We start from the raw sequence: 115,468 nt of genomic DNA, 5'->3' as shown, positions 1-115,468 counted from the left end.
AATATCTATATCTCTTAAGTCGAGGAAAAGTCCGTTCAATACCACCAAATAGTCGTCAGACTTTGTGAGTGCGTTATAACAATATCAGTTAATATCGTAGTTGGTGGATTTTTCGCTATTGTTGAATGGCTTCCATTTATTTTCAACAATTTTACAGTTAAAATATTTCCTCATGCTTACGAAAAAGTAATCAAAAGTTATGCAAAACTTTTAAAGAATACAAAGTGTGTTTAATACACGTAGAGTTTTAGTATTCTAATATTGTACCAGGTCTGTTAAAAAAAAACGCGGACTGACGTCATAAAACAAAATGTACTTTATTTAGAAGTTACAGGTCTGGGACCCCTTCAAAGTACTCTCCTCCCCAACACACACTTATCCCAACGGTGTTTTCACTTGTTGAAACAGTCCTGGTAAGCTTCTTTTGTAATGTCCTCCAGCTCCTTCGTCGCATTTACCTTAATCTCGGGAATCGTCTCAAATCTTCTTCCTTTCAAGGGTCTTTTGAGTTTGGGGAACAAGAAAAAAATCGCGGGAGCAAGTTCAGGTGAGTAGGGGGGGAACAGTGATCGAGTGTTTGGCCAAAACTTCACGAGTTCTGAGGGCTGAATTTCGCAGCAACGCGGTGCATCTTCAATGTTTCGGTCAAAATCTCATAACAAGATCCAACTGATATCCCACACTCTTCAGCAAGCTCCCTGACAGTCAGACGTCGATTTTCCCGCACCAGGGTGTTGATTTTGTCGACGTGTGGGTCGTCAGTTGACGTGGAAGGACGTCCAGGACGCTCATCATCTTCAATGGACTGTCGACCATCCTTAAAACGTTCATGCCACTTGAAACATGCTGTACGCTTCATAGCAACATCACCATAAGCCGTGTTAAGCATAGCAAAAGTTTCAGTCGCAGATTTTCCAAGTTTAAAACAAAATTTCACAGCAAGTCGTTGCTCCTTCAGGTCATTCATTCTGAAATCCGCTAAACGAAAAAATCGCACTTTACTTAAAACCGCGTAGCTAATACACAAATGAAGATATCTGCAATCGAGAAATAGCATCGTAATCAGCTGATCTGTGCGAACCTAGCGACACCAAGTGGATTCCCCTGGAACCAACTGGAGCCGAGCAATTCAAACAGTCCGCGTATTTTTTGAACAGCCCTCGTATATACTTAAGCTAAATAATAAAGATTACCTCAAACAAGACAGGCCTCAGTAGCATACTTTATATAATATTATTTATTACTTACTTTAAAAAGATTCTATCTTATACTTTTCATCCACTCTCAATAAATACGACTATCGTGAGTCCAAGATCATGATATCAAGCCTCTCGCAACCACTCGTAGGTTATTTCTCATATACCGAGAAAGACCAACCAATTACGATATTGAATTCCTAGAATGTTTTTTTTGTTCCTATGATATGTAGTGACTGAATAGTTTTCTGTAAACACAAGCATATTTATCAGTGCCCTTTTCTCAAACCTTATTTGTTACTAGCTCTTAAATATAAATTAATATCAAAAATATATAAATGGTATATTAATTATTATGTGGTGATTTCTTTTACTACATTATAATACTTGTTTCAACAATTAAATTTAGTTTCTACTTAAAGAACTTTCTTGTCAGATAGTAATTAGTTCACATCATTGATTTTAGCTCCTTACATAGATAACTGAATATATTTGCACCACACAGAATAATTTTAGCTTTATTTTTATCGTCTATCAGCTACTAATGTCTACCTCAGAAAAGAAAGTAATTAACTGTTATTTGAAGAAAACACTGTTTTAGGAGAACGTGGAGATGAATGTAGTTATTATGGTATTATCACCAGTATACTGAAAAATGTATAATGAAAGTAGAGGTTTCGGTGTATCAGAAACACAAGATACAGAGAAGAAATAACAAAACTGAACTTTGTGAAATTTCAACATGCAGAATAAATGTGTTAAATGTGTATTCAAGAAAGGTGATTGTCTGACCACTATAAAGAATCAATTTACGATACGAACAATATAATACCTGATAGACAAAGCACGTTCCTTGACGATTAAACCAAAGTACCAAAGCAATTCAGTATATTTTTCAACATTAAAGAGTATTATACAGAAACCTTGGTTGGCTTTAAAGTGATTGTTAATGGTGTTTAAGGGAGAAACATTTTATAATCTGTGAAGAAAATATAGAATGAAATCTAACCAGTATTTGTAGCATTAAATAATGATTAGAAAAAAAGTTTGTGCCGACGCCTAACAAATATATGCTTAAAAAATTTAATAAATACACATCTGAAAAAGTTGTGTTGTAGTTTACACTTAAAGCAGACGTTTTTGGCTCAGAATACTCACATGGAGAATTAGAGGCTTTTAATGTGTAATAAAGAGAGATGTCTCCCTGACTATCATATGGAGTGAATTTATAACACGAACATTAGAAAATGTAATTGACGAAAAACATACTTTGATCTTAAGACCACAAGATTTAAGTGAATTATAATAGATTTTTAAGATGTGATTGGACTGCATTCTTACTACGTGTACAAACTACTTAAATCTTTGCTTCTCAATGTGTTCCCTGACGAGGGCTATTCCAACATTTTTTCTGACGTTTATATTTCTTTTTTTACTTTCTCAAGTTGTGTTAACAGCTTTTTGTAAACATATCATTTCGCAAGTGATGATTTTCAGTTCTTGATTTTTATTGTAACATGTGGTTAGTATAACTAAGATGTTCATTAATATTCACTTTATTTACACCAGGATATGTGGATGTTTTGTGAGAGGTTATTATCTAACTCGTGTTCATTGAATTTTGCCAGGCCGTTCATTGTTTTAGTGTAACCGTTTTGTATCTCCTTTAAATAACTTCTTTGTTTGAAACTAAAGTACATTCTGTGGATAAGTCTTAAGTTACTGGGGTTAAGAAACTATATCCGGGCTTTCTTTATACTTTATGCTAAAATTAATAATAATGCAAGACTTCCTAGAGAGAAGTGATTTTGGAATAGATCGTATGCACTTTGCATGTATATTTTCATTTATACCTTTTCAAATTACTATATGACTTTTCAACCATAATTTTTTAATATGATTGAATTATATGTTCTTTGAGTACGACGAGTAAAACATACAGTTTATTTTGTATAAGTTGTTTTATATTAAACTACTTTTTATCTGTTGTGATGTCGGGTCCTCAAAGGTAAAAAAATAATATATCTATTATATAGATATTCAAACACTGTGATATTGTTTCCAATAGATAATATTTCTATAAATTTTTATGTCTATATTCTGTCCGTATAAAAATTAGGATGACTATATGTTCTCTGGTTAATCAGACTGCTTTCATTTGTCTGCCAAAATGTTTATTTCTATTCCTCGTCTCAACTCGTTATTCCATTGTCAAATTTAATTGTCCACATAAGTCTGAAGGCTTATATTGTAAAAAATTGAGTTTCGATACTATTTGGAAAGCATAACACAGATACCTTATTGTGCATCTTCTTGACTCTCCAGAAAAAGAAAATCCGTGACAATGAAAATGCAAAACTGACTCACTTTTGTAGCAGTATTTACACTAGAAACGCTTCACAAGAGAAATATAGAAAATAAACAATTTATATACTCTCGTAGTGACTTGTCTAAACTTCATAAACATTGATGCTCTAACTGGTAAAATCATAATAAGATATAAAGTGGTTAAAACTGTCTTCAGGTGCTTCGTAGATTGATCGATCATTTTATAAAAATCCTCAGAAACTAGAGCACTTATTGTGAATAAACGTCAAGATTCTGGGATTACAAAACTAAATCCAGGGTTTTTCTTTACTGGATTACAGAGTACACATAACTGAAACAATAAGAACGGAAACTTCCTAGTGTGAAGTGATCTTGTAATATATTATTTACACTTTTTACGTATAATTTCAGTTAAATTTTCTTTTTTTAAATCACTATACAACTTTTCAACAACAATATTTAATATGAATGAATTATATGTTCTGCGAGCACGATGAGAAAAACATACAGTTTACTTTATTAAATATCTTATTAATGTAAGCTAAATATTTAACAGAAAAACTTAGAAGCACAGTAGTTATATATTGTTAATATGACGCTTACACACGACGGAGACTTACTATCTTAGAACGAATTCAAAATCAGCCCAGTATTGTTCGAATAGATCAAGAGGGCTTTTAGAGTGGACAGATTCAAGACTATTACATTACGTCTCGAAGATGGCCGGCTCTAACTGGGATATTGTCTTAGACTTTGGATGTGGTCCAGGAGACGTCATTAAAAATATACTTTTACCACACTGTCCAAGCTTAAGAAAAAATATTTGCTGTTGATATTCAGCCAATTATTGTTGAATTCGCCAGGGAATCATTTGGTGATGAAAGGATTGAATACATGGTTTTGGATATAACACAAAGGTAAGGAGAAAATTGTGTTTATTTATATATACAAATAACCATATATTTAGAAAAATGTATATAACTGCTAATTATTCTTGCAATAATAGCTGACATTACAGAACATTTCTGTATAATATTTTGTATCATTAAGTGGTGAAAAGAAAGGTTTTGGGAACATTTGAAGTAAACCAGTAACGACTCATTATGAAACATACATCTGAAAATACGGTTTGTCTTTGGTTTGGTTTGAATTTTCTCACAAAAATATAGGAAACCTACTTATGCTAATCGTTTCTAATGTAGTAATGACACATTAGAGGGAAGACACGTTGAGATAAACACCCACTGACAACGTTTGGGCTACTCTATTACCAACGAATACTGGGATTCAACATTACATTATAATGCAAGGATCGGTTTTCTGATTATATTTACATGTATTTGTGTGAATTATTAAATACTTGTGATATGAGTTATTTAACAAGGTGAAAGAACATATATCGTATCAATATATATTTGTATGCGAAAAGGTAGAGTTCTTTAACATCTTTATTGTCATATCTCATGAAATGTTTTTATTAGACTCAGTTAAGACTATCCTAGGCATTTCCTTATTAAGATTTTGCTTTCTATTTATTTATTAGTTAATTATTTTAAAGCAGAAAACCAATTCTTTTCTGTAACAAAATCAGTATGAAAAAGAAGCAAAATAAATCATATTACGCCATTTAACACGGCACAAGTTTCATATTATATATGGAGAATTTATCTTATCAAACTAACTTCAGCGTTAATACATTGCTCAAGGGACACTCAACATCATTCCAATTTTATTTCCCAATAATCACGTTGCGTTTAACAAATTACAGATTTCTTGGTTTATAAGTGAGAAAACCATTACAAACACTCGTATAAAGAAATGAAGTCCTAAAACATGTTTTTATGGATTCTTAATTGTTTTCTCGTTTTTAACCAAAAAGTGAGAATTATTTCAATGTTACAGTACTGTAGTGTGGTATGTCATTACATATTTTGAATTAATATTTATTTTTAGATTTAGATACGTTTGCAGCTCGCTTCAGTGATTGGCGTAAAAATTCTTTGTAGTAGAAAGAAGCACGAAAATGACTGTTAACTGTTTTTTGTAATTCAGTAGATAATCCAAGATACGATAAATTATTTACTAAGGAATACAATGGTAAGCAATAACATATCTCGACTGATAAATATGCTTTATATTTACTCATACTAAAATTTGTTCTAATCATTTTGTAGAATTCTTCGAGTCCGTTTTGTCTGAAGAAATCTTTATCAAATATCTCTGGAAAATTTCGACAAATTCTTGAAAGACAAGGGGAAGCATTTGCGAAATATGAGGTAACTCACAATGCTGATGGAACAGTCACTGTTTAACCTTCTCTTCTTGAGATTTGTGTTCAGTCTAAAATTTCTAGTTGAATACTAACTACTAAAGTTTCTTTTTACAATTATTCTTAAGATGCTACTAGTTATCAGATTAAATGAAAACTAGAAAAACTAGAGTTGTCAGCTAATCTGTAACTTTAAGAAAGATTATTATTAATGAAATCTAAAAAATACTGAACTTTATTAATTTTTGAACAATAAGAACTGAACAAATATGTGTGTGTGTGTGTGCCATGAAACATTATGAATGTACTGTATGTTGGAAATATAAGCCTAAATTAAAAACGGAGTTCAGGATTTCCTAGCCAAGAGCCAAACGCATAACATTTACCATGAAATTAGAAATACCGATTAATTTTAAACACTAACCGTTTCTCAATTAAACTACTTCCTGTTATATAACCAATGTTTATGATAAAAACAATTTTTTTTAAGCAAGGGAGACTAAAAATAAAGAAATTCACAAATATTTGAAAACTTCTATGTATTTATTATTTAATAAATATATTTCTGTGCTATTCTGTAGTTTGTTTGTGTAAGAATGAAGGATGCCCTCTCCCAAAACACACACATATATAATATATACACACATACATAATGGAAAAATATAGCTTGAAATATAAACTTCGCCAAAATAAATTATTGGTTGTGGTTACGGTAAGGATTCTTTTCCATCCTTTCGAAACGTACAGATAATTTGAAAATGGGCCCTCAGTCTGCTTATTGTTTCACCTAGCCCTAAATTACTAGATCATTAAAAGCTCATTTGGGCTTTACATGCTATACAAAATTGAGAAGAAATATTTAAGTTGTTGATGTTTTTCAGTATAAATTAGTAAATTACATGAATTTTTTCTGTCAAATATTTTTTCAAATAATCATATCATACAATGAAACAATATTTCCGCTCTTCTATTTTGACATTTCTAACCAACCGTAAAACATAGATCCTCAGTTAAGACCATTTTAATTACACTTTTAATTAGTATATTGCTCTAGCTCTTTATTTATCGACACTATGTAATATAGAGATATGCATATATTTAAAACATTATATTGAAAGATATTTGTTCAAGACAGTAAACAACTGTTCTTTTTGTAAAAAAAACAATTATCATACCCATTTCATATTATTTTGAAATTAACAGAATTCGAATAATTATATCATATATAGCATTTCACTCTAAAAAAAATTATGTTTTTGATTATTTATTTGTTTCTTTGGTGATTACAGCACTTCACTCCCAATCTGCGTATTAAGAGTTCGAACCCACTCACCGAATATATCACCAAGTAGTGCTAACTAACTTCCTTCCCTCTAAACTCTTACTCCTACATTTGAGATGATATAACCAGATAGCCCTCGATTAGATTTAAGTAGACATCGGTTAAAAAATAAATCAATTAAGTGCTTGTATTGCTTCAAAACTACATAGTCGGCTATCTCAGCTTTCTCTCTATCGGGACACTACTCCTGAAGTTTTACGTAATAAGGTCATAATGCTATCGCTCCTCAACTTTTGACAATATCTATTATGGTTAAAAATTCATTTCAAGTATAATTTATACAGATAAATTAGGTTTGATTTATTTAGAATGTCTTAGGTTGCATTTCATTACCGCTTATATCATCTAATGGACTCAGATCCCAAATTAAGGTTGTAGAGTACAATAACAGATGAGATATATTCTGAAGCCCTATGTAATCACGTGAGAAACATACAGAGGTTTAACACATTATACTAAAGTGATCTTGTATCCTCGTGATATCGATATTATCGAGATTGTAACATATAATTATAATCTATCTGACGACAACACATTTGGAACATATTTCCACACCTTCACTTTCTTCACAAAATGCCCTGTCGTAAGGTTATTAAAGGAACACAATCCTACCTTTCAGAAATCCAAGGATACTGCGTAGGGTGTTTCTACTGATATTCATTCTATTAATTAGCATAAATACTCATCACCACTCCAACTGCTTGAGATGGTTGAAAGGTTATTCTTGGATATAACTTGCTTATATCTCATTTACGTAGGTTTTTGAGATAGAGATTTATACTGATTATGTGAAGAAAAGGGGTGCTACATAATTTTCAGATAAAATCATAAAATTTTCACTGGATTAACTTGAAAAGTGTTAAATTCTAGGAACGCCATAACTTTAATTGAAAACACACAAAACAATTAGTTAGTGTATCACTCAGTAAAAGGTTACTTAAATGTAGTAAAATCGAAAACTTAAAAATAGTCCAATTTTAAAAAAAAGTATGGTGTTTGGACATTTCAACAATTAATACCTAACATTTACAAAGCAACATGAAATTTTGGAATGTCCGAGCAATTGTATTCATACGTGTATTGATATATTTTAAGTGTATTTTTAGGAAAATCAATATCTTCTTGTCAAGTATTTTGGTGTGAAATATTTTTGTTTATGAAATATCATATCTTATTTTAGCTTTAGAGAGACAGACCGACATACGCCGAACGTGATTAATTCTAACTACAGTGACATCTGTCGATTCACAGGAAAACTTTAGTAATTATTGCAGTAAACATAAAGTTATACACATTATTTCAATGTGGTTTCATTATTTTAAACTGAGATGTATGAGTCTGAGATATTTAAGAAACATTAAATATTGAAAACCATCGGAATCATTGTGGCTGAAGTTATTTGACACCCAATACGTCATGCCTAATCTGGTTCTAGGAAATCTCTTCGGAACCAGCTTTTTTATAGCAGAAAAAATGTCAGTATTTAGGAGCTATTTACGCCTGTATTAGGGATTAAGTACAACTGTGATAAGAATAGTAAACATTTTATGAAGTGTTATAGGAGAAATAGTGAAAATGGACTCGTGTAACTCAGGAAGTCCGGAGAAATCGAGAGTGACCGATTAACACCGATTATGGGAGAATTAGTTTTATCCTAATCTGATAATTTGAAGTCTTTAAAATGCTTCGGCTATTTCAAGAAAAGATTTCATTCAGTTCCATGTTAGGCTATCTGAGTAAGTTAGCATTTGTTTGGTTCATCTCAAGCGTAGTTCATAACAGTCATATTTCACTATTAAAATGTTGCAGGTAAGTCAATAAAGGGTTTCCATTGGCCTGTTTCTTTCTTCAATATATTCAATTCCACATTAAGATTGAATGTTATACAATGTTTTTCCCTTTCAAAGGGTATTTTGGTGGTTTTGTGTATTCTAACTATGATCGTATTATGTCTGGCTTCTGATTAATATTTTGACTTTATGTTGTTTACAAATCCTGTGTACGTTTTCAGAAAGATCTACACGTTTCTTTCTTCTTCATAATTAACTTTTGTCAAGTGTTTAGGGTATCCTTTGTCAAAGGGTTGTAGTTACGTGTTGTCATTTCTGCTTGGCATCTTCTACGCAATAAATATTGTTTATTCAGATAATTCTAGAGCAGTGAATGAATACCGTCTTACATATACATGCATCGTTGTATTTTAAGCATTGAATAGGTTAGGATTTCGATACGGTAGACATTTATTTTTACCATAAATGATCATTGTAACTGTGAAGTGTTGAGGTTTTAAATTATTTCTATGGAGACAGAGTTAACGTCGTTCAACTCTTGTACGACACAGACTGCGAAAAATGTGTTAAATATCATGATATTACACCACTGTACCATTGAAACAATTCAATATTAAAGTGAACCTTTTTCAATACAATGATACATTTTAAGTTTTTTTATCTCGCAAGAAAGGTTATGGTCTACAAGATATGACATATCAATTATTTTAGGTGAAATATATTTATAAAGATTATTCATGTAAATTTATGTGTCACATATTTACCAACATAATTAGACTGAGTTTAATGATTTATCTTTAGAGTCTACCCGTTAAGGGTTCATGATCCGTATAAACAATGGTTATTGTAATTAAGCTGGTATTAATCCTCTATATAACACAAAAACTGAATGACTTTGTTTGTCATAGGCATCTAACTTTTGTCTGGTAAAAGAAATATTTCCAAAGCGTTTAGTTGCTATGATCTCAGGCTCTATGAGTTATAACTTAATGTTGATAACAAGGTTAGATATTGGTAAACACTTGTTTAATTTCAATTCTGTTATTTAGTGACACTGAAAACAGTTTTCTTAAACCTATATTAGTGTACCTTCTAAATGAGTTTAAGCCCATCTTATTATTATTATTATTTTATATCGGAAGAGTGTCTGATTTATTACGTAAAGTATGTTACGTATTACTGTCCCAACTAAACGAAACTTTGAATTTGAGATTAGTAGTTAATTAAATGTTAATGTGTATTAAATTTCTGTTATTTGCCAACAAGATTGATACACACAATTTCTTTTCTAACACAAATATCTTTTAATATACACGCATAAAACCAATACAATTTGTAATAACGATTAACACATAGTTATTATTAATGATGCTTTTTGTACAACAGTTTTACAAACTTACAGACAATACTGACTCTTATATCAGCTCTAGAACTGAGTATTTTATCTACGATCCAAGTTCACGCCGATCATATCAATTCTGAATTGATATTGTTGCACCTCGCTTAAGCTAACGACGTCTTTACTGACCAATGGCGTTGTTGCGTTGTGCTTCAGTCAGTCTTGGCGTAACTGTATTGCGTGTCGGTGGCTTAACACTGAGCAATGGAAACCGAGAACTCGTCACTTTTATAGGGATTTTGCGCATGTTGTACTTGCAGAACATGCAGATCTCTGAAACAAATTTATTGGACACGCATGCGTTTTGGCGAAAAATCCGATGTTTTCCTCCGTTTTCAAAGTGCACAACTTTTATTGTCATTTTGGTCTGACAATCAGTGCCTTAACACGTGTAACATCACATACTCTGAGCTTGTAACGTTATTACATATATTTCTTTTTAAAATAACAAAAAAAACCCTTTTGCGTTTCTTGTTTTGAAGAGTATATATTGTAATAGAATAACTAGAATTGACTACGCTATTTTGAAACAATTTTTGAATGCAAGTCAATAAACTACGAGTCAGCGACAGCCCATGTAAACTTGAGAGAGAATGAAATGTGTGACAAGTACATTTTGACTTTGTTTGGTGTTATACAATTAGTTGAAGTCATTAAAAATTCACCAACATTTTTCAATAAAGTATACACCCAACATTTCTTATCCACAAAGACAGCATGGTTATCAGTTTCAAGAAGACAACAGCCAGTCAACGGCGCACATACAAGTATGTTAGTAATTCCCAAGGAAATCCAGTAGCAAAAAAAGTATATACTGTAGCAAATACTCTTGAAAACTTACAAAGTCATAGCAAGATGTGTCCATTAGTTTGAGACAACACAATTACGTATATGCACTTAAGATTTTAGCGGCGAGTTGAGCTCCGTCAGGGCTGGGATGAGCTTGGTAAGTACTTGTGACAGTACATGATCGAATTTTTCAGTTCATGGTTAAAAGATAAAGAACCTGTAGGTTAAAGTATTCACTAGTTATACAGCAAAGGCGTTAATGTTCTACAGGAAAGTCAAACAAATAAAGCCTGTTAACAGTGCAACAGTGTATTCAGAAGAAGCAATAACTGTACCACTGTATACATAAAGTTGCTCTGTTATTTACTCCAGATGAATTCTAATGCATCCGTTTTGTGTAATGTAATTCCAGAAGACACACATGAAATGAACTCTTTATTGTTCAGAAGGTTGGTTATATTAGCTCAGACAATTCTCTGACTAACGAGAGATGAAGCTCTAGTGTTGGTTTGTAATAATGAACAGTTGGATATCGAGAGAGGTAAAAGTAATCAGTGTTGGTAATAACATTAGATTTGCATATGTTGTACTGTGACTGAAAGTACTTAAAGGTCACTGGTTGAGCACTGTGGAAGCAATCTAGACTAAATGCGGTGAAAACTTCTCTGAGATTTGTTGATGTAATATATTAATGCATTTGTCAGACTAAATAGCTGAACAGGTCGAATAACAATCATTTGGCACAATTAAGATATGTTCTCAGTATCCGAACACAAATAATTTATGGGGTGAAAAAACTACTTGCATTTGCGGTACATTATTACCACTACTACAATGTTGGAAGGTTAGCATCAGACGAACAGAGTTTCATTTAAATGGCTATTTAATTTTAAATTATCTGGTAGATAACACTCATTCAAAAATAATGTTGAAAGAATGCCACTTTGTCGTAGTGTATTCCCAGGCCTTCAACACAATAGTACAGAGATTGTGTTGCTACTCAGCGAAACTTTGCCCATTTCAGAAACTTCCCCATTGTGGACACTTGGTAGAAATTGATATAATAGCCATTTTCACTATAGCAATAACAACATTTGGAGAGTGTTGTTGCAGGAGTGGTCATATTTTTTATGGTAAGCCAGAATGAACAACTACAATGAGTTTCAGTTATTGTTTATTGGATCACCACTCGATCTATACTTCTAAATGCCTTTTATTTACGATTAAATTCGATCTAACAATTTAGAGAAGTTCAATGGATACTACTACGTATAACGGAGCAACTAGTCGCATGCATTTTAATCACAATTCATTTTAATACGAATGATTCTGTTTGTTTTTGAATTTCACGCAAAGCTACGCGAGGTCTACTTTCGCTCGCCGTCCCTAACATATCAGTTTTAAACAAGAGGTAAAGTAGCTGATAATCACCTTCTACCACCAACTCTTAGGCTACTCCTTTCCAAACGAATAGTGAGATTACGAGTCGAGCGCTTTATCCATTTGGCCGAATACCAGTGAAGTGATAAGTTTAATTTCGTTATTCGTAATTTATCTTGAGCAGAACATTATAGACTTTTAGTTTTTTCGTGTATAGTTAATTATTTGTTTTTATAATTTCGAACAATTAACTCAAAGCATAACGTGTGCAAGATTCCATTTTGATGTTATGATATTTTTGCATCTCATGTGAGTAATAATAATAATAATATGCATTACGTTTTATCCATTTGTATTGTATGTATAATTTGTTGGGTTTTTTTACTCTTGTACACCAGTATAAAACCCACAATTTTATACCAAAATTTACAGATTTGCATTATCTTTGTATGAAGTCTTGATTTAAAACTGTTAATAAAAATGAAGAATATAAAATTAGAAATATAAAACGTTTTTAAATGAACTTCACAGTGGGTTTGCAATTATGATAAAAATATTTCTTTACATACTTTAATACCGAATACCCTTTATTAGATGAGTGAATTTGAGACAATAATTGCGTTTCATTTTAGTAATTTTATTAAAACTAATAAAAACAAACACTAAATAGATCTAATATTGTTGTGATACACATTTACGACGTTTTTGCTTTTATTGTTAAACACTAAATCTTGGCAAGTTTTAAAATTCATAACATTCCATTAATATTCTACTTTATTTAAGATATAATTGATAAATATTTGTATCGCAATACTTGTGATTATTCTTGATCTAATCTGAAAAGTAATGGTATTTTGAAACTTTGTTTAATACATGCTAACATCATTCAAGTCTAACTTTCAGACTGCAGAAACATCTCGATAAAGGTATGCTGAGCAGTGACTGTTCCGTCAGTATTGTAAGTTACTTCATATCTTTTAAAAACTTTTTTATAGTCTTCCAAAAATTTCTCGAAATTTTCCAGTGGTATTTGTTTGACGATTTCTTCAGGCAAAACACATTCTTGGAAACCTGCAAATCATAAAAAGTATATTAACTTACATAAATGTAAAGTTTACTGTAAATTATTGATGTAGTTATCGTCATATAATCCAAAGTCCAAATTAATTCAAGCTGATAACTTCACTATGATATTCCTCTCTAATTACGTAACAGAAGAATAAGCCTATTAGCTCTTAAATTATATAACAAATTAATCTTTACTGGGTAAGCAATAAGTCTATAAGTTTAGAATGTTAAAGAATGTTGTTCAGACAGCTTTTGTTAGCACAGCTCAGACATGCATGATTTCAAAATTTGAGGTCACAGTTCTAGAATCAGTACTTGGATTAGAGTTTCGTAAAGTTAACTTAAACAATTGTTACATATCATAATTTGATTCGGACGAGTTTCCGAATTATGTTATATTACATCTTACAATTTCAAAATTGGCTAACATTTAATTTTAATTTTGAAATCAACTAAATGTCGATATGTATAAAATTTATAATACTTGCCAACAAGATTGAATACACACAATTTTCTTTCTTAACAAACATATACAAACAATATGATTTACAATAACGATTATTAAAAATAATTTAAATGCAAAAGTTCTATAAACATAGAAAGAATCACGAGTCTTTTTTTTGGTATCGATCTGAATATTTTATGTATAGTTTTCAATGAGCGAATTAATTCCATGTTGATACACGGGTTCAATTCACTTTATAGATAAGCTAGCTGTATTAGTAGTTGACCTCACGCGGTTAACAATTTGGTTTTTCACTGAGGATGATATGTAGTACTTTGTTAGAAATACTAACGTCCAAAAGCTAATTTTCCAAATTTCAACAGGTTGCAATGAACGTTCCTGGTCAAGTATCTGCAGTTTTTCGATCAATGAGCATTTATCACAGTTATAACTGTCGAGGTTTACAGTGTACAAACTGTGCCAAACCGACAAAAGTGTTTTTCCGCGTGTCGGTTTATAAACGTCAAAATGAGATTTTTAAAAGTTCAGTTGGCAATAATACTGGCAATAACTAGCATTTTACATATATTACATTAGGGTTTCTTACGCTCAAAAGTGTTTAACAAATTTAGAATACAGTAGCGATTTTCGCGATATTCGTTTGAAATACAAGTTGCATGGATTATTTAAATACAAATTTAACTGAAACAAATAAATCCTTTACATAATCTACCATCAAAACCATTTATTAAGATTCGTACACAAATAACACTACTTACCCATGAATTGTTTTTCTGAATCAAAAGTAACAGTTTTGACACATGAAGTTACAACAATGGGGACAAATCCACATTCTTCTGCCAATTTCTTGTATGTACTACAATAATCTTTCGAGGTATGGGTAAACGGAATATATTTTTCTATTCCCTGTTAGTAAATAGTAGGATAACTAACATTTTATGTATATCTTTCATGACATTAAAAAATCATTAAACTTAACAGTTTGTATAGTATGCTGAGAAGAAACCCCCGGTATCACCGATATTAAAGCTAGCTTGCCATCGAGACCACACAAAAGTTCCTTAAATTAAGAAAATGCACTGCTTTAATTAATTAAACCTATTTTTATTTTTGAAGGATATGCGAAATTCACCTAAAAAGGATAGTTTCTGTACTTTTGACAAAAACTGGTTGCTTTCCAAATTCTCAGCGGTAAGTCTGTGGACTTGCAAGATCAGAAATCTAGTTTCGAAACTTCCGTAGGGAAAAAATATTCCTTTCCGTAGCTTTGTACTTGACAGTGAACTTAGGTAAGTAAATTTAAACTTAAATATTAAATGAACATTATGAATGTGTTTTTTCCAAACGCGTTATATTTTGTGCCTCAGTTCTTTTGAGAATGGTGTCTCGATCCTCCGTATAAAAAGTTGGCGAGATTTATGGAAAGTTACGCAAAATTAAATCATTTTTAGCGCTTTCTTACTAAGCCAAATGAAAATCAAAAGTTGTATTCCTTAAGTATCAAAAATACCAGAAATATTATTTCTTACGATAAGATACTTCTTCCACTCTTCTTTCGTTGACAACTCTAACCAAACAGAAAACGTAGGAGACGAAGCAATACCAAGACAGATAACGTAACCTTCTGGTTTTAATATCTCACGAAATACTTTTAGAAATTTTCTAAAATCACTGATGTAATGATGGGAAAAGAAAGCGAAAACTTTGTCAAACCTCTTCGCCCAATGCGAGGGAGTTCTAAACGAAAGGAAACAGAAAAAATGTTTTATATTCTTAAAACTGTATTTATTTTAAGAAATCAGGGTAATATATTGACATTCATTTCAAATAAATAACTCACTTGTTTATAGATATACACACACTCAAACGATCAGAGAAAACAATTTTGTTGTAAAATCTGATATTATATTCAAGATATAATTTGGATTAGTTCAGATATTCGCAGATAATTACACAAAGACATAACACATAATTCTGTCAACATTAAGAAAATTAACAGTAAGTTTCAATTCATGAATATAAGTTGAAATTGTTTCATTGTTCTGGTACTGAAAGGATGTTCGAGACTCTCATAAAATTGTAACTTTACATAACCAAGTTACTTTGAACTACCTTTTTATGTCTGTATTAAGAGTAGATTATGCGAGTAAAAACGAAAAAGAAACATCACATCTTGTTTTGGTAAGAATAGTTTGATTTCCTTCAAGTCCTTCGTTATTTTACTCTAACTTAATGTGAGACATATTAAGACGAAAGTAGTTAAACAAAAATTATTTTGGGGGACACCCCTTCTAATAGCGGGTTCAGCTATTTCAGCCACACCAATCGCAAAAAGGTACATAAAATCATGTATACAGGCATGTAATTCTCCTGTTAGCTTAGGGCAGGTAAAACTTTCGGCGCCTGTCTTGCAAAAGGGTATTTTCTCGGGGCACTTTCATTTTATCCTTCTTCCCCCATAAAAATCTCAGACATTGGATCTTTATATTCCAGTCAAAGCAATAATCTTGCCCGGACCTGAATTGGTCCATTTTAAGCTAATATCTCATCGGCTTTTCGGAGTGCGGGCTTTGGCATGGTTTACTTTCCTTGCACAGCTTTGTGTCGCCCCCTTTCTCACCGGTCTTTCTTATAATGACCCACCTCACTTCATCAACTTAAACAAGCTAAATCAAACCACAAGAAAACTTCAATGAACGGGAAAGAAGTGGAACCACAACGTTCCCGACCACCCCTGTTTGGGAAAGAATTCCTTAGACTATTCTCTCTCTAAACTTAACCTCTGCGTAGTTCAAAGTGCAATTTTTCTAGACCACCACTAGGAGCAGGACTGTCGTGTTGAAGCGTCTTGTGGTTTGCGACGTTGATTTGCGGCTGCAGTATTTTTACAGTGCCTGTTTCCGGGGTTCTACCAATATTGGATCGTGTGCTTCACTTTCGTGTTTTTTCGGTAAATTTTGTTTGAGTGTAATTTAGACTTTGTCCTTTGTAGCAGTGTTTGTGTTTTTTTCTTTTTCTTCGTTTGCTTTAATGAAACGATTTTCATTGTTGGCCGGTATGACTACGGCCATGCGTTTCGTGTTGCCCGCAGCCTCTCTACCTTCGACGGTAATAAACACCGTTAGTACAGACTTCTTGTTGCCATATAGAGTGACTCCATCTTTTGGTAAGGGGGGTTACATGACGATGCTGGCGTCGTCCGTACATGCCAGAAATCTGCTCGACAAGGTTGATTTTTCTCTTGGGGACCTTCGTTTGTTCGTGGAATCGGCCGGGCAGAAGTGAATGACTCTCTGGTCGACCCCTCACTAACTGCCGCACGATGCCGTCAAGGACGTATTGTCAGCGTACCAGACAATTAGAAAAATCGAGTACAAAGCACACCAGACGCACCCGAGAGTTTAAACTGGGAACTGGCTTGGGTGCATTGGCATGAAGAAGCCGGTTTCTAGCTTTACATCTATCCAGGGTTACGTGTCATGTGTAACTAACTATTTTGGGATGCGGAGACTATGCAGCCACTGCAGCCTTGAAAGCCACTTGTTGAGTTCTTGCCATAACTCACGGTGCGGGAAATGTCTGCTATTTGGATATTCCAACGAAGAATAAAAGGTTGTTTGTGCTGTGTGGGAAGAGTATGGGGGTTTCCTCCGTCCTGCCCTCAGTTCTGAAAGCTTTGGGGGTTGGGGTCTTAAAGGAGATGCCTGCTCCATCAGTACCTGTTCCTTTGTTTTAGGAAGAAAAGTCGCAATACCTTGAAAAAGGTTAGGCCTCTCCTGTTCAGGACATTCAGGAAGGTGGGCCTCTGAGGAGGGTTAGACCCACGCTTCTGGCACTGGTGTGGTCAGGAGCTAGGGTCAGCCTGGCTGACCTAGTGTGAATTCAGTTTGTGTGGAGGCTCAGGCCATCATGCCAGTAGACGAGTTGTACTCACTGGGCTCATTTGATTACCTTGTCAGGTTCCCTAGTATCCCAAATCTTTTGGGATCTCGAGGGGAGGGTGACCATGAATGGGTGCACTGCAACCCCATGAATCTCTCGGACTTAGATGTGGGTATTTCTTCAGTGCAACAGTGGTTGTCGGGGTCTGGCAGTCCCAACCGGACTGGAGGGGCCAACTCCACATTAATGCTCATGGTTTTTGGAATTCGATGGGGTTGGTTGGCCTCAAAAGGTCTCTCTGCCACCCTGCACAGTCAGTTCAGCTGAAACAGCAGCTTCACTGATTCTCCTCTTAAGAGTGGATAAGCTTTTCTGGCTAACTTTACACATCTAGGAGAATGTGTGGCGTTTCAAAGCAATTCTACGCAGTTTTCTTCTTCAACTGCTTTGCAGTTGACGCTCTTTTTGTCGGAGACCCATTTTGCCTCTAGGAGGGACCATTTTTTGTTTTCTTCCCGTTTTCCTATCCATGCTTTCTGGTCGTTTGGCTTGACGTATGTGCGTGTTGTGAGATACATTTTGACCCGTATTTTAAGAGCTCATCCTCGTATTAATCAATATGCTGAGGGATAGGTTGTATGAATTGATGTTGTCGCTGGAGTTTGAAAAGATTCGGCTTGTTAATGCCAATGTGCCTGTTCAGTCTTGGGAGGTGATTTCCTTCTTCACGGGCTTGAACAGGTTCTTGATGATGTAGGCAGATATCATTCTTGGTGGCGACTCACCTGTATACTGGAGCTCCAATTACACAAGATTGGAGGCAATTCTTTTTCTGGCGATCAGGATATGTGTGCAGTGATTTCAGACTAAATTTTTCGATATCTGGTGCGTACTCCATTGGTCTTCTTTGTGGCCACTTGGACTAGTCAGGGTGTTTTTTGTAGCCTAGACAGGTTCTGGTATGGTCAATAAGTATCCAAAGCTTTTCACAGTGGTGAACCCGTTTTACTTGCATTCTCAAGTTCTTATATGGGTGAAACTGGTCTCAGCTATTTAAATTCAGTCCTAACAAAGAAGAGGAACAAAGTGAACATAGAAAAGCGCCAATTTACAACCAAATATGAGTGCATTTTCAAAGATCATCAATCACATCCCTCCCTATTAACGATGTCAGATGATCAATAACAAGGTAAAGTGGCCTTAATATTATTTTTTTTTCATTAACTTATTCTTCCTTTAACTATGACTTAGATTTTTTATTACTTAAAAGAATGGAGGGGCCAATGAAAGTCTAAGGGTTCCATGAAAGGGTCGACAGTAAAAAGGTTTCTGGATCCCTGATCTAGGGCAACAACAGCTCAGCCACAAAGAGATAGGCTACACAAGCTCACAGAACGGGTCCACAGAGTGCTGAAGCGGGTAGAAATTGTCTGTTTACATTTACAACACTCATTACAGAGTTTCAAGCTGATTCTAAAAGCAATGTCAGCACAATATCTATTCGTCTGGATCTTCTTGAAATTGCCTTCCATGACCGAGCGGCCACACACAAGCCTAACATCACCATGCGCAATGCTAAGCGTCAGCTGTAGTAATGTAAAGCACACCATTAGACTATGAAGCAGTAGAAATGCGTTCTCTAGAGGCATGAATCATGCTTCACTAAATGGAAGTCTGACGGACGAATCTGGGTTTAGTAGATGAAAGAGAATGCTTCCTGTCTGAATGCATGGTGCCAACTGTAAAGTTCTGTAGAGGAAGAATAATAATCTGTGGTTGTTTTTCATGGTTTGGGTGAGGCTCTTTGCTTGCAATGAAGGGTAATCTTAATGCTACAGCAAACAATAACATTCTAAAGAATTATGCGCTTTCAGCTTTGAGGCCACAGTTTAAGGAAGACCTTTTTTTGTTACAGCACTACAATGCTGCCGTGCACAATGCGAAGTCATAAAGACTAGCTCTCCGAGATTGGTGTGGAATAACTTGACTGGCCAGCACAGAGCCCTAATCTCAATCCCATCGAACACCTTTGAGATGAATCGGAACCCCAACTGCGAGACAGGACTTCTGGTCTGCTCTTGTGGCAAATAGCAGCAAATCCCCGCACCCATGTTCCAAAATCTTGTGAAAAGCTTTCCCAGAAGAATGGAGACTCTTACAGCAGGAAAGGAGGAGCCAACTCGATTATAATGCTCATGGTTTTTGGAATTAGATGGCTAAAAAGCAAATGGGTGTGATGGTCGGGTGTCCACGTACTTTGCCATGTAGTGTATCAGTTGAAAGATAAAAGAATATTTCATTAACTCACTGCCTTAATTTAATGCAGCTTTAAAATTATATATAGTTAAATTTTTGAGTATCTATATAAATATAAAGCCACATTTCACTTTACTTCTTTATTACATCCAAAACCATATATTCAATTCTTTCATCACCGAATGTTTCCTTTGCGAAATCCACAAATGCTGATTGAATATCAACAGCAATAATCCTAGTATGGGCTGAACAGTGGGATAAAAGTTTGTTTTTTGTGATGATCCCTGCGCCACAACCAAAGTCTAAAACAATATCCCAGTTAGATCCAGTCATTTTCGAAACATAATGCGATAGTCTTGAATCAATCCATTCAAACTCTGCTTTAGATCTACTGGAACAATACTGGGCTGGTTTGGAATTCATTCTAAAAAAAACAAAAACATCATTAAGAATTTAAAAAACGGTATGTTAATAATATTAGTATTATTAAGTTTTTTGTGAATCTCTAATAAAATATATCTTAATACATATTACCTCTTTATGTGAAATTGTCTTTTTATAGAACGTTATTCATCTTCAAAGACTATATCCGACAATGAGAATATACCCGACCCAACTCGAACATTTATGTACAGTAGTTTTGCTATTTGTACCTCTTAATTTGGAGACAAATATACTATTTATAATGTTTATACAAACTTAGTACAGACCCATAACTTTAAGACCATACTCTCTTCCAGCAAAATAAGGACATTGTTTGAATACGTACAGTCATTCAAGTCTCATTGCATTCCTAATAACGCCGTCAGAACATGTAAAATTTAATTTAGAATACAAAAAGAAAGAGCTGCTGAATATTTTTTGAAAGAACTATTATTCATGTTTTTAACATTTCATTGATGTTTTCTATGTCTAGAATGTATTTTACCTGTACAATATAATAATACAAAATTAATTAAATTACGACGAATGCTATCACATGGTAACATTATCAAGAACTATAACTTAGGGAATATTTCTTTATTTTTAAGAACGAATCTATGTAGAAACTGACGCGGTGGTCATAAAGGATGTACAGAATGAGGTCTTATACAATCTTAAATTTCTTGAATAAAAAACGTATTTCTATGTATTCTTAAAGCTTTATAGTCAGATACGTTTCATTCACGCTCATTACAAACTGTAACGTGCCTTAAAAAATAATGCCCGTTTGTTTATTTTTTTATCTAAAGTATAGGAATTTTTTTCTAATGTTAGCCGTCTTTGAAATAAACTTGTTGTCGTGCATTTTGTACGTTGCACCTGATTATAGCTGTTGTAAATAGAAATAAGTTGCAAACTTATGAAACTATCATGCACAAAGAGCACAGAATATTAAAGCACGGAAACAAATTAACATAAATTAAAATTTTCAAATATACGTCTTATACTTATTAAATATATCATAAGTGTAATTTCTTGTAATAAATTACCGTTTCCACTTTTCTTTCGTTGACAACTTTTACCAAAAATAAAACGCAGAAGATGAAGTAATACTGAGATAAGTAAAGCACCCCTCTGGTTTTTATATCCCACGAAATATTGTCACAAATTTTCTAAACCCTCTGACGTAATGATGGAAAAATAAAATAAAAATTTTGTCCAATGAGAGGAAGGTCTGAAACAAGAAAAAAATAAAAGGTTTTGGATTTGTAAAACTACATTTTATAAAATAGGATGATTCAAGAACCATTTACTAGAAATTTTTTTTCTTCTTTGGAATTACGCACAAAGCTACTTAAGGGCTACCTGTGCTAGCCGTCCCTAATTTAGCAGTATAAGACTAGAGGGAAGGCGTCCCTAATTTAGAAGTGTAAGACTAGAGGGATGGCAGCTAGTCGTCACCACCCACCGCCAACTCTTGGGCTACTCTTTTACCAATGAAAAGTGGGATTGACCGTAAATTATAACCGCCCACGGCTGGGAGGGCGAGTATGTTTGGAGCGACTCAGGCGTGAACCCGCGACCCTCAGATTACAAAGCGCATGCCTTTACGCGCTAGGCCATGTCAGGCCTTACTTAAAATAAATAGCCCGTGAGGGAAGTTATATGAATATGGAGGGTGGGTATTTTTCCTATAACAAAGTTACATTGGGCTATTTGTTGAGTCCAAAATATGAGAGAGAGAGAGAGAGAGAGAGAGACGCATACACAAACATAGTCAAAATACAATTTTTAAACTTGATATTATATTCAAATTATAATCGGGATTAAATCGCATACATGCACAAGTATTACTTGCGTAAGTGTTCCCGTAAATTTTGTCCAACACCACGAAAATTACGGGTAAGTTTTTATATCATGAATCTGCAAAAATAAGTTGAAGTTTCTTTTAATCGTTTTGGTTTTGAAGGAACCATAGAACTGTTTTTATGTATTATATCAAAACAATCACAAGGGTTTAATGCCTGAGAGAAAAGCTTTTTTATTAATGTTCCAACATTAATGAATGCACTTTCAATGTATTTATTCTCTATTTTGAATAGTTTGTCTAATTATACGTGTAAGATAAACATCAATAGTATTTTACTGATATTAATGTTACTATACATTAATTCTCAACTTATTAAGCCTTTAAAAGTATGGCGTGTAACTGTTTCTCACAGTTTTGTATATTGTTTCTTTGATGAAATTAATCGTGATTAAAAATTAATTGGCCTTATTTACTTTATCTAGGTGGTTTTAGTAGGGCAGTTTAATTTATCTATTTGACCTATATCAACAGATTGTTTAAACTATCAATAAATCAATAGTTATTTCTCAATGTTTAATTTACCTTATTTCATAACTTTTGTTCCACTTTACATATTCACCGCTTAATTTTTGGACAACCTGTTCTACAATATTTTAAATATTTACGTATACAAGATAAAATATCATCATGTTTGGTTTCTCGGTCTACTTTACGTTTAAAGATAACATGTTTTTTCGCTTGTTTCATGTTAACTTTCCTAGTTTTCCTCGTAGTATTCTTTAATTAGTCAGTTTATATCACATACCATACCTGATGTTTCAACAAGAAACATTTTATCTTTGAGACTGTCAAATTAATGTATTTGTTTTGAAAGTGTTATACATGTACGGTGTTTAATAATGGGAACCTCAGTTTTCCTTTATGTAGTATGGATTAACAGCTAATTTTATATACTACAATCAGTTAAAAGTTTATACGTCTGTGTTACTTTTCAATAATTCTTTCGCATCTGTGAATTATGTGACAAAAAAGGAACCAAACCATTGTCTCACCTTTATGATCACTGACTGTCACTTTGAAACGATCTAGCTTTTGTTGTTGCCTTGCTGTTCATAAATACTGATTTTTGCAATATTTGATATTCTTTTGTGTTACTTTGATAAAGCATAAGATGCATAGTCTGTGAAAACTAAACTTTAAGAGATTTGAATATGGTAATCAAAGGAAGTCAACCACCAAAGTTAGTATAATTTTTACAAACATTCAAAAGATTTCAAACGATGTTTCAATTGTGGAGAACTGCTTTAAGTTTTCTTTTGTATTGAATCGTGATATTTTTTATTTGTGTTATAACAAAACTATTTTTTCCTTTGTCTTTTATATTTCCTAATCATTTTCTCACAATTTTTAGTTTCTTGTATTCGACTAAAAAGTGTGTTTGACAACTGTTTTATTGGAATAAAAATATTTCTTTCTAATGAGACGCCAATGTTATGCGACAAAGTGACAATTTTGTTTTCTAACAATGTGTAATTTCTCATCTTAGAAAAATACAATCTATTATTACCAAATTACCTACCTAATTAGATTATCATTTGGAAACAAAAAACTTTCATGATGTATTTAATAAAAATTTGAACTATATAAAAAATATTACTTTACTTCTCTATTATATCCAAAATTATACATTCAATCCTTTTGTAAATTAACGTATTCTTAGCGAAGTCAACAAATGTTGATTGATAAAAGTATGTTTTTGTAACGTTCCTACGCCACAATCAAAGTCTAACACAATATTTTAGTTAAATACGGTCATTTACAATCCACTCAATATAGTTTTTAGATCTACTGAAACAATACTTGGTTGGTTTGAAATTCATTCTAAGGAAACAACAAACAATTTTCCACTGGTTGAGAACGTTATATTAACAATAAATAAATACTGTTGAGCGTTTCTGTGAATCTCTAGGTTATATTAAAGCTCATTATTTATTTATATGAATTTCGATATCTTTTGTGGAATGTGATTGACTGACCTATGAAGTACATATGTGATCCAGCTTGAATCTCAATGTAAAAAAGCTAATTTCGTAAACACAGTAGTGTTTTCAATAATTTCTCCTGGAAATAGTTTTGCTAATTTGAATATTAACAATAATGTAAGCTATACAAGCCATTATTAATTTAATCAAATATATTTGTTTATTTGATATATTTGAATTTGAAGAATTTATGGTGCAAATATTGCTTGACATTTGAGACAGAGTACAATTTAGCAACCGAAGGGTGTGGGGTGTTGCAGAATATAATTGTGATTCTGAGTGAGTACATATAAACAAACATTTTTGTATACAAATAAAAATAATCTAACTTATGAGACTTAATATAATGCTCATATGAACTGTGTACAGATTCATAACGTTAATACCATACTCTTTAATAGAAAAAAATAATGACATTATTTTAAAACCTATAATCATGCTGGTGTCATTGCATTCCTAATATCAAGATCCGAACATGAATACAGGTAAAATGTAATTTAGAATAAAAGAAGAAATACGTGTTATGTAATTGTGAATATTGTTTTCATTGTTTCAACATTTAATTGGTGTTAGCTATGTCCATATAATTTATACTACGTACATGATACAAAAATGAAAGTATTTAAATTATGACGAATATCATCATATGGTTACATACTCAACAACTGTACAATAAAACATATCTTTATTTTTAAGAATAAGTTCTTAAAATTTACAATGTAGCATTGAAGGATATACAAATTACGCTTGATACGTTCTTACTTTTTCAATAAAAACATTATTTATTGTTATTCTTAAAGCTTTACAGCCTCATACGTTTTATTCACGCTCAAGATAACGATCAAATGTGTTTATTGAATCACATATGACCAGCTTAAATCTCTGAATGACACCTTAAGCTACGACGTATACGTTTTTCTTCAGCTAAAAATATATCTAGAGACATTTTTTAATGTTGGCCGTGGTCAAAATAAACATTTTACTGCGCATTTTAAATGTTGTTCTCGCTCTTTTTTAATACCACTTTGTACAAGCAAGAAACATTGACCTTTAATAATAGAGATTTGTTTTTCTTATAGGTATCATAACTAGAGGAACACCCAAACAAATGCCCTGCTGGGACACTTACCTGGATGAAGTTCTCAACAGTTTATGAATATAAAACATTGTGCTTTTAGGATCTCATGTTATTCCAAAAACACCACATGAAAACTACTATGGGTGACTTTGAGGGTGTGTTTAAGCCATTCTTAATACTTCAATATCTTGGTTGTAGGACTACGTCATATAAGTAGAAACACCCACGGACAAACATGAGTCTTCTTGCCAGCTCAAAACTTAAGACAGGAATACGCAGACAAAAACAATTCACATAAATTATCTTTCCACTGCGGGAAATCAAACACCCGCGTTCAGAATTGTAAATCCATAATATACCATTTGACCACCAAGTGACAGAAGTGGAAGAATCAAAAACCCGCAATGATCCATGTTTCTACTCTGTTCAATTTAGCGCCAACTTTGCCGCTGCTAAAAAGATTTGTTATGGCCACCGCTACACAGATGAAAGTTGAATACTCATTAAAATTAACCTCGTCTGTTATTATTTTATAGACCTTTGATAATGAAAGATGACATACGATAATAGGTAAATAATAAATCCTTATTTGTAATAAATCAGCAGAGCTACAAATGCTAAAGCGTACACAGTTTATGCGACATGTGTATTACGGCAAGATCCTCTGACGCAGCCAACAATGGAATTACAAATGGGGGTGGCAAGACAAATCATTTGAAAACTGCAAAAAAGTGTAACTTATATTGTGTTTAATGTGTGTTTCTTTAATTTAATATTACAAACTATCTAAAACTCTCTTTAGGTACAAAATGTATTTAAACTTTTCAACTCTATACTTTGAAATCGAATAGTGCAAAATAGGAGCCAGTGCCAGACCGTACACTATGAATAGAAGGCCTGTGATCCTGCAAAATATTACCCCAACCACTCTCCCTTCTTTGCTTTCAGGGAACTTTCTCAGTTTTTGGGTACTTCCCATAATCCATACCACATCCATACCGGTAAGAGAAATGTAGGATCCGGGGGATATTGCATTGAGTCATGAGCAACTAGGTTGTGTAGTTAAAATAATAAAAAATGTATACACTGACGAAAATCAGGGGATACTATGGATCACGCATCAGCATGCGTATGCGTCTGCAGAGATTTCCTTGTGTTCACTACACAGTCCACAATTCCTTTCGGATTTCTGTTCAATTTGGTGAATATGTTAGTTAGGTTGTGGTCTAGCCAATGGATGTTTTTGGGATTGTGGCAAAAATTTGCATTTTTAAGTACGTTTTTATTTGCTGGATTGAGGGCAAGTCCGAGGATACACCGTCGATTCACGGGCGAACGACATTGGCTAGTTGTTATTGTTGAAATTTATCATTACATTTAGTTAAATAAATGATACATTTGACGTTCCAGAATGAAAACCCGAGACATTTGGATGCATGTCTTGCATGATATTTATTAACAGACACTGAAGTTTGGTAAACATGGAAGAACAGTCAGAAGTTTCCAATATTTTCCCTTGCATTAAATGTAATTATAAGGTTAGGCATTTTAGCAAGCTTCTATCACATTTTTCTTTGGTTCATGAGCCTGGATTTGTTGTCCCATGTGGGATTAATTGATGTGAAAGACCATTCAAAAGCATCAAATGTTTCAAAAGACATACAGTCATGTAAAAAAGTTAGGACACCCTATGAAATCCTGTGTATTTTTGTAACATTTTTGGATATATAGATATTTAATCTCAATTTTAACAATACTGAGAGATTATAGGAATGTAACTAAACAATTAAAACTGAAGAAAAGACTTTTCAAGATCTTCTGTAAATGCAATTCTACAAAAATGCATATTCTAACTGAGGAAAAAGTTGGGACACCATCACATTTATTCCCAGATGCACATGATTAGAAGATCGTTACTCAGCATTTTGAATGAGGCTTGCCCGTTTTAAACCTCAGACATTTAGTTTGGTGTGCTCCTGACTGTTGAAGTTAAAGGGAGCACCATGGTGAGAGCAAAAGAGCTGTCTAAGGCCTTCGGAAAGAAAATTGTAGCAGTTTTTTAGGGTGGTAAGAGATTTATAAAGATCCCAAAAGATTTTGAAATCACCCATTCCACTGTCCGGAAAATAATCAACAAGTGGATGGCTTTCAAAACAACTACCAACATGCCCAGGTCTGGTGGTCCAAGCAATTTCACTCCGAGAGCAGACCGCAAGCTGCATAAAAGAGGTCTCCAAACACCCAAACATGTCATCACGGGACCTACAGAAGGCCCTGGCTATTGTTGATGTGAAAGTGTATACCTCTACAATCGGAAAGAGACTGCACAAACTTAACTTTCATAAGAGGTGTGCAAGGATGAAACCTTTTCTCTATAAGAGAAACATCAAGGCCAGACTGAAGTTTGCCAGAGAGAATGTAGACAAAGACCAGGACTTCTAAAATAATGTTCTTTGGACAGATGAGTCCAAAATTGAATTATTTGGACACCAGAACAGAGGACATGTTTGGCGTTAACCAAATACAGGAAAAGAACCTCATACCAACTGCGAAGCATGGAGGTGGAAGTGTCATGGTTTGGGGCTGCTTTGCTGCAGCAGGACCCAGAGAGCTCACACTCATAGAATCCACCATGAATTCTACTGTGTATCAGCGGGTGTTTAAGGAACATGTTAGCCCATCCGTAAGATTATTAAGGCTGAAGCGAAACTGGACCCTGCAACACGACAATGACCCAAAACATACCCGGAAATCCATCAAGGACTGGTTGAAAACTAAGAAATGGAGAGTTCTGGAATGGCCGAATCAAAGCCCAGAACGTAATCCCTTTGAGTTGCTGTGGGGTGACTTAAAACGGGCTGCACATGTAACAAACCCCTCAAGCATCTCACAGTTGACAGAATTCTGCATTGAGGAGTGGGGCAAACCTTTTTCAGACCGATGTCAGAGACTGGTAGATGGCTGCAAGAAGCATCTCACTGCAGTTATTTCCAAGTAATTAAATGAGTTGTTTATGGTCTTGAAGATGGAAAGAAGCCGAGTTTTCCATACTTATACATCGTACATATTTATCCCTTTCAAGAGTATAAAGTATGATAATGTTGTAGTAGCGAATATTTGAAAAGAGAAAAGAAAGAAACAACCTGTGATAGATGTTATGGTATCTAACATAATCAAACAAAGAAAGTGATAAGTCACGTAATAAGTGATAAGGACTGTTATCTCATATTTGTGTGTATATACATGCCTGTGAGTCTACGTGTCAGTGTGAAATCTTGAAATCTCGTGTAACATGTTAAAAACGTGAAGGGAAGGGAAAATAAATCATGAAAAATGAAATAACTTAAACTACACAGAGAAATATGAGTTTATTTACTTATTGAGAGTACAAATATTTTTGATTTATTAACAACGATCAAACTGCGAAAATAAGCTGCTCTTAATTAATCATTTAGGTCACTAAATAGAGAAAAAAGAAGCCTAAATCACATACTTATGTTGCAATAAACAGAATAAAACACTTAGATAACCAGTCATCCCCAGATGTAAAGCGTTAATAATCTGAGGGCTAATGCTCTTTAAACTTCATTTTTATGAAACAACATTAACGTTACTAGTAAACGTATACTTAGGTTGAGTTATGAGAACCTCGGATAAAATAAAGTAAACAGATAACGTTGAAAAATCAGTAACTGAAAACTTTTCACCAAGACCGAAAATGACCAAACCTGAAGAGAAACGCCGCTAAGTTCCACGATTAATTATACAGATAAATTTAAAATAATGTTATAATAACGTTTTAATTCTGAAATCAAAATGAAGACTTCATTTTCTCTTTATCTGTCTTCAATTAAAACTTGTGCATTGGATAAACTGTTACGTTTTATAACTTCTGTGTGTATACTGATTGAATAAAAGTTTCAGTAAACTTCCTAATCTTGATCAAATTATAAGGGTAAGTGTGGAAAACTGAATGACTGCAAGCACACGTTTTGTTTTTATACTTTGTTTCAAAGAGTTTTGTTTATTCATACATTCTAAAAAAAAATAAGATCGCTATTCCAACACCAAGATGTACTTATAAATGTTCTGATAATTGTGACATAAATTTTTCAGTTAACTGTCCAAGTGTTGAGCACATTATAGAGGTAAGTGAGTCAAAATGAGGAAAGGCTAGCACATGTAGCTTTTACGAAACCTTTTGACATTTATTATTTAAAAATATAATATATTTTAATCTTTTCTTTTAAAGAACTTCACCACAAAGGGACAAGATGTTTGACAACGTCTTTGCTTTCTTTGGTCTTGATTATGTACAAGATTTACGAAACTGTCTGAAAACACTTCGTTGTATATTAAAATTAAGTGGCTTCTCTTTAGTTAGATATTTCAATAAAAGAAGAGTGAAATCAGTATTTCCTTGAAAGAATTAATATTTCTCATATTATATTTTGCTTTTTTATAGTTTTATAATTTCTTTTACCAATCTCCAAATTACTTCAATTTCTCATTTGTTTCTTTAATCTTAAGTAAAAGTATTAATAATAATAATAATAAAACATCACATCTGAATCAACACCTTCTACATAAACCTGGGACAGTTGTTGTAACGACTCAAAACTTGCTCCAGTTAATCCGTTATTTGTTTTTCCTGTCTTTCTAGTGGTACAGTTATTTGTCAAATGCTTAGCTATACAAAAGAAAATTACTGTTTCAAAAAATATATTAAGAAATATTTCTGTATCACTTAAGTCGAGGAAAGGTTTGTCCAATACCACCAAATACTCGTCAGACGTTACATTGTGAATGCGTTATAACAATAACATTTAATATCTCAGTTGATGGGTTTCTTCATGCTCACGAAAAAGTAATCAAAATTTATACATAACTTTCAAAGAGTACAAAGTGCGTTTAATACACGTACAGTTTTAGTATTCTAAAGCTGTATATACTTAAGCTAAATAATAAAGATTAACTTAAACTAGATAGGCCTAAGTAACATAGTTTATATAATATTATTCATTACTTACTTTAAAACGATGCAATCTGATACTTTTCACCAACTCTTAATAAATATGACGTTCGTGAGATCAAGATATTAAGCCTCTCGCAACCACTCGCAGGTTATTTCTTATATACCGAGAAAGACCAACCAATCACGATATTGAGTTCATTGAATGTTTTTTTTTTTTTTGTTCTTTTCATATGTAGTGACTGAATAGTTTTCTGTTAACACAAGCATATTCATTAGTGTCCTGTTTTCAAACCTCATCTTAAGACCACAAGATTTATGTGAATTATAATAGATTGTTGATATGTGATTGGACTGCATTCTTACTATGTGGACAAACTACTTATATCTTTGCTTCTTAATGTGTTACCTGACGAGGGCTATTCCAACATTTTTCCTGACCTTTTATATATATATATTTTTTTTTTTTTGCTTCTTCAAGTTGTGGTAACAGCTTTCTGTAAACATATCATTTCGCAAGTGGTGACTTTTCGTTCTTGATTTTATTTGTAACATGTGGTTAGTATAACTACGATGTTCATTAATCTTCACTTTATTTACACCAGGATATGTGGATGTTTTGTGAGAGGTTATTAACCTTACTCGTGTTTATTGAATTTTGCCAGGCTGTTCACTTTTATAAAAAACCTTAGAAAATAGAGTACATTCTGTGGATAAGTCTTAAGTTACTGGGGGTTACGAAACTATATCCGGGTTTTCTTTATAAGATGTTATTAATTTAAGCTAAATATTTAATAGAAAACATTTAAAGGACATGTCCTATATATTATTAAAATGATGTTTTCATACAATAAAGCCTACCTTTCTTAGAATAAATTCAAAAGCAGCCCAGTATTATTCGAATAGACTAAGAGTGGACAGATTCAATACTATAACATTACGTTTCTAAGATAGTCGGTTCTAACTTGGACTTTGCCTTAAAATATACCACACTGTCCAAACTTGAAAAAATTACTTGCCATTGATATTCATCCCGATTTTGCTGACTTAGCCATGAAAAATTTGATGATGAAAGGAGTGAATACATGGTTTTGGAAAAATCACTTAGTCATTTCAAAATATATGTACTTATTTTTGAACAATATACCAAGAAGAAACTTGGAATATATAGACTTCAGATAATCGCTTTACTTCTCGACGATGAGCAGTTCTAGCTGCTACTTTGTTTTAAACTTTGGATATAGTCCTGGTAGCGTTAATAAAAATATACTTTTATTACACTGATTAAACGTAACAAATTTTTTTGCAGTTGACATTTAGCCAGTATTTGTATCAGTGAACATTCTTTTATGAAAGAATAGAATATATGGATTTGGATATAATACAGAAGTAAGGAGAAAAGTCGTTTTAGATATCTGTACAAAACTTTTTTAACTAGTGTTATCCAAAAGTATAAATAGTGTGTAATGGGCTGTTAATTCAAAAATTATTTTGATATATGAATTACCCTATTTAAAAAAATGTTTAGCTAATATTGTTTAGAAGTTTAGTACATCATTGCTTCATTTTTCTATTTAGAGCTCTTCCACAATAAGCTAAGATTTTTGACAAGGTCTTCGTTATCTTTTCTCTTCACTCTGTCAAAGTTTTTAGAAACTTTCTAAATATTCTTCGTGATATATTACAACCAGGTGATTATTTCTTATCATTCAGTATAGAATCATCTCCTCAGTTTTCTGTTTGGTTAGAGATGTCACAAAATGAATAGTGGAAACAATACTTTTATTGTAAGAATTGATATTTCTCATAATTATATTTTATTTTTGTGTATAATTTGAATATTGTTCATTTATTTTAATACTATTTCAAAATTCTCTTTGTTTTTATGTTCAAAGCAACGTAATCTGCAACCTATGTTCTACTCACAGTGTGTATCAATTCCACGTTTTATTGTTATTACGTTGCGACTTCTCGCTAAGCCATTGGGTGATAATGATGAATGGATATTACTTCAATGACTTAAATTACTTAAATCCGTTAACTTGTTGTTACATATTATGTATATATAGTTAGAACACATTAAATATATCTATTCAACGTTTTTAATAGTTAAATATTTCGCAAGTCATCTTAATTTCAGTATTATGTATTTTATCGTATAAAAAACTGACTTAAAATATCCCCACGTTCATGATTTCTCATCCTTAAAGGTGAATTCAAGTCATTTAGACATCATATATAAAACTGGAACAGTTGTAGTGACAGTTAGAAACTTGCTTCACAATATGTAATAGTTGCTTGTCTCTGTAACGGTATTATTCATTGTCATTGAAAACATAAAAATCCTATTTCAATAAATATATATAGAAGTTGCTCTATTTTCTAATTGTCCAAGCAATATCACAAAATATTTGCCATGTATTGAAATATTAGACTATCATAAAAATGACGTTTGACATCTCCGAAGAGAAGTTGGATTTTAAGGCTGAAGTTCAATATGTAGAAATAACATCTTTTTAGACAAAACTGGCCATTTTAATTTCCAACGTCTCAATTTTAAAATACAAAAATAGATTGAAATAAAGTTTTATATTTTATTAATCTGAGGACAGAATAAAGTCAATATAAACGATATCGATCAATGTATTTTCATAAGCTCAATAAACTGTTTAAATTAATAATTTAAAGATTTAGTATTACAGAGAAAGTACACAAAATGTTAAAATTATTGTATTTTCATAATACGGGATAGAAATATACATTCCTGTTAGTCTAATGTCGAAAGATTATTGTAATGAATTTAAGAAATTAGCAAAAGAATGTGGATTTGAAGTTACAGTCGGAACCGGTCACATCACATGCAAGTGGAAGAACGTACACGAGTTTGTTTGTAATCATATATGATGACGCACAATCTGCATGATAGACAAGCCAGAGAGATTGGAAAATCAGGGAGGGGTCCCCTTTCAGCTAATCGCTCGACCATCGTCACTGTGAGCCTGAAGCACGCAAACCCAAAAACAGTGTTAATTAAGCATATTTTTCAATACAATATTTCGGATATGGATTCTTATAGTTAGCTTTATCAAACACGGAAATCAAATTGTGATAATCTCACAACTGTAAGTTTTAACTGTGACATTTTTCACTTACTTAAACATGCATACGTCTTGCTTAATCAAATACAAATATTTGCCATATTAATTCAGAGCACGTTTTGTCTCGAGGACAAGTAAATACTACTAAATACTGAAAAAATAAGGAAACAAAACTTCAAAGGTTAAAATTAAAGTCTCATGTCATAATTCTTTATAAATTAACCAATCGTGCGTAACTGCTGCACAGATACCACAAAGTTGCTGAAGATAATTTACGTATTAAATTTGTAGATCTATTTATCTATTACTTAAATTGAGTTACTTGTAAATTCTCTTTCCCACACTGTTGTGTTATTTAATCATGAAACCAGTTCTATTCAGTAACAAAATTCGTATCAATATAAGCGATATTACACCATCTGAGTTGGTAAACGTTTCACATTATATAAGGAGAAATTTTTAACTAAGCTAACGAGACAGTTAGTATATAACTCAAGGAACACTAAAAATCCTTCGAATTTTACTATTTCCTAATAATCGTGTTATATTAATAAATTTCAGGTTTTATGGTTTATAAAATAAAAGAAAAAATCCAATAGAAACAGTCAAAAATGGTATTACAAACTAAAACATGTTTTCCTTGGAATATAATTGTCGTGCTGTTATAACTTAAAAGTGGGAGTTTTTCAAAGTTATAGTATTCTACTGTAATATGCTATTATATATTTTCAATTAAAAATTCATTTTTAGATATGTTTGAGCTCGTTTCACTGACTAACTTAAAGTTTCTCTTTTAGAAGAAACAAGCACGAAAATGACTATTAAATGTCTTTTTTATTCGGTAGGTAATTCAGGAAATGACAACTTCTTTACTAAGGAGTGGAACACTAAACTTAAAAGTATCTTTATTGTTGAATATTCTTTACAGTTAGTCACATTGGGAATTTTTTAATTATTTGCAAATTTCTATTAGTCCCTTTTGCCCGAAGAAACCATTAAACGAATACCACTGGAAAATTTCGAAAAATTCTTGAAAGCTTATAAGGAAACAGTTAAGAAATATAAAGTTACTCACAATGGTGATGTTACAGTCATTCCTTATCTTACTTCAGTCCAAATATTATAGTTAAATGTTGTTAACGTGTCTTACACAATATACTTTTAAGATGTTATTAATTATTAGATTAAATAAAGACTATGTACAGGGTTAGAGTTACCAGTTAATCTAGAATTTGAAGAAAGATGGTTATTAATGAAATATTTATAACAGTAATGAAATTTATTTACTTCTGGTTTATCATAGTTTACATATGTCATTTTTGAGTGAAAGAAAACCGATATTACGACAAACAATGTTACAATTAAAAATATTCCTGATTCATCTCAAGATATGGGATAGTTTTGGCAACTGTAACTTGGTTGAAAAGCAATCAATATAGATTTTTATGGTGACAGTAATATCCTTTAATTTTAAACAATCATATTGTCCCACAAACAAAAAATAACTTTTTATTATTCGTTAATTCATTTTACTGGTAGAAAAATAGATTCTTAGTGTGTAAGAATATGTAAGTATAATTTACACTGCGTCTACGTTATTTTCTCCACAATATTATAACAGCAAAAATAAAATAAATCATATATTCTTTCAAGACACTTAGGAAGATATATATATACATAAGTTTTGTCCTAGATAATAATAAAACTTCATTATCTCGTTTTAATACAACTTTGGAGTATTTAACTGTGAAGTTTGATAGACTCTGATAATCTTTGCTATAAAAAAACACCCACACATACAGTTCCAAAGGATATTTGTATTTTAGATGCAATGGACTTCTGTGGTATTGGGATTCATTTTCTCCAAACAGTTTTGATTTTTATTAGCTCCTCTATCCACTTACAGTTCGTTGTGCAATTTTACTATTTTTACCAGGAAAAATTAAACCTATTCTTTTCTCAGTCCGGTTTAACACTTCAAATAACCGATTTTTTCATATTCTAAGAAGTTTGTTTGAATTAAGCACAAAACTACACAATGAGCTATCTGTGCCCTGCCCACCACGGGTATCGAAAGCCTGTTTTTAGCGTAGTGAGTCCGCAGACATACCACTGAGCCACTGGGTGGCATTCTAAGAAGAAAACTTACATGTAAGAAAAGGCAAATAATTTAGCCACGCACCAAAGAATTTATGTATTACGTGAATTCTCAAATGAATTGTAGCGCAAAGATTATGGCTAACAGAGATCCCCGATGAATCTTGTATTACATCTAGAAAAATAACGTCTGAGGTTTCGTAATTATTCATCATTTCATAAATACACATTGGAGTCGTTTGATAGCTTTTGACAGTTAATTATTTGTTGTTAATGTACCAGTTCATTGTTTATAGTAAAGTACATTATACAAAGAAATACCAATAGAGCTATAAAAAAAAACTAATAATTTTCAGGACTGCGGATTATTTACTTAGAGATATTACAAATGTGTTTTGGATTCAGGACTATAACAAAGTGTGAGGTCGCAAACTCTTGTTTTCTAGCTTCCTTCACTTTCACAAAACAAAAACATATATGTAACTGGAAGGTACAACATAAATCTTAGTTTTTACACTAGTAGATTATATAATATATATATATATATATTGTCATTATGATTGTTTTTCACTTATAGCCACGTGGACTTACGACTAACATGAAAAATGTTCTTCATGCCAAATTTAGATATTTTGGGGATAGTTGCTAAAGATGCAACAACGAAACAGTACGAAACGGATAAATCAATAGCACATTAATAGTGCGAGTTAGATTAATTACTAAAACACTAATATTCACATGATTTACTTGGCTTATTTTTTGAGTTCTGATCAATGTAGACATCTTGAGTTGTTAAAAGCTATTAATAATAGAAATAATCTAATAAAGAAGAATGTATACTAGAATATTATTATTTTACCAATACTGCTCAAGAAACAGTTATAGGAACCACACATGAGGGTTAAAGGTCATTTTATGATTCCTAGAAATCCCAAACGTATCCAATAAAGTCTTTCGCTACAGCCAATTATGTTTAGGACATTAGCGCGTAACGTAAAAGCATGTGCACCTAGTTTTACTCTACTGATTCGAATTTGAGTGCATGAACTTTGTTTCAAATAAAGTGCTCCAGATATCCCGAGGGTGCAAGTAATACAAATATTATGTTAGATTCAGGTCCAGTTGTCTTGGAAACCTACACATAAACCAACATGATGGCTTGAGTTTAGCTTTATGGACACCTCGAGTCTGCTTCCAAGATTGATCGTACTAGCTCCAGAACTGAGAGATGGGTTAGTGGAAGGTACATTCAAACAAAATTAAAAGGTGAAGAAATACAGGAAAATTCGGCATTATCGAAAAAATAATTTGGTGTAAAGTTTAATAAAATAAAGTTTCAGTCTTTGAATTAATTTTTTATTATACTCATTTAAAACTGCCTTATCTATTTATGAATTCAGACTAATTGTAGCTATCTATTGCTTAAATGGGTCCGGCTTGGCCAAGCGTGTTAAGTAAGGCGTACGACTCGTATTCTGAGGGTTGCAGGTTCGATTCTCCGTCGTGCCAAACATGCTCCCCCTTTCAGCCGGTGGGGGAGTTATAATGTTACGGTCCATCCCACTATTCGTTGGTAAAATAGTAGCTCAAGTGCTGGCGGTAGGTGGTGATGATTTCCCTCTAGTCTTACACTACTAACTTAGGGATGGCTAGCACAGATAGCCCTCGAGTAGCTTTGTGCGAAACTAAAAAACAAACAAACAAACTATTACTTAAATAGTTACTTTAACTTCTCTTTTCTACACTATTGCTTGAGTTTTTAAGATCCAGGTTAATTTCAGAACACTAGAATATATTCTTTTGAAGAAAGGAATTATTTACAAGTTATAATATTTTCAGTTGGATTTAATGTATTTAAACATGAAAATATGTATTTCCAGAAATCAAAATTATCAGAAAAAACCGAGCGCAAGCAATCATAATATGCCATCTGTCACGGAAAAATTACATAAGTAGAAATTTGAAACATAAAATAACTAGAGCACTGGCTCCTGACTCTAGAAACACTCTTAAGATTTTATTACTTTCCAACAAACACATTACATTGAATAAATTGCAGTATTTTCAACGTAAAAATGGGTGTTATTTAAATGTTGCAGTACAATATACCATTACAGATTTTTAATTAAAATGAATTGTTAAATATCATTGCAACGGAGTTCAGTGGTTTTCATAAAGTTTCTCTCTTGTAGAAGCAAGAATAAAACTAATTATTTTAGGCTCTTTAATTCAGTGGATAATCTAGAAAATGATTACTTTCTTCTTAAGCAGTGCAATGGTAAATTTCAGGTTGTACTGATTAAAAAATATTCTTTACATTTACTCGCCGTAAGATATTCTTTTGATCATTTGGAAATATCCTAACCCTTAAATCATTAGTAATTATTAATGTGCTATATATTTAAACCACACATAGTACTTTCTATGAAATGAGTTTTACCATAAATGTTTATTAGTCATTAGTGATTTGTTACTTTCAGTTCAGTTGATGAGTTTCATATGGGTAGTTTTTATGTTTAAACATTTTTTCTGTGTGTTTATCACTTGTACGTATCTAAAAGTCTTTCAGTAGACCAGTTTCTACTGCGAGGATGTATTGTCATCTGTTCCTGTTGTTGTGATTCTTATTTTATCTTCAAGTCATCAACGATCCAAACCTAATTCCACCCGTCCATTGAGTAAAATACATCTGAACAACTTCAGTCAACATCCTATTATGACCCTCTTGTGTGTCATTTGAATTTCCTTCTAACGATTTTTCACTAAAATTACCTAAACGATCCTTTATTGTTGCTTCCCCTGATGATCTAGTCTTCACTTTCCTTGGCGTTTAGTGAAATACATTTGTTACTATTTTATCATTTTCAGAGCATCGGCTCTTTCTTTACTTATTCAGTTTTTCTTCAAATGAGCATCCTACTCGTTGTGTATTCTTTAATCTCTGCTACTATTTCACATGGGTTACATATTTTATACAACTCGTTCTTTATGTTTCTAAATATCTAAATACTGTGATGACATTCTACACATAATAGGCACACTCAACAGAAGTATTGTTACGTCCATCAACCCTCAAAATAAAATGTTTAACAAAATGAGCATTGATATCCTCTCACTTATTGGTTCAGCAAAAGCCTGCAGGCTTTCGTCACTGATATCAATTTAAATACGTTACTGGTCAATTATTCTATCCCATTTACATGATTATAAGTCACACCTTTATTGAAACACCTCTGTAAAGAATTCACTTCTCTTTAGTCTTTCACGAGTTAAATTTTCGTTACTCACAATTACACTCTATCGACTTTACACGTTGTACAATACCTCCCAATCTGAAGTTACTGCTATTTGAAAAATATTTAGCACTACAGAATACGTGTGATGTTGCACCAGTTGTGAGTGGAATTACCTATTTACACTTATGCCACACTATAAAATTTTCCTTTAGCTTCTTCCAATGCTCTTATTCTTTGCAATGTATTGAAACCACAATCCTTGAAAATCTTACGTTTTTGAGTGTATACTTCTTAAGCATCTCCATAATATTTTAAAGAGTGCAGTCAATTACACATACACAGCCAGGATTTCATTCCCACCTTTTTACTCAGACTACTTATAAACGTGAATCGTTTTGGCAACGGTAATATGAGAACATGATATGTGTATTTTACCTACCAGATTTAAAAAAGCTAGTTAACCAGTTGCCTAATGCATTAGCTAAAGGACGTTCATTTCTATTATATGGTAGAAGTATATTTATTTATACGTGACAGACTTAGTAGTACACCCTCTAGAGCTTTTAGAATGAACAAGGTTTATAATATAGAAAATGCACGGAAGGAGAATACGTCAATACAACCCACTTTAAAATGAATTCCACGAACAGACATTAAATTACAAATAAAGATTAACATGAAGCATAAGCAAAGGAAATTTACAGACACAACATACATCTTTTTGTTAAAGTTTCTTTTGTAAAATGAAGAGAGGATATATAAATATAATATAGACAAAATTGTGTTCAGAATTTGCAATAGAATGGAACACATTTATATGCAAAAACGGCTCGTTTGGGTTGACCGAAGAAGGTCGAAACGTTGTTCGCTCTTCTATATAAAATATTTTCTCAACCCAAACGATCCGTTTTTGCATATAAGTTTCTCAACAAGTGGGTTTGTCGACATCACTGAGAATGGAACACACGAAACTACCTTGAAACTAGAGGGAGAGGAAAAAGAATTATAACGTCCCATGCGATAGTGGGCTTCATTGTTTGAAAAAACACAAGAAACAACAAAAATAACAATTCAGTTGCGTTAGATCAAACAAGTATTGCATAAACCTAACTGCAATAGTTTATCACGATAGAGTAGTCTATATAATAATATGACTAATAGCAAAGTATATGGAAATTGTTTGTTTTTTGGAATTTCGCACAAAGCTACTCGAGGGCTATCTGTGCTAGCCGTCCCTAATTTAGCAGTGTAAGACTAGAGGGAAGGCTGCTAGTCATCACCACCCACCGCCAACTCTTGGGCTACTTTTTTACCAACGAAAAGTGGGACTGACTGTCACATTATAACGCCCCCACGGCTGGGAGGGCGAGCATGTTTGGCGCGACGCGGGCGCGAAACCGCGACCCTCGGATTACGAGTCGCGCGCCTTACGCGCTTGGCCATGCCGGGCCATATATGGAGATGATCCAGACACTCAAGCAATTCAGGCATATAGTTTAATAATTTCTTTTCTAGATATTTACTAGGTTGAGATCAGTAGTTGATGATCTAATTAAGAACCTTTCAGATATTTAGATATTTTATGTAAACAGCTGAAAGAAACAAGACGTAAAGTTAATTAGGATGCTAAAGATTTGAAATCGTGACCTTGAAGACGGCTGCTATGGGTTTTAAGAATTTTATTCAAATATAGTAGATAACAACGTTTGAACCTTCCTATGTCATCTTCAGGCTAACATAGAAAGTTTGGAACTGAGAATTGTGAAGTCTATTTGTTAATCTGAAAATGACCTAAGATGATCAAAACGTTGTTCTCAAGTTTGTCGTGTTTACAGAGTGTGAATGACAGGTGTCAGACAGGGAAGTTCTAAAGTAATTAATAAATAATATTTTATACGAAGTAAGTTAGTAAATTAAGATTATCTCTTATTATGCAAATCTTAATATGGAACTTAAGATCATAAGATGTTACAATTCTAAATATGTAAGACTATTAATCACAGTTCGTATCATCTAAGGCTTTTGTGCAAATTTTGATCACTCCTTCTTGAAGATGAAGGAATATTTTTAATTATATAATTGTGGTGTCTGTTGCTATGTAACTATACTGTCGTTGTGTAACATTTTAGTTCCTGTTATAAGTATTGTGCACATAGAATAATTCTTTTTCTTTGTTACGAATCTAGAAGCTTCACACTCTGTTATCTGACAAAAGCGTCTGTCAATATTCTTTTCGAGTTATACCTCCACTTATTTTACAACTTAGCTACGGAATATATATGCAGAATGTGGTTAAAATCGACTAGACGCTAAAAATGTGAAAACAATATTTTAATTTCAATACCCAAAACCCACTGGCTCAGGTGTATATCTGAAGACTTATGTCATTAGAATTGGAGTTTTGATATCCAGCTGTACACAGAGAATAGATAACTCATTGTACAACTTCGTGCTTTATTATAAAAAAAAAAACTGCTATTATGAAGATATCAATCTAACTCAACTTTCTAGTAAATTTGCACCAGAAATTGTTCAAATATTTTAATAATCATTTTATGTAGATTCGCAATGACTAAATTTCATAAAAGTGATGGAAGAAGTGCACATGATTTTGTGCTAGAAATCAACAGCCACAAAAGCTAGAAAACTTTATAGTTAGAAGTAAACTTAAAATATACCATTTCCTGTTTGTACTTATACTTTAATTTATATCTTTGCGAGTGTATAATACTGTCGTACGTTTTTTCCATCTCTGTAGATTTACTATATCATTTTTAACATATTTTTGCCATTTTGTTTACACAAGAAATTGAGCTAACCATTATAATTCAATATATCATTTTTACCTGTATTGTAGATTATTAGAATAAGGTAGATATTATAACTAACAAATTACTTGACATCCTTTTATCATCCTGGAGAGATTTCTCGTTTAATTCTCAATATAATTGAACGTGTCGTCTAACTTTATAAGTATATATTCACATAAGACACATGTTAATTCTTTATACATGTTTTCATTCTTGTTATTTTGCTACAATTAACTATAAGAAATGTGCAACTTACTGTTTACTTTTCTTATCGTAGAATCTAATATTATAGCAACACTTATCGTCATTTGACGTCAATACAAGAACGCTGTTTGTAAGAAATTATACAAGTCGTCATGTGGTTACTCATAATAACAGGGTGGGGTATATCGACTGTTCGTCTAAACCAAGTAATGCTTTTGTTTTTTCCTCTACAAACAAGAAATTCTGTTTTCGTATATTTCAAAACTACATTTAAACTTATTAGTTTTTCCAGATACAGTCATAAACATAATAATTAAAAAATTTTAACGATAAGTAAGGTGATTATTTGAATGATATTTCCTTACAATGATTTCGATCATATGGTTTTGTAACATTAATTTCACATTCTGTAATTTTTGTATATGGCCAGAGAGCAATAAACTGCCCTTCGTGTAAAATAACAAGTGTCATACATAGTTAACACAATATCAGGTACCATGAACATCATAGATGATAATATTATTGGACCAGCTTTCATTCAAATTATGTCCATATTTTATCTCAGTTGAGTTAAGGTAAACTAATATGTGGGATAAATGTGGTTTTACCCTAAAACAAGTAGAGAAAGAAATCCTTGACTCTCTCAATAATTTTCAGAATCCACTATATTCATATTATGTAGGATACCGAGAAGAAAGATAAAAATACATCATTACACGCCTTTACTTGAAAATGACTAGCACAAACATTTGAAAAAGAAATAGATGATAACCAAAGATAAGAAAGAAAATGTTTGCAAATATAGTTTTTTTGAAAAGATATAGAGAGTATATGCAAACAATATAAAGTCGGGACAGTATTGAGAAGCACAATATAACAGGGTTTCAGGTACAACACAAAACCACCTAAAGACAAAAACATAAACGTCATTTACACATTTAAAGAGGATGTGTCCTATAACATTTTGAAGGAATAAAAATCACCATTTACCTATAATACTGATAAGCCTGCAACAACCAAGTAAGTCACAGATAAAGAACAGATAACAATTGAGTGAAGAATAATGAAATCATATACGGACGAAATAAATAAATAAATGATACGAATTTTTCTGTATTCACACGAATGAGTTCATTTGGCAGAAATTAAAGTTATATTTTTATATAAAAACAGTTATCATAATACAGCAAGCATATCATCGCAGTAGAGCAAAAATTAATTAATATACTTTGTCCTAGAGCACCAGTTATTACATGATGTTTTTCATCTATATTAATTTACATTTATGATAAATAATGTTTAAAAAGTTCACTTATCAATATACACATGTTAGTAAAACACTGTACAGTCACCACATGTATATATTAATTAAGGAACCCGATTTTTTTCTGGTATATCTGATTACTAAGGAAAAAACTGTTTGTCGGAGATTAGATATCGTGACTTTGGACCGAAGTTCGCCGTGTTTATTGAGAGTGATGAAAAACATCGGGCAATAAAGTTTTAAAGTAAGTAACAGAAAAGATTTTATTCAATGTAAGTTACTTACGATTATATCGATAACTCAAACCTTAATATTTAACATAGGATTATTCGAGGCTAAAATACTTTAACTTTAAGAGTATTAAGCACAGTTTTTATCATTTAAGGCTTTATTCTGAGTAAATGTATATGTATATATATTTCTCGTAAAGCATGAAAATGCTACGCATTTTATGTGCTTACTCACCGCGGATTTTTAATGGGTTAGTAAACCCATCGACTCCTGCTAAACTACATGAGCTGTATGCAGAATAAGTTTAAAAAATATGAGACGTTAAAATGCGAACACAACATACGTGGATAACCCAAAGGCCTTTCTTGTTTTATATTAAACTACTTTTAATCTGTTGTAATGTCGGGTCTTGAAAGCTAAGGAATAATACAACAATTGTATAAATATTCAAACACTGTTATTATCGTTATACTACGTCCTTACATTTTTCATGTGTATTCTGTCTTTGTTTTAATTTGAGAAACTTGTACTTTCTCTGGTTAATCACACTGTTTTCATTTGTCTGTGAAAATGTGTTTTTCTACACAAAAAGAGAATTCGTTATTTGAATATTCACGTTTGTACAGTTTTCTAACAATATCTACACAAGAAACATTTTAAAAAAAAGTACAAAAATAAGCACTCTACTTACGTTTGCAGTCTAAATTTCTTGAACATTGATAATCGATTTAGTAAAAATACAATGAAATATAAGGTGGCTGAATTTCATTAAATAACTTAATTAACATTCATCATATTTTACAAAAACATTTGAACCTCGAGGTTCTCGGATGGATTAGCTTTAAGTTTCTGGAATTACAAAACCAGATCCAGAGTTTCTTGATCCTGTGTTCGAAAATGCGCAAAACATTGTGCTGAAATGAACAAGAACGAAAATTATCTCGTAAAAATTGATCTTTAGAATAGAATATTTATACTTTACATATATAATTTTAGTTATATTTTTTAACTTAATATACCTCTTTTCAACCATAATTATCTTATGATTGATTTTTATGTTCTGTGACTACGACGAGTAAAAGGTACAGTTTATTTTGTATAAAATGTTTTTAATGTGAGCTAAAGATTTAAAAAAGAAACTTAGAAGTGAGGGATTTATATATTATTAATATGATGTTTTCATACAACGAAAATTTACTTTCTTAGAATGAATTCGAGATTAGCCCAGTATTGTTTAAATAGACAAAGAGAGGATTTAGAGTGGGTAGATTCAAAATTATCATATTACGCCTCGAAGCTGACCGGTTCTAACTGGGACTTTGTTTTAGACTTTGGATGTGGTCCCGGTGACGTCACTAAAAATATACTTTTACCACACTGTCTGAACGTAACGAAACTTTTTGCTGTTGATATTCAGCCAGCTTTTGTTGAATTCGCCAGAGAAACATTCAGTGACAAACGGATTCAATACTTTGTTTTAGATATAACACAAAAGTAAGAAGAAAAGTATATATATATATATATATATATATATATATAGCCATATATTGGATGTATAAGGTTGAGGAATAATTCGTGAGCGTTTTAAAATAATTTCATTCAAGCATTACATGCAAGACTATACAATGCATGAACACATTACACCCAAAACATTTATTATGATACTTTATTTCATGTAATACCTAGGTATATAGTATGCATTGTTGTAAACGAATTTGCAAGAAATTAAATGCGAAAAGCAGATGGTGTCGAAAATGCTCGATTTTGTCCACTTGACATATGAAAATCAAAAACACCATCTATTAGAGCAAAAAATTATCTACCAAATGACATGAAATATTTTGTAAAAGCGTTTCATTTATGAATATATTTTTTAAGTTGAAAAAACCCTCACGAATTATTCCTCAACCCAATATTTTTTACGTTCAGTTTCCTTAACTAATTGTTTGATTAATGATTCCAGTCATTTTAAACGATATATGCATAACTTTAAAGAAGGTGTATTTTTTTACTGATAATACCTATTTAGTTTTTTCTCTCATTTCTTATCTTTAATATCACATGGTTGTGTACAGTTGTAAAGAAAGTCTGTTTATGAAGCCAAGCTGGACTCAGTGAAACAGCATGTGTATTTTTTAGACAATATACAATTAATAAATGGGTAAAATGTTATATAAAGAAAGCTTAACATATGAAATTGTTATAGTGTGACAACTTGGAATAATTTGTATCATAAATATATACGTAAAAAAAAGAAGGTCGAAACGTTGTTTGCTCCACTACATAAAATTTTCTCAAACCTTACAGCCGTTTTTACATATATATATTTCTATACAAGTAGATTTTCTCGTCATAACGAATTTATATTATAGGAAAATTGAGGCAATAGTCAAAATCGAAACATTTATATTAATTTATATCATCACATTTGCTTAACTCTTTAGGTTACTATGTTGTCAAGGGGCCTTGCTTAGCTAGTTTCTGTTGAAAAAACATACTTGTTGTTAATTACTCATGCAAAAATAATTTACTCGAACATATCTGTGTAATATTTTGTAGCATTAAGTGGTTAAATTGAAAGGCTTTAGGGATATAAACACATTAAAAGTAAACCAGTAATAACCGTCTTGAAACCGTACATCCTGATGATGTGGTTTGTCGTTTGTTTGTTTTTAATTTTCGTGAAAAGATACACGAATGCTGTCTTCTCTAGCCGTCCTCAATTTAGCAGTGATACACTAGAGGAGAATCAGCTAGCCTTTAGAACTCGCCGCTAACGCTTGGGCTACTCTTTTACCAGTGAATAATAGGATTTTCCGCCACATTACAATGCAATGATCAGTTTTCTGATACATATATATGTGTGTGTGTGGATGTTTGTGAGTTATTAAAAACTTTTCAAACCAGTTAATCGAAAAAAGGTAAAGGGAAGAAAACCTATTAAAAAAAAAAGTGCACTGAAGAATGAGTTTATGAAGTTATGTAGAGTATAAGCTTTCCATGAATACAAATCAAACTGTTAAATTAAGCTGCACTTAGGTAACCATATACATTAAGTAGTTACAGTGAAGCTTAGACCTAATAAAATAAACGTTGTAAGAAGCTCAGGCACCTAATTACACAGTTATCTTACGAAAATAATAATCTTATGTCTAAGTATCATCATGCTTATGATGTAAAACTTTCATATAACTGTGCTATAGTTGACCAAATTATAGGAGTTAATGTGGCGAAATTAAGGATGACTAGTACATTTAACATTTGAGAAACTTTAATCACTTCTCCGATACATATTGTGTCTTTAAAATAAAGTTAACTTTACGACAATTCTTTTACCAGGGTTATGCCATGAATTCAAGATGTATAATGGGATGACAATTTGAAAATAATGGAAATATATGAATTATGCAGTTTAAAATAAACGTTTAGTTAACATTGTGAAGAAATGTAATACATTGTACTTTTTCTTTTTAGGACACCTCAGCAATGGGCGAAAATGTTTGACAAAGTCTTCGCTTTCTTTTCTTTTCACTATGTCAAAGATATTAGAAAGTTTCTGGAGGTTCTTTGGGGTATACTAAAACCAGGGGGCTACTTTCTGTCGTTTCGAATAGCATCATCTCCACAGTTTTCTGTTTGGTTAGAGATGTCTAAGAATGAAGAGTGGAAACAGTACTTTATCGTAAGAATTTACAGCTGTGGTAGTTATTGTGATGTTATTATATATTTTGTATATTATGCATTTATTTTAACAAAAGTTGAAAGTGTTTGCTCATCATTTTCAAGGACAAATCTCATAATTCCATGCTCTACCCAAAACGGGTATCGAAACTCAAGTTTTAGCATTATAACTTATCGCTTCGCCACCGGTCAGTAAACACGAATGTATATTACTTCAATGACTTCTTCAAATCATTTTATTTTTGCTAGAATGTTACATTTGTCAAATCATACATACGAACCTAGAACTCATTAAATATATTTATTTGGTATTTTCAACAGTTTAAGGTATTTCGCAAGTCCCTTTAACTTCTAAATTGTTTATTTAATCGTCTAAAACTGAATTAAAAAATCAGCACGCTGATGATTTCCCAATTTAAAGAGTGAATTCAAGACATTTAAACATTATACATAAAACTGGAACAATTGAAGTAACAACTCAAAACTTGCTACATAATATTGGACAGATGCTTGTATTTCTAACGGTTCACTCGGTTGTCGTTTAAAACATTTAAAAATCCTATTTAATAAATATATATATAAAGAGCTCTATCTTAACAAACCATGCAATATCACAAAATATTCGCTTCACTGTAAGGTATGATACTGTCATAAAGGTGACAGTAAATGTTGCAAATGGATGGTGGGTTATAGGATGTTAAAGAGCTGCCTTCTCTTTAGTCAGTAGCTTAAAATTTAACATAGGATTATATGTCTTTAACAACTTTGACATAATTATAAATATCATTCTTGTAGGCAAAACAAACAGTTATTACGCTACCTATTAAAGGTCAAAATGAAAAATAGATTGAAATGAAATATTATATGTTATTGATTTAAGGATGTTTGAAGGTGTGTGGTGGACAGAATAACGTTTATTTAAGTTATTTTATACTTTTATTTTCTTTAACTTGATAAATTATTTATGTTAATAAATTGACATATTAATGTTAAATAAAATCGGTACTGAATTTTAAAATTATCCTATGTTCCAACAGGGTTTAGAAAAATATATTCCATTTACGCTTATGTCGAATGATTATTTTGCTGAAATCAAGAAAGTGTGAGAAGAATATGGATTTGTCCCCATTGCTGTAACTTCAAGTTTGGAATCTATTACTTTTGATTCAGAAAAACATTTTCTGGTAAGTGTAGGGTTAACTTTGTATGTATTTTACTAAGACATTTTGGTTATGTATTCCTTGAGTTATCTTTAAAAAACATGGTAATCTGTCTGTAATGATTCTAAAACTGTCATACCCAAGTGTGACATATTTATCAATGCATGCGTCACGTTTAATTAAATACAATTATTTGTTTATTTAAAAGTAGTTCGAGTACATTATTAAACTATATTAAACAAATAAAAATATTAAAACTGATATCTAAAGTCATAATAAAGTGCATGAAGCAAAATGATGTGTCATTCAGCAAAGTTTTATTGCATCTTCCAATGATGTTAGTTTTATTAATAAGATTATTTAAAACCTCTGGAATATATATCTATTTATTATACGGTTTCTTATAATTTCATATTTTCACTGTTAGCTACTTTTACTTAGAACTAAATTAAAAACCTACTTGATGCTAAATTTAGATAATATCAGTATAATGGCTGAAAATGCGATAACATCGAAACATATAAATTAATGGTAAATTAATACTCCTAGTTAGATTAGTAATTAAAAGTAACATTATTTAAGATGCTGAGTTTTAATCTTGATCTATATAAATATCTTGATTTAATCAGAAGCTACTGATAATAGAAAGAATCTGGTGAAGAACGTGGAACAGAATATTATTATGTTACCAGTATTGTTAAAACTTGCATAAAGGAACCACACTTCACTGCGGAGTTCTCATGTCGCCTTATGATTCCTATTACTCCTAGGACATCTGCACATAGAACTAGGGTACATGTAGCAGGTTTTAGTGTATTAGTTTAAGTATGAAAACGTCATATTAATTTTAGATTAAGTGTTTGAGATATCCACAGAACGCCTTAACACAAACAAGATGACGACTGTTTTATACCAAATCCCCAGTCCGTTTGCCAAGTTTTTTCCTACAAACCCCAAAACGGAAGTTAAAATCTGAAGTGATACAATATATCTTGGTTTTGTTAACGAATGACTTAAGGTACAAGGATTAGTAAAATATAATATTTTATTTTTTTCCCTTACCTTCTTTTCTTTTCTTTATAACATTTAATAACACTAACTACAATTCGTATTTTCGTCATAGCAGTTTTAGAATAGACTTGTAAAGTACATAGTGATAGAGGTAATTGAAAATGTCTTACGCCATTTGAACCTAATAAATTTTATATTATATAAGAATAAATTTCTGAACAAACAAACTAGAACTTTAACTTAAGACTTAAGGAACATCAACATCCTTCTAATTTTGTTATTTAATAATAATTACGTAACATTTAATAAATTACATTTTTCTTCATTTATATTTCTTCATTTATAAAAAAGAAAAATGGAAAATCGGTGTAAAGATTTGAAAAAGGTTGAAAAACCTAAAACATATTTTCCTGATGGTTTAATTGCTGTTTTTGTTTTAAAAGTGAGAGTTATTTCAATGTTTCGGTGTAATATGTTATTACATACTTTCATTTAGAATTTATATTTAGATATGTTTGTAGCTGTCTTCAGTGATAAGCGTAAAGATTCTTGGTTTGGTATGTTTTGAACTTCGCCGAAAGCTACTCGAGGGCAATGTGCGCTAGTCGTCCCTAAATTAGCAATAAAAGATTAGAGGGAAGGCAGCTAGTCATCACAACCCACCGCCAACTCTTGGACTACTCCTTTACCAACGAAAAGTGCGATTGTCCTTCAAATTATAATTCCTCCACGGCTGAAAGAGCGAGCATGTTTGGTGTAACAGAAATTCGAAACCGAAGATTCGTTTTAGTAGAAGCAAGTATGAAAATGACTGTTAAATGTCTTTTTAATTCGGTGGACAATCGAAGATATGATAAATTATTTACTTAGGAGTATTGTTTGTTTTGGAAATTCGCACAAAGCTACTCGAGGGCTATCTGTGCTAGCCGTCCCTAATTTAGCAGTGTAAGACTAGAGGGAAGGCACCTAGTCATCACCACCAACCGCCAACTCTTGGGCTACTCTTTTACCAACGAAAAGTGGGATTGACCGTAACATTATAACGCCCCCACGGCTGGGAGGGCGAGCATGTTTGGCGCGACTCGGGCGCGAACCCGCGACCCTCAGATTACGAAGCACACGCCTTAACGCGCTAGGCCATGCCAGGCCATCTTAGGAGTAAGAATGATAAATATGAAATTATCTTGACTGGTGAACATTTCTTTTTACGTTAACACTCAGAGAAAGAAAAAAAATAATCATTTATAGATTTTTATGAGTCCATTCTGCCTGAAGAAATCGTAAAAAAAAATACCAGTGAAGATTTCGACAAATTCTTGAAAGACTACGGAAAAGAATTAAAGAAAATTCAGTCACTTTTCAAATTAATTTTCTTGAGATTTGTCTTGAGTATAGAAGTTGTAGATCAATGCTGTTAATGTGTCTTATCTACTATGCTCTTAAGATGTTATTAATTATAATTTTAAAGCATGATTCAATATAGTGTAAGAGAAAAACATAGTTCTAAGCAAATTTGTTAGTTGAAGAAAGTTGGTTGTAAATGGAATAATAATATAAAAACTGGAATTAACTTTTTTATCAACAAAAAATTGGGTATAAAGTGTACTTTAATGTTATAATAATAATCATGAACATATAAATATTATACACCTTCTAGTTAGAGATTTTAAGTTTTCTTTTTACATGTAAAATTGCTTCCAAAACAATAGTACACTTTCTTCCAAAAATTATACAAGATAGATCTACGTTTACAACATGAATATACAACTGCACCATGATGCATCTGACTTTTCGTAACCGGATGATATATGTCCTTATACTCTCTCAAATGTTCACAGCAGTAAATTCACATTATGAGGGTGCAGTCACTTCAAGACAAACTTCATAAATGAAATCTGTCATTGTAGGATAGTTAATTTTATTTATAACGTAATTGTAGCACTGTAAATGAAATGTACTGTACCGGGAGATATAAACTGAGTTTATTAAAACGTCAACCACCTGAAAATAGAAAATAAACCGACAATAATATTAACATTGGAAGATTGTTATGGGAAATAATTGAAAAATGTTATTTTTTTGTGTACATAATTTAACAATGATTCAGATATAAGCTGAAAATTGCCAAACTAAAGAAAGGCAGAAAACTGAAATTCATTTTTTATCAAACTTGTGTTTATTGTCTTTTACAAGTTCACGTATCTCATGTTTGAGTGGAAGAAAAATGGTATCAAGACATTGTATTACATTCAAGAACATTCGAGATTCATGTCACGAAATGGAATAGTCATGTTAACTATGAGTTTGTTGAAAATTAATGACTATATATATTTTTCTAATATCAAATGTCTACATTTTGAACATTATTTCAAAAAAATAACTTTTAAGATAGAATAGCCTTAAAAGAAATAATTAATTTGGCAATATTCTTTAATTCAGTGTACTGGTAGAAAAATGGCTTCTTGTTTAATTGTGTAGTTTATTAGACGTTAATGAACAATGTTATCGTGAAGGCTTTTTTTTTATATCTCACTATATGTGACATATCTTGTTAACAGATCCAAAGAACGTTCGTTTTAAGCACTAATGGATTGCTATGGTGTTGGTATCCTTTTTTGTGGCAAAGTGTTTAACTTTTCCTTAACTCCTGTATTCCACTTGCAGTTCATCGTGCAGTATTTTTGTTGTTGTTATCACCAGGTTAAATGAAACAACTTTTGTTACAAGTATGGTTCAATATTTCAAATAACCTTTTCTTACACATTCTAAACCCTTGAACTTGCATTCTTTTATAATCACTGAAAAGATAAACTTCATGTCGGAACATCCGTATCACTTAGCCACTGCGGAAGAAACAATTTTATATTATGTGTAGCAATATACCTCGTTATAGGTCGGTTTGAAGGTTATTAAATATGAATTTGATAACATAAATCCTTGATAACTCTTGTATGTGTGTGTTTTTTTTTATAACAAAGCCACTTTGGGATATCTGCTGGGAACACCGAAGGGAATCTAACCCCTGATTTTAGCGTTGTAAATCCCAACAGTTACCGCTGTAGCAGTATTTTTGTTGCTTTCTACTCACCCTCTTTGTTCCTCTTTGAATACTCCAGAAGAGCAATGTTGGTAGAGGAGAGGCTCTATCTTTACCAGTCTATGTCTCTTACAAAAAAGTCTCTGAGTTGCATTCTTCTCACCCTCCAGCTAATATACAGGACAAATTTAGAATTAGTCTTCTACAAAGACCATGTTCCATTTGCTTCTTACAACTTTGATGAATTCTGGATCATCCATTGAGAGGTTATCAACTAAACTAAGTAATTCAGGACCTCTCAATCTAAAGTACCCGTTCTGTGCTTGAGTTATTAATTGGTAAATAGAGAGTGGATTCTATTAAAAATAATTCTAACGTTCACTCAGTTTATTTATAACACAACGCTTCAGATTGAAGTTGACCTTTTATAGTCTGTTTTAATAATACTTTCGTCCTCGCATTCCTAATGTCCATATCTCAGAGACATCTACCTTCAGTAGCGTAATTATACCGATGCAGCCAATACAGTATTATTGGGGCACAAATAAGAATGCTAGTAATAAAAAGAAAAACACTGAGAATATATATACATTTGCGCACACACGCGACATTTGTTTCAAAGTTTGTAACTAACACTGCCAAAAAATGTCAAAAAATATCAGTTGTGGCGTTCGTGTGTCTCGAAATGGTTGGGTATTTAACAAACTTCCTATAGCCTTTTACATTTTACATTAATTGAATATAATATATTTAAGTGTTAAAATATAGCGTAGGTATTTGTATCATTACCTTAAAAACTAGAAATATATTAATAACAAAGAATATTTTGTAATGAGACTTAGCTTTTTGTGCGTGTCAGCTTTTAGGCCTGTAATAATTGTTTTAAACGATGTTTTGGTAAGCCTCACAGTGCTAGTTTGTTTAGGAATGTATTAGATTTAAAGAGACGTTGGTTGGTTGATTTGGTGTTTTATGACACAAAGCAACAAGGCTATCTGCGCCAAACATCCGGGAAAAAGATAAAATTAAAGTAAATTTAGAAAATTCATAAAAAAAATTAAGGTAAAATAAAACAAAGATAAAAAAGTATAAAATCAATATTTACATTGAAAAAATAATAAATTGATTAATGACCTTTAAAACCTAAAAACATATCCAAAGTGGACCGATAACACTGTCTAACGTTAGGAACAAACCTTGGGGCAGAACATGATTAAAATGGTGCCGTCGTTGAGTGTCATAACGATGGCAAGACAATAACATGTGGCTTATTGTGACCTGGGTGTTACACAGACTACACACTGATGCTTCAATTACAGATAAAAGGAAACGACGAGTTAAAAAACTATAACCAATGCGTAGTCTAGTTAGAACAGCTTCCTCTTTCCGATCCATCATAGGGTTTTATTTGCAAGAGCTGCTTTTCACATTGCTCACTCCAAGTCGATTGACAACTGGCACGAAGTCGAGTCTTGAATACAGGACCATAGTCCATGTATGGAACAGGCACAGTGGTGATAGTGTCAGAGCTGATAGATTTAGCAGCAGTGTTGAGGAGCTCGTTACTGCGAATACCAAAATGGCCCGGTTTGCAGAAAAACTGGATAGAAGTAGATGTTGGAGAGAATTGGGCTAGTCAGTTTTGAATATCGGCGACAACAGGGTAAGAACTAACGTGAAGCGATTCCAGAACCAGTAGAGAACTAAGCGAGTCAGTATAAATAGTACAGTTTGAGTACTGCTTAGCAATTATGTGATCCAGGGCAAGAGAAATGGCGTAAAGCTCAGCAGTGAACACAAAAACTGTAGAAGGGATTCTGTGTGCAACTAATGAACCACAGCAGACCATGGCACAGCCCACAGAGTGACCTGATTACTAACTATCTGTAAGAATTGGAGTGGAAGGATGGTTCGAAAGATGTTCAACATATAACAAACAGTACTTCCAATAAGGAGTGTCTCCTTTCCTCAGATGATTTAGAAATAGGTCGCATTTGGAGACTGTAAGAAGCTATGGTGGGATGGGCTGACCAGTGGATATAGCAATCTTATTCAAGGACAGACCAAGTTCATCCAACTATGCCTGGATATGAAGGCCAAAATGAGCAATGGTAGATTGTCTGTTCTGAAAAAGTATGGCCCACCGAAAAAGGAAAACACAACCCCAGGTTGTTAATTTTGGTAAGTAACGACGTTTCGAAACATATGGTAAAGACAATTGCAAATTGAGATTCTGTGTATAAGACTCTGTGTATAATTCCTCTGAACTAGGGAAATGTGGAAAGCTCCAGTGCAGATCCGAAGTCCTTGATGATGAATGGGGTCTAGTGTCTTTAAGACCGGGATTCTGGCAGAGCCATAGACCAGTGAGCCATAGCTGAGTTTCGATCGAATACGAGCACGATATATCTTTAGCATCGAGCATCGATTTGCTCCAATCGTGGTGGAAGAGAGGACACAGAGGATGATCAGTGCTCTTGTACGTTTGACCCGTAGCTGCTTGATGTGTGGTATAAAGGCGAACTTATGGTCAAAGATAAGCCTGAAGAACTTTGTCTCAGGGACCGAAGGCAGCACAACTTCGCTGATACAGGGTTTAGGATCAGGGTGAATACCCCGTTGTCAGCAAAAGTGTATGGAAATCAATTTAGAGAGAGAGAAGCTAAAGTCGTTTTCCGTGGTCCATTTCAGCAAACAATTGAGAGCAGTCTGTAGCTGTCGCTCAATATACCTTATATTCGACGATCGACAAAAGAAGTGAAAGTTGTTGACATAGATCCCGTTTACAACAGCAAGAGGGAGTTGTTCAGTGATAGCATTAATATTTATACTGAAAAGTGTGACACCAAAAACACGCCCTGAGGGACTTCAAGTTCCTGCAGAAAAGAACGTTAAAGTGTTGAACCCACCTGAACGTAAAATCTCATGCCTATTAATAAAAATGAGCAAATGGCTACGTAACCCACATATATGTAGGTCTCGCAAAATGCCATACCTCCATGTTGTATCATAAGCCTTCTAAGAGAGCCATCGCAGTTGACACAATGAGGGTCCGTTTCACACTCATAAACATAACGGTCATTGCCACCGCAACGAGCACTCATCAAGAAACCGCGACATAACGTCTTTGAGTGACCAAACTGCTGACACTGAAAACATCAGAGAAATTTTGGAATGTATGGCCGTAACTTACAAGTAAGATAACCTGCCTTAACGGTGGCATGTGAACGTGGTGATGTAGATGTTTCTGAGTGGCGAAACCAGTGAGAATTTCAGACTCGGGAATGTTCTTCAAATCCCTCTCAACAATAACTCCTCATGATGAATTCAAAGTAGCATGGAGCATAACCTCAATAGGTATATCCCCAATTGCCTTTGATTGTTAGAGGAGTTCACTGTGTTTAGATGTTGATTTTTCAACCAATATGTCACCAGAGCAAAGCTTTTTTGACTGGCTTTGGAGAGCCAGCAAGTCCTTCTAGTCCTTCCTGGATAAAAAATGGAGACATTTGCCCTGAAGGTTTGTCTGAAAGAGAATGTAGTATAAGAAAATGAGTTGCAACAGGTGTTACAGATGTTGAAGGTTGCTGCTTAAAATGTTCAAGACGTGGTCGTTTACCTATGGAGTGTTTATCATTATTTTATTTAAGTCTTTATCTGGAGGGTCCATAATAAAAAGGAATATTTTCGTGCCCACTGACACCATCCACCAAGGAGCTCTACGAGCATTGCGATGTCAAACAAGTGTACTGCAGCAACGCCATGGTTTCGTGACCACTATACCCAAACACCAGCATCAGATACAATGTCCAGAACACCTCTTGAGAACATCCAACACTGGTACTTGGTTGACCTTACCCCAAGTGGACCAGCCGATTAATCCAAGGTTCCACCCCAAGGCCGCCTCTCTACAGGAATTCAAGGCCAAAGTGTTGTGTTTGGGTTGGACCCTTCAACCACCAGGATCTTCTCCTCACCATCACGGGTCGCGACGAACGGCAAACACGTGGATGAATATTTAGATTCCAGTGGAGGTAAACTGAAAGATCAGAACCTTCCTTGGGAGATCCCCCTCACCACGTACAGGAATCCACAAAAAAGGGTTAAAGAGACGTATCTTGAACATCCATATATAGCTGTGGAATGGAACGGGAACGGGTAATGTTGCCTGTATGTGTTTGCTTCTCTAACATTAATTTAGTTGATGTCTAGTACACATATATAATATATACATATACTCCATGAAAAAGAAAACAGTGTCAGCAGAGGCTTTTGAAAGGTTCCAAAGAAAATTCCGAGGTTGCCTTGTTTCTTTCGTGATACCAACGTGAGTTCTAATACTAATACTATACAAATATCAACAGTAAGATCGACGGGATCCCCAATGGCAGACACAAATTCCTCGTCTTATCACACACATTATAATAAAACAGAAAACAAGTTCAAGATCACGGAACGGGTAAATCGCATTTATCTCCGAGTGCCAGCAGTACTGAACACATGGGTAACAAATGTATTGTGTATCTAAAATTGAAATTAATTAAGGTACAACATGCAAGTGATATGGCTAATTACGAAGATATCTTAACGAAATATTAAGAGATTTATCCTGGATCATGGATCTTGCAGATCAAAAGGTACCTTACCAGTAAAAAATAAGTAGAGATTTGGTGCTAATTTTATTAATTTGACCTCAATCCGGTAAGGGTTGTTAATCTGTGATTGGATTTGGATCGGTATTCTCAAGTTACGCCGTTCTCTTTCTTTCCTTCTTTCAGTGAATGACGTAAGATGCCTCAACTTCAAGATCACTGTCTCTCCATCAAAAAAAAAACTACTCATTTTAACCCAGGAGTTATATGATTACGTCACATTCCCAAATGCTCATCCAAATATTAAAAAGCTTCATGTTAAATATATGAATATCTGACTTCCAATTCACAATGTCATTAACACAAAATAGATTTTTAAACCTCCAATTAAAACAAAACCACTTTAACAAAACTAGCAAACACAACTGTTTCTCATTTTGTATGGAATTTTAAAATATATTTTTCTTTCAAGATTTTTTGTGCATCTCTAGAAAACGTGTTCACAACTTGAAATAATGACGGTAGTAACTCGCACGAGGTTCAAAGTACAAAATCCTAAGCTCAACTAGTCTCAACATGAGACTACATGATGTGTAGTTTTTGAACCAGATTTATCCATGAAGTTAATTATCGCATTAAGTAATACATCAACTAGAATAATTTCAGTGAAAAATAATATCAGAACGGAATCCAGAGCCTACAACACAATCTTATCTTCGTTAGAACGTACAAAACCTCTTAAACACCCAGTTACTAAATATATAAAAGAAACAAAGAGTGAACATTTTGGCGAATGATAATCTAACAAAACTCTTCTATACCGACCTAACTTTAACAGCCTTGAAATATCATAATTAGATAATATCATAAAATGGATAACACTAGAGTATTGTAATATTTTATGTACAAGATGAATAAATGAAGAAGAAAGAAGCCTTTATTCACACAGTTGATGACACATTGAGACAAAACGGCTTTTGCCAAAACGAAAAGAAAATATTCATCAAGTAAAAATTTCATTTAAGTGTTTATATAATGTACTACTCATGAAGGTTATAGAAAAACAGTTATTATAGCGTAGTAAACTCATCGTCCCTTAAGCAAAGAACGTTTATTAAAACTACCTGGGATACCCATACCATGGAAGTACGCTATGTAAATTTATCATTAATGAAAGGTTATCTTAGGACATGAAAACTTTTTCCTTAAATACGTCCATTTACCCAGCAAAACACAAAATGTGAAACAGTAAATTTACATGCGTCTCCGCATGTCATTATGAAGTCAAAATAATAGTTTATAGTTTGAGTAAATAATGTCAATGGTATTTTCAGCCTCGTTTCTTTACTTTTATTCGATCCATATTTGAAGATTTACAAATTCCGCACTTTAATTTGTGTTACATTTGTTAGTATCCTAACGTTTTGTAATCTGAATTTCATTATTAATGGCTGCGCTATACCAGATAACCATATTTAAGCTACATTGTATGACAGATTAAATACTACTTACATTAAATCTTTGCTGTCTTATACTTTCAATTCACGCTGTTAGGACCGACATGGCCAAGCGCGTTAAGGCGTGCGACTCGTAATCTGAGGGTCGCGGGTTCGCATACCTGTCGCGCTAAACATGCTCGCCCTTTCAGCCGTGGGGGCGTTATAATGTGACGATCAATCCCACTATTCGTTGGTAAAAGAGTAGCCCAAGAGTTGGCGGTGGGTGGTGATGAATAGCTGCCTTCCCTCTAGTCTTAAACTGCTAAATTAGGGACGGCTAGCACAGATAGCCCTCGAGTAGCTTTGTGCGAAATTCAAAAAACAAACAAACAATACTTCATAATACCAATATATTGGCAGATATTCAAATTCAATATGTAATTGCAATACTTCAAATTTAGAGCAACATTTGTTGCACAAATGTTAAATATCTTACAAACCCTATATAAAAATTGCGTCACTGTGGTAAACAAAAAATAATTTGTTATTTTATCGTGTTGGTGACTTTTGTCATTTTGCTATTTTATATTTCATCAGTAGTTTGTTTTTTTGTTGTTTTAGCTGGTAATATATTATCACATAATTTTCTTCTGTTTTTGTTGTATTTTTATTTTTTCATGATTGGTTTTCTTTTATTTCGTTCTAACAATAACGGTTTATAATTATAAAATTTAGTTTTCCTCTGGGTTATTTCTTTTGTTTATTTTCACTTTGTATTATTAGGGTAATTGCAGCTTAGTTATTTAAAATAATTCGTTTTTACTTATGATATTTTCGTAAGTATTTATTAGTTTTTGATTTAATTATAGTTAATTTTTTGTTCTTATTTTTCTTTATGGAAATTATATTAACGGACTTCTATATCATGATACGATACAGTATTTCTTGTTTCCTGTTGTTTTATTTATAATTTTTTTTTTTTTGAGAACGAAAGTCCCTCGCTGTCAATTCTGCAGATTTACATCGCTAAAATCAGGGTTTCGAGTTCCCTGCTAGACCCAGCACATAACCCAATGTTGCTTTGCTATAAGAAACAAAACACACACACAGGTAAAATAATGCTAGTAAAAATCAGGTTTTTCTTGTAGCCCTCCATACAATTGGTCCCCTCTTTTAAGTATTTAAATATTGACTGTTGTTTATACTGACTTTTAACAATGACATTATTAAAGATTTTTTACGAGTAAATTATGCAAAAGAAATAAAATCCAATGTAAAGTGATCAGAAATTATAACAGACAAATAAAAAGCTTTCATAGTGAAGCAACCTTATACATATGTTGCCTGTAATTTAGGCACCATCATATTTACAGGAATACAGTGTATATACATGTCTCGCTATTATTGTTATTAACTCCACCAAAGTACGAGAAGATACTACAAGGCCTTCAATAAAACTGTGTATCAATCTGATCATTGACAAATTTAAAACTTGTTTTAGTGAACAGTAACTACCGGTTGTAGAAACACAAGGGCAACGTTTTGAAATATTTCCACATTTTACCTTTTATTGTATTATATACATTGATATTTAACCTGTATGAATCAGTTTGTGTGTAAAGTCAAGCTTGATTTCTCGAAATAAGAAGAATCATAATGGTTAAAATACATTTATCAAAATATAATAGTTAAATTACTGTCTATCCATTACGAATGGTTGGGGTGCAAGTGTAAACTTTACAAGTGTAGTTACTGTTGGTATAATAAGCCTGAAATAAAGACAATGTGGGATCACATAGACTAGAGCTAAATGTATAAAATTGATCATGAAAGTGAAAATAATTCAGGAAAGCTATTATTTTGGAATGTTATAGCACATTCTGAAGTATCCCAGAATATTTCAAACTATTTAAAATGGTTAGAAACATTTCATATGTAAACAATCCATGATATAAGTTATTACTATTGGTATATTTTATTTTTCAGAACAGTTTTCAGAATTTATGAAGCTGGTTATTCTATACCATTTCAACTAAAACTGCGTCATGTCATTGCAAGTGAGTACTGTAACAAGAAGGCTGCTTTTTGGTTGCTTGATTCGGAGGAAACTAAAATAACAAGGAAAAAATATACTTTAAGATATGTTAGCGTTGACTGTGTTTTTTACCATAAAAAACATTAAAAAATAGTTTATAAAAGCTCAAATATTGTAGCCATGATGAGTAGGCTTGGATTACAATTCGTACAGAGTATCTTGTCGTTATGAAGCTGGAGAAGGTTTTGAAATATAGGCAAAGCTAGAGAAATTTGAAAAGGAAACACTGAAACATAACAAGTTCATGATGTAGAGTTTTTCACTAACCTGGATGCTTTTCTGACTTTAGGCATAGAAATGGCTTCATTTTGATCAAGATATATGAAGAAAAAGACTTTGTTTTCTTTAGGAGGAAACAGGGAGTTGCGGATTCATGGGTCAAATAGATAATTTTATCACTCACACCTGTATCTATAATCTAATACACTTAAGAAGCTTTTTTCTACAAGTTTGTGATAGATAACAGAGGAAATGATAATCCAAACTAGACTGAAAAAAGTTTACCTTGCTTCATTGTTTTAATATATACTTTTGAAATGTATAAAAAACAAGAAACAACAACTCTGAAATATCATTTCAATAGAGAACATGCAAGAAGTATCAAGTACGTATCTCTAATCTAGTACACATCAACGTAATGAAAACATTAGTTTTAATACCATTGTGTAATAAGTGGTGAAACACTATCCCTTCATTGTTTGTGTATGGGAAATTACTTCTACGAATTCTATGACGTGTAAAACTAAAGAATTGTAAATTTGAATGAAAAACTCAGATAATTAGTTGTATCAAATTAAAATACTAATTACTGAAGATGTTTATTTACATTTCATAATTAGCAGCATCAATTGCGCGTGCGTTGTCTTTGTTCTCTCCTCTTAGGTCCATCTTCGGTGGTTCTGTTGATTTATCCATAAGATCTTCATTGTTGAATATTATCTAGCTTCGTCAACTGTTTCCTTTCTCTTCACCTTCTCCTAAGAAATATACCTTTGTTTAAGTTCTTTAACTGGTCATCACGTCCCAACACATTCCCAGTACTGGTTCTCATCCATTTCATGACTGATAAGAAATTTGTCTTCTTCCATATGACGTAAAACTTTATTCTTTAAATTCAACTTATATTCATAGCTCTCCGTCAAATACACATTTAATTACCTACCAGTCTATCTGTTGTTATCTATGTCTCGTATTATATTGCCACATTCCGGATTATTTCTTTATTATTCTGTGTTTAGTTTCCGTCTCAAATTAGTTAGATTAGTGGCTTCTTTTTCTCTCTGTTGGCTTCTTAGACCATTCTAAATGTGATTTTTATTTATTTTAAAACGCCAACCATCTCATGTGATATGACTTCTTAGATAGCAAAACATACTTCCTAAAACATTTAACCTTTGACATTAATGTTTAATTTTCTAACTTATCTCCTTAGTACTTTCAATACTCTAGTTTATTTCATGTTTATTTCAATTATTAAATTTTTTTGCTTCGTTTAGTTTCGTAACTTCAAGTCGCAGCCGTTCTTCTGTATCAGCCAACACTGCCTTATCATAAGCAACTCTAGATCTCCTTATTTGCATTCTAGTCAGTCAGATTTTTCCACAGCTCGTACTTATTATTGCCTCTTCGAAGGTATTGACAAACGATATTAATATGTATTCCTCACCTACAATTATCTCCTATTAGTACTTACTAACTCAAGCCAGAATTACATTTCTGTCTTTCCCGTTCACTCCAATCATTCCATATACTTTTATTTAACACTTTCACGTTTGCGTTAAAGTAGATTATGTGACAAAAACATTTGGTTTATGGACATGGTGAGTATTTTTGATATATTATAATAGCGTTATAAAGGAAGGGATCTTTAACATCTTTATTGTTATAGCTCATGCAATGTTTTTATTATGCATTTACTTATAAAGATTTTAACTCTATTTATATATTAGTTAAATTTAGTTACTTTTAAACTATCTTTATACACCGTTTTACTTAACTTTTTAAACGGAAAATCAATTATTTTCTGTAACAAAATCAGTATGAAAAAGAAGCAAAATAAATCATATTACGCCATTTAACACGGCACAAGTTTCATATTATATATGGAGAATTTATCTTATCAAACTAACTTCAGCGTTAATACATTGCTCAAGGGACACTCAACATCATTCCAATTCTATTTCCCAATAATCACGTTACATTTAACAAATTACAGATTTCTTGGTTTATAAGAAAGTGAGAAAACCATTACAAACACTCGTATAAAGAAATGAAGTCCTAAAACATGTTTTTATGGATTCTTAATTGTTTTCTCGTTTTTAACCAAAAATGAAAATTACTTCAATGTTACAGTACTGTAGTGTGATATGTTATTACATATTTTGAATTAATATTTATTTTTAGATTTAGATACGTTTGCAGCTCGCTTCAGTTATTGGCGTAAAGATTCTTTGTTGTGGAAAGAAGCACGAAAATGACCGTCAATTGTTTTTTTTAATTCGGTAGATAATCCAAGATACGATAAATTATTTACTAAGGAGTAAAATGGTAAACATGAAATTATCTCGATTGATAAATATGCTTTATATTTACTCACACGAAGAAATTTCTCAATCATTTTCAGATTTACAGAAGTCCGTTTTGCGTAAAGATATCTTGAAAGAAATACAATTGAAAAATTTCGACAAATTCTTGAAAGACTAAGGGAAAGCTTTTGCGAAATATGAAATAACTCGCAGTTTTGATGGAACAGTCACAGTTCATCCTACTCTTCTTGAGATTTGTCTAAAATTTCTAGTTGAATACTATTTATTAAAGTGCCTTATAACAATTATTCTTAAGATGCTAATAGTTATCAACACTACAGAAAACCAGAGTTGTCAGTTAATTTGTAACTCTGAGAAAGATTATTATTAAAGAAATTTAAAAAAATACCGAACTTTATTAATTTTTGAACAACAGAAACTGAACAAATATGGTTGTGTGTGCCATGAAACGTTACAAATGTAGCGTAAGTTGGAAACAGAAGCCTAAATGAAAAACGGAGTCCGGGATTACCTAGCAAAGATCCAAATGCATAACATTTACCATGAAATTAGAAACACCGATTCATTTCAAAGACTCACACACATACATATATATATATATATACATGTGTACATACGTACATAATTGAAAATTATAGCCTGAAACATAAATCTGGCCAAGGTAGATTATTGGTAAGGATTCTTTTCCATCTTTAACTCAATGTTATTTCGAGTACGCACGATTTAATAAGTTTTTCGAAGAAAGTTATTTAATTTTTTGCTGTCTGAAAATTCTCAGTGTGAGTCAAGTATACATTAATAATAAAATTCAACATTCTTTGTAGCTCTGTTTGAAACGTACAGATAGTTTGTAAATGGACCCTCAGGCTGCTTATTGTTTCACCTAGCCCTGAATTACTAGATCATTATAATCTTATTTGAGCTTTACATGCAATACAAAATTGAGAAGATATATCTAAGTTGTTGATGTTTTTCAGTATAAACTAGTAAATTACATGATTTTTTTCTGTTAAGTATTTTTTCAAATAATCATATCATACAATGAAACAATATTTCCGCTCTTCTATTTTGCAATATATGTCTAGTTCGCATAACAACTCATTTTTTCGCTAATTTTTATCAAAATTAAAACTGTTAATAAAAATGAAGAATATAAAAATAGAAATATTTAAAGTTTTATAGATGAACTTCAAAGCAAATTTGCAATTATGACCTATTATGACAAAAATATTTTCTTCACATACTTTAATACCGAATACTTTTTATTAATAGAATGAATCTGACACAAAAATGTTTGTGTTTCATTTTAGTAATTTTATTAAAACTAATATAAACATAAACACTAAATAGTTCTATATTGTTGTGATATTCATTTACGACGTTTTTGCTTTTATTGTTAAACACTAAAGCTTGGCAAGTTTTAAAATTAATGACATTGCATTAATATTCTACTTTATTTAAGATTAATTGATAAATATTTGTATCGCAATACTTGTGATTATTCTTGATCTAATCTGAAAAGTAATGGTATTTTGAAACTTTGTTTAATACATTCTGACATCATTCAAGTCTAACTTTTGTACTGCAGAAACATCTCGATAAAGGTTTGCTGAGCAGTGACTGGTCCTTCAGTATTGCATTCCACTTTGTATCTCTTAACAACTTTCCTTTCGTCTTCCAAAAATTTGTCGAAATTTTCCACTGGTGACGATTTTTTTAGGCAAAACACTTTCCTGGAAACCTGCGAATCATAAAAAGTATATTAACTTAGATAAATGTAAAGTTTACTATGAATTATTGATGTAGTTATCGTCATATAATCCAAAGTCCAAATTAATTCAAGCTGATCACTTCACTATGATATTCCTCTCTAATTACGTAATAGAAGAATAAACCTATTAGCTCTTAAATTATACAACAAATTAATCTTTACTGGGTAAGCAATAAGTCTACAAGTTTAAAATGTTAAAGAATGTTGTTCAGACAGCTATGGTGAGCACAGCTCAGACATGTATGATTTCACAATTTGAGGTTACAGTTTTCGAATCAGTACTTTGATTAAAGTTTCGTAAAGTTAACTTAAACAATTGTTACATATCATAATTTGATTCGGACGAGTTTCCGAATTATGTTACATCTTACAATTTCAAACAGACTAACCTTTAATTTTAATTTGGAAATTAACTAAATGTCGATATGTATGAAGTTTATAATACTTGCCAACAAGATTGAATACACACAATTTTCTTTCTTAACAAACATATACAAACAATATGATTTACAATAACAATTATTAAAAATAATTTAAATGCAAAAGTTCTACAAACCTAGAAAGAATCACGAGTCTTCTTTTTGGTCTCGATCCGAATATTTTATGTATGGTTTTCAATGAGCGAATTAATTCTATGTTGATTCACAGATACAATTTACTTTACAGATAAGGTAGTTGTATTATTGGTTGGCCTCACGTAGTTAACAATTTGGCTTTCCACCAATAATATCTAATACATTGTTAGGAATACTAACATCCAAAAGTTAATTTTCCGAAGTTCAACAGGTTGCAATGTTAAATACCAATGAATGTTCCTGGTCAAGTATCAGCAGGTTTTCGATTAATAATCATTTATCACAGTTATAGGTGTCGAGGTTTATGGTATATAAACTGTGCCAAATCCTCCGTATAACAAGTTGGCGAGAGGGGTATAACATTAGATTTTTGGAAAGTTACGCAAAAAAAATTAGTTTTAGCGCTTTCTTACTAAGCCAAAAGAAAATCAAAAGTTGTATTCCTTAAGTGTCAAAAATACCAGAAACATTATTTCTTACGATAAGATATTTTTTCCATTCTTCTTTCGTTGACAACTCTAACCAAGCAGAAAACGTATGAGCTGAAGCAATACCAAGACAGATAACGTAACCTTCTGGTTTCAATATCTCACGAAATACTTTTAGAAATTTTCTAAAATCTCTGACGTAATGATGGTAAAAGAAAGCGAAAACTTTGTCAAACATCTTCGCCCAATGCGAGGGAGTTCTAAAACAAACGAAAAAAAAAAAACATGTTTTAGATTTTTAAAACTCTATTTATTTAAAAAAAATCAGGGTAATATATTGACATTCATTTAAAATAAATTACTCACTTGTGTAGAGATATATACACACACACACAAACGTACAGAGAAAACAATGTTGTTGTAAAACCTGATATTATATTCAAGATATAATTTGGATTAGTTTGGATATTCGCAGATAATTACACAAAGACACAACACATAATTCTGTCAACATTAAAAAATTAACAGTAAGTTTCAATTCATGAATATATGTTGAAATTGTTTCATTGTTCTGGTATTGAAAGGATGTTCGAGACCCACATAAAATTGTAATTTTACATATCCAAGTTACTTTGAAATATCTCTTTCGTATCTGTATTAAGAGTAGATTAAGTGAAACAGTAAACACTAAAAAGAAACATTACATCTTGCCTTGGTAAGAATAGTTTGACGTACTATAAGGCCTGCGTTATTTTGCTCCTAGCCCTAATGTTAGAGATATTAAGACAAAAGTAGTAAAACAAAAATTAAACCTAAATTTTTCATAAACATATATACTATATGAGGAATATTGTGTGGACACCCCTTCTAGTTAGTGGGTTCAGTTATTTCAGCCACATCCATTGCTAAAAAGATGCATAAAATCAAGTATTCAGGCATACAATTTCCCCCGGATTTACAACGCTAAAATCAAGGGTTCGATTTCCCTCGGTGGGCTCAGCAGATAGCCCGATGTGGCTTTGCTGTAAGAAAACACAAGCTTTGTGAAAGATGTAAACTTCTACTCTCAAACACCAAATGAAATATTTTGGAGTTTTTGACCAGTCCAGTCAACTAGAGTCCACGCTAGTCACTGATCACGTCAGACGTGCTGATATCTCTACCAACATGGTTTTTAAGACGAAACATTTATCCACACCAGGCAGGCCGTCAGTACCGCCGGTAATCGTCGACGGTCTACCGTCGAACCTCACGCCGCTTCAAGTCGCCACGTTGATCGCCCAAGCCAAGCCAGGGGCAATCACTGAACCGTCCAGGACCCAAATCTTACGCCTGGGCGGAATTTTCATTTAACCCGCCACTACCGCAGACCAAATTTATATGTGTCAACCATGGAACACCGAATTTAATGTAAGTTGTTCCCCTGCCAAAAGTCCAGTCAGTCTTTATTCAGTATTTCTCAGGGGCGTCGACCCATCAATTCAACCAGAAGAAATCAAACAAGCCATAGAACCTCAAATTCAGGCCAGTGTTTATGCTGTTCATCGAATTTTTTCTAAGAACACTAATCTTCCTACGTACTTCATGAAGATAGTGACAACATCGAAGTACAATGCTGACTGTCTTTTACGTGACGGATGTTATTATCACATATTTCACTTTAGAGCCGAACGCCCACATCGACGACCTTTCAACACTTGGTCAAACAAAGCGCCTAGACATCATAAACAACCAACGGACAACTTCCAACGAGAAACTACAAAAATACCGCCGAGTCCAGATCCAACTAGAAGAAACACGAACACAGATACAGATAACTCGACCCAGAAGACGTCAACTCCCTCTGTTAGCAACACGCCAAGATTCAGCAGTCCAAGCGACAGATCATGCCAGACTTCAGTCCCAGTTCCACAGAATTCAACAACCAGCCAGACTCAAACCATTAGCAAGATAACTATCGACGCGTCAGTTCAAACAGAAAGACAAACTACCTACACGCAGAAAACTCAAACCAAAATTACAAGAAGAATCAAAGCATCACAGACCAGCGAAGAACAACTCACCGAAGAACAGTCAGTTGTTCCACCACCTAGATCACGTTTTTCAGTTGCACCAATGGGCTTCAAGTGTGAAAACAAGTTCATGACGAAGTTACTACCTGATCTACAAGACCACAGCTAGCAGTTTTCATGTATACCACCGTCACAGTCCATCAGCTTTTCTTTTGTTTTGATTTTGTTTTATTCCTGTGTTTTTCCCAGCTACTTCCGGGCATGGTCTGGGATGATTTATCGGCGCTCATGCCGTGAAAGTGGGTTTTCTCCAGGTACTTCCGTTTTTCCCCACAGCAAAATCTCTCGCATTGGATCTGTAGGTCCCAGTCACATTCTTACCGGAGCCTGAAAAGAGCCGTTTGTTTATTCAGTTATAGTTTATACTTTATCCAGTTATGGTTAATTTTAAGTTAATTCGCCAGCCGCCAGCATATTCCGACCATAGGCCAAGGTCTGTCTTACTTCACTTATGCCGCCCTCGTCCAGTTCTCCCGTCTTTCGTATTACTCTCAAATACCCCATTACACCTTAAAAATGTCAAAATAAAAGCGAAGGAAAAACCCATGAGAGTTGGAGAGAGAATTCTTCAGATTTCTCTCTCTCTGAACTAAGCCTCTGCCACGTTCGTTTTCGTTGCAATTTCCCTCCGGGCACAGGTAAAACTTTCGGCGCCTGTGAACGTGTGTTTTCTCTGAGTTCTCCGGCATGGCTTACTTTCCTTGCCTCCCCTACCTCACCAGTAATTTTTATAATACTCCACCTCACTTCATCAACTTAAACAAGCTAAATCAAATTACAAAAAACTTCCACGTAAAAGTAAATAAACCTCCATGAGCGGGGACGAAGTAGAACCACAACGTTCCCGATCACCGCTGTTGGAAAGAGAATTACTCAGACTTCTCTCTCTCTCTCTCAACTTAACCTCTACAAAGTTCAAAGTTCAAAATGCAAATTTCCTAGACCATCACTGGAAGCAGGACTACCTTGCTAGAGTGTCTTGTGGTTTGCGACGTTCATTTTCTGCTGCAGTATTTTTTTCAGTGCTTGTTCACGGGGTTGTGCCAATATTATATCGTGTGCTTTACCTTTCGTGTTTTTCGGTGAATTTTGTTTGAGTGTAATTTAGACTTTGTCCTTTGTAGCAGTGTTTGTGTTTTTTTCTTTTTCTTCACTTGCTTTAATGAAACGATTTTCATTGTTGGCCGGTATGACTCTACGGCCATGCGTTTCGTGGTGCCCGCAGCCTCGCTACCCTCGGCGATAATAAACGCAGTTAGTACCGACTTCGAGTAGCCATGTAGAGTGCCTCCACACTCTATGATATGAAGAAGCCGGTTTCCAGGTTTACATCTATCCAGGGGTTACGTGTGATGTGTAACAAACTATTTTGGGATGCGGAGACTATGCAACCGCTGTGGCCTAGAAAGCCACTTGTTGAGTTCTTGCCAAACCCCACCAGTGCGGAAAGTGTCTAGCATTTGAATATTTCAACAAAGAATACAAGGTAGTTTATGCTGTGTGGGGTAGTCACTTCGCGTTCTGGCGTTGTCCGAGGCGTGTGGCATCTTACATCGCGGCGGCTGCAGGACAACCGCAGCTGCGTAAGAAGAGTATGGGGATCTCCTCCATACCGCCACCAGTTTTGAAAGCTTACGGAGGTGGGGTCTCAAAGCAGATGCCTGACCCATCATTACCTATTCCTGTGTTTTAGGATGGAGGGACTTCCCAACCCCTGACAAAGGCCAGACCTATCATGTAATTGTTCTGGTCGTGGTGTGGTCAGGATTTCTGATGGGCACTGGTCAGACTGGCTGACTTGGAGTAGATTCAGTTTGTGTGGGGGCTCAGTCCTCTGTCTGGTAGTGAGGTGGTTGGGGCTATGATAAAACCCACTTTCTCGCCACTTTAGGTGATGTTTGGGTGGGATCCTCTATTGAGAATCAAGCTCTTACAATCCTGCGTGGGTTGACTGTGGGCAATGGTACTTCATATGTGCCCATGATCTCTTGGTCAGTAACGCTGAAGCTTAGATCTCTGAAGGAGTCTACTCACCTGACCTTTGGTAATGTGGTTGATCTGGCCCTCTTCCCCATGAAGGTTGGAGACCCCATCCTGCCAGTGAACGAGCTGTACTCTCTGGGCTCGCTTGATTACCTTGTCAGCTTCTCTAGTGTCCCAAACCATTTGGGATCACAAGGGGAGAATGATCATAAATGGGGGCTCTGCAGCCCCATGAATCTCCCAGACTTAGATGTGGGTATTTCTTCAGTGCAGCAGTGGTTGTCTAATTCTGGTAGCCCCAACCGTGTTGCAGAGGTGGGGTTGGAAGGTTTCAATAGGCCTCTGCCCCCCTGCACAATCAGTTCAAAACAGCAGCTCCACTGATTCTCACTTCTATGTGGGGATAAACTTTTCTGGCTAATTTTACACATCCAAAGGATGAGTAGCGATTCAAAGCAATTCTACCGATTTTGAAAAACCTAAATATTCACATGGAAATAAAGTGAAATTTAATAAAGACAGTGTTTTTACTAAACACATGTTACCAAATCAAACAAGGATTCTTAATACAAATAATAAACGGTAGGTTATCAGATGCTTAAAGAAAGTTATTAAAATAACTAGAGAAAAACAGGAATAGAAATGTGAACGTCCGAGTAATGGTTGGAATACCCTAATCAGCGAATACATTAAGAAGCAAAGAATTAAATAGTTGCAACACAGTAAGAATGCTTTGGAGTCAGAAGAGGGAGACCAACGAAGACGTGGATAGAGAGTTTAGTTGAGAATGAATATACATGTACACAGTCAGCACTCGTGACCCATTATAATTCAACCAGACGGTAGAAAAACATATGATTTGTTTTAGTTACTGTGATGAAGACTACTTTCTTACTACACTCATATGAATAACACGTCTGATATGTGATCAAATATCTATATTCTAACTTATTAATTTATTTACTAAATTACTTCAATCTCTAATTACTCCAGTTTCCTTGCAACACATTCCAATAATCTGTTATAATACACATAATTTTCTAATGGTTTCATGGCTTGATGATCTAAATACATTTTCGTCACATAGATATTCTAATGTTCGTGTCATAAATTTATTCCTTATAGTAGTTATGCAGCCACTTCTCTTGAATACACATTCAAGACCCTTGTTCTTTTTGTACGAATTCTATAACGTTCAGTCATTTCTACTCTATATTCTATATATTTCTCATATGGCAATACCTCAACAATAAGCTACACGTTTTTCATTGTACTGAAAATAGTATCATAATGGCTACTTTCTCCTCCATGTTCTCCTAAAGCAGGTTGATTTTCACAATATATTAAGTCATTTTCTTGTTTGAGTTAAAAAGTGATAAATGACAGTCAATACAAATAAGTCCATAACTATTTTGTTTGATTTTTATTTATACACATAAACACAATTCGTTATGTCAGTGTCCACATCCAGCTCTTCTCAGCGGTAAGTCTGATATGAGCTTCGTTAGCACGCTGAGAGAATAACACACATAATTCATTTTGCATCTTCGCTAGACTGAAGAAAGGATAAAACAATGAACGTATGAAGTTGACTCAATTCACAAGAATAATGTATATAAATTCTGCATTAGTGTTATAATAATTGAAAAATATTGATATTATATATCTTCTATTGAGAAATTTCAAATTTCTTCCAAAGTTACTTCCAAACCAATTGACCACTTCGTCAGGAAAATGAACAAGACAGATCTACATCTATAACATAAACATACAAATGCATTATGCCATGCTTATTTTAGCCGTAAGATATACACTGCTGGCGAAAATCTTAAGACCAATGAACACAAAGAAAAAATATGCATTTTGCGTCTTTAGACTCAACCACTTATTTGAGTAAAGATCGAAAGATAAAAATAAGAAAAGGGAAAATAAAAATGAAAGACTTTTTTTAGCATTTAATAGAGAATATGTGAACACCATGAAATTAGCCTAAATATTCGCTGGTTAAAAGTAAGACCATACTGAAACGAAGCGTTAATCGGTAAACAACCATTGTATTACTATTTCACTAACCAATAATGCGATTGACCATCACCTTATAACACATCTACGGCTTAAAGAGCGAGCTTGTTTAGTCATGGGGGCGTTAGAATTTGACTGTCAGTCCCACTATTCGGTGGTACAAAAGTAGCCTAAGAGTTAGCGGTGGGTGGCGATGACTAGCTGCCTTCCCTCTAGTCTTACACTGCTACATTAGGAACGCCTAGCGAAGATAGCCGTCGTGTAGCTTTGTGTGAAATTCAAAAACAAACAACATCTGTTGGACACCGCGTGAACTATCAGCTCGAGGTAGTTCATAGGTTTAACATTAGATGGCGCTATATTCTTTTGATTACCTTCTCGAATGTTTGAAATATGTTTTTGTTTGCTTGTGCTATTTTTTATATTGTGTATATAAATACCTGTCGACTTTCCGGGTTTGTCAGGAATCGAAATAACTGAAGGGTGTGGTGAATGTAGTTACTTTTATGATCTGTAAATAATCTTTTTCATTACATTTACTGAATACTTCAAGTTACTGCTTTGTTAAGTGGTTAAATAAATGTGCTTACTGTTAATTATTCGTATAGAGTAAAACAATATTTGATAGAAACATTTTTTTTATGAAACAGTTTATCATTAAATGGTGAAAAGAAAAAGTTATTGGAAAATCGAAACATTTGATGTAAACCAGTAAAGAGTAATTATGAAATCCCAGATCCTGAAGATAGAAATATTATCGATATATCTAGTATCAAAGAAACTCTTATAGAAAACCGAGAGTTTTGAAAAGATAAAACTACTTTAAACTTCCTCCCAATTAAATGAGTTATTTATGGCTTTGAAGACGAAAATAAGTCGAGTTTCCCATACTTAAACATCGTAGACACGCTTTCAGAATAAGTACGTTAATTTGATAGTAGCGAATATTTGAAGAGAAAAAAGAAAGACTTCCTGTTGATACAGATGTTATGACATTTAACATAAACAAGCAGAAAAAGTGATAAGTAGGGCAAAGAAGGCCTGTTATCTTATATTTGTGTATGATTGTATTTGTACATATATACCTGCATGTGTGTCTGTATATTAGTGTGAATTGTTGAAAAATGTTTCGGAAACCAGTCACCCCTTAGTTGTAAAGCGTTAATAATCTGAGGGCTAATACACTTTAAAGTTCGCGTGTATTAAACAGTACTAATATTACTAGTATACGTATACTTAGATGGACTTACGAGAGCCTTGGACAAAATAAATTATAAACAATGTTAGAAAATCAGTTTCTCGCTGAGACTTTAGTCTTTTCTACGCGTTTCTGCATAAAATGTGTTTTAGGACCAACGTGGAAAATAACTTAAATAATTTGTTTCTGAAGAACTGCCCTTCAGAACTAACAAAAGAGATACGATATATTTAGATATCTTAATTTTCATCTCTTTAACATAGAGAATACATACGAGGATCATACATATTCAACTGGCGTGCGTAGCACATAATCAACAAAGGTGTCTCTCTATGCATAAATTTCCCCTGTTGGACGGCGGTATGTTTACTGACTAACCATACTACGATCCGTGGTTAGACTCTCTTAGGTAGACACAACAGCTAGTCTGATGTTGTTTCGTATAAAAACAAAGAAGCCTAAATAAAAATGGCTCTGAGTTTCACGAATAATTATATAGAACAGGTTAAAATCATGTTGTGGTAACGTTTTAATTTTGAAAATAAATAAAAATAGGATTGCCTTATTCCAACACGAAGATTTACTTATACATGTCTTGATATTTGTGATATAAAAGTTTCTGTTAACAGTATTAGTATTGAACAAATTATATGGGTAAGGTACCATTTAAGTAGCCTCATTCACTATCTTGAAAGTGATGGCAACATTAGAACAATTGTGTTTTCAGTGTGTATTTGTGTATATATGTAAAAAGTGCACAGGGGTATTAATTCGAAAACAATTATGATATATGAATTGTCTTTTTCTGAAAATAAACCTTTGACTCTTATTGTTTAAAAATCTAATATATTTTAAACTTTTGTTTCTGAGGACTCCATCACAATGGTACAAGATGTTTGACAAGGTCTTTGCTTTCTTTTGTCCTCACTACATAAAAGGGCTACAAAAATATACTTTTATCACACTGCTCAAACTTGAAAAAAAAAAAAACTTGCCATTGATACGCAATCAGATTTTGTTAAGTTCGTCATGGGAGAACTTGATTATGAAGCGATTAAATACATGGTTTTGGATATAACACAAAAGTATGGATAAAATTGTGTTTAGGTAAGTATAACAATAACCATATATTTAAATATATATTATGTTCAGTTACTTTAATTGGATGATTTGAATAATGAAACCTGTTTTGATTTTAATACTTTCAAACAATACATACTTATTTTTAAATAATATACATTTCTACCGATATACCTACATTATTGTTCCTATTCTTATTTTTCACTGATATCAAATGGTGTGTACAGTGTAAGTTAAATTCACTAAAACAGTATACGGAATGTTTTGAGATAAACCACTGTTGATGAAGATGCTGATAATGTTATTGAAGGTAATTTTTAAATATGAAGCAGAATTTTTGTGACAGCTTTGGATCTTTCTTATAACAGGAAAATTGAGGTAATATCGAAAAATAATGTAAATTACGTTACTGTTATGATATGCGAATCACTTTTTAATCACTTTTTCTGTACACTTAAAGTTATTGTCTTTGTAAATGGCCTTGCTTAGCTATTGCATAAATGTGCTAGCTGTTAGCTGTTCGTACAGAAATGATTATTATAAAAAAATTCTCTGTAATGTTTTCTATCATTACTTGGTGAAATGAAAACGTTTTAGTAACCTAAAGACATTAAAAATAAAGGAGTAAAGTCTCACCACGAAATCATACATCTTGAAGGTATGGTTTGTTTTTGTTTTAGTGTTGTTTTTTTAATTTTTGCGCAAAGATACATGAAGACTATCTGTGCTGGCCGTACATAATTTAAGCGTCATAGAGGAGAGGGAAGCGGCTATTCATCACAACCTACCTACAGCATTTGGCTACTCTTTTACAAAATAATAGTAGGACTGGCTGGCACATTATAACGCGCCCACAGCTGAATGGTATTTGATATATATATATATATATATACATACATGAATGTGAATTATTAAAACTTGTGAAACTGTTATTCAGAAAAAGGTAAAGGGTCACAACTGTAAGCCTAGACCTATAAAATGAAGTAAAATATACCCTGAAGTATGGATATGAGAACTTATGGAAAGTATAAACATTCTACAAATATAGTTCACACTGTGAAATTAAGCTGCCCTTAGAAAAAAACATTTAGATAATGTAAATTGTACAAAAGAAGCCTAAACCACAAGTTGCCTTATAAGATAAATATCATAAGAACCTTAGGAAGCCGACTACTCATTTATCTAACACATATGAAGCGTTAATGATTTGAGATCTAATGTATCCTATAATGTATGAAGTCTATATTTATTATACATACACATATATATATATATATGTATATATACGTATATATATTAGTATTTGCATTAAATACATTAACAGTTTACGTCTATGAACTATTATTAACATTATAAATAAATGTATACTTAGGTGTCCCTTTTATAAACGAGTATAAACTTAAATATATAGATTAACGTTAGAAATTCAATAACTGAATTTTTTTCTCTGCCTTTATGCAAACAAAAAAAATAATTGTAGGTTAAAATTAACTTAAAATAATTCGAATATATACAATTGTTCTCAGAATTAACAAAAGAGACAAGACACAGTTAGGTACCTTAATTTTTCTTCTCTTTAGTGAACAGAGCAGATGCGGGGATTATATATATTCAACTGTCGTACACAGCGCATAATGAGCAGAGGTGTCTTCCAACACATAAATTTCCCCAGTTGTACAGCGGTATGAGTACGGACCTACGATGCTACAATACGTTGATCTGTATTAAAATAAACTTGCTCCACAATATCTGCTAGTTTCCTGTCTATCTCACTGAACACATGGTTGTAATTTAAAACATATACAAATCGTATTTCAACAAATATATTTAGAAATAGCTCTATCCCTTAAGTTTGGTTGTTTTGGATTTTGCACAAAGCTACTCAAGGGCTATCTCCACTAGCCGTCCCTAATTTAGCAGTGTAAGACTAGAGGGAAGGCAGCCAGTCATCACCACCCACCGCCAACTCTTGGGCTACTCTTGTTTAATCAAATGTTTATCATTTTAAAAACAATCAGAATACGGTTCCTTGGAGACAAGTAAAGTCTCATAAATATTAAAGAAATAAGAGAACAAAACTCCGAAGATTAAAATTAAAGTTTCAAGTAATAATTGTTTATAAATTAACACATCGTGCGTAACTGCTGCATAAGTACCACAAAGTAGCTGAAGATAATTCTTCTGGTGTTACACTTTTCACGTATCAGATAGTGCGTGAAGGAAACTGGTTTGTGTCTTTCAGTAAAGTTTTATGACATTCTTGCAATAATGTCAGTTTTATTAATACAGTTTTTAGAAACGTCTTACATATATGTTTCTGTATTACATTGTTAGCTATTTTGATTTAAAATAGATTTAAAATCCACTTCACGCTAAATTTAGATATTATTGAGATAATGACTAAATATTCGATAACACAAATGGTAGCGAACTGATAAATTAATTGTAAATCAATACTTGTAGTTAGTCTAGTTATTAAAACCTATGTTATTTTTTGACTGAATTCATGTCTAATCTGCATTGATTTAATCAGAAGCTACTACTAATAATAAAAAAGAATCTGGTGAAGAAAGTGGACTAGAATTTCATTATTTTACCAAAATTGATAAAACTGGCATAACTAAACAATATTTCATGATGGAGTTCAAAGGTCTCATGTATTCATTTAGGTCATTCAACACTGCCAGTTTGTTTTAGCACATCTGCACGTAGCACCAGAGTACATACACTAGATTTTATTGAATTTGTTGAGGATAATAACTTAATATTAAATATACCGCCTCAGGTATTACGAGGATGCCATAAACATAATATGTGATCGAGATTCAGTGACACTGAAATCCTACAAAAGATGGCTGTATTTTAGTACCATGGATATAACCTGAGTCCAAAAACCAAGTTTTGTTCTATTAACTCAAAATAAAAAAGTTAACAACTCTAAGTAATTCAGAGTAACCTGTATTGTTGACAAAATACTCTTGGTGCAAAGATAAATAAAACTTAGAACGTTACATCATTTTCGTTAATATCTCTGGTTTGTTATTAGATTCATTAACGCGTTCTTTATCAACTGATATTCGTCACTTTTACGTTATAGCAGCTATAGAGTCGACTTAAAACGTGAATGTATGTACTGATATAGTAAATCGATGATAATTAATGTAAAAATTATCTTTTGTTAAGTACTGAACACAAAGTCTGGGCCTCCAGTTGCTCAGCGGTATGTCTGCGGACTTATAACGCTAAAATCCTGGTTTGATACCTGTGGTGAACAGAGCACAGATAGCCCATTGAGTAGTTTTGTGCTTAATTCAAAACAGCAACAACAACACAAAGTCTGATATTAAGTTATATTTATATGTACGTTATCCTGATCACTATCGAGTTACTTAAATCTATATTATGCATTTACGTATTAGGCTTTCAACACTATTTATCTATGACTTAAATTTAGTTACTTTTGAATTATCTTTCTTACACTGTTGTGCTTAATCTATTTAACCAAGAAACTAATTCTATTAAGTGACGAAATTAGCATGAAGAGGAAAGAAAATAAACCTTATTACATCATTTGACACGGTAAATGTTTTATAATATATGATATAAGGCGAAATTTCTAACTAAATTAACGAAAACATTAACATATAACTCAAGGAACACACAAAATCCTTCTAAGTTTATCATTTTATAATAATCACGTTACATGTAATAAATTTCAGATTTCTTGATTCATAAAAATAAAATAAAAACCAATAGAAACAGCCGAGCAAGGTAACAACCTAATACATGTTTTTTTTTTAATGTAATTGTCGTATTGTTTTTAACTTAAAAGTGACAGTTTTTTAATGTTATAGTATTCTACTGTGATATGTTATTATATATTTTCAATTAAAATTCCTTTTTAGATATTTTTGCAGCTTGTTTTACTGATCTGCCTAAATTTTCTCTCCATTAGAAACAAAAACGAATTTGACTATTAAATGTCTTTTTAATTCGATGGATGATCCAGGAAATGAAAATATCCTTACTGAGGAGTGAAATGGTGAACATAAACTATCTTGATTGTTGAATATTCTTTACATTTACTCACAGTAAGAATTTATTAATCATTTGCAGATTTCTACGCGTCCCTTTTGTTCAAAGAAACAGTCAAACGAATACCATTGGAAAATTTCGACAAATTCTTGAAAGACTACGGGGAAGCATTTAAGGAATATGAAGTAACTCACAATAATGATGTAACAGTCACTTTTCAACTTACTAATTAACTTGCAAGATTGTTATAGCAAATAATTGAAAATGTTATTTTTGTGGACGTAATTTAACAATGACTTAGAAATAAACTATAATTTGATAAACAAAATAGACAGAAAACTGAAATTCATATTTCATTAAACTTATTTTAACTATCTCATACAAGTTCACGTATATCATTTTTGAGTGGAGGAAAACTGACATTACAACAAACAATGTATTATATTTAAGAATATTCCTGATTCATCTTAGTACAGCTTTAGCCTATTTAACTATGTAGTTTGATAGACTCTAATGAACAATGTTGTCGTTTAGTTTTTTATATCTCATTGCGTGTGTCATATCTTTTTAACAGTTCACAAGAATATTCGTATTTTATCTGCAATAGACTGCTGTGGTGTTGGGATCGTTTGTAACCAAACAGTTTAACTTTTTATTAGCTCCTATATTCATTTATAGTTCGTTGTGCAGTTTTCTATTTTTACCAGGTTCAATTAAAGCTTTGATTTTACCCTTTCAGTTGAACACTTCACATAACCAGATTTTTCCATATTCTAAGAAGGAAATTTGCATCTGGGAAAAGGCAAAACATTTAGCCACACACCGAAGGATTACTTTTAGGTATTACCTGAATTCTAAAATGAATTGTGGCGCAAAGGTTATGGTTATAGTAATAGGCTTCAATAAAGGTCGGGCTCAAGGCTAATAAATATGCATTTGTTAAAAGAAATCCTTGATAAGTCTTATATATCATCTAGAAAAATAACGTCTGAAATTTCATAATTATTCATAATTTCATAAATACACATTAGAGTCGTTTGATAGCTTTTGACAGTGAATTATTTCTTGTTAATGTACAAATTCATTGTTTATGGTAAAGACCATTATATAAAGAAACATCAATAGAACTACTCAAAAATACTAATAATTTTGAGGACTGCGGATTGGCTACTTTAGACATATTACAAATGGATTTCGGGTTCAGAGCAAAACAAATTGTATGGTCATAACGAATATTTTTTTGGCTTCCTTCATTTTCACAATAACTTAAAGATACATATATATATGTCTGTGTGTGTGTGTGTATCACAGGAAGTTGCAGTTTCAAACGTAGGTTTAATCAGAAGCTACTGATAACTGATCGACTCCGAAGTAGAATTACATGTATTAGTATTCCTTGTTTTACCAGAATAGTTCAAACTGGTTAAAAAGAATCACACTCTACTATGGAGTTCAAAGGCCACCTTCTGATTCCCATATGTTATAATGTATCGATTAAGGTTCTTCATTGCTGCCAGTTTGGTTTAGAATATCTGAATGTAGTATCAGGGCACGTGCAACCTGTTTTACTGTATTAGTTAAGTTTGTTAGTTAGTTTGTTTTTAATTTCGCGCAAAGCTATACGAAAGCTATTTGGGCTAGCCGTCCCTAGTTTAACAGTGTAAGACTAGAGTGGAAGCAACTAGTCATCATCACCCTCTGCCAACGCTTTGGCTATTCTTTCACCAACATATGGTGGGACTGACCGTCACTTTATAAAGACCACACGGCTGAAAGGGCAAGCATGTTTGGTATGATGGGGATATTAGTTAAGTAAGGGCTTAAAAACGGTGTTTAAAATAAGGCGCTACAGATATTTCTAAAGTATATTTGAGAGTACAAATATTCTTGATTTATTAATAACGATCAAACTGTGAAAATAAGCTGCTCTTAATTAATCATTTAGGTCACGTAAATAGAGAAAAAAGAAGCCTAAATCGCTTACTTGTGTTGCAATAAACAGCATAAAACACTTAGGTAACTAGTCATCCCCAGATGTAAAGCGTTAATAATCTGAGGGCTAATGCGCTTTAAACTTCATTTTTATGAAACAACATTAACGTTACTAGTAAACGTATACTACGGTTGAGTTATGAGAACCTCGGATAAAATAAAGTATACAGATAACGTTGAAAAATCAGTAACTGAAAACTTTTCACAAAGACCAAAAATGATCAAACCTGAAGAGAAACGCCGCTGAGTTTCACGATTAATTCTATAGATAAAGTTAAAATAATGTTATAATAACGTTGTAATTCTGAAATCAAAATGAAGACTTCATTTTCTGTTGATCTGTCTTCAATTAAAACTTGTGCACTGGATAAACTGTTACTTTTTATAACTTCTGTGTATATACTGATTGAAAAAAGTTTCAGAAAACATCCTAGTCTTGATCAAATTATAAGGGTAAGTGTGGAAAAATGAATGACTGCTAGCTCACGTTTTGTTTTTATACCTTGTACGAATAAACTGATTGAATAAAGTTTCAAAGAGTGTTTTGTTTATTCATACATTCGAAAAGAAAAATAAGATCGCTATTCCAACACCAAGATGTACTTATAAATGTTCTGATAATTGTGACATAAAATTTTCAGTTAACTGTCCTAGTGTTGAGCACATTATAGAGGTAAGTGATTCAAAATGAGGAAAGGCTAGCACATGTAGCTTATAAGTAGCTGTATTCACTTATAAGAAAAAATCGAAATTCTATCTTGAAAACCATGCCAACATTAGAACAATTGTATTTTCAAAGTGTATTTGTGAATACATGCATATAGTGTACAGGAGCGTTAATTCGAAAATAATTCTGATATATGAATTATTCTCTTTTCAAAAGAAAAATTTGAAATTTATTGTTTAAAAATATAATATATTTTTCAATATATTGAAAAGAGTGTGTTTTTATGGTGTTTATTACCATAGTCAAAATATAATATATTTTTAAACAATTTTCTTTTAAAGGACTTCACCACAATAGGACAAGATGTTTGACAACGTCTTTGCTTTCTTTGGTCTTGATTATGTACAATATTTACGAAACTTTTTGAAAACACTTCGTTGTATATTAAAATTAAGTGTCTTCTCTTTGGTTAGATATTTCAATGAAAGAAGAGTGAAAACAATATTTCATTGTAAGAATTAATATTTCTCATATTATATTTTGCTTTTTATAGTTTTATAATTTCTTTTACCAATCTCCAAATTACTTCAATTTCTCATTAGTTTCTTTAATCTTAAGTAAAACTGTTAATAATAACAATAATAAAACATCACATCTGAATCAACACCTTCCACATAAACCTGGGACAGTTGTTGTAACGACTCAAAACTTGCTCCAGTTAATCCGCTATTTGTTTTTCCTGTCTTTCTAGTGGTACACTTGTTTGTCAAATGCTTAACTATACAAAATAAAATACTGTTTCAATAAATATATTGAGAAATATCTATATCCCTTAAGTCGAGGAAAAGTCCGTCCAATACCACCAAATAGTCGTCAGACTTTGTGAGTGCGTTATAACAATATCAGTTAATATCGTAGTTGGTGGATTTTTCGCTATTGTTGAATGGCTTCCATTTATTTCCAACAATTTTACAGTTAAAATATTTCCTCATGCTTACGAAAAAGTAATCAAAATTTATGCAAAACTTTTAAAGAATACAAAGTGTGTTTAATACACGTAGAGTTTTAGTATTCTAATATTGTACGAGGTTTGTTCAATAAATACGCGGACTGACGTCATAAAACAAAATGTACTTTATTTAGAAGTTACAGGTCTGGGACCCCTTCAAAGTACTCTCCTCCTCAACGCACACACTTATCCCAACGGTGTTTCCACTTGTTGAAACAGTCCTGGTACGCTTTTTTTGTAATGTCCTCCAGCTCCTTCGTTGCATTTGCCTTAATCTCGGGAATCGTCTCAAATCTTCTTCCTTTCAAGGGTCTTTTGAGTTTGGGGAACAGGAAAAAATCGCAAGGAGCAAGGTCAGGTGAGTAGGGGGGTGGGGAAGAACAGTGATCGAGTGTTTGTCCAAAAACTCACGAGTTCTGAGGGCTGAATTTCGCAGCAACGTGATGCATCTTCAATGTTTCGGTCAAAATCTCGTAACAAGATCTAACTGATATCCCACACTCTTCAGCAAGCTCCCTGACAGTCAGACGTCGATTTGCCCGCACCAGGGTGTTGATTTTGTCGACATGTGGGTCGTCAGTTGACGTGGAAGGACGTCCGGGACGCTCATCATCTTCAATGGACTGTCGACCATACTTAAAACGTTCATGCCACTTGAAACCGTAAGTTGTGTTAATCATAGCAAAAGTTTCAGTCGCAGATTTTTCAAGTTTAACACAAAATGTCACAGAAAGTCGTTGCTCCTTCAGGTCATTCATCCGCCAAACGAAAAAATCGCACTTTACTTAAAACCGCGTAGCTAATACACAAATGAAGATATCTGCAATCGGGAATTGGCGTCCTAATCAGCTGATCTGTGGGAACCTAGCGACACCAAGCGGATTCCCCTGGAACCAACTGGAGCAGAGCAATTCAAACAGTCCGCGTATTTTTTGAACAGCCCTCGTATATTCTTAAGCTAAATAATAAAGATTACCTCAAACAAGACAGGCCTAAGTAGCATACTTTATATAATATTATTTATTACTTACTTTAAAAAGATTCTATCTGATACTTTTCATCCACTCTCAATAAATACGACTATCGTGAGTCCAAGATCATGATATTAAGCCTCTCGCAACCACTCGTAGATTATTTCTTATATACCGAGAAAGACCAACCAATTACGATATTGAATTCCTAGAATGTTTTTTTGTTCTTGTCATATGTAGTGACTGAATATTTTTCTGTAAACACAAGCATATTTATCAGTGCCCTTTTCTCAAACCTTATTTGTTACTAGCTCTTAAATATAAATTAATATCAAAAATATATAAATGGTATATTAATTATTATGTGGTGATTTCTTTTACTACATTATAATACTTGTTTAAACAATTAAATTTAGTTTCTCCTTAATGAACTTTCTTGTCAGATAGTAATTAGTTCACATCATTGATTTTAGCTCCTTACATAGATAACTGAATATATTTGCACCACACAGAATAATTTTAGCTTTATTTTTATTGTCTATCAGCTACTAATGTCTTCCTCAGAAAAGAAAGTAATTAACTGTTATTTGAAGAAAACACTGGTTTAGGAGAACGTGGAGATGAATGTAGTTATTATGGTATTATCACCAGTATACTGAAAAATGTATAATGAAAGTAGAGGTTTCGGTGTATCAGAAACACAAGATACAGAGAAGAAATAACAAAACTGAACTTTGTGAAATTTCAACATGCAGAATAAACGTGTTAAATGTGTATTCAAGAGAGGTGATTGTCTGACCACTATAAAGAATCAATTTACGATACGAACAATATAATACCTGATAGACAAAGCACGTTCCTTGACGATTAAACCAAAGTACCAAAGCAATTCAGTATATTTTTCAAAATTAAAGAGTATTATACAGAAACCTTGGTTGGCTTTAAAGTGATTGTTAATGGTGTTTAAGGAAGAAACATTTTATACTCTGTGAAGAAAATATAGAATGAAATCTAACCAGTATTTGTAGCATTAAATAATGATTGGAAAAAAGTTAGTGCCGACGCCTAACAAATATATGCTTAAAAAATTTAATAAATACACATCTGAAAAAGTTGTGTTGTAGTTTACACTTAAAGCAGACGTTTTTGGCTCAGAATACTCACATGGAGAATTAGAGGCTTTTAATGTGTAATAAAGAGAGATGTCTCCCTGACTATCATATGGAGTGGATTTATAACACGAACATTAGAAAATGTAATTGACGAAAAACATACTTTGATCTTAAGACCACAAGATTTAAGTGAATTATAATAGATTTTTAAGATGTGATTGGACTGCATTCTTACTATGTGTACAAATTACTTAAATCTTTGCTTCTCAATGTGTTCCCTGACGAGGGCTATTCCAAAATTTTTTCTGACGTTTATATTTCTTTTTTTCCTTCCTCAAGTTGTGTTAACAGCTTTCTGTAAACATATCATTTCGCAAGTGATGATTTTCAGTTCTTGATTTTTATTGTAACATGTGGTTAGTATAACTACGATGTTCATTAATCTTCACTTTATTTACACCAGGATATGTGGATGTTTTGTGAGAGGTTTTTAACTAACTCGTGTTCATTGAATTTTGCCAGGCCATTCATTGTTTTAGTGTAACCGTTTTGTATCTCCTTTAAATAACTTCTTTGTTTGAAACTAAAGTACATTCTGTGGATAAGTCTTAAGTTACTGGAGTTACGAAACTATATCCGGGCTTTCTTTATACTGGATCACAGAGTGCACATTCCTTTGTGCTAAAATTAATAATAATGCAAGACTTCCTAGAGAGAAGTGATCTTGGAATAGATCGTATGCACTTTATACGTATATTTTCATTTATACCTTTTCAAATTACTATATGACTTTTCAACCATAATTTTTTATATGAATGAATTATATGTTCTTTGAGTACGACGAGTAAAACATACAGTTTATTTTGTATAAGTTGTTTTATATTAAACTACTTTTTATCTGTTGTGATGTCGGGTCCTCAAAGGTAAATAAATAACATATCTATTATATAGATATTCAAACACTATAATATTGTTTCCAATAGATAATATTTCTATAAATTTTTATGTCTATTTTCTGTCAGTATAAAAATTACGATGACTATATGTTCTCTGGTTAATCAGACTGCTTTCATTTGTCTGCCAAAATGTTTATTTCTATTCCTCGTCTCAACTCGTTATTCCATTGTCAAATTTAATTGTCCACAGTGGTAAGTCTGAAGGCTTATATTGTAAAAAATTGAGTTTCGATACTATTTGGAAAGCATAACACAGATACCTTATTGTGCATCTTCTTGACTCTCCAGAAAAAGAAAATCCGTGACAATGAAAATGCAAAACTGACTCACTTTTGTAGCAGTATTTACACTAGAAACGCTTCACAAGAGAAATATAGAAAATAAACAACTTATATACTCTCGTAGTGACTTGTCTAAACTTCATAAACATTGATGCTCTAACTGGTAAAATCATAATAAGATATAAAGTGGTTAAAACTGTCTTCAGGTGCTTCGTAGATTGATCGATCATTTTATAAAAATCCTCAGTAACTAGAGCACTTACTGTGAATAAACGTCAAGTTTCTGGGATTACAAAACTAAATCCAGGGTTCCTTTTTACTGGATTACAGAGTACACATAACTGAAACAATAAGAACGGGAACTTCCTAGTGTGAAGTGATCTTGTAATAGATTATTTACACATTTTACGTATAATTTCAGTTAAATTTTCTTTTTTTAAATCACTATACAACTTTTCAACAATAATATTTAATATGAATGAATTATATGTTCTGCGAGCACGATGAGAAAAACATACAGTTTACTTTATTAAATATCTTATTAATGTAAGAAAATTGTGTTTATTTATATATACAAATAACCATATATTTAGAAAAATGTATATAACTGCTAATTATTCTTGCAATAATAGCTGACATGACAGAACATTTCTGTATAATATTTTGTATCATTAAGTGGTGAAAAGAAAGGTTTTAGGAACATTTAAAGTAAACCAGTAACGACTCATTATGAAACATACATTCTGAAAATACGGTTTGTCTTTGGTTTGGTTTGAATTTTCTCACAAAAATATAGGAAACCTACTTATGCTAATCGTTTCTAATGTAGTAATGACACATTAGAGGGAAGACACGTTGAGATAAACACCCACTGACAACGTTTGGGCTACTCTATTACCAACGAATACTGGGATTCAACATTACATTATAATGCAAGGATCGGTTTTCTGATTATATTTACATGTATTTGTGTGAATTATTAAATACTTGTGATATGAGTTATTTAACAAGGTGAAAGAACATATATCGTATCAATATATATTTGTATGCGAAAAGGTAGAGTTCTTTAACATTTTTATTGTCATATCTCATGAAATGATTTTATTAGACTCAGTTAAGACTATCCTATGCATTTACTTATTAAGATTTTGCTTTCTATTTATTTATTAGTTAATTATTTTAAAGCAGAAAACCAATTCTTTTCTGTAACAAAATCAGTATGAAAAAGAAGCAAAATAAATCATATTACGCCATTTAACACGGCACAAGTTTCATATTATATATGGAGAATTTATCTTATCAAACTAACTTCAGCGTTAATACATTGCTCAAGGGACACTCAACATCATTCCAATTTTATTTCCCAATAATCACGTTGCGTTTAACAAATTACAGATTTCTTGGTTTATAAGTGAGAAAACCATTACAAACACTCGTATAAAGAAATGAAGTCCTAAAACATGTTTTTATGGATTCTTAATTGTTTTCTCGTTTTTAACCAAAAAGTGAGAATTATTTCAATGTTACAGTACTGTAGTGTGGTATGTCATTACATATTTTGAATTAATATTTATTTTTAGGTTTAGATACGTTTGCAGCTCGCTTCATTGATTGGCGTAAAAATTCTTTGTAGTAGAAAGAAGCACGAAAATGACTGTTAACTGTTTTTTGTAATTCAGTAAATAATCCAAGATACGATAAATTATTTACTAAGGAATAAAATGGTAAGCAATAACTTATCTCGACTGATAAATATGCTTTATATTTACTCATACTAAAATTTTTTTCAATCATTTTGTAGAATTCTACGAGTCCTTTTTGTTTGAAGAAATCTTTATCAAATATCTCTGGAAAATTTCGACAAATTCTTGAAAGACAAGGGGAAAGCATTTGCGAAATATGAGGTAACTCACAATGCTGATGGAACAGTCACTGTTTAACCTTCTCTTCTTGAGATTTGTGTTCAGTCTAAAATTTCTAGTTGAATACTAACTACTAAAGTGTCTTATAACAATTATTCTTAAGATGCTACTAGTTATCAGATTAAATGAAAACTACAAAAACTAGAGTTGTCAGCTAATCTGTAACTTTAAGAAAGATTATTATTAATGAAATCTAAAAAATACTGAACTTTATTAATATTTGAACAATAAAAACTGAACAAATAAGTGTGTGTGTGTGCCATGAAACATTATGAATGTATGTTGGAAATATAAGCCTAAATTAAAAACGGAGTTCGGGATTTCCTAGCCAAGAGCCAAACGCATAACATTTACCATGAAATTAGAAATACCGATTAATTTTAAATACTAACCGTTTCTCAATTAAACTACTTCCTGTTATATAACCAATGTTTATGATAAAAACAATTTTTTTTAAGCAAGGGAGACTAAAATAAAGAAATTGAAAAATATTTGAAAACTTCTATATATTTATTATTTAATAAGTATATTTCTGTGCTATTCTGTAGTTTGTTTGTGTGAGAATGAAGGATGCCCTCTCCCAAAACACACATACACATATATAATGTATACACACATACATAATTGAAAAATATAGCTTGAAATCTAAACTTCGCCAAAATAAATTATTGGCTTTGGTTACGGTAAGGATTCTTTTCCATCCTTTCGAAACGTACAGATAGTTTGAAAATGGACCCTCAGTCTACTTTTTGTTTGACCTAGCCCTAAATTACTAGATCATTAAAAGCTCATTTGGGCCTTACATGCAATACAAAATTAAGAAGAAATATTTAAGTTGTTGATGTTTTTCAATATAAATTAGTAAATTACATGATTTTTTCTGTTAAGTATTTTTCCAAATAATCATATCATACAATGAAACAATATTTCCGCTCTTCTATTTTGATATTTCTAACCAACCGTAAAACATAGATCCTCAGTTAAGACCATTTTAATTACACTTTTAATTAGTATATTGCTCTAGGTCTTTATTTATCGACACTATGTAATACAGAGATATGCATATATTTAAAACATTATACTGAAAGATATTTGTTCAAGACAGTAAACAACTGTTCTTTTTGCAAAAAAACAATTATCATACCCATTTCATATTATTTTGAAATTAACAGAATTCGAATAATTATATCATATATAGCATTTCACACTAAGAAAATTTATGTTTTTAATTATTTATTTGTTTGGTGATTAGAGCACTTCACTTCCAAACTGCGTATTAAGAGTTCGAACCCACTCACCGAATATATCACCAAGTGGTGTTAACTAACTTCCTTCCCTCTAAACTCTTACTCCTACATTTGAGATGATATAACCAGATAGTCCTCGATTAGCTTTAAGTAGACTTCGGTTAAAAAATAAAGCAAGTAAGTGCTTGTTTTGCTTCAAAACTACATAGTCGGCTATCTTAGCTTTCTCTTTCTCGGGACACTACTCCTGAAGTTTTACGTAAGAAGGTCATAGTGCTATCGCTCCTGAACTTTAGACAATATCTATTATGGTTAAAAATTCATTTGAAGTATAATTTATACAGATAAATTAGGTTTGATTTATTTAGAATGTCTTGGTTGCATTTCATTACCGCTTATATCATCTAATGGACTCAGATCCCAAATTAAGGTTGAAGAGTACAATAACAGATGAGATATATTTTGAAGCCCTATGTATTCACGTGAGAAACATACAGAGGTTTAACACATTATACTAAAGTGATCTTGTATCCTCGTGATATCGATATTATCGAGATTGTAACATATAATTATATTCTATCTGACGACAACACATTTGGAACATATTTCCACACCTTCACTTTCTTCACAAAATGCCCTGTCGTAAGGTTGTTAAAGGAACACAATCCTACCTTTCAGAAATCCAAGGATCTGCTTAGGGTGTTTCTACTGATATTCATTCTATTAATTAGCATAAATACTTATCACCACTCCAACTGCTTGAGATGGTTGAAAGGTTATTCTTGGATATAACTTGCTTATATCTTATTTACGTAGGTTTTTGAGATAGACATTTATGCTGATTATGTGAAGAAAAGGGGTGCTACATAATTTTCAGATAAAGTCATAAATTTTACCTGGATTAATTAGTAAAAGTTCTAAATGCTAAGAACGCCGTAACTTTAATTGAAAGCATACCAAAGAAGTATTTAGTGTATCACTTAGTAAAAGGTTATTTTAATGTACTAAAATTAAAAATTTAAAAATAATCCTATTTGAAAAATGTGTGGTGTATGTACGGTTCAACAATTAATACCTCACAATTACAAAGCAACATAAAATTTTGGAATGTCCGGGCAATTGTTTTCATACATGTATTGATATATTTTAAGTGTATTTTTAGGAAATCAATATTATCTCATCAAGTATTTTTCTGTGAAATATTTTTGTTTTTGAAATGGCATATGTTTTTGAGATTTAGACAGGCAGATCGACATACGTCCGACATGATTAATCTTGACTACAGTGACATCTGTCGATTCACAGGAAAACTCTAGTAATTATTGCAAGAAACTAAAAGTTATACACATTATTTCAATGTGGTTTCTTTATTTTAAACTGAGATTATGAGCCTGAGATATTTAAGAAACATTAAACATTGAAAACCGCCGGAATAATTGTGGCTGATGCAATTTGACACCCAATACGTCATGCCTAATCTGGTTTGGAAATATCTCTTCATAACTAGCTTTTATGTAGCAAAAAAAATACCAATATTTTTTATCTATTTACGGCTGTTTTAGCGATTAAGTACAACTGAGATGACAATAGTAAACATTTTATGAAGTATTATAGGAGAAATAGTGAAAATGGACTCGTGTAACTCACGAAGTCCGGAGAAATCGAGAGTGACCGATTAACACCGATTATGGGATATTAGTTTTATCCTAATCTGATAATTTGAAGTCTTTAAAATGCTTCGGCTATTTCAAGAAAAGATTTCATTCAGTTCCATGCTAGGCTATCTGAGTAAGTTAGCATTTGTTTGGTTTATCTCAAGCGTAGTTCATAAAAGTCATATTTCACTATTAAAATGTTGCAGGTAAGTCAATAAAGGGTTTCCATTGGCCTGTTTCTTTCTTCAATATATTCAATTCCACATTAAGATAGAATGTTATACAATGTTTTTCCCTTTCAAAGGGTATTTTGGTGGTTTTGTGTATTCTAACTATGATCGTATTATGTCTGGCTTCTGATTAATGTTTTGACTTTATGTTGTTTACAAATCCTGTGTACGTTTTCAGAAAGATCTACACGTTTCTTTCTTCTTCATAATTAACTTTTGTCAAGTGTTTAGGGTATCCTTTGTCAAAGGGTTGTAGTTACGAGTTGTCATTTCTGCTTGGCATCTTCTACGCAATAAATATTGTTTATTCAGATAATTCTAGAGCAGTGAACGAATACCGTCTTACATATACATACATCGTTGTATTTTAAGCATTGAATAGGTTAGGATTTCGATTCGGTAGACATTTCATTTTACCATAACTGATCATCGTAACTGTGAAATGTTGAGGTTTTAAATTATTTCTATGGAGACAGAGTTGACGTCGTTCAACTCTTGTACGACATAGACTGCGAAAAATGTGTTAAATATCATGATATTACACCACTGTACCATTGAAACAATTGAATATTAAAGTGAACCTTTTTCAATACAATGATACATTCTAAGTTTTTTGATCTCACAAGAAAGGTTATGGTCTACAAGATATGACATATCAATTATTTTAGGTGAAATATATTTATAAAGATTATTCATGTAAATTTTGGTGTCACATATTTACCAACATAATTAGACTGAGGTTAATGATTTATCTTTAGAGTCTACCCGTTAAAGGTTCATGATCCGTATAAACAATGGTTATTGTAATTAAGCTAGTATTAGTCCTCTATATAACACAAAAACTGAATGACTTAGTTTGTCATAGGCATCTAAATTTTGTCTGGTAAAAGAATTATTCCCAAAGCGTTTAGTTGCTATGATCTCAGGCTCTATGAGTTATGGCTTAATGTTGATAACTAGGATGGATATTGGTAAACACTTGTTTAATTTTAATTCTGTTATTTAGTGACACTGAAAACAGTTTTCTTAAACCTATATCAGTGTATCTTCTAAATGAGTTTAAGCCCATTTTATTATTGTTATTATTTTATTTCGGAAGAGTGTCTGATTTATTACCTAAAGTATGTTACGTATTACTGTCTCAAATAACCGGAACATTGAATTTGAGATTAGTAATTTATTAAATGTTAATGTGTATTAAATTTCTGTTATTTGCCAACAAGACTGATACACACAATTTCTTTTGTAACACAAATATCTTTTAATATACACGCATAAAACCAATACAATTTGTAATAACGATTAACACATAGTTATTATAAATGATGCTTTTTGTACAACAGTTTTACAAACTTACAGACAATACTGACTCTTATATCAGCTCTAGAACTGAGTATTTTATCTACGATCCAAGTTCACGCCGATCATATCAATTCTGAATTGATATTGTTGCACCTCGCTTAAGCTAACGACGTCTTTACTGAGCAGTTTCACACCCTTACAATCTCACTTTTTCCGGTGAAGGTATTTCATGTTCTTGTACGAATACTAGTATCATAAGTAATTCACTAAAGTTGAACAGTTTATAATGTTCGACGTATATAATGTTCCTGGTCAACTTCTGTTCTTTTCCAATTGACAGACGTTAATCGCAATCACACTATCCTTGGCTTATAGCATACTGACTGTAGCTGTCCAATAACATTCTTATTTTCCTTCTCTCGGCACGTAGGCTTTTTATATCTAAATCACGCGATTTTCGCGACTCTTCAACAATATTCTAGCAAGTTTTCGCAAACAAATATTGTTGCTTCTGACTCTAAAGAATTCCATACAAGTTGCCAGAACAGGTGGTACTTGTGCTATATATATTCAAAACTATACGTCACATAAAAACAAGAAGAAAAAACCTATACAGAAAGATTGCTAACCTCTAAAATAAATGTACAACAGTAAAACTGTTATACTATTCACTTATCAAAAGGTTTCATCATATAGATAAAAATGCCTCTAAGCTGGTAAGAGTCGGTCTATTAATATTGGTCTAAATAGCTCTAAAACCGAAATACGAATTTATAGACAAACAAACATTATCTACTATGTAAAATTACACACCGCATTTTAGCTTGTAAGTTCATAAACTTACCACTTATTTACTAGGAGACAGAAATGTGAAAGATAGAATCTTGTTTCTATCAATCAGTTACTTTTATCATACTTGAAAAATTTTAATATTCTTTTTGAGATTTATTTAACATTGGTAAGATAGGGGAAATGCACTAGAATTTGAAAAACAATTAATTAGATGCTTTGTATTTTGTATAAATATACTCTTCAAAAAAAGAAACGCAAAAGGCAAAATATGAGACATATTGTTAACAAGTTTATTTTGGGTAGTTCTGTATGACATGTGTGAAACTTTGCACATTCACTGCTGAACATCCAAAGACTGCAAAGGCGAAGTCCACGCTCACTAGTTGAAGTTTAACGTCACTCAACGTCATAAACGAGTATGCCCCCCTTGAGCATAAAAAACTGCTTGGCATCTTCTGCCCATGGAAGCGATGAGATGACGAATCACATCTGTGGAAAGGCTGTCCACTCAGCCTGCAAAGCTGCTGCAAGCTGAGGTAGAATCTGCGGTTGAGGTAGTCGCCGTCTCAGACGTCGGTCCAACTCGTCCCAAAGATGTTCGATGGGGTTTAAATCTGGTGATCTGAAGAACCAGGGAAAAACGTTGATGTTGTGGTGTCTCATGAAGACAGTGGTGAGTCGGACTGTATGAGTACGGGCGTTGTCATGTTGAAAAACGTCGTTGACGTTCACCATGATGGGTTGCACATGGGGCCTAAGAATCTCGTAGACGGTTGCGTACGGTTTGATCGGAAATCCTACGCAACCCTGGTGTGGTTGAGGCAGTAGACGTCGTAGTGGTGGTCCTATCTCGAAGGTGACGTAACCGGATGTTGCGATCTTGTGCGGACGTGGTCACACGAGGTCTGCCAGATAGTGGACGGTCACGAGTTGATCCATGTTGTTGGTGACGATTCTATTGCCTTGTGATGGTGCTTGGGTGGACATTCACAGCTCTGGCAACATCTGATCGAGATTCGCCTGCTTCCAAGCGATCAATGGCGTTGTTGCGTTGTGCTTCAGTCAGTCTTGGCGTAACTGTTTTGCGTGTCGGTGGCTTAACACTGAGCTATGGAAACCGAGAACCCGTCACTTTTATAGGGATTTTGCACATGTTGCACTTGCAGAACATGCAGATCTCTCAAACAAATTTATTGGACACGCATGCGTTTTGGCGAAAAATCCGATGTTTTCCTCCGTTTTCAAAGTGCACAACTTTTATTGTCATTTTGGTCTGACAATCAGTGCCTTAACATGTGTAACATCACATGCTCTGAGCATATAACGTTATTACATATATTTCTCTTTAAAATAACAAAAATATCCCTTTTGCGTTTCTTGTTTTGAAGAGTATATATTGTAATAGAATAACTAGAATTGACTACGCTATTTTGAAACAATTTTTGAATGCAAGTCAGTAAAGTACGAGTCAGCGACAGCCCATGTAAATTTGAGAGAAAATGAAATGTGTCACAAGTACATTTTGACTTTGTTTGGTGTTATACAATTAGTTGAAGTCATTGAAAATTCACCAACATTCGTCAATAAAGTATACACACAACATTTCTTATCCACAAAGACAGCATGGTTATCAGTTTCAAGAAGACTCAGCCAGTCAACAGCGCACATACAAGTATGTTAGTAATTCCCAAGGAAATCCAGTAGCAAAAAAGTATATACTGTAGCAAATACTCTTCAAACCTTACAAAGTTATAGCAAGATGTGTCCATTAGTTTGAGACAACACAATTAAGTATATGCACTTAAGATTTTAGCGGCGAGTTGAGCTCCGTCAGGGCTGGAATGAGCTTGGTAAGTACTTGTGACAGTAAATGATCGAATTTTTAGTTCATGGTTAAAAGAGAACAAACCTGTAGGTGAAAGTATTCACTAGTTATACAGCAAAGGCGTTAATGTTTACAGGAAAGTCAAACAAATAAAGCCTGTTAACAGTGCAACAGTGTATTCAGAAGAAGCAGTAACTGTACCACTGTATACATAAAGTTGCTCTGTTATTTACTTCAGATGAATTCTAATACATCCGTTTTGTGTAATGTAATTCCAGAAGACACGCATGAAATGAACTCTTTATTTTTCAGAAGGTTGGTTATATTAGCTCAGACAATTATCTGACTAACGAGAGATGAAGCCTATAGTGTTGGTTTGTAATAATGAACAGTTGGATATCGAGCTGTTAAGGATAAGGTAAGAGAGGTAAAAGTAATCAGTGTTGGTAATAACATTAGATTTGCATCTGTTGTACTGTGACTGAAAGGTCACTGGTTGAGCACTGTGGAAGCAATCTAGACTAAAGTCGGTGAGAACTTCTCTGAGATTTGTTGATGTAATATATTAATGTATTTGTCAGACCAAATAGCTGAACAGGTCGAATAACAGTAATTTGGCCCATTTCAGAAACTTACCCATTGTGGACACTTGGTAGAAATTGATATAATAGCCATTTTCACTATAGCAATAACAACATTTGGAGAGTGTTGTTGCAGGAGTGGTCATATTTTTTATGGTAAGCCAGAATGAACAACTACAATGAGTTTCAGTTATTGTTTATTGGATCACCACTCGATCTATACTTCTAAATGCCTTTTATTTACGATTAAATTCGATCTAACAATTTAGAGAAGTTCAATGGATACTACTACGTATAACGGAGCAACTAGTCGCATGCATTTTAATCACAATTCATTTTAATACGAATGATTCTGTTTGTTTTTGAATTTCACGCAAAGCTACGCGAGGTCTACTTTCGCTCGCCGTCCCTAACATATCAGTTTTAAACAAGAGGTAAAGTAGCTGATAATCACCTTCTACCACCAACTCTTAGGCTACTCCTTTCCAAACGAATAGTGAGATTACGAGTCGAGCGCTTTGTCCATTTGGCCGAATACCAGTGAAGTGATAAGTTTAATTTCGTTATTCGTAATTTATCTTGAGCAGAACATTATAGACTTTTAGTTTTTTCGTGTATAGTTAATTATTTGTTTTTATAATTTCGAACAATTAACTCAAAGCATAACGTGTGCAAGATTCCATTTTGATGTTATGATATTTTTGCATCTCATGTGAGTAATAATAATAATAATATGCATAACGTTTTATCCATTTGTATTGTATGCATAATTTGTTGGGTTTTTTTACTCTTGTACACCAGTATAAAACCCACAATTTTATACTAAAATTTACAGTTTTGCAATATATTTGTATGAAGTCTTGATTTAAAACTGTTAATAAAAATGAAGAATATAAAATTAGAAATATATAAAGTTTTTAAATGAGCTTCACAGTGGGTTTGCAATTATGTTAAAATATTTCTTTACATACTTTAATACCGAATACCCTTTATTAGTTGAGTGAATTTGAGACAAAAATTGCGTTTCATTTTAGTAATTTTATTAAAACTAATAAAAACAAACACTAAATAGATATAATATTGTTGTGATACACATTTACGACGTTTTTGCTTTTATTGTTAAACACTAAAGCTTGGCAAGTTTTAAAATTAATAACATTCCATTAATATTCTACTTTACAAATATTTATCAATTAATTTTGAATATGGTAATGTTTGTGATTTTCTTGATCTAATCTGAAAAGTAATGGTATTTTGAAACTTTGTTTAATACATGCTAACATCATTCAAGTCTAACTTTCAGACTGCAGAAACATCTCGATAAAGGTATGCTGAGCAGTGACTGTTCCGTCAGTATTGTAAGTTACTTCATATCTTTTAAAAACTCTTTTATAGTCTTCCAAAAATTTCTCGGAATTTTCCAGTGGTACTTGTTTAACGATTTCTTCAGGCAAAACACATTCTTTGAAACCTGCAAATCATAAAAAGTATATTAACTTACATAAATGTAAAGTTTACTGTGAATTATTGATGTATTTATCGTCATATAATTCAAAGTCCAAATTAATTCAAGCTGATCACTTCACTATGATATTCCTCTCTAATTACGTAACAGAAGAATAAGCCTATTAGCTCTTAAATTATATAACAAATTAATCTTTACTGGGTAAGCAATAAGTCTATAAGTTTAGAATGTTAAAGACTGTTGTTCAGACAGCTTTTGTTAGCACAGCTCAGACATGCATGATTTCAAAATTTGAGGTCACAGTTCTAGAATCAGTACTTGGATTAGAGTTTCGTAAAGTTAACTTAAACAATTGTTACATATCATAATTTGATACGGACAAGTTTCCGAATTATGTTATATTACATCTTACAATTTCAAAATAGGCTAACATTTAATTTTAATTTTGAAATCAACTAAATGTCGATATGTATAAAGTTTATAATACTTGCCAACAAGATTGAATACACGCTATTTTTTTTCTTAACAAACATATACAAACAATATGATTTACAATAACGATTATTAAAAATAATTTAAATGCAAAAGTTCTGCAAACATAGAAAGAATCACGAGTCTCCTTTTTGGTATCGATCTGAATATTTTATTTATAGTTTTCAATGAGCGAATTAATTCCATGTTGATACACGGGTACAATTCACTTTATAGATAAGCTAGCTGTATTAGCAGTTGACCTCACGCGGTTAACAATTTGGTTTTTCACTGAGGATGATATGTAATACTTTGTTAGAAATACTAACGACCAAAAGCTAATTTTCCAAATTTCAACAGGTTGCAATGAACCTTCCTGGTCAAGTATCTACAGTTTCTCGATCAATATGCGTTTATCACAGTTATAAGTGTCGAGGTTTATAGTATATAAACTGTGCCAAACCGACAATATTAAAGTGTTTTTCCGCGTGTCGGTTTATAAACGTAAAGATGAGATTCCCAAAAGTTCAGTTGGCAATAACTAGCATTTTACACTTATTACATTTGGGTTTCTTACGCTCAAGAGTGTTTAACAAATGTAGAATGTAGTAGAGATTTTCGCGATATGGGTTTGAAATACAAGTTGCATGGATTATTTAAATACAAATTTAACTGAAACAAATATTAAATCCTTTACATAATCTACCATCAAAACCATTTATTAATATACGTACACAAATAACACCACTTACCCATGAATTGTTTTTCTGAATCAAAAGTAACAGTTTCGACACATGAAGTTACAGCAATGGGGACAAATCTACATTCTTCTGCCAATTTCTTGAATGTACTACAATAATCTTTCGAGGTATGGGTAAACGGAATATATTTTTTTATCCCCTGTTAGTAAATAGTAGGATAACTAACATTTTATGTATATCTTTCATGACATTAAAAAATCATTAAACTTAACAGTTTGTATAGTATGCTGATAAGAAACCCTCGGTATCACCGATATTAAAGCTAGCTTGCCATCGAGACCACACAAAAGTTCCTTAAATTAAGAAAATGCACTGCTTTAATTAATTAAACCTATTTTTATTTTTGAAGGATATGCGAAATTCACCTAAAAAGGATAGTTTCTGTACTTTTGACAAAAACTGGTTGCTTTCCAAATTCTCAGCGGTAAGTCTGTGGACTTGCAAGATCAGAAATCTAGTTTCGAAACTTCCGTAGGGAAAAAAATATTCCTTTCCGTAGCTTTGTACTTAACACTGAACTTAAGTAAGTAAATTTAAACTTAAATATTAAATGAACATTATGAATGTGTTTTTTCCAAACGCGTTATATTTTGTGCCTCAGTTCTTTTGAGAATGGTGTCTCGATCCTCAGTATAAAAAGTTGGCGAGATTTATGGAAAGTTACGCAAAATTAAATCATTTTTAGCGCTTTCTTACTAAGCCAAATGAAAATCAAAAGTTGTATTCCTTAAGTATCAAAAATACCAGAAATATTATTTCTTACGATAAGATACTTCTTCCACTCTTCTTTCGTTGACAACTCTAACCAAACAGAAAACGTAGGAGCCGAAACAATACCAAGACAGATAACGTAACCTTCTGGTTTTAATATCTCACGAAATACTTTTAGAAATTTTCTAAAATCACTGATGTAATGATGGGAAAAGAAAGCGAAAACTTTGTCAAACCTCTTCGCCCAATGCGAGGGAGTTCTAAACGAAAGGAAACAGAAAAAATGTTTTATATTCTTAAAACTGTATTTATTTTAAGAAATCAGGGTAATATATTGACATTCATTTCAAATAAATAACTCACTTGTTTATAGATATACACACACTCATACGATCAGAGAAAACAATTTTGTTGTAAAATCTGATATTATATTCAAGATATAATTTGGATTAGTTCAGATATTCGCAGATAATTACACAAAGACATAACACATAATTCTGTCAACATTAAGAAAATTCACAGTAAGTTTCAATTCATGAATATAAGTTGAAATTGTTTCATTGTTCTGGTATTGAAAGGATGTTCGAGACTCTCATAAAATTGTAACTTTACATAACCAAGTTACTTTGAACTACCTTTTTATGTCTGTATTAAGAGTAGATTATGCGAGTAAAAACGAAAAAAAAACATCACATCTTGTTTTGGTAAGAATAGTTTGATTTCCTTCAAGTCCTTCGTTATTTTACTCTAACTTAATGTGAGACATATTAAGACGAAAGTAGTTAAACAAAAATTATTTTGGGGGACACCCCTTCTAATAGCGGGTACAGCTATTTCAGCCACACCAATCGCAAAAAGGTACATAAAATCATGTATACAGGCATGTAATTCTCCTGTTAGCTTTGGGCAGGTAAAACTTTCGGCGCCTGTCTTGCGAAAGGGTATTTTCTCGGGGCACTTTCGTTTTATCCTTCTTCCCCCATAAAAATCTCAGACATTGGATCTTTATATTTCAGTCAAAGCAATAATTTTGCCCGGACCTGAATTGGTCCATTTTAAGCTAATATCTCATCGGCTTTTCGGAGTGCGGACTTCGGCATGGTTTACTTTTCTTGCACAGCTTTGTGTCGCCCCCTTTCTCACCGGTCTTTCTTATAATGACCCACCTCACTTCATCAACTTAAACAAGCTAAATCAAACCACAAGAAAACTTCAATGAACTGGAAAGAAGTGGAACCACAACGTTCCCGATCACCCCTGTTTGGGAGAGAATTCCTTAGACTATTCTCTCTCTGTAAACTTAACCTCTGCGTAGTTCAAAGTTCAAAGTGCAATTTTTCTAGACCACCACTAGGAGCAGGACTGTCGTGCTGAAGCGTCTTGTGGTTTGCGACGTTCATTTGCGGCTGCAGTATTTTTACAGTGCCTGTTTCCGAGGTTGTGCCAATATTGGATCGTGTGTTTCACTTTCGTGTTTTTCGGTGAATTTTTTTTTAGTGTAATTTAGACTTTGTCATTTGTCTAACTGCCGCACGATGCCGTCAAGGACGTATTGTCAGCGTACGAGACGATTAGAAAAATCGAGTACAAAGCACACCAGACGCACCCGGGAGTTTAAACTGGGAACTGGCTTGGGTGCATTGACATGAAGAAGCCGGTTTCTAGCTTTACATTTATCCAGGGGTTACTTGTTGAGTTCTTGTCATAACTCACAATGCGGGAAATGTCTGCTATTTGGATATTCCAACGAAGAATAAAAGGTTGTTTGTGCTGTGTGGGAAGAGTATGGGGGTTTCCTCCGACCTGCCCTCAGTTCTGAAAGTTTTGGGGGTTGGGGTCTTAAAGGAGATGCCTGCTCCATCAGTACCTGTTCCTGTGTTTTAGGAAGGAAAGTCGCAATCCCTTGAAAAAGGTTAGGCCTCTCCTGTTCAGGACATTCAGGAAGGTGGGCCTCTGAGGAGGGTTAGACCCACCCTTCTGGCACTGGTGTGGTCAGGAGCTATGGTCAGCCTGGCTGACCTAGTGTGGATTCAGTTTGTGTGGAGGCTCAGGCCTCTTTGTAGTGGTAAGTGGGTTGGGGCTGTGATAGAAACCACTTCCTCGCTTGAGTAGGTGTTTGGGTGTGATTCTCTTTGGAGAATTTTGCTCTTACTCTCCTGGTTGGGCTGGCTGTGGGCAATGATGCTTCCTTTGTGGCCCATGCTCTCTTGGCCAGTGAGGCTGAAGTTTGGATCTCAGAAGAGTGCACTCACCAGGCCTTTCGTGTTGTGGTTGATCTGGCCCTCATTCCCATGAAGGTTGGAGACCCCATCCAGCCAGTAGATAAGCTGTACTCACTGGGCTCATTTGATTACCTTGTCAGGTTCCCTAGTATCCCAAATCATTTGGGATCTCGAGGGGAGAGTGACCATGAATGGGGGCTCTGCAGCCCCATGATGTGGGACGTAGATGTGGGTATTTCTTCAGTGCAACAGTGGTTGTCGGGGTCTGGCAGTCCCAACCGGACTGGAGGGGCCAACTCCATATTAATGCTCATGGTTTTTGGAATTCGATGGGGTTGGTTGGCCTCAAAAGGTCTCTCTGCCACCCTGCACAGTCAGCTCAGCTGAAACAGCAGCTTCACTGATTCTCCTCTTAAGAGTGGATAAGCTTTTCTGGCTAACTTTACACATCTAGGAGAATGTGTGGCGTTTCAAAGCAATTCTACGCAGTTTTCTTCTTCAACTGCTTTGCAGTTGATGCTCTTTTTGTCGGAGACCCATTTTGCCTCTAGGAGGGACCATTTTTCGTTTTCTTCCCGTTTTCCTATCCATGCTTTCTGGTCGTTTGGCTTGACGTGTGTGCGTGTTGTGAGATACATTTTGACCCGTATTTTAAGAGCTCATCCTCGTATTACATCAAGATGCTGAGGGATAGGTTGTATCAATTGATGTTGTCGCTGGAGTTTGAAAAGATTCGGCTTGTTAATGCCATTGTGCCTGTTCAGTCTTGGGAGGTGATTTCCTTCTTCACGGGCTTGAACAGGTTCTTGATGATGTAGGCAGATATCATCCTTGGTGGCGACTTCACCTGTATACTGGAGCCCCAAATACACAAGATTGGAGGCAATCCTTTTTCTGGCGATCAGGATATGTGTGCAGTGATTTCAGACTAAATTTTTCGATATCTGGTGCGTACTCCATTGGTCTGCTTTATGGCCACTTGGACTAGTCAGGGTGTTTCTTGTAGCCTAGACAGGTTCTGGTATGGTCAATAAGTATCCAAAGCTTTTCACAGTGGTGAACCCGTTTTACTCGCATTCTCAAGTTCTTATATGGGTGAAGCTGGTCTCAGCTATATAAATTCAGTCCTAACAAAGAAGAGGAACAAAGTGAACATAGAAAAGCGCCAATTTACAACCAAATATGAGTGCATTTTCAAAGATCATCAATCACATCCCTCCCTATTAACGATGTCAGATGATCAATAACAAGGTAAAGTGGGCTTAATATTATTATTTGTTTTTCATTAACTTATTCTTCCTTTAACTACGACTTAGATTTTTTATTACTTAAAAGAATGGAGGGGTCAATGAAAGTTTAAGAGTTCCATGAAAGGGTCGACAGTAAAAAGGTTTCGGGATCCCTGATCTAGGGCAACAACAGCTCAGCCACAAAGAGATAGGCCACACAAGCTCACAGAACGGGTCCACAGAGTGCTGAAGCGGGTAGAAATTGTCTGTTTACATTTACAACACTCATTACCGAGTTTCAAGCTGATTCTAGAAGCAATGTCAGCACAAGATCTATTCGTCTGGATCTTCTTGAAATTGCCTTCCATGACCGAGCAGCCACACACAAGCCTAACATCACCATGCGCAATGCTAAGCGTCAGCTGTAGTAATGTAAAGCACACCATTAGACTATGAAGCAGTAGAAATGCTGGGTTTCGTAGATGAAAGAGAATGCTACCTGCCTGAATGCATGGTGCCAACTGTAAAGTTCTGTAGAGGAAAAATAATAATCTGTGGTTGTTTTTCATGGTTTGGGTGAGGCTCTTTACTTGCAATGAAGGGTAATCTTAATGCTACAGCAAACAATAACATTCTAAAGAATTATGCGCTTTCAGCTTTGAGGCCACAGTTTAAGGAAGACCTTTTTTTGTTACAGCACTACAATGCTGCCGTGCACAATGCGAAGTCCTAAAGACTAGCTCTCCGAGACCCTCAGATTACGAAGCGCACGCCTTAACGCGCTAGGCCATGTCAGGCCTTACTTAAAATAAATAGCCCGTGATAGAAGTTATATGAATATGGAGGGTGTGTATTTTCCCTATAACAAAGTTACATTGGGCTATTTGTTGAGTCCAAAATATATATATATAGAGAGAGACGCATACACAAACATAGTCAAAATACAATTTTTAAACTTGATATTATATCCAAATTATAATCGGGATTATATCGCATACATGCACAAGTATTACTTGCGTAAGTCTTCCCGTAAATTTTGCCCAACACCACGAAAATTACGGGTAAGTTTTTATATCATGAATATGCAAAAATAAGTTGAAGTTTCTTTTAATCGTTTTGGTGTTGAAGGAACCATAGAACTGTTTTTATGTATTATATCAAAACAATCACAAGGGTTTAATGCCTGAGAGAAAAGCTTTTTTATTAATGTTCCTACATTAAGGAATGCACTTTCAATGTATTTATTCTCTATTTTGAATAGTTTGTCTAATTATACGTGTAGGATAAACTTCAATAGTATTTTACTAATATTAATGTTACTGTACATTAATTCTCAACTTATTAAGCCTTTAAAATATGGCGTGTAACTGTTTCTCACAGTTTTGTATATTGTTTATTTGATGAAAATAATCGTGATTAAGAATTAATTGGCCTTATTTACTTTATCTAGGTGGTTTTAGTAGGGCAGTTTAATTTATCTATTTGACCTATATCAACAGATTGTTTAAACTGTCAATAAATCAATAGTTATTTTTCAATGTTTAATTTACCTTATTTCATAACTTTTGTTCCATTTTACATATTCACCGCTTAATTTTTGGACAACCGGTTCTACAATATTTTAAAGATTTACGTATACAAGATAAAATATCATCATGTTAGGTATCTCTGTCTACTTTACTTTTAAAGATAACATGTTTTTTTCGCATGTTCCATGTTAACTTTCCTAGTTTTCCTCGTACTATTCTTTAATTAGTCAGTTTATATCACATACCATACCTGATGTTTCAACAAGAAACATATTTTCTTTGAGACTGTCAAATAAATTATTTGTTTTGAAAGTGTTATACATGTACGGAGTTTAATAATGAGAACCTCAGTTTTTCTTTATGTAGTATAGATTAAAGCTAATTTTATATACTACAATCAGTTAAAAGTTTATACGTCTGTGTTACTTTTCAATAATTCTTTCGCATCTGTGAATTATGTGACAAAAAAAAAGAACCAAACCATTGTCTCACCTTTATGATCACTGACTGTCGCTTTGAAACGATCCAGCTTTTGTTGTTGCCTTGCTGTTCATAAATACTGATTTTTGCAATATTTGATACTCTTTTGTGTTACTTTGATAAAGCATAAGATGCATAGTCTGTGAAAACTAAACTTTAAGAGATTTGAATATGGTAATCAAAGGAAGTCAACCACCAAAGTTAGTATAATTTTTACAAACATTCAAAAGATTTCAAACGATGTTTCAATTGTGGAGAACTGCTTTAAGTTTTCTTTTGTATTGAATCGTGATATTTTTTATTTGTGTTATAACAAAACTATTTTTTCCTTTGTCTTTTATATTTCCTAATCATTTTCTCACAATTTTTAGTTTCTTGTATTCGACTAAAAAGTGTGTTTGACAACTGTTTTATTGGAATAAAAATATTTCTTTCTAATGAGGCGCCAATGTTATGCGACAAAGTGCCAATTTTGTTTTGTAACAATGTGTAATTTATCATCTTAGAAAAATACAATCTATTATTACCAAATTACCAACCTAATTAGATTATCATTTGGAAACAAAAAACTTTCATGATGTATTTAATAAAAATTTGAACTATATAAAAAATATTACTTTACTTCTCTATTATATCCAAAATTATACATTCAATCCTTTCGTAAATTAACGTATTCTTAGCGAAGTCGACAAATGTTGATTGATAAAAGTATGGTTTTGTAACGTTCCTACGCCACAATCAAAGTCTAACACAATATTTTAGTTAAATACGGTCATTTACAATCCACTCAATATAGTTTTTTAGATCTACTGAAACAATACTTGGTTGGTTTGAAATTCATTCTAAGGAAATAACAAACAATTTTCCACTGGTTGAAAACGTTATATTAACAATAAATAAATACTGTTGAGCGTTTATGTGAATCTCTAGGTTATATTAAAGCACATTATTTATTTATATGAATTTCGATATCTTTTGTGGAATGTGATTGACTGACCTATGAAGTACATATGTGATCCAGCTCGAATCTCAATGTAAAAAAGCTAATTTCGTGAACACAGTGTTTTCACTACTTTCTCCTCGAAATAGTTTTGCTAATTTGAATATTAACAATAATGTGAGCTATACAAGCCATTATTATTTTAATCAAATATATTTGTTTATTTGATATATTTGAATTTGAAGAATTTCTGGTGTAAATATTGCTTGACATTTGAGACAGAGTACAATTTAGCAACCGAAGGGTGTGGGGTGTTGCAGAATATAATTGTGATTCTGAGTGAGTACATATAAACAAACATTTTTGCATACAAATAAAAATAATCTAACTTGTGAGACTTAATATAATGTTTATATGAACTGTGTACAGATTTATAACGTTAATACCATACTCTTTAATAGAAAAAATAATGACATTATTTTAAGACCTATAATCATGCAGGTGTCATTGCATTCCTAATATCAAGATCCGAACATGAATACAGGTAAAATGTAATTTAGAATAAAAGAAGAAATACGTGTTATGTAATTGTGAATATTGTTTTCATTGTTTTAACATTTAATTGGTGTTAGCTATGTCCTTATAATTTATACTACGTACACGATACAAAAATGAAAGTATTTAAATTATGACGAATATCATCATATGGTTACATACTCAACAACTGTACAATAAAACATATCTTTATTTTTAAGAATAAGTTCTTAAAATTTACAATGTAGCATTAAAGGATATACAAATTACGCTTGATACGTTCTTACTTTTTCAATAAAAACATTATTTCTTGTTATTCTTAAAGCTTTACAGCCTCATACGTATTATTCACGCTCAAGATAACGATCCAATGTGCTAATTGAATCACATATGACCAGCTTAAATCTCTAAACGACACCTCAAGCTACGACGTATACGTTTTTTCTTTAGCTGAAAATATATCTAGAGCCTTTTTTAATGTTGGCCGTGGTCAAAATAAACATTTTACTGCGCATTTTAAATATTGTTCTCGCTCTTTTTTAATACCACTTTGTACAAGCAAGAAACACTGACATTTAATAATAGAGTTTTGTTTCTCTTATTGGTATCATAACTAGAGGAACACCCAAACAAATGCCCTGCTGGGACACTTACCTGGATGAAGTTCTCAACAGTTTATGAATATAAAACATTGTGCTTTTAGGATCTCATGGTGTTCCAAAAACACCACATGAAGACTATTATGGGTTACTTTCAGGGTGTGTTTAAGCCCTTCTTAATACTTCAATATCTTGGTTGTAGGATTACGTCATATAAGTAGAAACACCCACGGACAAACACGAGTCTTCTTCCCAGCTCAAAACTTAAGACAGGAATACGCAGACAAAAAACAATTCACATAAATTATCTTTCCACTGCGGGAAATCAAACACCCGCGTTCAGCATTGTAAATCCATAATTTATCATTTGGCCACCAAGTGACAGAAGTGTGGAAAAAATCCTTATTTTAATCAATCAGTTGTTTCTATAGTCATTTGAAAAACTAATATTGTTGTTGATAATTTTATTTTAGTAAGATGGGAAAATGCGAGCGCCTTAACCGCCTGGCAATGGTAGGCCACAGTACCCTTTGAAATTAACTTTTTTTTTCAAATATATATGGTTTACGATGACCGAAGAAGGTCGAAACGTTGTTCTCTCCTCTAAAAAAAAAAAAAAATTGTCTAAACCCAAACCAGCCGTTTTTACATATATATTTTACTCTACAAGTGGGTTTTCTCGTCATCACTGAGGATTGCCTTATTCTAACACGAAGATTTACTTATAAATGTCTTGATATTTGCGATATACAAGTTTCAGTTAACTGTCCTAGTATTGAACAAATTACCTGGGTAAGGTACCATTTAAGTAGCCTTACTCACAATCTTAAAAGTGATACCAACATTAGAACAATTGTATTTTCAGTGTGTATTTGTGTATATATATAAAAAGTGTACAGGGGTATTAATTCGAAAACAATTGTGATATATGAATTATCTTTTTCTGAAAATAAACCTTTGACTTATTATAAACTTTTGTTTCTGAGGACTCCATCACAATGGTACAAGATGTTTGACAAGGTCTTTGCTTTCTTTTGTCCTCACTACACAGAAGGGCTACAAAACTTTTCTCTCTCTGTCTAATCTATTACGCTTGATACGTTCTTACTTTTTCAGTAAAAACATTATTTCTTGTTATTTATAAGGCTTTACAGCCTCATACGTTTTATTCACGCTCAAGATAACGATCCAATGTGCTAATTGAATCACATATGACCAGCTTAAATCTCTGAACGACACCTCAAGCTACTATGTATACGTTTTTTCTTTATAAATTAAAATATTTCCACGTGATTACGAAAAATAATCAAAATGTATAAAGAATACAAAGTGAGTTTAATACACTTATAGTTTTAGTACTCCTATGTTGTATTGACTTAGGTTAAATATTTAGGATTACGACAAACTAGATAGACCTAAGTAACATACTTTATATAATATTATTTATTACTTACTTTAAAACTATGTCATCTGATACTTTTCAATCATTCTCATTGAACACAACTATCGTGATTCCAAGGTCAAGATGTTAAGCCTCTCGCAACCACTTGTAGGCTATTTGTTATATACCGAGAAAGACCAACCAATCATGAAATTGCTTTCCTTGAATGTGTTTTTTTTTTGTTATTCTTGTAAGTAGTGAATAGTTCTCTGTTAATACAAGTATATTCATCACTGCACTTATTTCTTACTAGCTCTTAAATATCTTGTTAGATAGTAATTGGTTTACAGCCTAGGCTTCAGCTCCTTACATAGTTAACTAAACAGAACAATTATAGGCTTATTTGGAATAGAATGTAGTTACTATGGTATTATCACCAGTATACTGAAAAATGTTTAATTAAAGTAGAGGTTTTGGTGTATCAGAAACACAGGATATAGAGGAGAAGTGACAAAACTGAACGTTGTGGAATTCCTACATGGAGAATAAAGAGTTTTGAATGTGTATTTAAGAAAGGTGATTGTCGGACATGATAAGGGATGAATTTATGTTACAAATAATAAATTATCTGATAGACAAAAAACGTTTCTTGATGACTAAACCATAATACTAAAGCAAATTAATATATATATACATATATTTTCAAAATACAAAAATGTTGGTTTGCATTAAATTGATTGTTAACGGTGTTTAAGAACCAAATACTTTTACATTGTGAAGAAAATAGAGAATGAGATCCAACGCTCATTTGCAGCAACAGATTATGATAAGAAAGAAATTAGTGTCGACACTTAAAAAGGATATGCTCAAAATATTTAATAAATACTTATTTGAAAAAAAATGTGTGGTAGCTTACATTTAAAGAAGGCGTATTTGGCTTACAATATTCATATAGAAAACTAGAGGCATTCAATATGCAATAAAGAGAGGTGTCTGCCTGACTATTATACGGAGTGAATTTATAACACGAACATTAGAAAATCTAAAGGACAAAGAACGTACTTTGATCATAAAACCACGAGTTTTATGTTGATTGTCACAAATTGTTGAAATGTTATCGGACTGCATTCTAACTATGTGGACAAACTACTTAATTTTTGCTTCACAATGTATTACTGATTGGAGCTATTACAACCATTTCTCTGGTCTTTATATTTATTTTCTTATTTTTTCAAGTTGTGTCAAAAGCTATCCGTGCAACCTGCTAGTACAGCGGTGAGTCTACGAATTCATAACGCTCTAATCAGGGATTCGATTCCCTTCAGTGAGCTCAGCAGATAGCCTAATGTGGCCTTCCTATAAGAAAAACATATATATAAAAACAGCTTTCTGTAAGCATCTTATTTCGCAAGTGATGATTTTCAGTTCTTGATTTTTATTGTAACATGTAGTTAGTAAAACTACGATGTTCATTAATTTTCACTTTATTTACGCCAGGATATTTGGGTGTTTTGTTAGAGGTTATTAACCTTACTCGTGTTCATTGAATTTTTCCAGGCCGTTCATCGTTTTAGTGCAATCGTTTTGTATCTCCTTTAATTAACTTGTTTGTTTTTAAATGCGCAAAAGACTACACGAGGGATTTTTGCGCTAACCGTCCCTAATCTACAAGTATAAGACTAAAGAGAAGGCAGCTAGTTATTACGACACACCGCCAATTTTTAAGCTACTTTTTTACCAACGAATTGTTGGATTGACCGTAACTTCTTAAGTTTCCACAATTGAAAGTGCGAGCATGTTTGATTGAATGGAGATTCGATCCTAAGACCCCATTTAGTTAACTCTAGCTGTATGAATATCCACTATGGTCCTGCTAGTTCAGTCATAATTTCAACAAATCCCTATTGACCAGCAGTGTCTCAAAGAGACCAGTGCGGTCTTCATGTTTACCGTAACGTAAATCTTCTGATTAGTATACCCACGTTATTCAGTTTTTATTGTTTCATTATCACCTTATATACATTCACAGTGACTTCATGAACACTGGTAATCTAACTAGTAAATATATAGTGATATAAAGTGGTTACAAACAATGTTCATTAACTTTGTAGTTTTGATCGCCTTTCATAAAGATGCCTTAGAAACAAGAATACCATCTTTGGATAAGCCTTAAGTTTCTGGGGTTACTTTATACTGGTTCACAGAGTGCTCATACCTTTGTGCTGAAATTAATAATAACGAAAGACTTCCTAGAGAGAAGGGACCTGAGAATAGATTGTACACAAGATTTATATATTATAAAAATGACGTTTTCATACAACGGAGACTTTCTTTCTTAGAATTAATTCAAAACCAGCCCAGTATTATTCGAAATGACCTAGAAGGAGTTTAGAGTGGACAGATTCAAGTCTGTTACATTACACTTCGAAGATGGCTGGCTCTAAATGGGACTCTGTCTCAGAGTTTGGATGTGGTCCAGAAGACGTTACTAAAAATATCACTCTAAATAAAAGTTGTTCATTACGACTACCAGGGAATAGTCACGTCTATTTTCTGCTTGAGAAATATCGTGGTCGCTGTCAAATTGACTATCTAAAATGTATCAATAAGCAAGATGACTATCAGTTTGTAGTCGTGGATATGAAATTGACTGTTAAGTAGTAACAATCATCTATTACTAGTCAGTTTGTCTAACCCTCAGTCAATTGAAGAAATTGGTGAGTTTGACTACTTCCCAGTCAGAATGACCATGTCCCAGTCTGTTTTGCCATTTCCAAGTCACCTTGATACTTCATAGCATCACTGCTATGCTAGTCTTAAGGACTACTTTGTGGTCAGGAAGACCAACACCATAGTCAGCATTAACTCATGAACTGACACTCTTGATGTTTCTTATATCATTAAGGCGCAGTTCAAACAAATGACTGTATACATACATTTTGTTTCATAAATACAACAATTGAAACGTGACCAGTGCTAAACTTTACAAGAATTTATTTATTTATTTACTTTTATTTTTTATATGGGGGGAATACATTTCTTTCACACAAAATAAAATCCTACCTAAATAAATTTTATTTATCGACCACTACTATTTCTTCACTGTTTATTTGACAATTGTGCTTTATATTTTTGTGTGCATGTGTTGGAATATTCGAATATGAAATCCAATAATCAATAATTTATTATTAGAATCCACAACGATCTAAGTTTTGACTGAAATAAGCTTTTCCCACGTGGTTAACACTCGCGTTAACACTACACGTCCGAGAATTGCATCCGATTCGTCTAGTGGTCTGCAGCGCAAATCAAGAACAAATGGAAAGCAGCTACATTAGGTGTGAGCGAGACTATTTCTTTTCCAGAGGGGTGTACCAGGTCGAGTTTATCTGAAGGCGGGAGTTCCTTGTGCAAGGAGGGCTGTATATGTTATTTGTGGAGAGAGGTTGATCATTCCTCAAGGTGATCGAGAGGGGATTCAGGGGCTCACACACAACAATACATTCACGGGGAGGAGTGAAGACGGCACGGCCCACTCCATAGCGGCAGCCGAAGGTAGGGATGACACTATAAACTCAAAGGAGGCGGAGGGGAGAAGTCACACAGCAATATTTTGTTGCACATTGGAGAAATACATATGACGTTTATAGAATTTATAATGACCGAAACATGTACTGACATTGCACAATTGCAATGCAACCGCGAAGATGTCGGAAAGAAGAAATCCAGGTAAATATTAATCGTTTATGTATTATTTTCAGACACTATGTCTGAATAAAACAATACGAATGTTTAACTTTCTAGATTAGCTGAAGTGAATCCATCTGTATTTTTTTGTACAACTCGTTATGTGTAAACAAGGATGGTTGCCCGTTACATTGTGTCGGTCTGCACTACTGTACTTTAGTAGTAGCAGAGTAGGAATATTAATATTCAAGTAATGCTTTGAAGCAAGTATGAAATCGAAAACATTCCCCAGTCTTGACATAACAAATGCACATATTTGGTATCTTGAATGCATATCCTGTGGTAGAATCAAAAACCCGCAATGATCCATGTTTCTACTGTGTTAAATTTAGCGCCATCTATGCCGCTGCTAAAAAGATTTGTTATGGCCACCGCTACACAGATGAAAGTTGTTTTCTCATTAAAATTAACCTCGTCTGTTATTATTTTATAGACCTTTGATAATGAAAGATGACATACGATAATAAATCCTTATTTGTAATAAATCAGCAGAGCTACAAATGCTAAAGCGTACACAGTTTATGCGACATGGGTATTATGGCGGGATCCACTGACGCAGCCAACAATGGAATTACAAATGGGGGTGGCAAGACAAATCATTTGAAAACTGCGAAAAAGTGTAACTTATATTGTGTTTAATGTGTGTTTCTTTAATTTAATATTACAAACTATCTAAAACTCTCTTTAGGTACAAAATGTATTTAAACTTTTAAACTCTATACTTTGAAATCGAATGGTGCAAGATAGGAGCCAGTGCCAGGCCGTACACTATGAATAGAAGGCCTGTGATCCTGCAAAATATTACCCCAACCACTCTCCCTTCTTTGCTTTCAGGGAACTTTCTCAGATTTTGGGTGCCTCCCATAATCCATACCACATCCATACCGGTAAGAGAAATGTAGGATCCGGGGTATATTGCATTGAGTCATGAGCAACCAGGTTGTGTAGTTAAAATAATAAAAATTGTATATACTGACGAAAATCAGGGGATACTATGGATCACGCATCAGCATGCGTATGCGTCTGCAAATATTTCCTTGTGTTCACTATACAGTCCACAATTCCTTTCGGATTTCTGTTCAATTTGGTGATTATGTTAGTTAGGTTGAGGTCTGGCCAATGAATGTTTTTGGCCATCCCGGGGGATTGTGGCAAGAATTTGCATTTTTAAGTACGTTTTTATTTGCTAGATTGAGGGCAAGTCCGAGGATACACCGTCGATTCGCGGGCGAACGACATTGGCTAGTTGTTATTGTTGAAATTTATCATTACATTTAGTTAAATAAATGATACATTTGGGGTTCCAGAATGAAAACCCATGACATTTGGATGCATGTCTTGCATGATATTTATTAATAGACACTGAAGTTTGGAGTTAAACATGGAAGAACAGTCAGAAGTTTCCAATATTTTCCCTTGCATTAAATGTAATTATAAGGTTAGGCATTTTAGCAAGCTTCTATCACATTTTTCTTTGGTTCATGAGCATGGATTTGTTGTCCCATGTGGGATTAATTGATGTGAAAGACCATTCAAAAGCATCAAATGTTTCAAAAGACATACAGTCATGTGAAAAAGTTAGGACACCCTATGAAATCCTGTGTATTTTTGTAACATTTTTGGATATATAGATATTTAATCTCAATTTTAACAATACTGAGAGATTATAGGAATGTAACTAAACAATTAAAACTGAATAAAATACTTTTTAAGATCTTCTGTAAATGCAATTCTACAAAAATGCATATTCTAACTGAGGAAAAAGTTGGGACACCTCCACATTTATTCCCAGATTCACATGATTAGAAGATCGTTACTCAGCATTTTGAATGAGGCGTGCCCGATTTAAACCTCAGACATTTAGTTTGGTGTGCTCCTGACTGTTGAAGTGAAATTGAGCACCATGGTGAGAGCAAAAGAGCTGTCTGAGGCCTTCGAAAAGAAAATTGTAGCAGCTTTTTAGTCTGGTAAGAGATTTATAAAGATCCCAAAAGATTTTGAAATCAGCCATTCCACTTTCCGGAAAATAATCAACAAGTGGAGGGCTTTCAAAACAACTACCAACATGCCCAGGTCTGGTGGTCCAAGCAAGTTCACTCCGAGAGCAGACCGCAAGATGCTTAAATGAGGCCTCCAAACACCCAAACATGTCATCACGGGACCTACAGAAGGCCCTGGCTATTGTGTTATGTGAAAGTGTATACCTCTACAATCGGAAAGAGACTGCACAAACTTAACTTTCATAAGAGGTGTGCAAGGAGGAAACCTTTTCTCTATAAGAGAAACATCAAGGCCAGACTGAAGTTTGCCAGGGAGAATGTAGACAAAGACCATGATTTCTAAAATAATGTTCTTTGGACAGATGAGTCCAAAATTGAATTATTTGGACACCAGAACAGAGGACATGTTTGGCGTTAACCAAATACAGGAAAAGAACCTCACACAAACTGCGAAACATGAAGGTGGAAGTGTTATGACTTGGGACTGCTTTGCTGCAGCAGGATCTAGAGGGCTCACAATCATAGAATCCACCACGAATTCTACTGTGTATCAGAGGGTGCTTGAGGAACATGTTAGCCCATCCGTGAGAAAATTAAAGCTAAAGCGGAACTGGACCGTGCAACACGACAATGACCCAAAACATACCAGGAAATCCATCAAGGACTGGTTGAAAACTAAGTAATGGAGAGTTCTGGAATGGCCGAATCAAAGCCCAGATCTTTATCCCATTGAGTTGCTGTGGGGTGACTTGAAACGGGCAGCACATGTAAGAAACCCCTCAAGCATCTCACAGCTGACAAAATTCTGCATTGAGGAGTGGGGCAAACTTTTTTCAGACCGATGTCAGAGACTGGTAGATGGCTGCAAAAAGCATCTCACTACAGTTATTTCCAAGTAATTAAATGAGTTGTTTATGGTCTTGAAGATGGAAAGAAGCCGAATTTCCCATACTTAAACATCGTACATATTTATCCCTTTCAAGAGTATAAAGTATGTTAATGTTGTAGTAGCGAATATTTGGAAAGAGAAAAGAAAGAAACATCCTGTGATAGAGATGTTATGGTATACATTAAGAAAGTGATAAGTCACGTAATAAGTGATAAGGACTGTTATCTCATATTTGTGTGTATATACATGCCTGTGAGTCTACGTGTCAGTGTGAAATCTTGAAATCTCGTGTAACATGTTAAAAACGTGAAGGGAAGGGAAAATAAATCATGAAAAATGAAATAAATTAAACTACACAGAGAAATACGAGTTTATTTACTTATTGAGAGTACAAATATTCTTGATTTATTAATAACGATCAAACTGTGAAAATAAGCTGCTCTTAATTAATCATTTAGGTCACGTAAATAGAGAAAAAAGAAGCCTAAATCACATACTTATGTTGCAATAAACAGAATAAAACGCTTAGGTAACCAGTCATCCCCAGATGTAAAGCGTTAATAATCTGAGGGCTAATGCTCTTTAAACTTCATTTTTATGAAACAACATTAACGTCACTAGTAAACATATACTTAGGTTGAGTTATGAAAACCTCGGATAAAATAAAGTATACAGATAACGTTGAAAAATCAGTAACTGAAAACTTTTCACGAAGACCAAAAATGACCAAACCTGAAGAGAAACGCCGCTGAGTTTCACGATTAATTCTATAGATAAATTTAAAATAATGTTATAATAACGTTGTAATTCTGAAATCAAAATAAAGACTTCATTTTCTGTTGATCTGTCTTCAATTAAAACTTGTGCACTGGATAAATTGTTACTTTTTATACCTTCTGTGTATATACTGATTGAATAAAAGTTTCAGAAAACTTCCTAGTCTTGATCAAATTATAAGGGTAAGTGTGGAAAACTGAATGACTGCAAGCACACGTTTTGTTTTTATACCTTGTGCGAATAAACTGATTGAATAAAGTTTCAAAGAGTGTTTTGTTTATTCATACATTCGAAAAGAAAAATAAGATCGTTATTCCAACACTATTAATTTTTCAGTTAACTGTCCTAGTGTTGAGCACATTATAGAGGTGAGTGAGTCAAAATGAGGAAAGTCTAGCACATGTAGCTTTTACGAAACCTTTTGACATTTATTATTTAAAAATATAAAAATTTTTAATCTTTTCTTTTAAAGAACTTCACCACAAAGGGACAAGATGTTTGACAACGTCTTTGCTTTCTTTGGTCTTGATTATGTACAAGATTTACGAAACTGTCTGAAAACACTTCGTTGTATATTAAAATTAAGTGGCTTCTTTTTGGTTAGATATTTCAATAAAAGAAGAGTGAAATCAGTATTTCATTGAAAGAATTAATATTTCTCATATTATATTTTGCTTTTTTATAGTTTTATAATTTCTTTTACCAATCTCCAAATTACTTCAATTTCTCATTTGTTTCTTTAATCTTAAGTAAAACTATTAATAATAATAATAATAAAAGATCACATCTGAATCAACACCTTCTACATAAACCTGGGACAGTTGTTGTAACGACTCAAAACTTGCTCCAGTTAATCCGTTATTTGTATTTCCTGTCTTTCTAGTGGTACACTTGTTTGTCAAATGCTTAACTATACAAAAGAAAATTACTGTTTCAATAAATATATTTAGAAATATTTCTGTATCCCTTAAGTCGAGGAAAGGTTCGTCCAATACCACCAAATACTCGTCAGACGTTACATTGTGAATGCGTTATA

At 33.0% G+C, this 115,468-nt stretch overlaps 3 protein-coding genes across 10 annotated transcripts; 1 reads left to right on the top strand and 2 right to left on the bottom strand.

The window, feature by feature from the left end:
* Nucleotides 1-13,109: 13,109 nt before the first annotated feature.
* On the bottom strand, nt 13,110-30,704 carry LOC143238517 (juvenile hormone acid O-methyltransferase-like). 3 transcript variants are annotated; one of them, XM_076478804.1, is made up of 5 exons: nt 30,549-30,704; nt 20,302-20,589; nt 15,557-15,764; nt 14,786-14,933; nt 13,110-13,564 (listed from the first exon to the last, which is right to left on the bottom strand). In XM_076478804.1, the coding sequence occupies exons 2-5, from the start codon at nt 20,586-20,588 to the stop codon at nt 13,386-13,388; spliced, it is 822 nt and encodes a 273-aa protein (XP_076334919.1). In that variant the 5' UTR covers nt 20,589; nt 30,549-30,704; the 3' UTR covers nt 13,110-13,385. The 3 variants fall into 3 exon arrangements, with proteins under 3 accessions (XP_076334919.1, XP_076334918.1, XP_076334920.1); XM_076478803.1 differs by lacking the exon at nt 30,549-30,704 and adding an exon at nt 25,570-25,709; XM_076478805.1 differs by lacking the exon at nt 30,549-30,704 and adding an exon at nt 21,638-21,773.
* A 12,604-nt stretch (nt 30,705-43,308) lies between these two features.
* LOC143239612 (juvenile hormone acid O-methyltransferase-like) lies at nt 43,309-87,452 on the top strand. 5 transcript variants are annotated; one of them, XM_076480890.1, is made up of 4 exons: nt 43,309-43,443; nt 46,905-47,112; nt 48,149-48,295; nt 86,945-87,452. In XM_076480890.1, exons 2-3 carry the CDS (start codon nt 46,927-46,929, stop codon nt 48,215-48,217), a joined length of 255 nt encoding a protein of 84 aa, XP_076337005.1. In that variant the 5' UTR covers nt 43,309-43,443; nt 46,905-46,926; the 3' UTR covers nt 48,218-48,295; nt 86,945-87,452. The 5 variants fall into 5 exon arrangements, with proteins under 5 accessions (XP_076337005.1, XP_076337004.1, XP_076337001.1 ...); XM_076480889.1 differs by lacking the exon at nt 86,945-87,452 and adding an exon at nt 78,237-78,458; XM_076480886.1 differs by lacking the exon at nt 86,945-87,452 and adding an exon at nt 63,069-63,356.
* Nucleotides 64,321-75,864, bottom strand: LOC143238930 (uncharacterized). 2 transcript variants are annotated; one of them, XR_013020845.1, is made up of 3 exons: nt 75,680-75,864; nt 65,319-66,025; nt 64,321-64,732 (listed from the first exon to the last, which is right to left on the bottom strand). XR_013020845.1 is itself a non-coding variant. In XM_076479584.1 (3 exons), the coding sequence occupies exons 2-3, from the start codon at nt 66,001-66,003 to the stop codon at nt 64,562-64,564; spliced, it is 357 nt and encodes a 118-aa protein (XP_076335699.1). In that variant the 5' UTR covers nt 66,004-66,025; nt 75,680-75,864; the 3' UTR covers nt 64,321-64,561. The 2 variants fall into 2 exon arrangements, 1 of the variants encoding a protein (XP_076335699.1); XM_076479584.1 differs by having other exon boundaries at nt 65,818-66,025.
* Nucleotides 87,453-115,468: the final 28,016 nt, after the last annotated feature.

Source organism: Tachypleus tridentatus, chromosome 13 (genome assembly GCF_004210375.1).
Source record: "Tachypleus tridentatus isolate NWPU-2018 chromosome 13, ASM421037v1, whole genome shotgun sequence".
Lineage (NCBI taxonomy): Eukaryota > Metazoa > Arthropoda > Merostomata > Xiphosura > Limulidae > Tachypleus > Tachypleus tridentatus.
Note: the sequence above shows the minus strand (reverse complement) of the source record. Positions and strands in the feature narration are given on the sequence as shown.

Coding starts and splice junctions, on each gene's coding strand:
- LOC143238517 (XM_076478803.1), bottom strand. CDS start 25,607: ATGTTTTATATTCATAAACTGTTGAGAACTTCATCCAG. Junction 14,934..15,556: donor AGTGGAAGAAGTATCTTATC/GTAAGAAATAAT, acceptor ATTTACTAACAG/GGAATAGAAAAATATATTCC. Junction 13,565..14,785: donor TTCAGAAAAACAATTCATGG/GTAAGTAGTGTT, acceptor TATGATTTGCAG/GTTTCCAAGAATGTGTTTTG.
- LOC143239612 (XM_076480890.1), top strand. CDS start 46,927: ATGTTTGACAAAGTCTTCGCTTTCTTTTCTTTTCACTATGTCAAAGAT. Junction 47,113..48,148: donor AGTGGAAACAGTACTTTATC/GTAAGAATTTAC, acceptor ATGTTCCAACAG/GGTTTAGAAAAATATATTCC.
- LOC143238930 (XM_076479584.1), bottom strand. CDS start 66,003: ATGTTTGACAAAGTTTTCGCTTTCTTTTACCATCATTACGTCAGAGAT. Junction 64,733..65,817: donor AATGGAAAAAATATCTTATC/GTAAGAAATAAT, acceptor TATGATTCGCAG/GTTTCCAGGAAAGTGTTTTG.